Source organism: Bubalus bubalis, chromosome 12 (genome assembly GCF_019923935.1).
Source record: "Bubalus bubalis isolate 160015118507 breed Murrah chromosome 12, NDDB_SH_1, whole genome shotgun sequence".
Classification (NCBI taxonomy): Eukaryota; Metazoa; Chordata; class Mammalia; order Artiodactyla; family Bovidae; genus Bubalus; species Bubalus bubalis.
The window spans coordinates 98,153,176-98,270,553 of NC_059168.1; the positions used below are offsets into that span (position 1 = coordinate 98,153,176).

The window sequence follows — 117,378 nt, forward strand, 5'->3', positions numbered from 1 at the left end:
GAATACCCAAAGAACTTGTTTATAATGCATATTCTTAGAGCTCTCCCTCCAGGAGTCTCATCTAGGTTTGACGTGGGGCCAGGGATTGGTTATATTTAACAAACACTCCCAAGTAATTCTCATCCATAGTCTGAGACATTGCTGTAAACCAGGGATAGGCAGGCAGGCTTTTCTGGAAAGAGCCAGAGAGTAAATATTTTTGGCTTGTGGGCCAGATATCTGTCACAACCACTCAACTCTGCTGTTGTGGCAGCAAAACAGCCAGACATTGAGGAAATGGAGGGATGTGGCTGTGTTCCAGTAAAACCTGATTTACAAAGGCACGTGGGGGGCCAGATTTGACCCGTGAGGCCCTGCTCTCTGCCAGCCCCTATCTCCTCTACATATAACCAATGAAGACACAGATATGTCTTTTTTTTTTTTAAGTGATATTTCTTTAATTTAAAATTATGACCTGGAAAGACCCAGTCACTCAAAGCGATCCAAACTTCCTCTTTATACCCAATTGGAACAGACACAATATTGGCTCAGATTGCCAACCCCAGAGAAAAACCAAACCAAGCTGCAAACCCCTCAGGAATTTCCCGAACTTCCTAAGTTCAGGGGCCATCAGGCTCCACGAATGGAGGACGCCCAAGTGGCCAGAAGCTGCTGCTTTCCAGTCACTGAGAAGAGTTTTCCTTCACTCTGTAGCTGGCAACTCCCTCGTCCCCCATTGTGAGGATGATGCTAAAAGAGTCACCTCCCAACCGTCCTCGGAGGCATCTTCCCGTAACTGCCACAGTGGAGCTGGGCGATTCTAGACGTACACCAGAAGGGCAGCACCTTCTTTGTTTAGCTGAGCTCTGGAGCCTTGAGTTGTAACCAGCGGTCAACGTGTGGCCAAGGCCTCCTCGGCAGCATAATGGCAAACGTGGGAGAGGACCGGGGAAGGTGCAAGGGTCTCAGTAACTGATGGCGATTCTGTAAATGAAACAAGACAGATGCCAGCTGGGTAAAGTCCTTACAAATGGGGAGAAAGCGTCAAGACAGAACAGGGAATACCACCTCCTCCAGCACTCCGAGGTCGGTTGGCTCTCCTTCGAGGACAGACGTCCGAGGTCCCACTTCTTGGGTCAGTTTCAGTTCTCCCACCGCAGACGTTCAGGGCCAATTAGGCCTTCGGATTCACCCAACCAGTCAGTGAGGCTCTCGTGAGAACACGTGGCACAGAGAACTGTGAGAAGGCAGCCCAGGGCGTGATGTGATGGAGGCTGTTTTCTGCACCGAGTTTTGGAACTGCGCGATCAGTAGAGGGGAAAGGAGGAAGGGCGTGGCCAGAGCTGCCCTCGGAGGCCCCGGAGGCCTTCCCAGAGGGGTTCGTGTACCATAAATACCACTGGCTCGCAGCAAAGCCTTCTGGAAGAAGCCGTGGCCTCAGTGGCCACTGCAAGTGGGGGCAACGAGTAACATTTACAGCACCCAAAGCCTGATGCTTGACCTGAGTCAAAGGCGTCGGGACAAACCACCGAAGGGCTGCCCGGGGAACGCAGTGGAAGACCAGATGGAAGTCAGGCTGGTCCCCACCACACACAGCATTCCTGAGCCAGGCCGGCTGCAGCCTGGGTATACTGAAGGGGCAGTCCAGAGCACTACCACGGTGTGCCCGGGTGCGGTGGGGGTGGGGGCGAGTGCACGGCCCTAACCAGTGTCCCCTGAGAACTGAGACACAGTGAGCAGGAGAAAAGGGGGGGGCTTCCTCCTCAAGCCCACCGGTCACTCTGCCTCCCAAGGGAGGAAGATATTGTGCTCCTGCCAGCACCACTGACGTTATTTTACTCCAAAGGATGGCACCTCGGTGGGGGGCGCGTATTTCAGCGCCGGCCCCCAGCTGTGAAATGTACCACCCACCCCCACCCCCCATGCAGTGAGAGCCCTCCTTATGGTGGTCCTAGTCTGAGTCTGGGTCATGTCACAAGCCCTGGCTCATGACAACATGGGTCCCCTCACCAGCATCTGACCCCCACCCATCCAGTCTTCAGGTTCTTAGCAGGACAGCTCAAGGGGTGGGGTGGGTAACAAGAGTTTTGGGTCCCAGGAACCCAACAAATTCTTCTTCCCAGTCTCCTTCACCTCCCAGAAACAGTGGACCCCTAAATGTCTGTCAAACTGGGAGCCGTTCAGGTGGCCGGGCCTAGCCTAAGGCCAACCACACAAGCCACTTACAAGACCTCCGCGGTGTCATCCGTTCACAGCAGAAGGCTGGCCTGACCCCTGCTCTCATTGGATGATGCTGTCTGGCTGCCCGTTCTGGGCCACCTGTCCAGGCTCCGAGGCGGTGGCGGGGTTGGGCATGTTGCTCTGGAGGTAGCGGCGGAAATCTTTGATCATGGGCCGGAGGACCTGGATGAGGACACTCAGGGCCGCCTGGGTGCCCTCCATGGCCTGAGCCTGGCGCTCCTGGGCACAGGCCTGCACCTCCTGGGAGCGACGGATCATCTGTAGCAGGTCGTTCTGCTGCTCCAGGTGCTGGGCGATCTCCTTCACGTGCAGGTTGGTGACCCGCTGCTCCTGGATCAGCTTGGCTGAGTTGAGGGCTATGCGGCTCTTGAGCGCCTGCGGCTTGACCGAGGTGTCAGCGTGCTGGGCCATCATCTCCACGGGGGCCTCGGCCGGCAGGGGTTGGGGGGCCTCAGCTGTGCAGTACTCTACCACTCCCTCCTCCAGCGTGTGATAGGTGGTCTCTGTGGGGACTGTGGGGAAGAAAGAGCAAATCAGTGGCAGGTCACTTTCTAAAAAGAGCGAGGCTGGCCATATGGGGTAGGGGGGAGGTCAATAAGCCTTGTTCTGGAGAATTCAGCCTCCCCTGGCTTTATAGCCTTTTATTTATAAATCTGGGGCTTCCTGGGTGGCGCTAGTGGTAAAGAACCTGCCCACCAATGCAGAAGGTGTAAGAGACGCGGGCTCGATCCCTGGGTCAGGAAGATCCCCTGGAGAAGGGCATAGCAACCCACTGCAGTATTCTTGCCTGGAGAATCCCATGGACAGAGAAGCCTGGTGGGCTACAGTCTATGGGTTGCAGAGAGTCAACCATGACTGAAGCGACTTAGCACACATGTATAAATCTAGACTCTAAAGGATTTAGAATCTTAATCTACTTAATAACCAAAGGGTCAGCCCCTGATCAGGCAAAAGCAAAGATGCTAACAGTTAAGACCAGCACCTACTATGTGCTAGGCACGGATGGTGCTAACCCTTTGCCCTCCTTAGCTCCATGAACCCTCATAATGACACCAAGAGGCAGATACTGTCACCTGCATTTTCAGAGATGATAAGACAGACACAGACACCATGGTATGACTTGCCTAAGGTCATACAGCTTATTCAGCAGGTATAGGAAGCCAGGTCTCCCCCAATACTAGTGCCCAAGGTGTTCACATTCACCCCACTGGGCTGCTTCTGCCTAATAAAAGCAGGGCTACATGCTCCCGGAAGTACCAGCACACAGCAGGCATCCTGGGTGAGGGTTTGCAACTCCACTGGTCCTGTCTCCTTCAGTGCTTTCTTGGTTTCCGTGTCTTTTATGGCCAAGCAGAAAAGGAGGCAGGAGTGGGAAGGCAGCAGTTAAAGTGCCCAATAAATGCCTCCCTGTCTCCTTGATCACCTTAATCAATGGAATACCTAAAGGTCCTTCCTCTTACAGAACAGCAGCTGATTTAGACCAGTGTTTCCCACCTCCATATCCTTGAGAAATATGACACTGCTGGGGTATGGCACTCACACACACACACACACACACACACACACACACACACACACACCCAATTCTCCGAAGCCCGGTTGAGAAACCACTGATCGATTCTGTTCCCAGCCCATCACAAAGATCACTTAACAGTCATTGGTGCAAACCTTATCTGAACTAAAAAGTCCAACCAACTAGTTTCATTGTCATTCCTAGCTTGAGAACCTTTGAAGGTGCTCTGGCTGGGCTGTTTGGGCCTCCAAGCATGTCGGAAAGATCAGTTCTTCCCCACCCTTTAATGCCCAAATCAACTGTGTGTCCCACCCCCGCCAGGAAGTCCCCTTTCTCTTCTGAGTCCTTAGGTGATCCCGACTGACAGTGGAGTTATTCATATATGTGTCCCTCTATCTGTCCTTGGAGAATATAACCGGCCTATCTCTTAAGACACCTTGGGAGTCCCAGCACCGAGCCCAGGGTTTGGCCCAGAATTGCACTAATTGTTGATGAGTGAATGGAGGGGTAGATTAACACCAGGAACTGGAAGGTTCCTCAGCAGTGCCAGATGAATGTTCACACTGAAAACCACAATGTCTTTGTCCAGAGTCAATGTCCACCTGCCTACTCATTCAGTAAATACCTCCTGACTGCCTACTAGGCGCCAGGCTCTGGGATAAGTCCTGTGGGGATATAAACATGGTCTCTGTCTTCAAGGACCAAACAGTTCAGTCACGGACGCAAATGGTGGCAAAACAGTGGAGGGCAAGCCAGCCCCTCGAAAGTCCAGACTGCGTGCTGAGGAAGTCTCAGAGAGAAAACAACATCACTTCTGTCTGGGGAGCCCTTGGAAGGCCTCCTGGTTGTCCAAGACTCCCATCTGACCTTTGACCCTTGGCAGCCAACCTTCCCTGGGCTGACCTAGCTCTTGCTGGCCCTTCCCATTTAGGAACGCCGGACTGGGTGGGAGAGGTCACTCACTCTGTGTCAGGGTGACTGTGGCGGCGGCTGCAGTGGCTGTGGGTCCAAGGGCCACGGGGTGAATCTCTGCGGTACTGGGCAAGCTGATAATGGTGGCCTCACCCAGCAGGTTGCAGATGCGCTGTTGCATGGGGGTGAGCAGTACAGGGGCTACAGCGGGGCCACCAGCGCCACTGCCACCGCCTGTCCCGGGCCCACCTGCTCCATCTTCCTCAGTGGGCCCTGGGGCCTCGCCACCCTCTACGGCCGCCCGGACCTGGGCAACCTTGCGACGGACCTCGGTCTTGAGGTCGGACCATTTCTTCTTGACCTCGGGCAGCTCCCGGCGGCAGGTGGCCACGGCATTGACCCTTCTCAGAATGCCGTGCCACGCCGCACTCTTGGCAGCCAGAGGGACGCCGGCGTTGAAGTGGTTCACCAGCAGGTGCTTCTTCAGTTCCAGCTCCTCCACGATGATCTCCACCTCACGCTCAGAGAAGTTCATCTTCCTTTTCTTGGCGGGAACGGCCATGGCCTCTCCCCACCTGGCTTTTTAAAGAAACTATAATCCCCTAAACTGCCCCAATTCGCCTTCTGTCTTCCTTAGCCTCGCTACTCACCCACTCCCCCTACAGGGTATAGGCTGGGCTGGTCCAAGGCCAAGTACCAGGCCTTTGGTAACCCCCCTCGCTACGCAAAGTGCGTAGGGCCCAGCCCCGACCTGCCCAGCCGCTGCCAGCCAGCTGCGTAATGGCTTCCTGAATCTGCCTCTTCCGCCGGGGTGTGCGGAGATCCGCCCACTTCCCCTCTTCCCGCCTCCCAGAGCTTCTCTAGGGAGACCTGCCCTCCCGGTTGGTCGCGGTTCAGACATCACATCGATCACTGGTTCTTTCGACCTGTCGCTCAGCCAAAGGGCACGCCTACTTACTGGAATTCGCCTGATCATTGGTCTAAAGGTGTGTCTGTCGCTACAGAGCGTCCCACCCAATCTAGTCTTTACTCACCCCTATTGGAAAGTCGTCCTGTCGTTCAATCACATGATTACGACTTTTACGCCGTTAAATTCAGCTATTTTATTGGTGATTTAGGGAGTTAGATTACCAAAACCCGGTTTCCTTGAGGATCCCTAGTGCTTTCGGCCTTGAGCCGTTGACCAGTTAACTTTTTTTTAATTCTACCCAGGGTGCAAACTTTGTCTTGGCAACCGCAGATCACAATCGCTCCTCAAGCAAATCCTATTTCCCATTGGAGATGATGATCTCTCTGTACACGACGGCTCCTCGCGTCTTTAGGATTCTGCGGATAAACGGCGTTGCTCAATGGAAGTAGGACACGGGGCTTTCCGCCTGCCAATCACGGGACTCCTGCCTATCGCAGCGTGATTTCTTCTCGCCGGCCCGACTCAGCCAATCCCCGCCTCCCTCCGTTTGAATCGGCCCCAGGTTGAGCCAGGATTGCCCCTCCCTCTCCATTGATCCGGGTAGCCTAGGGCTGCGTGGGCAGTCCTCGGGGTGGCTCCGCCCCCCCGGTGCCCGTTCTGGCCTGTGATTGGCCGGCGTCGTGCCCGGGGCGTGGCCATCCAGGCGGCGCGCAGCGGGGCGTAGCTCCCGGAAGCTCCCCATCCCGCCTGCTTGCCGGCATCGCAGAGCCCGCGCTAGTCGACCGAGAACCCCGGCGTGTCGTCCGCGCTGTCCCCGCCGGCCCGTCTCCCCAGCCTCGCGCCCGATGGTGAGCAGTGTGTTGTGCCGCTGCGTGGCCTCCCCGCCGCCAGACTCCGCCGCCTCCGCCTCGTCGTCCGCCTCATCGCCGGCGTCCGTGGACCCGTGCGGCGGCGCCGTCTGCGGGGGCCCGGACCACCGGCTGCGCCTCTGGAGCCTCTTCCAGACTCTTGACGTCAACCGCGACGGCGGGCTGTGCGTCAACGACCTGGCCGTGGGACTTCGGCGCCTGGGACTACACCGCACCGAGGGCGAGCTCCGGGTAGGCAACGCGCAGCCCTCCGCGCGGGCGGGGTAGGGACCCCTCTTCGCGCCCCAGCACCTCCGGGAGGTCCAGGTGACAGGTCTGGTCTGTGCGACCGGCTTCTCTGGCAGCCCTTTGGAGCTTGACAGGCTTGGTGGAGGCCTCTCGGGCTGGCTGAGACCCCCTGGATGACAGACTTGGACACCCCCATTTATGCCCTAGTGGGAGTAGACCTCCTTCTTGGCCTCTGTGGGCGCTTGGGCTGGGGACGGGGCTGCGGGTATAGGCTCTCCCTGGGTACAGGTGGGTACCCTTTGGATATTCTGATGGCCGAAAATCCCCTTTCTGCCGGGGCTTTCCCCAAAGTAGATGGCCAGGTCTCCAGAGTCTGCTGTATGTCACCTTCTGACCTCAAGACTTAAGCTTTGATGCTCCCTTCTACCCATCATTAATGGTTTCATCCATCCTCTTCCAGTGGCCCCACGTTTCCATGCCAGCGGTGGGCCCTGATCGGGTTCCTCTCAGAAACATGTGGGAGTTGGAAAAAATGGGAACTGGGGTTTCAGGCAGATCGTGCCATGTGGGTGGTAAGAAATGACAGTTCTTCTGGGTGAGGCTCAATCCCCGTTGACATGCTTATCCAGAAAATGGGACCAAGATCTCTTACAAGCTTGCAGATTAGAGTGAAAGAATCCAGGGGAAATTTTTTTCCTAAAAGTGAAAGCCTGGCCCACCTAGGAGGAGACTTTGTTACTCTTGTTCTGGAGTGGCCGCCTGGCCAAGGGGGAAGGAGGGACAGAGATGTGCTGTCCTTTCTGTATGAAACCCTCAAGCAGAGGCTGTTTCTTCTTCTTCTGTCTCTCATGGTATGTTTTCCTATCTGACTTTGTAGCTGTAGCTGCCCTTTTCCAAGTATTTTGTTTATTGTGGCTTAGCCTGATTTATAACCTGGAGGAAGACTACTTTACCTAGCAACCTGTTTCTCTTGTAAGTTAGTTCCTTTGGTCCATTTGTACATACCGCAATTAGAGAATCTCATAGCTAAGTGTGAAAAAAGTTTTTGGTAAAACGCCAGTGAATTTAAGCAATTTGTTTTTCAGGTAGGTGTACATAAAGTTTTAAACTCATGTCCAGAGTATCTTGGCTCAACATCCAAGCTATTTCACCTACTTAGGATCAGCCTAGGGAGACCAAGGGTAACACTATGCAAGATAGAATCATTGGGTTAAGTCCAACAGGCTTAGAAGCAAGATTTTTTTTAAAGTCTTTTCAAGTGGAGTGTTACACAGAACTGAGCTGAATATTTTCTAATCCATAACTGATGAATAAATCACTTGGAAAGATGAAATGGCTGAACTCAGAGGGTCTGTGACTTATGGGCTCAGGGAGGTGTGGGCCTAGGTGAGCCTTTCTGCTTCTGTGAACCTAGCCACCAGGTTACATGGAGGGCCTTGGGCTGCAGGAGTGTATTCAATGTTTACACCTCAACTGGAGTCAGTGTTTTTATGATTCATGGCACATCTGACATGGATCCAAATCTTTTTTTTTTTTTTTTTTTGGTAGTAATTGTAAATTTTAAGGGCAAACAAGGAGAAAGTGATCATTTTCTTTCCAGTGTTGAAACTTTTTTGATTAACCAAAAGGAGCCTAGCCCATTGGAGTCACACTGGCTCTACAATCTCTAACTTAGGGAGTAAGTTTCCTTTCAGTGTATGGCTTTTCGTATGGACTCTGACTACTTCTACCAACTCTTTCAGCTGATGAATGTGAAATTATACAGCTTTGCAAGGTTGGAAATGATTCATTTTACTCATTTATTACCTGTGGAGGAGCACGGGCTAGTCCTGCAAGCGAATGGTTTTAAGTATGAGAGAGAGAACCTCCCTTCTTGTGAATAGCCGGGCCACAGGAAGACACCCTGCCTCACGGATGCCCTTACCACTTCCTGCTGCAGTAGTTACCAGTATTAGCTACAGACAGAAAAAGTAGCGCTGCAGTTTTGCAGTAGTAGCAAAGGCAAGAGAGAATTGAGGGGGGGGGGATGCCCTTCAGTTCAAAATGGGTTACCTGCCGCGGGACTAGGCACTGACAAACACAACATCCCACTCTGGCAGCTGCCCCATATAACCCACAGGACCAGTCTGAGGTGCGCGGGTTTGCACAGGAATCAGCCGTGAGGGTTTATCAGTGGGCGGCCGGTGAACCCAGGCCTTGTGACTACACAGAGCCTCCCACTAGCTTACCACCACTGGATTGAGCTTTCTTTAGAAATGAGCCAGCAGTTTTTGGCATCTCCCTTGGTTTCAGAAGAAATTGGAACAGTCGAGGAAAATTTACTTAACATGGCAGTGGGCCAGAGACACCAGTGACAGCCAGCCAGAGAAATTTTCTTTGTAAAGGGCATGTGAGCAGGAAGCCTGTCCCGGGACAAAAGAAGGGGAGAGTTTATTAAAGACAGAAAGAAGATGACGACCACAGTAGCAGCTTTGGGAGATGAGACTCCGGGGAGAGCTAATTATAGCATTGCCTATTTAAGGCATTTTCATGTGACCAAACAAAGTCTCTGTCTGAAAACAAATTTAAAACATAGGCTGGAACTCAGGCAGCCAATTAGGGAAAGAACCCAAGCTGGGTGACGTGTCCGCTGTTGTTCCTCTAGCTGAGGCTTGAGAGACTCTCCTCAGCAGCTGGTGTTTGATACAAGTGAGGATTCTGGATGATGGTATGGTCAAGTTTGCTGACTCAAGAGACTTGCGTGTGGTCCATCTAGTTTGAACCTCACAAGCTGGGCTTGGGGGAGAACTTGAAGAATGATCCTTTTATTTGGCTTACAGGATCTTTATTTGGCACGTGGGATCTTAGTTCCCTGACCAGGAATCGAACCCTCATCCCCTGCATTGCAAGGCAGATTCTGAACCACTGGATCACCAGGGAAGTCCCCATCTTTTTAGAACCACATCTTTTATTCCCAAAATAGGTTTCAGGATTATTCAGAGATTATCCTATCAAACATGAGAGCCTGCCCTCTGCTAATTCTCTCCTTGACCTGAGCAGTGTATAGGAAGCAATCTCTGTTGACCTGGAATAATGTCAAGTTGGCATTGCTTGATCATATGCTACTGTTGGACTCTATGCCTTTTCAGTGTCTGGCCATTTGTGGGACAGGTATTTGCCTAAAGAGTCACACTTAGGTAAGAAACTCTACAGAACAAAGACCCTTTTCCCTGGAAAGGGCGGCGACATAACTTGGTATAATAGAATGACACATTAGAAAAATGCCATTCGCAGACTAGATTGACTGTACATATTTAACTGATTATGTTAACTGATTATGTTATATTGTAAAATTGGTTCCTGGGTTGGAGGAATTATCATCAACGTGGTTAGAAGATTTTTGTTTTTAATTAGTTGATATCTGGAAAGGTGGAGCCCGGTACCCTGATCCTTAGACCAAGTATTAAATAAGAACATACCAGAGTGGGCCTGACCTGGAGCTTCAGTGGGTGAATTCCTTTGATGTTCAAAGAGCCATCAGTTGTTGAAGCCTCACAGAAACCACAGGGGAATGAGGGAAACAATATTTTGCTAGTATTCATTTCTAGTCCAGCTGAGTACATAGCCGCAGGATGAATTCAGTGAATAAAACTGCACTCCCAGGGGACTAGTCTCATTAAATCTGAGCTGACTTTTCATTTTTAACTGTTTCTTCTTTCACTAATGTGAATTTGGCAGAGCCAAAGAATTTAGTCTTCAACGGTCACTGGCCATCGGAAACCAGCCTCCCACCCAGCATTCCTCCTGTGACATCCTCCTTTGCAGAGGACCATCCAGCCCTTTCCTTTGCGGACTGAGTTGGGGACCATCTGAGTTCATTCTCAGATCAGACTGAAGCCTGTCTCCTTAAGTCTATTACCCATTTGCCCCAGGTGTACCTTCAGGAACAACCTAGAAACAGGATCTAAGGGTCCTTGGAAACAGCTGTCTTACCGGAAGGCAGCTGTCTAACTGGAAGGCAGCTGTCTTCCTGTAATCTCTGCTGCTGCTCGGTAGTTTTGCCCTTCTCAGGTGTCCACACTTCCCTGCACCCTTCTCTGAGGCAGTCTGCCCTGGAGTTAAGACTACATATTTTCCTTGGGAGTCCAAAACAGGGAAAGCTGTGGAGACGGAAAATAGACTAGTGGTTGCCTGGGCTGGGGAGTGGAGGGCAATGGAGAGCTAGGACGGTGATAACTAATAATAAGTCTGGCATTTCTTTTGAGGGGTGGGGTGGCGAGGGTTCTTTGTGAGGTGATGAAAGTGGCCTAAAACTGATGATGATTGCAAATATCCCTGAATATACTAAAAGCCACTGAACTATACACTCAAATGGGTGATTTCCTTGGTATGCAAATAATATCTCAATCAAACTTTTGAATAACCCAGCACAGGTTTTACAGTGTAAACCTGGGTTCGGGTATTGTCCTAGCTGCTTGCGAGCTCTGTGACCTTGAGCAAGTTACTCGACCTCTCCAGGCTGAGTAGGAGGTTCAGTCTCCTTATCCTGGTGGGAGGAATACCTAGTTCAGTGGGCTTGTTGTGGGATTGAATTAAAAGAAGTTCATAAAGAACCTGCGACAGTGTTCAACCCAAAATGACCTTTTCCCAGGGAGTCTTTGAAAATACGATGCCCAGAGTTGGGGGTAATCATCTACATTTTTTTCTTAGGTAACTGAGGTGAAAAGCGGACTCGAAAGAAGGAGAAAGCCTAGGGGATGTGGTTGTAAAGAGTGTCGGTAATAAAGGGTGTGCAGCACAGTCTCCTGCCAGCTGATGGGGCTGCAGAAAACCTGGGCCCTACAGCCTTTGCTAAATCCCTTCAGTCGTGTCTGACTCTGTGCGACCCCATAGAGTCCACCAGGCTCCCCCGTCCCTGGGATTCTCCAGGCAAGAACACTGGAGTGAGTTGCCATTTCCTTCTCCAATGCATGAAAGTGAAAAGTGAAAGTGAAGTCGCTCAGTCGTGTCCGACTCTTAGCGACCCCATGGACTGCAGCCTACCAGGCTCCTCCATCCATGGGACTTTCCAGGCAAGAGTACTGGAGTGGGGTGCCATTGCCTTCTCCAAAGATTGAAACAGAAAAAAGAGAAAGAAACCCTGTTAGCAAGAGATTTCCAAAAAGCAGTCGTGTTACTCTACAGACAATGATGTCTTCGGCCCAGATGTTTCCCTGGGTGGACGTGGGCCCCCGTGAGCACCATTCTTGTCAGCCTGTTGTGCTTTCACGAGTAGAGCTTAACTACCTTTGGAGATGGTCTCACTCACCTCATTAGTTTGTAGAAGTGGGACTGAGGTTCCGAGGTCGGGCTGGTTGAAGGCAGTCAGTGGCAAAACCCAGGGTATTTGTTCTCGGCCCAGCTTATACGGCCTCTGTCCTTCCATGGCTGGCAGTACTTAAGTAGCCCTTAACACTTTGCAGCCTTTATTTTCGCAGTTTGTGACAGGCGCATATCTGTTCCCTGACACCAGCTGAGTGTCTTAAGACCTACCCCTATGGTGTTCAGGAAGCAATAGGTCCGTTCTGGACTCTAAAAGACTCAACAGAGCATCTAAAAAAAGAAGCCGTTCACTTAAGATGCACCTTTCTTTAAAGTAAATGAATAACAAAGGTAGGACGGAAGGCGCTTATCTGCTTTAAACTCCAGGCCGGGAAGCTTGAAAAGAAGGTGACTAACGGCTTACGAGCTTACGTTCTCAGAGTCCGAGTTGAGGGTGGAGTGGGGTGGGAGGGTTGCCCGGTGGCTCTCCCTGTTCCTGCTGCTGGTCTGTGAAGGTTCCCACATTCCAGCCACCCCTGGCTTCCTGCCTCCTTTCTTGCAGCCCTCCCTCCTCCTGAGCTGGAGTCTTCTTACCAAATACAAGGAAAAACCACCTCCATTGTGTGAGAAAACTTGCAAAAAAAAAAAAAAAGAAAAGAAAAGAATTTTGAAATGCCAGTGGTAAAATAAAGAGCAGGGGATGGTTTGGATCACCCAGAATGAGCACAGAGTGTTGCCCCCTTGTCTTTGGTTTGATGCAGTTGAAGAGTCCTGCTGGTTAAACCCAGCCCACTACCGTGCCAGCCTTCACCATCCTCACCTGGCCTTTTTACCATCCCTCCTGTTGCTTCTAGTTGATGGCCTTGGATTGAGTTTGGACCCCTGATATGTTAGAAACGGAAAGGCTTTGAGGTTTGTCTAGGTCAGAGACATTAAATAACTTGTCCAGGGTCTTACTGAAACACCTTATGCGGTCATGTAGGGCCTCTTCTATGGGAGAGATTACATCCCCATAGAAGCCTTTAGTGATACATTTATGGACATGGTTAACTTTTTTCCTTTCTTCCTTTACAGCTTGGGTGGTTTTTTTTTTTTTTTTTTTTTTTTGGCTAGAGGCTTTTCTTTAAGCCTATATAAGCAATATAAAATAGGATCTGGTAAATGGTTCTGTAGCTAAAAACTTCCTTTTCTGAATTGTTTCTAAAGTGCTGACTTGAGATAAACCAGTCATTCTTACATGAAGGTCTCCCATCTGCCCTTCACACCCTGAGCAGCCCTGATGTGTATTTGCTGAAGAAAGCAGCCGTCCATCTAGTGGGTTTCACACGCCTTGTGTGAGCTCCTCTGTGTGAGGTCCTCCCCCGGGACAGAGGAAGAGACTGGCGACAGCTACATTCACACTCCACATTACCTGGACTCCCAGGTAGCGCTGGTGGTGAAGAACCCACCTACCAATGCAGGAGACGTAAGAGATGCAGGCTCAGTGTGTCGGGAAGATCCCCTGGAGGAGGGCATGGCAACCTACTCCAGTATTCTTGCCTGGAGAGTCCCATGGACGGAGGAGCCTGGTGGGCTCCAAAGAGTCCAAAGGGTCGCAAAGAGTTGGACACAACTGAAGCGATTTAGCACAAACGCATGTGCATTCACACTCATTCAGATGATATCGGTTTTAGAGGGCAGTTCTGGAATCAGCTTTAAGAAACTGCAAACATCTACTGTTGCTTTATCTGCTGGCTTGCCATTTCACGTGGGAGCGAAGAAGGACTAGTAAAGTGTGGCTTCCACGAGTAAGCTGAACCTGTGCCCGTGGTTTGGCTCCCACTGGTCAATTTGGGTTGGTTGAGAAATTTCTGATGACTTTAGGTGACTTAGGGTGTTTATATGGCCAGCCTTAATACCATATTCTCCCCACCACCCCCATCCCCCCCTTTATACTTGACATCTATGGAATCTGAAAGGAGAATCAGGCTCCTATCAGAGCAGAAAAAGACGAAAAATTATGCTGCATTTCTATTCTGTCTCTTGTTTCTCCAGCTCTTTAATTTACATTCTATATCGCAAAACCCTACACGTAAAATCTGGTTAGTTTTGCACACCCCTGACTTTCTTTTAGAGAAAAGAAAAAGACATCTTTGTTCCCAGGCATTGACCTTGAACTTGGGACCTCAGTGGAGACTGGCTTTTCACCAGGAGTAAATAAGCGTCCAAAAAACTATTTCTTCTGTGGGCCACTTCTCTTTCCCACAGTCACAGGAGTCCCCTTCAGGGAGTTTTGGCCAAAGCTAGGTTTTCTGGTTTTCCTTCCTAAAATGGAAATGGATGAGGGCTTTCACCTTCTTCATTATTGTAGTTTTGTCACCTTCAGTGCCGAAGGAGGCCAGTGCCCGGCTCCTCTTCGTCATCTAATTGGGGGCTGAGTCGAGGGCAGGAAGCTGTTTAACAGTCCTGCCTGACATCCTAAGACCCCTTCTGCCATGGGACGGCATGGGACAACACCCGAGATCTAAGCATTTAAATTCTCCAGTTAACTGATTTCAGAGAAGGATAAGTCACCTGCCACAGTGGTGCCTTTGAAACAGCAAATCGTTACTACTGGTGTATAAAGAGAGCCTTCACAGTCTTTTGCTCCTGCACCATTCAAAAGGATATATAAAAAAAGATGTACCCCATTGCATATTAAGTTGGCATCTAAAATTTTTGTCCTAAGTTTGGTAGCTGCAGAGGATGTAATTTCTGTATATCTGGTTTAAGTGTTTTAGTTTGTGGGTTTCAGTTTTGGTCAAAACCTTAGAGTGTTTTACAGATTTGACCCATTCATGTGTTCAGTTCAGTTCAGTTCAGTCGCTCAGTTGTGTCTGACTCTTTGCGACCCCATGAATCACAGCACGCCAGGCCTACCTGTCCATCTCCAACTCCCGGAGTTCACTCAAACTCATGTCCATCGAGTTGGTGATGCCATCCAGCCATCCCATCCTCTGTCGTCCCCTTCTCCTCTTGCCCCCAATCCCTCCCAGCATCAGAGTCTTTTCCAATGAGTCAACTCTTCGCATGAGGTGGCCAAAGTACTGGAGTTTCAGCTTTAGCATCATTCCTTCCAAAGAACACCCAGGACTGATCTCCTTTAGGATGGACTGGTGGGATCTCCTTGCAGTCCAAGGGACTCTCAAGAGTCTTCTCCAACACCACAGTTCAAAAGCATCAATTCTTCGGCGCTCAGCTTTCTTCACAGTCCAACTCTCACATCTATACATGACCACTGGAAAAACCATAGCCTTGACTAGATGGACCTTTGTTGGCAAAGTAATGTCTCTGCTTTTGAATATGCTATCTAGGTCGGTCATAACTTTTCTTCCAAGGAGTAAGCGTCTTTTAATTTCATGGCTGCAGTCACCATCTGCAGTGATTTTGGAGCCCCCAAAAATAAAGTCTGACACTGTTTCCCCTGTTTCCCATCTATTTGCCATGAAGTGATGGGACCAGATGCCATGATCTTCGTTTTCTGAATGTTGAGCTTTAAGCCAACTTTTTCATTCTCTTCTTTCACTTTCATCAAGAGGCTTTTTAGTTCCTCTTCACTTTCTGCCATAAGGGTGGTGTCATCTGCATATCTGAGATTATTGCTATTTTTCCCAGCAATCTTGATTCCAGTTTGTGCTTCTTCCAGCCCAGGGTTTCTCATGATGTACTCTGCATAGAAGTTAAATAAGCAGGGTGACAATATACAGCCTTGACCTACTCCTTTTCCTATTTGGAACCAGTCTGTTGTTCCATGTCCAGTTCTAACTGTTGCTTCCTGACCTGCATACAGGTTTCTCGAGAGGTAGGTCAGGTGGTCTGGTATTCCCATCTCTTTCAGAATTTCCCACAGTTTCTTGTGATCCACACAGTCAAAGGCTTTGGCATAGTCAATAAAGCAGAAATAGATGTTTTTCTGGAACTCTCTTGCTTTTTCGATGATCCAGCAGATGTTGGCAATTTGACCTCTGGTTCCTCTGCCTTTTCTAAAACCACCTTGAACATCTGGAAGTTCATGGTTCACATATTGCTGAAGCCTGGTTTGGAGAATTTTGAGCATTACTTTACTAGCGTGTGACATGAGTGCAATTGTGCAGTAGTTTGAGCGTTCATGTGTTACCCTCCATATAACCCATTGGCCAAGGCAGTCCTCATTTTCAAATCAAATCATTTTGGCTTTGATTCAAATAAAATCTGGCTTCTTTTTTTTTTTTTTTTGGTTAAAAGTGTTAGTAGTCGTCCCTTTGACTACATCTCTTCCTAATGCTAATTATAATTCTAAGATAGATGGTTTGTAGGTAGTGAAACTGGTAACCAGCAGACGAGGGACATTACCCTGGAGTCAGTCATGGGAGAGCTCTCCGCCCTGTTATAAGACTCCCTCAGGAGCCTCCAATTGTCCTTCTGTGTGATGTCCCAGGGGCTTCTATACCCAGGGCAATTCATCAGGATACTTTAGAATGGGTTCCCATTGGGAATCCATTCCATTAGAATTTGTTGTTTTCTCTGAAAAGTATAGGAGATCCTGAGACACACTTTTATCCCTAAGTCTGTTTTCTAGATTCTTGAAGAATGGGTTCCTTCTGCAGGTGATTACCCTCAGTTTAACCAGGCTCTGTTGATGTTTATAAATCTACAGTTGCAGGAGGGTTATACTCTCCATTCCTTTCTCTGGATATCAGGGGTCCCCCAAGAAAGTTAAGCGAGGTGGAGTTGTGTTATAGTGACTCTGAAAGAAACTAGTGATCGACCAGATTCTGGTGACGCTGTCATATAAGAGAGGCGCTGCATTAACCCACAAGGAAATCAAAGGCACTAGAAAGGTTGCTTTACAGTCAAAATATTGGCAAAGTATGCAAATTGAATATGTTTTCATTGATTGCTGTCTCAGGTGCTGGTCAAAGGAGATTTTAGGATAAATAGGCCTGGTCTCCTCCTTGCCTAGTTATTATTTCTTTTCTTCTGCTGACTTTGGGTGTAATTTGTTCTTTTCTGGTAAGTAGAAACAGCTCATGGATTTAAGACCATAGGATGTAGGCTTTCCCTTCTGAGTCCTGCTCTGGCTACATCCCACAAGTTTTGCTGTGTTGTGGTTTCATACCATTCAAAATACTTTTTCATTTCTCCTTTGGTTTCTTCTTTGACACATAGATTATTTACAGTTGCATTTCATTTCTGTTTCCCTGGTGGCTCTGTGGTAAAGAATCCACCTGCCAATGCAGGAAACACAGGCTCAATCCCTGAGTCAGGAATATCCCCTGAAGAAGGAAAGGGCAACCCACTCCAGTATTCTTGCCTGGGAAATCCCATGGACAGAGGAGCCTGGTGGACTACAGTCCATGGGGTCACAAAAGAGTCAGACATGGCGACTAAACAACAACAAATTTCATTTCTAAACATGTAAATATTTCCCAGGTACCCCTCTATCATTGATTTCTCACTTAATTCCACTGTGGTCAAAAAAACATTTTGTACAGGTTGAATCCACTTATATTTAATTTAATGAGTCTTGTTTTATGAGCCAGAATATGTTCTGTGTGTACTTGAGAAGAATGTGCATGCTAGTCTTGTCCAGCGGAGTGTTTTATAAAGGCGTTAGGTCACGTCAGTAGGTAAGCTGTAGTGTTGCTCAAGTCTTCTATGTGCTTGCTGATTTTCTGTCTACTTGCTCCACCGTTTACTGAGACGAGGGTGTTAAGACCTGACTATAATAGTGGATTTGACTCTCTTTTCCTTGCAGTTCTGTTGGGTTTTTACTTTCTGTCTTTTGAAGCTCTGTAATGTGGTCCTCAGAGAAGGCAATGGCACCCCACTCCAGTACTCTTGCCTGGAAAATCCCATGGATGGAGGAGCCTGGTAGGCTGCAGTCCATGGGGTCGCTAAGAGTCGAACACGACTGAGCAACTTCACTTTCACTTTTCACTTTCATGCATTAGAGAAGGAAGTGGCAACCCACTCCAGTGTTCTTGCCTGGAGAATCCCAGGGACAGGGGAGCCTGGTGGGCTGACGTCTATGGAGTCACACAGAGTCGGACACGCCTGAAGAGACTTAGCAGCAGCAGTAGCAATGTGGTCCTAAAACATTTAGGATTGTTATGTCTATTCTTTTACTTTTAACCTACGTGTATCTTTATATTTAAAGTGTGTTTCTTATAGGCAACATCTAGCTAGATCTTGCTTTTTAGACCAGCCTGACGATCTCTACCTTTGCACTGAGATGTTTAAACCATTTATATCTACTATTGTTACTGATAACGGTTGAGTATAAATCTGCCATCTCACTGTTTGTTTTCTATTTGTACCACCCATTCTATGTTCCTTTCTCTTTCTGCCTTCTTTTGGGTTGAAGAGTATTTATAATTTCACTTTATCTCTTTTGTTAGCTTATTAGTTATAACTTTCTGTCTCTCTTTCCCTGCCCCACCTCTCTCTCTTCAATGGTAGCTTTTGGAATTATAGTATACATCTTTAACTTATCACAACCTACCTCAACTGATATTATACCCCTTCATAGGCAGTTTAAGATTCTGCTTTACATTTTGTTTGTTTGTTTGGCTGTCTTGGATCTTTGTTAGGGTGCGGGCTTTCTCTGGTTGAGGTCAGCTGGGGGCTGCCCTGTGGATGTGGCGCACGGGCCTCTCGCCGCCGCGGCTCCTCTCGTTGCGGAGCACGGGCTCTAGGAGCTCGGGCTTCAGTAGTTGCGGTGTGTGGGCGCAGTCGTTGCGGCTCTCAGGCTCTAGAGCACAGGCTTCGTAGTTGCAGCAGCACCCGGGCTTAGTTGCTCCTCTGCATGTGGGGCTTCCCACCTAGCTTGGTCGGTAAAGAATCTGCCTGCAATGCTGGAGACCTGGGTTCAGTTCCTGGGTCAGGAAGATCCCCTGGAGAAGGAAATGGCAACCCACTCCAGTATTCTTGCTTGGAAATTCCCATGGACAGAGGAGCCTGCGGGCTATAGGTCCATAGGTCCATAGGTCGCAAGAGTCAGACACAACTTAGCGCTATCTTTGTTTCTTTCAGCATGTGGAATCTTCCCAAACTGGGGATCAAACCTGTGTTCCCTGCATTGGCAGGAGGATTCTTATCCACTGTACCACCACCAGGGAAGTCCTAGTTTAAGACTATTAAACATTATGCTTTCATTTCTTTCTTCCCAGCCTTTGTGCAATGGTTCTCACACATTTTTACTTCTACATATGTTATAAACCACGCAGGCTGCCTCTATGGCTTGTCTTTTTATGGGCTTCCCAGGTGACGCTGGTGGTAAAGAACCTGCCTACCAATGCAGGAGACACAGGGACGTGGATTTGATCCCTGGGTCTGAAAGGTCCCCTGAAGGAGGGCATGGCAACCCGCTCCAGTATTCATGCCTGGAGAATCCCATGGACAGAGGAGCCTGGGAGGCTACAGTCTAAAGAGTCGCAAATAGTTGGACACGACTAAAGAGAAGGATGCATGTTATAAACCCACAATATGTTGTTTTATTTTTGCTTTAAATTTTCACTTATATTTGAAAGAGATTTAAACAATAAGAAGAATTTCTTTCTACCCACACAATTACCATTTCTAGTGCTTTTCATTCTTTTCATTCCATTCTTCATCTGGTATCATTTTCCTTCTGTCTGAAGGACTTCTTTAACATTTCTTGTAATACACTACTGCTGTCAGTAAATTCTTTAAGTTTTCATGCATCTGGAAAGTGTTTTGCCCTCCTTCTGGATGGTATTTTTCTAGGTATAAAATTCTGGGTTAGCAGTTTCTGATGGAAATCCCCTGTCATTCTTGTTTTTGTTCTGTAAGTAATGGGTGTTTTTCTCAAGGTGCTTTTTAGATTTTCCTCTTTATCACTGGTTTTCAGAAATAATTGTGATGTGCCTGAGTGTGACTTTGTTTTGTTTTGTTTTGACGTTCCTTATGCTTCAGGTTTGTTGAGGTCTTCGGTCTGTAGGTTTTAATAAATTTGGATAAAACCTGGCTGTTATTTATTTAAATATCTTTTCTGTTCCCACCTCCATGAGTTTCAGATGGGTGGATATTAGTATATTAGCAGTTCTCCCACGGGTCACTAATGCATTTCTCTCTCTCTCTCTTTTTTTTTTAATGGCTTTATTTTTTCTACGAGTGTTTCCTTTTGGAAAGTTTCTATTGCTGTGTCTTCAAGTTCCTTAATCTTTTCTTCTGCATTGCCTCATGTGCTGTTAAAACCATCCAGGTGTGATTTTCATCTCAGACATTGTAATTTTCATCTAGAGTATCTGTAGTGTCTCTCACGTGCTGTTTCTTTCTTGAGCACGTGGAATACAGTTATGACTTGTAATATCCTTCTGTCCTTATTCCATCATACATGTCCTTTCCGGGTCAGTTTCAATGGATTGATTTCTCATTGTGGGTCATCTTCTCTTGCTTCTTTGCATGGCTGTTAATTTTTTTATGGGATTTTTATCTTGGATATTTTTGTATTCCTATTAATATTCTTGAGCTTTATTCCAGGGTGCAGTTATTTAGAAACAGTTCGACTCCCTTGGGCCAGCTTTTTATAGCTTTGTTAGATCAACAAGAACAGCCTTTAGTCTAGGGCCATTTTGCCCCCGCTATGGAGGGAAACCCTTCTGAGTACCCTTCCTGAACTTACCTATGTTATGAGGTTTTCCACTCCAGCTGGTGGGAACAGGAACTGCTCTTAGCCCTGTGATGCCCTTGGCCAGTTCTTTCCCCATCCACAGGCAGTTTCCTCATACTCACATGCTCTGACTCCCAGGGGCCCTCAGCAGAGCTCCAGACCTCACTCTCTCTGCAGCTCTGTCTTCTCTGGTTCTCTGCCCTGCAAACTCCAGCTGTCCTGGCCTCCCAGATCCTGCTCTTCAGTGTGGGGAGACTGCTGGGCTCTGCTGGGTGTCCACTCTCTGCACAATAGCCTGGAAACTCTAGGCAGGAAACCTGGGCGATTGCAGGTCTCATTTGTTTGGAAATCTAAGGCCTCCTGTCCTTTGTTGCCCAATGTCTTGGAAACCATCGTCTCACATTTTGTCTGTACATTAGTTGTTATAGTCGGGAGTGTGAATTGGTTCCTCTTACTCTGTCTTGGCTGGAGCCTGCCCTGAGTTCATAGCTCAGTTCTGTGGTACAGAGGAGTTTATTAAAGGAAAAACCAGTTACTTACTCAATACGGGATTTATCTTTTATTTGTAGATGAGGGCCCAAAAGATCACCAGCTGCCCCAATTCACCAGATTGTCAGTGCCTTAAAAAAAAAAGGATTAATTTTTAGTGGATCTTTATTTAGGGATTTTTACCCTAGACTGGCCCTTCTTTTGTAGTAAAACTATTTAGTTCTATGAACTCACAGTCATTTTCTAGATTAAAATAGCTAATTATGTACCGTTCTAAGAGCTTTCATTTATTATTTAATTTAGCCTTCAACCAACTCCATGAAGTATAGTCCTGTTACTGTCCCCATTTTGCTCATGAGGCTGTTAAAACAGAGAGGTAAAGTAACTTGACCCAGATCACATAGCCAGTAAGTGATAGCCAGGATTGAACCTGGGGTCTGGCTCCAAAGACTAGACATGTAATCAACACACAAAACTCCTTCTAGGTAAAGTTGTTCTGTGTATCCAGAGAGAGGGCAACTGACATGGGCTCCTGAGCTCTCAAACAAGCATGGCAGTCTTGCTTTCGCTTCTTGTGTTTTCTTTTTAAATAATGGCTGTATGTATGCACACATGCGTGCCGGGTCATACATGCTCATGATCTGGTTTCGCAAGATATAAGAGCATACTCGGTGAAAATAAATCTCCCATCTGCCTTTCTCACCTGAAACTCCCAAGTCCCCTCCATCCCCACCCCAGACCATCTCTTCAGTTTTAGTATGTCCTTCCAGGGAGATTCTTCATGTATACAAACATAGAAATAAGCAGCGGCATACTATCCCCTTCCTTCTGCACATTGCTCTTTTCATCTAACAAGACATTTTCAAGTCGTTCCATAATCGTAGGTGTAGTGCTGCCTTACTCTTTTTTTTTTGGGGGGGGGGGGTTTGATGTAGACCATTTTTAAAGTCTTTATTGAATCTGTTACAATATTGCTTCTGTTTTATGTTTTGGTTTTTTGGCCATGAGGCATGTGGGATCCTAGCCCACGGCTTGAACCCACACCCCCTGCACGGGAAGGTGAAGTCTTAGCCACTGGACCACCAGGGAAGTCCCTGCCTTCCTCTTTTTGAAGCTGCCTAGGGCTCCATTGTGTGGGTGTGCATTAATTTAGACCTGCTCCCTTTTTAAAGAACTTTAAAATGTTTCCATTTGTGCTCAGTCATTCAGTTGTGTCGGACTCTTTGTGACCCCATGGACCATAGGCTGCCAGGCTCCTCTGTCCATGGTGTTCTCCAGGCAAGAATACTGGAGTGGGTTGCCATTTCCTTCTGCAGGGGATCTTCCCGACCCAGGGATTGAACCTGCATTCTCCTGTGTCTAACCTGTGCTATTGTAAATCAGGCTGCAAAAAATATCCTTATATTTTATCACATGTATGCATCCCATATATGTTAACATATGTATATGTGATTTCCTACATGTGCAAACATATCTGCAGGTTAATTCACTGAAAGTGGAGTTGCTGTCAGAGGGTTTGTGCTTTTGATATGCTGGTGAAGTGAAGTGAAGTGAAGTCGCTCAGTCGTGTCCGACTCTTTGTGACCCCATGGACTGTAGCCTACCAGGCTCCTCTGTCCATGGGATTTTCCAGGCAGTAGTACTGGAGTGGATTGCCATTTCCTTCTCCAGGGGATCTTCCCAAGCCAGGGATCGAACCCAGGTCTCCCACAGTGTAGATAGATGCTTAACCGTCTGAACCACCAGGGAAGTTTGATATGCTGGTTCAGTTCAGTTCAGTTCAGTTGCTCAGTCGTGTCCGACTCTTTTCGACCCCATGAACCGCAGCACGCCAAGCCTCCCTGGCGTGCTCCATCACCAACTCCCGGAGTTCACCCAGACTCATGTCCATCGAGTCAGTGATACCATCCAGCCATCTCATCCTCTGTGGTCCCCTTCTCCTCCTGCCCCCAATCCCTCCCAGCATCAGAGTCTTTTCCAGTGAGTCAACTCTTTGCATGAGGTGGCCAAAGTACTGGAGTTTCAGCTTTAGCATCATTCCTTCCAATGAACACCCAGGGCTATCTCCTTCAGAATGGACTGGTTGGATCTCCTTGCAGTGCAAGGGACTCTCAAGAGTCTTCTCCAACACCACAGTTCAAAAGCATCAATTCTTCGGCGCTCAGCTTTCTTCACAGTCCAACTCTCGCATCCATACATGACCACTGGAAAAACCATAGCCTTGACTAGACGGACCTTTGTTGGCAAAGTAATATCTCTGCTTTTGAATATGCTATCTAGGTTGGTCATAACTTTCCTTCCAAGGAGTAAGCGTCTTTTAATTTCATGGCTGCAGTCACCATCTGCAGTGATTTTGGAGCCCAAAAAAAAAAGTCTGACACTGTTTCCACTGTTTTCCCATCTATTTCCCATGAAATGATGGGACCAGATGCCATGATCTTCCTTTTCTGAATGTTGAGCTTTAAGCCAACTTTTTCACTCTCCTCTTTCACTTTCATCAAGAGGCTTTTTAGTTCCTCTTCACTTTCTGCCATAAGGGTGGTGTCATCTGCATATCTGAGGTTATTGCTATTTCTCCTGGCAGTCTTGATTCCAGCTTGTGCTTCTTCCAGCCCAGGGTTTCTCATGATGTACTCTGCATAGAAGTTAAATAAGCAGGGTGACAACATACAGCCTTGACGTACTCCTTTTCCTATTTGGAACCAGTCTGTTGTTCCATGTCCAGTTCTAACTGTTGCTTCCTGACCTGCATATAGGTTTCTCAAGAGGCAGGTCAGATGGTCTGGTATTCCCATCTCTTTCAGAATTTCCCACAGTTTCTTGTGATCCACACAGTCAAAGGCTTTGGCATAGTCAATAAAGCAGAAATCGATATTTTTCTGGAACTCTCTTGCTTTTTCCATGATCCAGCGGATGTTGGCAATTTGATCTCTGGTTCCTCTGCCTTTTCTAAAACCAGCTTGAACGTCAGGAAGTTCACGGTTCACGTATTGCTGAAGTCTGGCTTGGAGAATTTTGAGCATTACTTTACTAGCGTGTGAGATGAGTGCAATTGTGCAGTAGTTTGAGCATTCTTTGGCATTGCCTTTCTTTGGGATTGGAATGAAAACTGACCTTTTCCAGTCCTGTGGCCACTGCTGAGTTTTCCAAATTTGCTGGCATATTGAGTGCAGCACTTTCACAGCATCATCTTTCAGGATTTGGAATAGCTCAACTGGAATTCCATCACCTCCACTAGCTTTGTTCGTAGTGATGATGCTTTCTAAGGCCCACTTGACTTCACATTCCAGGATGTCTGGCTCTAGGTGAGTGATTACACCATCGTGATTATCTTGGTCGTGAAGATCTTTTTTGTACAGTTCTGTGTATTCTTGCCACCTCTTAATATCTTCTACCTCTGTTAGGATATGCTGGTAGCAGTGACTAAATTGTCCTCCAGCAAGACTGCAGTGGTTCACACTCTTGTAACAGCACATCAGAATATATGTTTCTCCAACAGTCTATTAAACTTTTTCCATGCTATGTTTATTTTTAAAATAATGGTTATGAACACCCTATCAGAGAGTTGCCTTTTCAAGAGATAGGGTGACACTGCAGTTTGTCTTAGTAAATGAAACAAATGACCAAAGATTAATTCCCTTTTATTCATGATCGTTTACTCAGTTGAGTCCACAGCCTTCACCTATGCCTAGTCCTGGGTATGAGGGCTAGAAAGATCTGTGACTTGATCCCTGTCCCCAGGCAGCTCACCGTGTAGAGGGAGCCGCAGAGGAGAAACGACCGTGATAGTGGGGGGCGCCGTTTGTGTTCCGCACAATTGCAGAGAATGGGATAACTGAACAGGGGAAGGGTTGCTGGATGTCTTAGGAAGCGTTGCCAGGATCTCTTGATCGTGTTAAACTTGAGGGGGAGTGTCATCCCGGAAGCAGCCAGTTGGAGAGGAGGAAGCCAGGCTCCTCCATGTGGATTCCGGGCCACTGGAAGCCTTTCTGGAGGTTGCCGCGGGCACCTCCCTGCAGAACTGCCGGCTGCATGCGGGAAATCGGCGGGCTGTGATTGGAGGGACGTTGCTGGTGGGGATAATGAACCCGGTAGTGTCGGCAGAGGCGATTGGCCGCACCCTGCTGCAGTGAGAATGCAGGCTTGGATGCTCGGGTGCTCACCGGTGTGATGCTGCTCCTTAGTTCAGAGAGGACAAGCTGACTGATCGGAAGCTAGAAGAAGTTGGCTTCTGCCTCAGGAGAGGTCTCTCGGGCCGTCAGCCTTTTCTGTCTGTCTGTCTTTTTTTTTTTTTTTTTTTTTTTTTGCCAAAAAGCCAAACCTTTGATCACAGTCCACCTGCAAAAGTGAATTTTGATTGGAAGAAGCTCCAGCGGCTCTCTCGTGGCCAGCAACCCCCCCGACGGGGCTGTCAGTGAGCTGCTTCGCAGGCCAGGCACGACAGCAGTGAGAAGGCAGGACGCAGCCACGACAGGCAGAGCTGCCAGCCCTCCCAACTTCTCAGGCTAGTCATCCAAGCAGCTGTGTAGCCAGAGACCTTCGGTGTTGTGGTCACAGCCCTCAAAAGTGAGCGGTCACTGGCGGCAACGTGGGGAGTAAGCCGGAATGTTTCAGATGCTGTGGCATTTTCTGTCTAGCTTTTTCCCCAGGGCCGGGTGCCAAGGCTCCAGAGAGGGCAGCGGGAATGAAGTCAGAGGCACCCCGGCCCCGGCTCAGAGAGACCAGATGCCAAGCTTTTTGGGGAAGCAGGACGGAAGGGCTGAGGCCACGGAAAAGAGACCCACCATCTTGCTGGTGGTCGGACCTGCAGAGCAATTTCCTAAGGTAATGGCAATGTCGAGAGGACCTCCTAGGTGAGGGGCTGACCTGGAGAAAGCTGGAGAGTGGGGAAGGAAGAGAAAACTTATGAATGAATTCATGTGGTACCAGGGGCCTGGGGAGAAGTGTTAGACAGTAAAGAAGCCCAACTTTAGTCCGGTTTTCCTGTGGCTGCTGCACCAGCTTGATTACCTTATGTGACCACTTCAGTGGCCATTTGAGGAAGGAAGGTGGAATGCAATGGGAGATAAACCCTAGGATGTATCACTGTGGCCCCAGAAAGCCATTTGAAAGGAAGGGGCAGTTACAGTGTGTCTTAGGTATTAGCATTTTAAACAGCTCAGGGAGGACAGACCTCAAGTGGGCCACAGAGCAAACCTTCAAAGGTGAACCCAGGTGCTGGGAACTAGGGAGGACCAGCCTGTCCTGCATCCCAAAGGTCAGACCCTCTGCCTTGGTGGGCAGAGGACCCGTCTTACCATTCCATTGGAGAGGAGGGGAGCAGGGGGGCAGAATTGAGGCTGAAGGCTCAGGGCGCAGAGGCCGGTAGTCCTCTGGAGTCCTAAGGTCTGCTGAGTGCGGGGGTCTTCCATCCATCTCACGCCATGAGTATGGGTTATGTCATCTGATCCCCTCAAGAGCCAGGGTAAGTGGTAGCATCCCCATTTCACAGATGAGGAAACTGAGGTGGAGAAAGGTTAAGTAATTTTCCCAGGATTAAACAATAAAGGAAGGGAAGGGGTGAGATTTCACTCTAGTCTACCTGGAACTTTGCCCTGTACTGCCTCACCTTCCCTTAAGAAAGCCACAGGGACTACTCCGGTTCTGTTCAGGATTAGAACCGAAAGGCTGCTTGGCTGGATTTCTCCCGCCCAAGGTAGCAATGCCGGGTTTACCTCCCGAGCCTTGGTTACTCTGAATTTTTTCTCCTTTCTCAAGGTAAAAATCAACTGGAAAAAGGAAGGAGAGTCTGCCCTATGTGCGGCACACTGCAGAGTCCAGAAAAGGCTCTGCTGGGTTGAACTGCTGCGTTTATGAAACAGATGTTCATGTTTACTTTGCTCAGTGGGAGGGACCTTTTTAAAAAAAAAAATTATTTCTTTGCCTGCCCTGGGGCTTAGTTGCGGCATGCAGTATCTTCAGTTGAGGTATGTGGGATCTAGTTCCCTGACCAGGGATCAAACCCAGGCCTCCTACGTTGGGAATATGAAGTCCTAGCCCCTGGACCACCAGGGAAGTCCCAGGAGGGACTTTTGATGACACAACTTTTGCCGTGGTTGCAGGTTAAGCAATGAGAAAAATCTTTAGTCTGTGTTCAACCACTGGCAGCGGGGGTCTGAGCGTCTGTACTGTGCCTGAGGCATGGCAGGTGTCGCTGTCGACCTTTCAATCATTTTAGAGGCGCCTGGAAATGGCTGCAGGGTTATCTGTTGGAAGGAACTTTTATCTCCAGACCTGCTTGCTTACAGTCAAGGGATTATGGGACTGGCTGGCTCCCTTTTAAATTCACTACTTTTTACTTTAATAATTAACTGCTCCATTTCCCAGACTCATACTAACTGGCACCCCTTGCCAGTCCTCCCCCCTCTGCCTGGGCTGGCTGGCATTAGAACTCTCTGTTCTGAACAGCTTCTTTCCTGACCTACAGAATTGGGAGCAAGGCGGGCTGGAACGTAAGACCCACACCTCTCACTGGCACTTCTCCCCAAAAGGGACATGAATCAGCTGGCTGGGGCTCGGGAGAGCCCCAAGAGGGAGGTGGATCAGCCGGTTTGATTTGAAGCAAGCAGGAAAGCACAGCTGGGCAGTGTGGACCCTTTAAAGGCAGATAACGAAGAACTGGAATAGTGGTTCAGCAGTGTGTCCTCTTCCAGCGCAGCTGCTCTTGAAAGTAGAGGGTTAGGGGTTGTGATCATTGGCTGGTGGGGCCTGGCTCGCTGTTTCTCTGCCATTTCTCTCAGGCAGAGGCTGCCGCAACTGCATGGGAACCTGGTGGAAACATTCACTTTGGTTCTCAGGCTTCTCAGTTTCCCAGCATTGCTTCTCTGTTTAATTCTCACTTCCCTCTTTTAAATATGTCTGCTAGTGAGTCAGGTTCCTGCAAGTTTTTATTCTAGGAACTGTTCCAGTTTCCACCCTTTATCTTTGTCTTCCAGTTGATCTGCAGTTGGAGAAGAAATCCTTTAGTCTGGAGTGGGAGGTACCCCAAGCTGCATTCAAGCTTTCAAATCCTGAGGGGCCGTCTCCTCAGAAGCTCAGAGAATTTTTGCTCATTGTGTGTCTAATTGCCAAGTGCAGCTCCAGTGGAAACCGGCTCCACTGGGCTGTCATGGCAACCCGATCATCAAATGACACTGCAACCGCGGTAGCACATGAGGCTCTGAGAGCCTTATGGGTGGGCGGGGCTAGAGTAGCCGGATGCTGGCAAGGCTCCTTCGCATATTAATATTTTGGGCTTGGTCTGAGTCATCGGAGGGGGGCGGCGGAAATGCTTTATGAACTAATGCCACACTCCCATAGGTACTCTACTTGCCCTGTTCTTACTCATGGTATTCCAGCTCTTGAGGGAAGCACCTGTTTCTCTGGAATGAAACAGTAGTAGAACAAGGAAAGCCTGTGGGGTCGGCACGTTGGCAGGTCTGAAGGTAAGAAAATGCTCGTGAGAGGAACTGCAGATTAAGGGAAGTGGAATACCACTGAATTCTCAGGGATCGGGAGTGACTGTCGTCATTTCCCAGGACTAGTTGTTAGAGGAATGGACTTTGGAAGAAAAGAGACAAAAGTGGATCTAGGTCACAAAATTAGAACAGGTAAAGAGAGCAGAGGAGGGGGAAGAGTGCATTATACTCAAGGATCCAGAAACACCTGGGGCTGATGTCAAACATCAGGAACTGAACTGGTGTCAAACATCCTACTTTATGAACCTTTTTTTTTTTGGCCATGCCACGTGACATGGGTTTCCATGGAGGCTCAGATGGTAAAGAATCTGCCTGAAATGCAGGAGACCCGTCTTCAATCCCTGGGCTGGGAAGATCCCCTGGAGAACTGAATGGCAACCCCCTCCAGGGTTCTTGCCTGGAGAATCCCATGGACAAAGGACAAAACCGCAGGCTGCAGTCCATGGGGTTACAAAGAATCAGACACAACCGAGCAACTACGCTTTCACTCTCGTGTGACATGTGGGATCTTAGTGCCCCAACCAGGGATTGAACCCGTGCCCCCCCGCAGTGGAAGCAGAGCCCTAACCACCAAACCGCCAGGCACGTCCCGAGCCCTGCTTTATTCTTCCTTATTTGTATTTCCCACCTATGTGTTCAGCACTGTAACAGGTAGAGTTTCTTGTGGCTTTTTTTTTTTTTTTTTTTAAAGCTAAGTCTAAAATTGCTCCCCCACACCTGCCACCTCCCATGTGAGGTCCAGCTCATTGTAATGCTCAGGGTCAGTCTGAGGAAGTGTTCTTTTGAAACTGAATTCTAAAATCTCTTTATGGCAGTGTCAGGCTTGGGTGCTGATTTACGTGGCTGTTGTAACAAGAGCCAGGCCCCGGGTGAGCCTCAGCCCCGCCGCCAGCTGGCTCTCGGGCCTGAGCAAACCAGGTGGCCTCTCCTGGTCTGATTCTTCTTCTCAGAGATTAAGAGGTCACCCCAGGGCCCCTCTGGGGCCCAGTGTCTGTCATTCCAGGAAAAGAACATTTGCCTTGGAACTCCAGGTGCCTGGAGGTCTCAACTAGGAAGCTGCCATTTCTGTGTGACAGAAGAACTCTGCATGACCTGTGCAACTCAGAGCGGGGGGTGGTGGATGGTTTAAATAAACAACCAAATGCCAGTGTGCGTTTGTCCAGTGAAGACATTCTGTTGGACGTGAACACGGTTGCAAAACAGAAATACGTTGGAGCTCTTTTTTAAGAATAACATTGGAATAGAATTAATATAAGCATTGTTAAGATTACATCTTGACAAGCACATGTAGAACTTTTCAGAGAACATTTCTGACCCTGGTGGTACCATTGGTCTGTAGGATGATGAGCTCTGTTATGATCAGGAAGATTCCATTCTGTTTATTGTAGAAGATAGTTGCCCTTGTTTGATGAAAATATGATTAACACATTTACAGGAGATTTGGAAAATATACAACAAGGTTACATATAGATCATTCCTTATATGTTAAATATTGATTTCACTTTCATATGACTTTGTTTTCAAATCTCTTCTCAGGTTTGTAAATATGTCATAAAACTCAGTGGTACCAAAACAAAACAAAAAAAGCCCTCAGTGGTACAGTTATGTTTACCACCATTATTTGAAAAACATAGTTTAGTAGAAAATGAACATCTCTAATTTAACAACTTATTCGTTCAGTCAAAATATTTGCCATTTTGTATTGGAAGGATTACAGTCATCATTGAAATGAGACACTTCAACAGATCTGTGTAATTTGTTTTCATTTCAGAAGCACACATGAATAATTTTGAAAAGGAAGATCAGCAGTTAAAGTTCAGCTTTTTTACTTATAAATGTGAACTTCCTTTAAAATAAAAGTAATAATACAGTATCTTGTTGAGGTAGGCAAAATGCCCTGCGGACTCTTTATTTGCAGACACTTGGGAAACCAAACCTAAGGTCTTCATTGAGAATGGTCATGTTTGTTACTTGGGGTCTTAGAGCCCTGCCAAGGATGATTCATTCATTCAGAAACTGCTTCTATCAGGCACCTTCCGTGATCAAGGCAAGGGCTCATTCCAGACAAGGAGGTACAATGGCCCTGCCTTCGGGGACCCCAACAGTAGAGATAAGATGTATGTTAAAATAGCCCTAAAGTAGAACATTCTGGATTGGGTGGCTTAACAGACATCTGAGTGACTTGGATTTAGGTGGAGGCTGAGGAGGCATTTGCCCAAATAATCCTGAGCTGCCTCTGAGTACACCATTGGATCCACCCAAGTGAATGGATAAAACAGCCCAAGACCTGTTTTTACAGACTTACCCTGAGATCTCTTTGGAAGGGCTGAAACATGGGGTTAGCCAAGAAGTTCTTTCAGGTTTTTCTGTAACCTCTCACAAGAAAGCCAAACGAACTTTTTGGCCAACCCCATAATATAAGTTCCTAAAATCTGTTTTATACTGATGTACATAAGCATCAGCATCTTGTTTTCAGAACCTTTTTCAAGTTCTTAACAAAAAGCTTTTTAGTGAATTTAAGAAGTTCCTTTCACTTTTGTGGATCAACAAATGATAAAAATCCGTTTTTAACCCATCCTAGTAGTGAGGTTTTGTCTATATTAGGAAGTGGCGCACTGTAGATGGAACAAGGCGAGACGGATTCCTTTTTCATCTCTGTGATGAAATTCATCTCTGCAGCATGAATCTGACAACTTCAGTGCGAAGGGATGAGGTGGAGGTGGCGGGGTGGCCCTTAAATAAAGATCAGATCTTGACTCTCCAGGACCTGAGATTTTTTTTTTTTCTCATCCTCACCTAAAAGGGGTGTTCTAGGGCAGTGTTGTTCAGTAGAACTTTCTGTGGTGATGGAAATGCTCGGTGAATACTTGTGACTGTCAAGCTATGCAACCCATGCAGAAGGAAGTGAATTTTTAATTTCATTTCATTTTGACTTATTTAAAATTGAGGACTTCCTTGGTGGTCCAGTGGTTAAGACCCCCTGCATTGGAGACAAGGGTTCCATCCCTGATTGGGGAACTTAAGATCCCCACATGTTGCGATGCAATAAATTAATGAAAATAAAAATGCAAAACTTCTGTATTGAGCAGCACGGTTCTAAGCTGAAAAGCTCCAATCCTCTGAACTTTGGAGTGTTCTGAGTGAACGTGGACTCTGAAAACTACTTCCGTGGGTCCTGAGTGAGGCTCAGGCTGACCCTAGATTGGTGCTGCTAAGGCGTCCCCCCAGCACAGTGACCTTAGCCTAGGGTGTCCTCTTCCTGCCGCCCCCCCCACCACCACGTCAGCCTCTCCACACTTGGTGGGGTCTCCAGGCCAAACCTGCAGAAGGGGTGCTCATGTGCAAGGTGGCCTGGGAAAGAAAGGTCCCTGGAGCCAGCCAGCTCAGGAGCAGCTCCGGGACAGATGAATGAGCCCCCCTACAATCCCATGGGACCCCTCCCAGCATCTCCCTACCACCCCTGACTTTCTGCCCTCACAGCTAAACTGGACACATTCAGTAAGCCCTGATTTGATCTCTGCCTCCACTAATTTTTCTGCTGGAAATGATTTACTAAGGGGAGAAACTACGGTATTGTGTGACGCGTTTGGGGACCTTGTAGAAAAAAACAGGCCAGAGCCAGTTTGTTTGTTTGGAGGGGTTGGCAGCTGGTGCGTGAAGGTTTGTTTGGGGGACAGGGCCAAATGCGCTGCCTGTCTCGGAAGGGTTAACCGGGGAGCTGGTGACGTCAGTCTTGATCTTCATCCCCTGGCACTGGGGCAGTGCCCGCCTCCTCGCGGGGCTGTGTGCTCATTGGCTGTTGGCTGGAAGTACAGTGAGCAGACTTTTTTTTTTCAATTAAGCCAAAGGGCAGGGCTGAGGCAGCCAATGACAGCTGCGCCCCAGCATATCTTGTGCGAGTGCGCCGGGGCCAGGCAGCGTTCCCGGCGTCCACGCCGCCTGAAGCAGCTCCCGCCAGCATGCTCTGCCTGTGCCTCTATGTGCCCCTCATCGGGGAGGCCCAGACCGAATTCCAGTACTTCGAATCCAAGGGGCTTCCTGCCGAGCTGAAGTCCATCTTCAAACTCAGCGTCTTTATCCCCTCCCAGGAGTTCTCCACCTACCGCCAGTGGAAGCAGGTCTGTACTGGGATGCAGAAGGCAGGCAGGCAGGCATTTCATCAGCGTTGACTCAGTGAAGGCCCGAGCTGGTAGAGGGTCCCATGCCTCCGGCTCACTTGATTTCCAGCCATGCCAGTTTTTCCCCAGCAGGCGCGTGGCTGTAGCCGGCTACAGGGCTGCGTCACGGGAGAGACTAGCTCTCATGTGACTTCCAAGGGAGGCTGGAATTATAGAGGAGGCACTTGTGGAAGAGGGAAAGGACTTTTCTTGCGGAGAGTGGGTGCAGGGCAGTGCAGGGCCAGAAAGTGGGGGCACGGTCTGGCTGCTGCGGGGGTATTTCTCTGAGCGGGGGGGCAGAGAGGGGGAGGGCAGAGGCCCCTCGTTGGAGGCACAGGAGTTGGAACTGTGACTGCAGAGGCTGGAGGTGACAGGACTGTGCTCTGGGTGAAACAGAACAACAGGCAGGGGTGAGGGGACCTTCCTAGGGGGTCTCTTTGGAGCCAGAGGCAGCAGAGATCATTACCATTTTAAATATGGGGAAACAGCTACAGCATCTGAGAGGGTCACCTCCTCCTACTGGGACACCCCAGCTTCGCCGGTCATCAGACCCCTGTGGAGGTCAGAGAGTGTGCAGGGGGTGATGACGTGCTTATCCTAGGAAAGAGACCAGACTAGGGTAGAAGCAAGGGTTTAGACTGTTTGAAACCAGCCGCATGAACATGTGCTTGGGTTGTCTGTACCCCGGCACCCACCCAACAAGGCACATGGATCACATTGGTGCCAGAGCAACGCAGATTCCAGCAAGCTTCGTTCCTCGCATTCACCTCCTCCCTAAATGACATGCAGGTTCTACTTCCACTCCTCTCATAAAGCTAGGATGATTACCTGTACGTAATCTGTGTCATTCTTGGTGGAGAGCAGAAATGCCTGCAGGAAGTTAACCCGAGTCCAGAGAGTTGATGGAACATGTACCAGCGTCTGTCTCACATTCCAGCCACACCCCCGAGCTGGTCTTTGGATCATGTTAAGTGACACAGTATCTGGAGAGGACCAGCTAGCCAATGATCCATCAATTTCCAAATCCACCAGCTCAGAAGACTTGGAAACCCACAGTGGTTTGTGGATAGAGGATGTTATTTCTCGCTGAGAGAATTGGGCAACATGAGGAGACTATAGCCATTTTCCTTAGAAGATTTTTCGGTCCTAGTTTTGGGGTGTTGCTGGGTTGGAGTGACTCATGTATGTTCCCCACCTTCTTGAGATTAACCTTTACAATGGCAGCAGGCTCTCTCAATGGGGAGGTGACTGGAATCCAGCAGGCCTGGCTTGAATGCCGCCTCCCACTTCCCTAGCTGCATGACCTTGGATAAATTACTTAGCCCTCAGAACTTCTGTTTCCAACTCTGAAAGTGAGGGGAGTGCTAGACCCCCACCTCTTAGAGCTATTTGCAAGGATTCACCGGGTTACTCAAGGTAAAGCATTTAGCAGGACCTGGGGCACAAGCCACGTGCTTGTGCTTTTGTGGAGAACTTCCAGTTGCTGAGCATCCAGAACGGGCTGCAGTGCTTGAACCAAGCTCATCTCTAAGCGCAGGTGCAGACTTCTGGACCCTCACTGCCAAGGAAAGGGTCTCTTAAAGGCCCCTTGGGTTACCGAACTATTCCTGAGTCAAGCTGCCCTGCTTTCCAGGGCCTGGTTAATAAGGAAGCTGAGGTTGGTTATAGCATCTGGCTCCCCCGAGATCTGAGACAGTCAGCGCCTTCGAGCTCAGGCCCAAAAATAGTTCCTGTGGGTGGTAGCACTTCCCCAGCCTCCACAGTTCTCTCTGACGGCGTCTCCACCAAGCAGGCATTGGCAGGGGCCAGCTCTGCCCTGTACCTTTACCCGGGTCGCCCCCAACTGTTCTTGGGCCAGTGCCACTTTTAAGGATAAAAGCGCCAGCTGCAGAGTTTCTGCTGAAATCTGGAGCTCCGGGGCCACCCTGCATGTGGGCAGAGGGCATGTGGGGCTGAGGCCAGACTCCAGGGACAGTGCTGCAGGGAGCTGGGCAGCTAACCTGGTGAACCCAGAAAGGCTCAAGCCCACCACTGTTGGCCTCTGTCTGAAGGGCTTCTCTCGGGGACTGATTTTTTCCCTTGTCGATCGCGAGGGAAGCATGGCCGGCCCTCGGACATCCAGGCGGTGACCCTGGGAGTGGAGGAGGGGAAGTGTCTCTGGTCACCGGGCCACCTCATGGATGAGCAGTTGTTTTCCCAAGGACGGGGCGCCATAGGCGGGAGAAGCTGGTGTTTGAGCCCAGGGATGAAACCTTTCTTTTTCTTTTCTTTTCTTTTCTAGAAAATCGTACAAGCTGGCGACAAAGACCTGGATGGGCAGCTAGACTTCGAAGAGTTCGTCCACTATCTCCAAGATCACGAGAAGAAACTGAGGCTGGTGTTCAAGAGTTTGGACAAAAAGAATGATGGTGAGCATTGGCCCGGGGCCAGCAGCTGCCCGGCAGTCCTGGGCCTCTGCACCAGGCTGGCCCCAGGTTCATGGCCTTTGTTGTTCCAGGGCGGATCGACGCCCAGGAGATCATGCAGTCCCTGCGGGACCTGGGGGTCAAGATATCTGAGCAGCAGGCAGAAAAAATCCTCAAGAGGTGAGTGCATGCGTAACCAGTCCCTTGGTTTGCTTTAACAAAAGTGTGACGAAAGAAAGATTCTTGGACTTGCTCCACAGTGCCATTCATTGTATTAACCCTGTTTCCATGAACTTTGGCTCCTGGTGGTTGGAAGGGATGAATAAGTAACCCCTCCCAGAGACTAGCCGCTCCCCAGGGTCCAGGTCAGCTCCCAGTGGAAGAATCACAAATCCCCGGGCAGGGTGCCCAACACCAGCCACTCTCGAAGAGAAAAGACTAGTGGGGAGATTTCAGTAGGTGAAAGGCGAGCAAGGAACACTCTTCTCTGCCTGGACATGCAGGGAGGGGCAGGGCTCACAGGGCTGCCCTCCAGTGAGGGGAACTTCCTCTTAACTTCACGCTCAGATGCACTGCCCCGAGTCAGCCCCAGGCAAATGGTGATCCTCGGGGCTGGGAACTCCCACCAGAGCAGCCCCTCAGTCGCTTCCTGTCCTCCCCACCCTCCTTAAGTCCCGGAGGGCCCAAAGCCAGCTGGCAGGCAGGTAGGGATGGCGGCCCCTGGCCCTCGCTCCCCTCACATGCAGAGCACCTCCTCACGCCATGCTGTGCCGTGTGCTTGCCTCACTAACCTCCGCTCAGAGCACTTATTGGTGTTGTTTTTCCTCTCTCCTCTGCATTCTCCTTTTGTCTGTCTGTCAGAATACGAACGGGCCACTTCTGGGGCCCTGTCACCTAGTAAGTATCCGTGTCACCCTGGGGACCTCTTCCTGCCTCCTTAACTTCTGTGCCTGATCAGATCGGGGTGCTCGTGGGCCATTACATCCCCATGTCTGTGCCAAGTGGGATGTGGAGCCACCTGGCCCCTTCTCCGGGGCAGGGGCACCTTCCGTGGTCTCCTGGTGGCCACACGCCTGCCCTCGGCTCCCCTGGAGGTCGGTGGGGGTGGGTTGTGGCTGACAGATGGGGCCTGTGTCCACGTGGGTGACTGGGCACGTGTCTTACAGCATGGACAAAAACGGCACGATGACCATCGACTGGAACGAGTGGCGAGACTATCACCTCCTGCACCCTGTGGAGAACATCCCTGAGATCATCCTCTACTGGAAGCACTCCACGGTGAGTCCCGCCTCCCCTGGCCGGAAGGTGGTCTCTTCTCCCCGCCCCCCCCTCCCCCCTCCCCCGTCCAGTGGGTCCCATCTGCCCAGCATCAGCCCCCATCCTGCTGGGGGTTCCCGGCCTGCCGCCTCTTCCGCAGCAGGGCTGTTCACTCCTCTGCCAGCCCTCCAGGTGCTCCCTCCGTCTCCCACGTGCCAGCCAACCTAAACGGCCCCGCCCATTCCCCACAGATTCCCTCTGCCAGAAAGGGTACCCTCCTGTCACCCCCATTGCTGCCCAGTCTTCAGGGTCCACCCCTCTCGCTGAGCCCTCTGGTTTTCGCAAAGCCTCCTGGGAGGCAGTGGGAGCTGCCCGGTAAAGATCAAATAGCCGAGCTGTTAAGTGTCTCCCCCCTCCCCCACCCCAGTTTTTATGTCATTTCCCTCTGTGGCAAAAGAATACCTCCCCACTGCCACACACATACAGCCTCTTTCACCTCTGATCAGAAGCACACAGCACCCTTCGTGGTGGTGGCCCCGTTGACCCCCCTGCCCGCGTGCCCCCTCCATGCACAAGCATCCCTTTCTGCTGCTCCTTGCTGAGTACCCCCTGGTTGCAGTCCTAGCACCATCCCAGGCCACCAGCTCTAAGAGGGGAGGCCACAGGCGCCCCTCCTCCTCCGTCTCCCTCAGTGCCCCCAGGGGACGCCTGGCATCTTTGTGGGGTGAAATTAAGCGGACACCCCATGGGTAGGAGCCGGCTGCCCCCCAGGCTGGGCCTGTGCCCCCCGGGCTTGGGGCAGAGCTGGCTCTGCCAGCCGCCCCAGGGGAGAGGGCGCCTCTCAGGCAGCACAGCCCTCTCGTGTTTGCAGAAGCCTTGCATAACTCTCTGCCGGCGCGATCCGGTTACTCTTCGGGTTTCAGAAGAATTTTTACCCCAGTTACACATCGTGTTTCAGAAGAATTTTTACCCCTGACTTGATCCTTTGAGCACAGCCAGCCTGGCAATCCTCAGCTGAAATGCCTTTGTAAGCTGTTCTTGCAGGAGCCCCTAGTGGCATCTAGACGGGCTGTCCTCCTGGTTTTGTACCCGCATTTTTCCAGCTCTGCGTTCAGACCCTAACCTCGGCCTCTCTCTTCAAGGCCGCAGACGGTTCAGAGCTTTGCCACCTCCACAGAGTGGGGGTGGGGGGTGGGGGTGTGCAGATGGTGGTGGTTGCATTTTAGACAGTGGAAGGCAGTAGACGTAGCTGGCGGCTGGTAGTTCAGCCAGAAGCTTGGGAGCCTGCTTGATTTATCGGTGTTGGCGTTCCTCACAGATCTTTGATGTGGGTGAGAATCTGACAGTCCCCGATGAGTTCACGGTGGAGGAGAGGCAGACGGGGATGTGGTGGAGGCACCTGGTGGCCGGCGGTGGGGCGGGGGCCGTATCGAGAACCTGCACGGCCCCCCTGGACAGACTCAAGGTGCTCATGCAGGTATGTACGCAGGAAGACAGGCCCTGAGCCGCCTGTTTTCTCCTTGGGTTCTTTGGTCGGTGGCTTCCCTGCCCTTGTCTGGGGCCCTACTCTGGGCCCATACCTTTCTTAAGTCAGATTGGAGTTACTGCTCAGACCAGGGTGACATTAGATCCTGGCCCAGGTGACCTTTTGCGCATTGCTGATCTAATTTTATCTGAGGCTCTTAAGCCAGGAGTCACATTACAGGGCTGTAATGTGGGCAGCTGACCCCGGTGAGAACTGGGGTGTGGCAGGAACCTGTCGCCTTATGTACATCTTATGTAGACCACTGCTTGGGGGGCTGTGCAAGCTGATCCTCACCTGGCCCAGACGCTAGTCCCCTGGCCGAGTGCCCGATTCCAAGTCCACAGGGCAGAGATAAGCTGAACGCACGTCAGGGGCAGGGTTGTGAAATCGACCTGCCTGAGGACACACCATTGGATTTCAGTGTCATCTGAACAGTGGCCAGTCACCCTCTTGTTCCCTGACTGGTGTTCTGGCATTTTTTAATGCCAGGAACCCTGCTCAGAAAAGGTGTCAGCCTTTCCCTGCCCTCCTTTCCCTGCCTTGGTTCAAGGCCTATGGACAGAAGAAGGTGCCAAATCAGGGAGATGGAGTGGTTTGGGCAGAGGAGCTCTGGGCCTGGGACCCAATCCGGGGTCCCACCCTCCCATCTGAGTGACCATGAGCACTTCCCTTCACTCCCAGGACTTCTATTCCTCTGGAAACTAAGAGGCTCAAACCAATTGCCATATGAGTTTGTTTTTCTTCCCCAAATCCCCAGGAATGCTGTAGAGATGAAAGGCTGTCCTTGGATGAAATGACTAAGGCTGGGAATGCGTTCAGTTAATGGAAGTAGGAGAGGGGTCATGGGTAGGGAGCACATAGATTGGCTGGTCTGATGATGGTTGAACCTTATTATGGGTTCATGGAAGCTCCTCTGTACTTGTATGTATGCTTGAAAGTTTTTCCGTAATAAAAAGTCCAATTTTTTTTTTAAGTAGTCCTCATGGAGGTGTAAGAGGTGTTTAGCACGGTGTTGGCATATAAACGTTGGGTGCACGGCAAAAAGTCTGGTTGGACTCACAGCCACGTTTGACTCTCAGGGTGCTGAGTCGGTCTCAGGCACAAGAGGGCAGGGCCGTGCCTGCCAACCTCCCACCTTGGTTCTTGGTCAGACGATGGTGGCTCGCTGTGGCTCCTCCCGACCTCTTGTCCTTCCCCCCAGGTCCACGCCTCCCGCAGCAACAACATGTGCATCGTGGGTGGGTTCACCCAGATGATTCGAGAAGGAGGGGCCCGATCACTCTGGCGGGGCAACGGCATCAACGTCCTCAAAATCGCCCCCGAGTCGGCCATCAAATTCATGGCCTACGAGCAGGTGAGGACCCGGCTCTCCAGGGACAGTTGCCCCTCGGCAGCTGCATCCTGAGTGCCCCCTGGGACAAGGTCCCTGCCCTGCTGATCCCCTGGAACCCGGAGCCAGGCCTTGAACCTGAGGGACAGCCAGTCCAGGCGGGGGATGGAGAGGCCTGGGTCTGACCCCTGCACTGCCCCCACTAGCCTGTTCCACTGGGGGCCAGCGCCTGCCTTCTCTGGGCAGCATCGAAAGTCCCAGGGACACCAGGTCTCGGTTAAACCTGATCGGCTCCGGGAGGACGGGCGGGGCGGCAACAGGTGTGCTGGTCTCCAGCAGAGGGGTTTGAGTTTGTTGGCTCCTTATTCCAGATCAAACGTCTCATTGGGAGTGACCAGGAGACTCTGAGGATTCACGAGAGGCTTGTGGCAGGGTCCTTGGCAGGGGCCATCGCCCAGAGTAGTATCTACCCGATGGAGGTGAGGGCCATGTCAGTGCCGGGGCGGGCAGCCCGTGTTGGGGTGGGCGGGCGGACTGGGCCGTGCTCACGCTTCCATCACCCGCCCTGGGCTCTGCAGGTCCTGAAGACCCGGATGGCCCTGCGCAAGACAGGCCAGTACTCGGGCATGCTGGACTGTGCCAGGAAGATCCTGGCCCGAGAGGGCATGGCCGCCTTCTACAAAGGCTATGTCCCCAACATGCTGGGCATCATCCCCTACGCTGGCATAGACCTGGCCGTCTACGAGGTGAGGCCCCCTGGAGGACTCAGGCCCCTTGAGCGGCAGGAGAGATTCAGAAACGCCCTCCTGGCCATGTGTCGTCCCCCCCAGCCACCTCCCCCCACTCTCTCCTTCCAAATTCCTTTGTCCCTTGCAAGGGGTCTCCTGTCACACTGCCTGCCCATGGCAGCCCCCAGGTTCTGTACCCTAGGGGCTTGGCCGACAGATCTGGAGAGCGCGGTGCCCTGGGGGCTCCCTGGGCCCCTGCAGGCTCCAGAGCACAGGGGTCCAGCCCTCTGAGGAGAAGAAGGGGTTGCTGTCCCTGCTTCCTGCCCCCCCCAGCCCCCCACCGCCGCCCCATCCTATCTGGGAATCCCCAGTGACAGCAGAAACAAAGGGCAGGCCGTTCAGGAGCGCAGCCAGCCCCCAGGGCCAGCCCAGGCCAAGCGAGTTGGGTTACTGTGGCCTTGCGGATCCCATCCGTGTGACCGGGCAGCGCCTCCTATGTGGATCCGATATCTGCCCCCAACCCCCTCGTCTCTCACTGCCTCTCAGGCTTTTCCCTCCTGGGGCCTGCAGGCGCTTCGGCTCATCCCGCCCCTCTGTACCCTTGCAGACACTCAAGAATGCCTGGCTGCAGCGCTATGCAGTAAACAGTGCAGACCCTGGTGTGTTTGTGCTCCTGGCCTGTGGCACCATGTCCAGCACCTGTGGCCAGCTGGCCAGCTACCCACTGGCGCTGGTCAGGACCCGGATGCAGGCCCAAGGTAAGGCTAGTCGGTCCCCAGGGCCCCATCTCCCCTGGGGGCAGGTTGGGATATAGGGAGGAGCCGGCGAAAGGCCCCTGACGGGTGGCGTCTCTCACTGCAGCCTCCATGGAGGGCGCCCCCGAGGTGACCATGAGCAGCCTCTTCAAACAGATTCTGCGGACCGAGGGGGCCTTCGGCCTGTACCGGGGGCTGGCCCCCAACTTCATGAAGGTGATCCCGGCCGTGAGCATCAGCTACGTGGTGTATGAGAACCTGAAGATCACCCTGGGCGTGCAGTCGCGGTGACAGGCGGGGGCCAGCCGCCCGCGCAGACTCGCTGATCCCGGGCTCCCAGCCCTGGGATGTGTAGCCATCTCATTCTGTGAATGTACCAACACTACGCTGACTGAAGCCAAGCTGTGAAAACCCTGGGGTGCGCCCACAAATGGGGGGGACAGAGCTGGCAGGCCACCAGGTGCGCCCTGCTGACCCCGGCCAACCCACGTGTCCATTCCAGGGAGGACCTGTGAGTGTTCCTCAGGGCCCAGGGCTCAGCAGGACATGGGCCCAAGCGCTTGGGGGCTGAACGCTGCCCAGGGGCACCTGCGGAAGAGCAGGGCTGGGAGGCCGGTTTCATCCTCCCGTCGCATCCTCGCAGCTGGACCATTGGCCTGGGCTGTCTTCTGGCCTGCTGAGCGTCTTCCCCCGGGGGGGCCCACCTCGCTTCCTTCCTCGCTGCTGTTTTCAATGGTAGGAGGAGGGCCCCCGGCCCTCTCCCCACGCTGCCCCTCTCTCCTCAGTCAGTGGGGAAGGGTAGTTGTACCTGAAACCTGAGCCCAGATTCCCAACTGGCCGCCCTGCCGCTGGCTGGCTGGTGCAGGGAAGAGGGCTTCCAAGCTGCCCAGCAGGCAGGCACCTGGATGCATGTGTGCATGACGGGGGCCAGGCTGCCTGGCGCATGGCTTCACAGGTCCTGGAACCCAGAGGGCCTCTGCTCCCCGCCGCTGAGGGGGGCTCATGAGGCTCTGAGCTGGGCCCGGACTCTGTCAGCACTGGCACCAGCTCAGAACCAAGTCCCTCTGCCCCACTGGCATGAGGGCAGTGGGGATCGTGTCAAAGCAGGAAGGGCCATGTCTGCCCTGCATCTGCAGGCCCTGGCAAGAGAAGGAAAAGGTGTTCAAGGCCTTAATACTTACGTATCATTGGAAGAAGGGTTTTGTTCAGAAAGAGAAGCTGAACAAACGTGCAGGTTCTGGTCTTCCAGAAGGAAGACAGAGAGCCGACGGCTTGGCTGACCGCATTTAAGTCTGTTTCTGACGCCCCTGGGGACTCGCGTCTGCTCCCCACGGGGGCCAAGTGGGACCACTTCACATTCCGCTGACGCAATGTGTCACACTGCTTGGAGCCTATTTATTTTGTATTTATTTGAACAGAGTTACGTCCTAACTATTTTTATAGATTTGTTTAATTAATAGCCTGTCATTTTCAAGTTCATTTTTTATTCATATTTATGTTCCTGGTGGATTGTACCTTCCCGGCCCCCGTGAAGTGGGGTGGGGGGCGGAACCAGGGGGCTGTGGGCGTGACCCTCGTGCCTGTCCAAAGAAATTCCTCTCTGAACTGGTGACAGAAGAAAGGCAAAGAAGGCAGAAAGGCCCTGACCACAGAGAGACGGGCCCTTGGCAGGTTGGGGGGCGAGGGGGCCAGCACCCAGGAAGCCTTAGGAGCTGAGGGTTTGATCAGGGGGTGGGAAGAGGGAGGGAAACTCCCACTCCGTTGAAGATGGAAGTCCAAATCATTTCTTGGACTGGGGAGGGATTTCTTTATTTCCCCCCCTTTTTGAAGGATAGGGCAGTGAGGTACGTATCACTGAGTTTGGGGGTGAGGGCCGGAGGAGGCCACCAGCTCCCCCCGCCATCCCCTGTGAAGCGGGCTCCCTCTGTCCTGGCCACCACCCCCTCAACCCGCTCCCCCTGCTCAATAATGCTGGTCTCCGTGCAGGTGCACGGCCACACTTCCATTCACCAGAATGGCCCGATGAGGACAATTCAAATAGGATGCAAAGATCAATGCAAAAATTACTGTTACATATAAATAGAGTTGTAACTGGAATTGGTGACAAAGCAAATTAAGAAAGAATTGGGAGTTGTCATTTAAAACAGCCTTCTAATAAAGTTGTTTAAGAGCTGATGACAGAGTCATGGTTTTGCTGACCTGGGCTTGGGTGGCACGGGGCTGTCGCCACGTTAGAATGTTGTGTCACTCAAGTCCCTTCGGTCGTGTCCGACTCTGACCCCATGGGCTGTAGCCCTCCAGGCTCCTTTGTCCATGGGATTCTCCAGGCAGGAATACTGGAATGGGTTGGCATTTCCTTCAGGGGATCTTCCTGGACCAGGGATCAAACCCCCATCTCCTGCCCTGGCAGGCGGATTCTTTACCACTGAGCCACCAGGGAAGCCTACGTGTTAGAGTGCAAATCCATTTGTCTCATCAGAGGACATGAGAAAACTTCCCCCTCCCCCTTACTCAGAGCAGCTCCCCGTTCCAGGCTTCTCAAGGCACCCCCTCTTTAGAATGGATGTTTGTTGGCTTTGGGGTGCTCCAACAGGTCGCCAGTGCCCCGGGAGTTGCTGCATCCGGAGGTCCTTCCTCGGCCCTCACCTGATTCAGCCTATCCAGGGCAGAGCTGATCTCTCAGTGCTGCCGGAAGCCCCTCCTGACTCCCTCTCTCAAACTTGCTGGCTGCCCCTCTCCAGCCGCAGAGTTGGTTCCTCCCCATCCCTCTGGGGGGCCCCCCAACACTCTTTTGCTTTGTGGAAACGGAATGTTTGCAGCCGTACCTCCAGCACCTAAGACCGTGCCCAGTGCAAAGTAGTGTTCATTAAATAAGTCCACACCCCAGTCCCCCAACAAGCCCTGGGTGCCACTGTAGGGGTGGGGTGGAGCGGTGCACTATGAAGCAGCTTAGGGAACGTGCCAGGGGGCTCTGGCTTTCAGAGGCCGTAAGGGGGCACAAGAGTGTGCCTCGTGTGTGAAATGCATATGCCACTTGTGCTGGGCCCAACAGGGGCCACTCCACACCCCCCAAATTTATGTCCTTTGGGAACTTCAGATGTCGCTTAATTTGGAGACAGGGTTTTTGCAGAAGTGTTCAAGTCAAGATGGGGTCGTCCTGGGTGAGGGTGGGCCCTAAGTCCAAAGACAAGAAGAGGGAAATCTGGACACGGAGGAGCACCGTGTGAATGAAGAGCGTGATGAATCCACACGTCAAGACACCAAGGGTGTCTGAGGCAAGGGGAGAGGCAGCCACGCTTTCTGCCTCAGACCCTCCAGAAGGAGCCAAACCGCCGGCACCGGGGTTTCTGGCTTCTGGCCTCCTGCACTGAGAGAATTCCATTCCATTGTTTTCCGCCATCCAAGTTCAGGGTGGTTTGTTACAGCTAGGAAAGTAACACGCCATGTGCGTCACCTTGTTACCAGGGCAACGGGCATAAACCGTTTCCCAAGCATTGGGTCCCCCCAGCCGCCCCATCCAGGCTTCTTGGGACGGTGGCCGGGTCCCACGTTCCCAGGTGCTCGGTCCCACTCACTGGGAGAGCGGCTCCTCCAGCACAGAAGTTCGATTTGGGAGGTGGGTGACAATATAGGTCACCAAGCCAACCTTTCTGTGGTTACCGCCTTTGTTCCTTGCCCCCTCCTTCCAATCTTATTAATTATTTAGTTGGCTGCCCCGGGTCTTAGTTGCAGCATGCAGGATCTTTTAGTTGCAGCATGCGAGAGCTAGTTCCCTGACCTGGAATCGAACCTAGTGCCCTTGCTTTGAGAGCACAGCCTCAGCCCCTGGACCAGGGGAGTCTCCTCCATCCAGTCTTTAATCACATGTCACCTTCTTACGGAGGCTTTCCCTGGCCATCTTACAGGAGCAGCCCTGTTCCCTCCACAGCCCAGTTCATTCACCACCCCGTTTGTTTCTCTCCCTCATACTTCTCACCACCAACTAGAGGATCGACTTTCTCATATGCTGTTCCCAGTACGTGCCCGGCACCCACTACAGGCTTAACGAGTAGTTCGTCATTGGATAAAATCCATGCACACGTCCTGTCATGTGGGAGGCAGAATTACATCCCCTCCCAAAGACATGCGCGTCCTAATCCCCAGAACCAGTGCATTAGGTGGCAAGGCAAGCAAAGGCTAATTAAGGTAACAGATGGAATTAAGTTTGCCAATCAGCTGACCTTCAAACAGGGAGAGAGAGTAGCCTGGATTATCCAGGTGGACCCAAGATAACAAGATGCTTCCTTGTGGGAGAGGAAGGCAGGGAGAGAGCCAGGGAGACTGGACAAAGGACTCAGCCCGGGCCGCTTGCTTTGAAGATGGAGGAAGGAGCCCCGAGTTAAAGATTCCTGTGGCCTCTAGAAACTGGAAAAGGCAAGGTCGAGTCTCCCAGAAAACCTCCAGAAGGATCGCTGCCTTGAGGACGACCTTGACTTTAGCCCAGTGAGACACACTCCAGACCTCCGACCTCCAGACGCGCCTTGGGAGGGCTGTTGGGAAGTTGAAACGAGACAGGAAATGGAAATGGCTGGTCCTTAAACACTTGCAGTGCCCTGGCCCCATCCTGGATTCCAAACACAGAGTGATTTCCCCTAAATGCTCTTTCATTCCACTCCTCCCCTGCCTCCCCCGCCCCCACCCCCCGCCCCCACTGAGGAGGCCTGGGATCTCTGGCTTTGTGGGGTGGTGTGGGAGGGTGGGGAGACCTGGCCCATATTCTGTGCGCTTCCTTCCTGGAGCGAGACACTTTCATCTCAGTCCCGGGAGTGCCATCGCTGAGCTGCAGCTCTGTGCACACGGGACAAGGGCTGCTGCCATGTCCCCATTTTACAGACGTGGAAACTAAGACCCCAGAAGGGGCAGGGGCTTGCCCAGGGCCTCCCTGGGAACAGGTGACAAGACCTTGAAGCAGATGAGAGTGACCCACTCTGGCTGTGTGCTTGGGGGTGAAGATATGGCTGGTCCCTGCCCCGACACCAGGCCTGGCAGCCTTGGACCCACACCACGACTCACCTGCAGGGAACTTTCACTGAGGGGCAGGGGCTCCTTGCCTGACCTCAGGTAGGTGACACCTGGTCCCTGGCCACTCTCCCGGCCAGGAGGCCCCAGAGAGCTGGGGGAAAGTGAGGCAGGGCTGTGCTTGAATCCTGGCACCTGGCAGTGTGATCTTAGGCAAGTCTCATGCCTCTCTGAGCCTCAGTTTCCTCATGAGGAAGATGGGCACGGTATTTGCCTTACAGCTCAGGGCCAGGAGGAACACCAGATTCATCCAAAGGGCAAATGTTAGGAATTCCCTGGTGGTCCAGGGGTTAGGGCTCTGCATTCTCATATGTGGAGGGTCCAGGGTTCAATCCCTGGTCGGGAAACAAAGATCCTGCAAACCACAACTCAGCTAAAACATACATATATTCTTTTTCTTTTTAAAGGGCATAGGTTGAACCAAGATTCAAAACAGCTTTGCTGACTCGGAAGCCCCAAGCCCGGTTCTCACCTTGGTTCGCAGCCAGGCTGCCCCCAGGCCCCCTCTCAGCAGTCCCAGCGGACTGGAATGTAGGGGAAGGGTGAGAGGAGCAGCAGCCTGCACTCCGGGCCCCACTGCCCAAGCATGGACCTTGGTCTCTGCCGCCCAGGGCCAGCAAGGAAGCAGGAGCGGACCAGCGAGGCCCCATCAGAGGGACTGGAGAGGCTGCCAGTGCTGGGTGGGAAGAAGGCCAGTGGGAGGGCAGGGAGGAACCAGGAGTGAGGAGACTGAGGCCAGAGGTGGGCCAGAGGGCTGCCCCAGGCCCCCAGGCCTCTCCAAATCTCAGTTTCCATAACACCGAGGTTGGCGCCGGAGAGGGGGCATGGGGAGTACAAAGGAATGGGCTCTCTGGGCCTTTTCCCATCACCACTCCGCATGGTCCCTGTGGCCCAGGAGGAACGACTATCTCTCCACAGCAGCTGTGAAGGCCCTGAGCTGGCTCCACCCACACCCGCCAGTTTGCTGGGGGCCCCTGACTGCATCAAAGAGCCCAACCCCTGCCCTGCATTTTTTTTTTTTACGTGTGTCCATTTATTGATTGCTGGGAATACAACTTATTGAGAATACACTGACACAGAGCCAGGACTTGCCTCTGGCACTTGGCTCCCTGTAACTGGTTCTCTTCCCTGACTATACTGTAGTAAGATTTAGTCTTGCCTGACTGTACTGTTTGTATTAGTCTCCTAATGACAGATTTTATTTTCCTAAGTTCCAAAATCACTGCAAACAGTGAGTGCAGCCAGGAAATTAATAAGACACTTCCTCCTTGGAAGAAAAGCTATGACAAATCTAGACAGCATATTCAGAAGCAGAGATATCATTTTGCTGACAAAGGTCCATATAGTCGATACTATGGTTTTTCCAGTAGTCATGTACAGATGTGAGAGTTAGACCTTAAAGAAGGCTGAGTGTCAAAAAATTAATGCTTTCCAATTGTGGTGCTGGAGAAGACTCTTGAGAGTCCCCTGGACTGCAAGGAGATCAAACCACTCAATGCTAGAGGGAATCAACTCTGAATATTCACTGGAAGGACTGATGCTGACGTTCCAGTATTTGGGCCACCTGATGCAAAGAGCCGACTCACTGGAAAAGACCCTGATGCTGGGAAAGATTGAAGGCAAAAGGAGAAGGGGGAGGCAGAGGATGAGATGGTTAGATGGCATCACCAACTCAATGGACATGAGTTTAAGCAAACTCTGGAAGATTCTAAAGGACAGAGGAGCTTGGTGTGCTGCAGGCTGTGGGGTGCAGAGTGTTGGACACAGCGACTGAGCAACAACAAAGACTGCTGTTACAAATCGCCATCAACGCGGCATCTTAAAACGGCACGTATTTATTCCCAATAGACCTAGAGGCCGGAAGTCCAAAGTCTATCTCAATGGACTGAAATCTAGGTGTCCCACAGGGTGCTTCCTTCCGGAGGCTCTCAGGGAGAATTCATCTCTTGCCTCTTCCGGCCTCTGGAGACCGGCTGCTCTCCTTGACTTGTGACCTCCTCCTGGCATCATTCCAGCCTCTCACTTCTGTTCTCAGATCTCTTCAGTCAAAGCTCCCTCCGCCTCCATCTGATAAGCAGACTGTGATTACATTTAGGGCCCAGCTGGATAATCCAGGAAAATCTCTCCATCTCAAAATCATTAATTTAATCACATCAACAGAGTCTTTTTGCCACATAAGGTAATGTTCCCAGCTTCCAGGGATTAGGTCCTGGATATATTTGGGGGTCATTATTTAGCCCACTACCCCATCCCCCCACCACTATCAGCCCTGTTCTCTGTTAGACACTTCTGCCCGTCCAAATCCTTCCCATCCAACTGGTTAAATAAATTCGGCAGCCGTGGCATACAGCGGAGCAATCATTAGAAACAGTGAGGGAGAATGCTTGCTGATCTGGAATACATTGTGATCTGAATTTTTATTTAAAAAAATATTTCTAGAGAGAGGAATATCATAATATTCTGATTAAGGTCACTGTTTCTGGGTCCTGGAAATCTAGGTGCAAATCCTTCCTGTGCTCTTTACTGTGTGACACCAAGCAATTCACTTAATCGGATGCCTCAGTTTCTTCATCTGTAAAATGGGAATACTTGTACTTACCTCAGAGGGATATTAAAAGGCTGTGTAAAGTGCTTAAAACAGTGCTTGCCACAAAATAGGCCCTATTTAACTCTTGGAGGGTTTTCCCTTGTAGCTCAGTCAGTAAAGAAACCCTGCAAGGCAGGAGACCCAGGTTTGATTCCTGGGTTGGGAAGATCCCCTGGAGAAGGACATGGCAGCCCACTCCAGTATTCTTGCCTGGAGAATCCCATGGACAGAGGAGCCTGGCGGGCTATAGTCTATGGGGTCACAAGAGTCAGACAAGACTGAGCAACTAAACCTCCACCAACTGTGGGATACATTTGTTGTTGTTGCTCAGTTGCTCAGTCATGTCCAACTCTGAGACCCTATTGACTGCAACACGCCAGGCTTTCCTGTCCTTCACCATCTCCCGGAGCTTATGCAAACTCAGGTCCATTGAGTCAATGATGCCATCCAACCACCTCATCCTCTGTCATCCCCTTCTCTTCCTGACTTCAATCTTTCCCAGAATCGGGGTTTTTTCTAATGAGTTGACCCTTCACATCATGTGGTCGAAGTATTGGAGTTTCAGCGTCAGCATCAGTCCTTCCAATGAATATTCAGGCTTGATTTCCTTTAGGATTGACTGGTTTGATCTCCTTGCAGTCAAAGGGATTCTCAAGAATCTTCTCCAACATTTATATGTTGGATACATATAAATACTTATATGTAAAATATAAATATATGTAAAAATGTAAGATATTTTATGTCTATATATATATATATACACACACACACTAAATGCAGCCTACAAAAAGATACTAGAAGGCTATTCTCCAAAAAACATGGTTTTAAGTTCTTCTTATTGTATTTGTTTTTTAAATATGTATTTATTTGGCTTTGCTGTGTCTTAGTTACAGCACACAGGATCCTCACTGTGGCATGCAGGATCTTTGAATTCTTAGTTGCAGCATGTGGGCTCTAGCTCCCTGACCAGGGACTGACCTTGGGCCTCCTTAATTGGGAGTGAGGAGTCTTAGCCACTGGACCACCAAGGAAGCACCCTGAATTTTTAAATTGTTTTTAAAAATTTTAAATCTCAGTGATGGGTCTATAAATAATTGGTATCATCTTTTTGCTTCTCTGCAAGATCTGTTTATGCACAATACACAATTATTTGTATAATAAAAATGAAATTTTAAAATTTAACCATCTAACAAAAAAAGCAACCCAGAATCCTAATCCTTAAAGCCTCTGCTGTGGCTCGCTCTCCCCTGGGAGCCCTCCTGATCTGCAGAGTCTCAGGACTCTCCCCTTCTTACTTCCTGGAGCTCTTGTCTGGAAACAGTAGCTCTCAGCTGTGAACTGCAGGAGCCCAGATGGAAACAGAGCTGGAGTGTGTTCTGAGAAGAAACAGTACCTCACTGGCTGCAGAAAAACACCCCTCACCCATCAACAGTGCACATCAACTTTGTGCAACCTTCCCATCCCCGATTACAACCTCATGAAGGGTAATTGACCTCCAAGGGCTTGCCCAAGGTCACAGAGTACAGAGTTCCCACCTCAAACCCGCTGCTGCCACCACCGCCACAGGGCACTCACCATTACCTGAGCTTGAGCAAAATGGGGCAAGGGTTCCTGGCTTGCAGTTCTTTCCCCTGAGACGCGTGACTCTCCCTACCCACTCATCTTCAGACCCTTGCATGTTAACCCCACTTTTGTTGCGTTAGTCGTTCAGTCCTGTCCGACCCTTTGTGACCCCATGGACTGCAGCCCATCAGGCTCCTCTGTCCATGGAATTCTCCCAGCAAGAATACTGGAGTGTGTTGCCACGCCCTTCTTCAGGGAATCTTCCTGACCCAGGGGTCAAACCCAGGTCTCCTGCATTGCAGGCAGATTCTTTACCATTTGAGCTCCCCAGGAAGCCCATTTTCCAGATGGGCAAGTAAGAGTCCTTGGAGAAGGAAGATAGCCCAAAGATGCGATCCCAGGATTGGCCACAAGGTGGCAGCACCAGGCCTTACGACCTGCTCCTCTGGGCTTTGCGTCCTCTTACCGCCCTCTGGCGATTATGGGAAAAGGCAACTGAGGCAAGGTTGTCGCCTCTGGGGAGAATACTCTGACAGAAGCAGGACTCGGGGCCCCTTGCATTGGTGGCCTTGCGTTGACTGGCCATTATCCAGGCCCTGTCACAGGGAAGTCCCTGTCACAGGGAACTTCTAATTAGTGGTTCTAAAAGTCCAAGGAACTTGGACTTTTCATCAAGGTGACCATTTAGAGGAGGTGGGTGAGGTTAGGAGGTATGGACAGGCTCCTCTCCGCCTGCAGCAACCTCAGGGATGAAGCCGCAGTGAGGAGTCAGGCCCCTATCCCCAGGATGGCTGCTCTGTCGTTAACCAGATCTTCCTCTGAGAAACGCAAAGTCAGAAGAAAACATCTCTGCCAACACGAGGAGAGGTGTGGCGATGAGCAGCTGGGGTCTGGCCTGCACCACGGGGTCTCCTTAACTAGGCCAGGCCTCCCGAGGAAGCCAAGGCTGGGAGACCCAATCACCGGATTCAGCAGGAGCAGAAAAGGTAAGGAGCACAGGGTGGGGTTGTGAGACGTGAGACCCTCCCCGGGCCACAGTATCATGGACTGAAGGTGGCCGCCTTATCCCGAGCGGGTCACATCCAATGCTCCCTTTGGGGATTCTGGGATTGAGACAGAGAAAGGCCAGCCAGCCTCCTAGAACAGCTGGAAAAATACCAAGTAATTCTGGGCGGGTGACATGGAAAAGGCCGTCTGTGAAGAGAAGGAAAGCAGGGAGGGGAAGGGATATAGGAAGGCCTCCCCCAGCGCATCATGGAGCTACTGGCCTAGTTCCTGCCCTGCTGCGGGAGGCTCTACAGCCATCACCGGCCCCTTGGGGACTTAAAAGCCTATCGGTGAAGGGGGAGCAGCATCCCGGCCAGCAGTGACTGGAGACCCGAACACCTGTTGGCCCCTCAGAGGTGGCTTCCACGGCTCCTCATCCCTCAGACGTGCGGTGTGACGTCAGGCCTCAGCTTCCCTCCTTCCTCCCACAGGAGCAGACGCGAAGACCCAGCCCATGTGACAGGGTGACGAGGGCAGATGCTCACAACGGGAACCAAACCAAGCAGGTGGCGGACAGCCCTGCAGAAGCTGAGGCCGCTGCCTCCCCACATGGCACTGTCTGCCTCCGGAGGGCTTAAGGTCCGTGCTGCCTTATCTGTTCAGTTCAGTCACTCAGTCTTGTCTGACTCTTTGCGACCCCATGGACTGCAGCATGCCAGGCCTCCCTGTCCATCACCAACCTTATTTGAACATGTGCTAATACAAAGACCATGAATTATTTCTATGTTTTAAAAAAAATTAAAGAAAAAGGTTCAACTCTCCTGGGGGGATCTGAGGGAGTTGGCCCATCACTCCCCGACAGGGAGGGCACAGCACATAGTGATCAGCTCACTGGCTGTCTGTCCAGCCTCTGGAGGGCAACCTCGGCGGACCAGCATGCCCATCATCTGCTGAAACCAGGAGAGCAGGGGCCCCACAGCCCCTCCTTATTCCCAGAGCTGCTTCTCTCTATAGACTCCTGTCCTACCGTCCATCCCGTGAAGTCCCAGGCCTGGGACTGAAGCCCTGGGTGGCCAGGAGGGCCCCGTGTCCTCTGATCCCTGGTCTCCTGGTCTGTAGAGCAGGACTGGAACAACTCCAGCCCCCGCTAAGCCGGGCATCCTTCCACACACTGACCTGCATCTTGCGGTTGAGCCGTTACAACTGTCCCTGGAGGTGGGGGCCATCCTTGAGCCCCCTTGACAGAGGGGGAGGCTCGGGCTCAGAGAGGGGTGCTGCTGCCCTGCCCAGAGTCCCACAGTCAGTGGGGAGCAAAACCGGACCCATGCCCCAGGCCATCTCTGCACCTCCCTGCTGAGCATTCCGTGGCCACGAACCCAGGGATTCCAGGACACAAAGCCCACTGAGCCTTTCACCCAGGCCTGACCCTTGCTAAGCCCTGGACAAACAGTATTAACGGCCAGGGCGGCCTTCCCTAACCTGCACTGACCTCCACTACAGTGCCACCATGTGGGGAGCCGCAAACCTTTTCTTTATTGCAAATATGATATACAGTCCCAGTGTGGGGGTGGGGTACCTGGGAACTGCAGGACCCAGAGGGAGCCAAGGACGGGGGTCTCCCAAAACCAAAGGGTCCCCGCTTCCCTTGCTCAGGGCAGGAGCCCAACCTGACTCCCGCCACGCAGCACAGACAGGGCAGCCTCGAGAGCCCCAGAGAAGGCTGAGAGTAGGGAGGCCCAGGAGGGAGTCGGGGAGGGTCAGCCCCTGGGGTTGGTGTGGAGGGAGGTAGCCTTCCATGCCCCATGGATGGAAACCAAGTCTGGGCTTTGTCCCCCAGGGCCGCAGCAGACGTCCAGTGTTAGAAGCAAGGGGGCTGGCAGGGCGGGGTGCGCAAGAGGCCAAATGATCCTGTCCCCCACTGCACAGTGCCTCAGCGTCGCCAAGTGCTGCCCCAGCGGCCCTGGTCCTTCACAGCCGGCATCTTCTGCTGTTTCTGCCCCCGCCCCCCGGCAGGGATCACGAGGCTCAGCTCACTGGGGGGCCTCGGCGATGGCCTTCTCCACCCGCAGGTACCAGGGCTGGATGTGAGTGTGACGCATGAGGTCGTCGAAGGCCTCCAGACCCTCCATCACACGCAGCACGCCGTAGACTGCCTGGGGGTGGGTACAGAGGGGTGTCAACACCGGCCCATCACCTCCCCTCTCTGAGAGCCCCATGACTTACTCTAGGGAAACAGCAAATTAGCCAAGATGGGTGGTCAGGCTCTCTTGCCCCGCACTCTCTCGCCTTTGCCCCATGTTTTGTGAATAATCAATATGTAATGGCCGAGATCACTTACAGCACTGCGCGTGAGCCTCACGAGGTACTCGCTGGGCCACGGGCTACTTTTGTTCTGTAAGCATATATAAGCTCCACCTGGAACGCCCCAGAGGTTGTGTTGTGTTATGTGAGCTTATGTTATGTCTGCGGCTACGGCTGCTGTGCCAGCCAGGAGCGAATAAACGCGTCTGTAGTTCCTACGGCTCTCTGAGCTTTCTTCCAGCCTCTCAGCTCGTGCCTTGTCTCCCCTGGGCTCAGCAAACAGTGCAGTGTGAACAGCAAGACAATTGGCATCACGAACAGGATCAGCGATACAATTGGCGTAGTCAGCAGGATTAGCGAGACACCCGCTAATGGGCCAGCTTTGCATGTGGGGCTTTGAATGAAGTGTGTGGGCTGGTTGCAGGTTTTGCCTGTCCTGCACCTACATCCCCTTTTCTGGGCAACAAACCAACCCCCCTCCCCCGATTCAGAGTTTCCTTTGAGAAAATGCCCTTCCCCCACCCTCAGTTCCTGAGATTTTAGAAGAGGGGACCCCATCACCTACTCCAAGACCTGAACCTTGCAAGCCACATATTCTACCCTGGCAGAACTACTTCAAGGATTGGCACTGAGGTCAGGCTAACAAGACCCTGTCACAGTACTTTTTGCTAGGTAGAAGCCTGGAGCACTCGTTTTCCTTAGGCCGTTGACAATCAGTAGAGCCAGGTGCCCCTGGGATGGAGGAGCTGTGAGATGCAGGTATTGCCCATACCTGGGTTTTCCCAGCCTGGGCCCCCAAGGAGAGACCCTCTAATATGTGCACCCCCTGCCACCACCACACTCACCAGATCTGCCAGGTTCGGCTTCTGGCCCCCCATGAAGGGCCGGTCTTTGCCCACAGCTGCCACCCACTTGTTGGCAGCCTCGTAGAGATCCTCCCGCACGTCATCCCGGAGGTGGTGCCTGGGCAGGGATGGAGAAGAAGTCCATCAGGGGGATTCCAAACCCTGGCATGGGTGGGGAGCGCGGGAAGGCCTGGGGACCAGCGCAGCTCTCGGGGCCGGTGAGGGGGACTGAGGAAGGTACAAGACAGGGACCCAGAACTGGACTCCAAGGCCAGCCCTGCTTCTCCTGGGGTGGGGGAGGCAATCAGGAGTTTTGGGGTTTGAGTCTCAGATGGGCTAATGCTGGGGGATGGGAAGCCCCCAGGTGCATGCACGCGTACCCACCCACACACTCACGCATGCACCATCACCTGCGCTTGAGCCGCTTGCTGATGAAGTACATGGCAGCTGCGCCCATGTACTTGGCCATGGCGCCCTCCACGGTCCCAAAATTGCCCTCCTTGACAATGTAGTCAAAGGAGGCCAAGGCCTCGGCCGGCGTGCGGTACACGTTGGGGGAGATGAGGTGTACCAACCAGTCATCCGCCCACTGCCGCCACTTCATCTCCTCCCTGCAGGCGAGGGGGACAGAGGGCAGGCCAGGTGGGCTTCCTGAGCCAGCATCTCCTCTCCTCCCTGCAGGCAAGGGGGGCAGAGGGCAGGCTTGGTGGGCTTCCTGTACGAGCGCCCAGGATGGGGGGAGGCACAAGGGGACTTAGTCCTACCTGTGGCCCAGCCCCAGCCCTCACGGCTTACAGCATCTTGCTCAGCCTGGTCCCCTCGGAGGGGAGACCACCCCCTCCCCACATCCCCAGGGCCAGCCCCGGCCCCACTCACGTCCTGGCCTCCTTCCCCCCATACATCCACTGGGCTTCCTTCTCATCCAGCATGAGCCAGTACTTGTTGCAGAATTCAGTCACCTCCTTGCCCTGGTCGTTCACCGCCTTCATGGGTGGATAGTAGGTGATGATGTCCGCCAGGGGTTGCCTTTGGGAGACATCTAGAGTTTTACCCCGACTCCCTTTTCCTCATGGAGCCTAAGCCCTCACCTCCTCTGGATGAATAATACCTCCCTGACCTGAGTCAACCTGCAGAAGCTTCCCACTCTCTTGTGGGTGACACAGGAGATCCTGCAGCAAGAGGGATTTGGGGCAGACTCCGGAAGCACCTCCCGGACAGAGGGAGATGTGCGTAGGAGAGGAAGGGGGGATCTCAGAGTGACACCCACAACCCATTCTGGAAATCTAAGCTGCAGCCCCACCCCCACTCCCATGGAGGAGCCCAGGGGAGGCCTCCCTGAGACAGGAGAGGCCATGAGACATGGTGCCAGCCTTGGCTGCAGGGGCTCCTTACCCTGACACCAGATAGGTCTTGAGAGCACTGATGATGACAGAAGAGTCGTTCAGTTGTTGCTGGAGAAGAAAATGGTTTAGATCAGGGCTGGGAGGGGCGGTGGGGACTGGCTGACTGGCCACTGGCCGGATCACCAGGGGCTCTTCTACAATCCTGACACCCAGACATTCTGCAGGAACTGGTCAGGGGATCCTGGGTGTTGTGTCCCTGTCCCTGGGGGTTTGCCCTGAAAACTGATGCTCACTGAGTTCTACCTCCCCCCAGGTCACAGTCCCCACTATCAGGGAAGCCTGTCCTGTGTAAGGGAGACCCAAGTGTGGCTAATGGACAGGAGGAGGTGGGAAGGACCCAGCATCTGAGCCCTGCCCTCACCCACATGACCTCCTGGGCTCTGAGGGGCTGGGTAGACTCAGAAGCTACAGACTAGGAGCCAAGTCCTACACCCCGGAGGGTACGGTTCTCTGTTGATCAATGAAGCCAAGTCAGAGAGGCTAAGTGACTGATCCTAAGTCACACAGCCAGGGAGTGGCAGAGCCCCTCCTTGAATCCAGTCCACCCAGACTTCAGAACCCACTGAAGCTCTGTGGCACTCTGCCTCCCTTAGACTCACTGGTTTATAATCCTCAGCGGAAATTCAAAGAGCCCACGTTCCTCCCAGGGCTGCAGAGCAGGGCCCGACTCAGGGGTGTCCCAGGACAACCCAGGACACTGGGGCAGGGGGCAGCTCTCCAAGGCTCACCAAACTCTCTCCTTCCTGGGCCATAACGATGGGCACCTTCCTGTAGGAGGAGAACTTGATCTCGGCCCGGCGCACAGGGTTCACCTCCACCACCTGGTAGGGCAGGGCGTGGAAGTCGAGGAAGGCGCGGACCTTGCTGCAGAACGGACACGTTTTGTACTGGTACAGCGTCAGCTGCAGGCGGCTGGACAGGGAGAGCTGGACAAGGAGCAGAGAAGGAACTTCTGAAGCCGGGTGCCCAGGCCCCGCCCCCAAGCAAACCTTTCCCAGGGGAGTTTTCCAGGGTCTCTGAGAACTTCGGGAGGAATGGGGGATGGGTGGCAGGGAGGTGGGGAAGGGCTCTTGCAGCAGACAGTTCAGGCTCAAGCCCGTCCAGGGGGGTCCCCCGGCAGAAAGTCTGTTCTGTGTAGGAGGGATCTTCTCATCTTTGTCCAATGCTAGACAGACATCGCTCTGCTCCTTCCGGTCCCAGGGGAATGTCAGACACGGCAGGTGTGTGTCCCCAGATGCAACTGTTTCAACTCGGAAGTGCCCACCCCTACTCCCTCGACCCAAGGCATATCTGGATGAGGGGGCAGAGCCCAGCGTTTCCGAGTGGTGGTGGTGGTCGTTCAGTCGCTCAGTCGTGTCAGACTCTTCGTGACCCCATGGATTGCAGCATGCTGGGCTTCCCAGTCCTTCACTATCTCCCAGAGTTTGCACAAACTCATATACAAAGGCCCAACAGGAGAGGGTGGTATCTGGGCCCCTGGCCTTCATAGAGCAGGAGAGCCCCAGGTGAGCTTGCCGCATACTCATGTTTGAAAGTCACAGCTGCGGTCCCCCTCCCCCATTGTTCAGAGATGGGAGACTGAGGCTGGGCCATGGAGGTGGGTGGGCAGGGAGACACAGAGAACTCCACTCCCCATCTACCTGATCCTGTTCCCAGGGGTTCAGGAAAGAGGCACCTGTGGATGTGTGGTGGGGGTGGGGGCTGGCACTGTGCACAAAGCATAGCAAAGGGCAGCTGGATCATCCCCTTGCCTGGGGGGACATACCCTTGTTCCTTGTCTCAGGGCCTGGAATCTATCATCATCAGTTTCGTAAAAATAGAACACTAATAATACTAATAAATACACAACCTCAGGATTTGGAGACAGGGGTAGGGAGGCGAAAAATGTTTGGAAAGTGATAAACCGTGCAAGAGACTTGCCCTTTTCAGTGATTTACAAATCTTCCCATTAAAAAGTCTTAAAACACGTTTGTAAAACGACTTTAAAACAGAGGCAGTTCCAGTTAGCGGCATCATTAAGGCTCCATTTCACAGATGAGGACATTGAGGGCTGGAGGGCTTAAAACCAGGTCACTAGCTCAAGGTCAAGAGGCGACAGAGGAGGTGATTTCTGACGCCGCCGGTTCCCAGAAGTCCCGAGGTTCCGCGCTCACCCCAGGGCCCCTACCCAAGGCTCGGTCCTTACCTGTGCGGCTTGCTACCCAAGCCCTTACCTCGGGCTTACCTGTGTGGCCGAGCGCTCTGCGCGGAGGTTCTGGGCGCGCAGGTGCCACCGCGCCGTGTGGTATAGTCCCAGGGCGCCACCCAGGGCCAGCGCCGCCGCCCCCAGAAGCCGTGGACCCCCCTTGCGGGCCGTAGCGGCGGGGCCCGAGCCTCCCGCTGCCCCGGTGAAGCCGGCCCGGCTCTGCGCGTGGAGTCCCAGCGCCGGCCGATCGCCCAGCCTCCAGGCCAGAGCGCGCCCGTGGGGCCACAGAGCCCGTACAGCGTGGGCCATGTTTGCTCCTCCGGCGCCGCGGAAGGGCGCGAGAAACAAAGACTGCCTTGGCTCTGGCTCCCCTTGAAGGGGCGGGGCCAGCCGGTTGCCAGGGGTGACGGTGACGCCGAGCGGGGCGTGGGCAGCCCTCGTGGGACTGAGCTTGAGTCCCCGGCGCCCAACTTTTAAAACACCCATCAGAGCCGAAGAAACACCTGAGGATATCTGCTAACTGCCCCCGGCTTCTAGAGTGTAGACGTAACTGGTCTCGGTGGTGACCCGGAGCCGAATGCAGGAACTAAGGCATGCAGCTCGCCATGTAGCCCTCAGTTCAGTTCAGTCGCGTCCGACTCTGCAACCCCATGGACTGCAGCACGCCAGGCCTCCCTGTCCATCGCCAACTCCCTGAGTTTACTCAAACTCATCTCCATTGAGTCGGTGATGCCATCCAACCGTCTCATCCTCTGTCGTCCCCTTCTCCTCCCACCTTCAATCTTTCCCAGCATCAGGGTCTTTTCAAATGAGTCAGCTCTTCGCATCAGGGGACCAAAGTATTGGAGCTTCAGCTTCAGCATCAGTCCTTCCAATGAATATTCAGGACAATAAATATTCCTTTAGGATGGACTGGCTGGATCTCCTTGCAGTTCAAGGGACTCTCAAGAGTCTTCTCCAATACCACAGTTCAAAAGCATCAATTCTTCGGCGGTTAGCTTCCTTTATAGTCCAACTGTTACATCCATACGTGACTACTGGGAAAACCATAGCTTTGACTAGACGGACTTTTGTTGGCAAAGTAATGTCTCTGCTTTTTAATATGTGGCCCTTAGTGTCACCCATAACAGGCACCCAATCGAAAGAGACTGAACCCTTCACAGTATCAGGGAAAGCGTCATGGCATCCGGTCCCTGAGAGCGGCAGAAACTGCCCAGCCCGACAAGTAGTAGGTGAACTCCCTTGACTCGGGATTTCCGCACCACCTCCTCCCCCGCCTCTAGGATTTTTTTTTTTCTGCCCTCCCGCGCCGATGCACTGTTTCTTCTGTGATCCGAACCATAAAAATTTCCATACACAAGTGGGGCCTTAGAAACCCAGTGTCTCGGATTTCGCCCGGCCGGAGGTGCTGAGTCGCCGATTTGCCCAGGTCCCCAGGGGCAAGATGGGGCGGAATGGGGGGTTCCAAGCTGTCCCGCCCCTCTGTCGGGCTCTTTCACCCAAGCTGAGGGCTGGAGCCTCCACCAGGTAGAATTCTCAGCAGGCAGCCCAGGGCTGGCCCCTCCCGGGGACCGGGAAAGGGGCGGGACTCGATGAGTGGGCGGGGCTTGAACTGCTTGTGGGCGGGGCAAGGCGGAGTTGAAGACCCGGCCTGCGCAGAGAGCTCGGCTAACTGGGTAAAGCGCTGGAGGGACAGGGACGCGGCTCTGAGTGGGGTGGCGACCCGGGGCAGAGTCTGCCAGCGTGTGGGGGTGAGGCCGGGGGCCCCTCTACGGCGTCCCGCCCCTCCGGTCCAGCGTTCGGTCCACAGCCCCCACCTTCTGCCCCGTGCCGGCCTTTCTGTGCGACAGTCGCCGTGTCCCATCTTCGCGGGGCCCTTGTGGCGCCCGTGTCTACAGTGTCGGGACCTGGGCACGCCGGTGGAGGCGGGCGCGCAAGGCGAGGACGACGGCTTCAGGGAAGCCGGTGACTCGATGCGGGGGGTTGGGTGCTGCTGAAGCGACTTTTGCTTTTTCGGGGATGCCGTCCTGGGAAGGGGAATCGAGGCTGGGAAAGAACCCCAGAGCCCTCCCATCCCCCGCCCCAGGGTGGGTCTGGGGCTGCCTCCGCCCTTTTGGAGTTTCCGGGGCGAGCACCTGCGAGTAGGTCCCTGGAAACCGCAGCATGGGAGAACCGGCCCCGTTTTACCGCTGGGGATACTGAGGCCGCTACAGGGTCACTCGCCCTTTGGGATTGGGATTTGCTTCAGCCACTTTTTTCAGCCCCGGTGGAGACGGAGGCTCCTGAGGGGACGGGGCTGGGCGTGGACCCTCTTTGCTCGGCCAGAGCGTCTATCTGGGTGGGCGTCAGCATTCCTAGCCACCTTTGCTGGTAGTGGTCTGGAGCCCTGGCAAATGTGACTTGCTTACAAAACATCCTGTTGCCTGCACAGCACTGCAGGGGAAAGGAAGGAGGGAGGGTCAGGAGAGAGAACTATCAGCTCCCTTCTCACCTTCTGGAGTCTCCGTTCCCCCATCTGTAAAATAAGGATAATGGTTAGTGTCTCCTGCATTGAGATGGGGAAATGAATAGGAAGAGTCTGGAAGCTTGAGAGGCCAGTGTTTTAGAGACCCCTGGCAATGGCAACCCACTCCAGTACTCTTGCCTGGAAAATCCCATGGACAGAGGAGCCTGGTAGGCTGCAGTCCATGGGGTCGCGAAGAGTCAGACACCACTGAGCGACTTCCCTTTCACTTTTCACTTTCATGCATTGGAGAAGGAAATGGCACCCCACTCCAGTGTTCTTGCCTGGAGAATCCCAGGAACAGGGGAGCCTGGTGGGCTGCCATCTATGCGGTCGCACAGAGTCGGACACGACTGAAGTGACTTAGCAGTAGCAGCATTTTTTGCCCACCTGGCAGTTTGTTCCACCTTTGCCAAATATAAGAAGGAAACCCAGTAACCCAGTCCTCCACCAAAATACTTGGCAAATTCGCCTTTTGTTCTCCTGGCCAAGATTGGGCAGGACGTAAGGGCAGACCCACATCTCATGGCCCATCTTCCAGTGCTGTCTGCCCTGGGTCCCTACACTGCCTCTTCCTTACCTCATTCCAGCCAAAAGCTTCCTCTCTGTCACTTATTTGGATGGATCCTTAAGCCCAAGTCTGAGCAAGTCCCGGGGATGGCCATACTCTTCCTTGTTGCTGTGGAACATCTGGGGACAGATAGCCAAGACCCAGGCCTCTCATGCAGAGAAGACAGAGCCTCTGTTCAGGCAGAGCCCAGATCCTGCCAGTCCAGGAGCCCCATTCCAGGATCCAGCCTTCATGACCTCCCATTGGTGCCAGGGTCCTGCCCCAGCAGGAATCAGGGGTACCCTCAGGATGATGGCTTAGGCGATAAGGATAGCAAAGCGGAGAGATCAGAGGCTTGATCTTCCTTGATTAACACAGAAAGCCAATAAAGCTACTGTGTTCCAAGGAGTCATCCTGAAAGAAGAACAGAGAGAGAAAAAGAGAGAAAAGGAAAAAAAGAACGACACGGGGAGACCAAGCTTCAGTGAGCGAGGCCCATAATTTTATTTTCAAAAGAAACTTTTATACCTTGACTTGTACATAGAGGGAAATGAAAGATGCAAAGTCATACAGAGTCAGCCCAAACATTACATCTGTTTTGTCTTTATCGAAACCAGGATTTTTTCTGCGTACCTTTCCCATAAACAATGTTGTGTACATTATCTTCTGGCCTTGGAGGCCTGTGAACATTTTATGACCCTTTTTTGATAAGGGCTGCTCAGCCAGAAAACTTATTTTCCTTTGAAGTGTTTTTTCTTTATTTCTCCCAGCCTCAGAAAGTACTAAACAGAGTTACATTCTCACGGAGCAAAGGTGCAGTGGGTCACAACAAAGAAAGAACCAATTAGCTCAAAGGTCTGATGTGGTTAATTCCAAGGCTACTGCTTGTTTTTCTTATATTCCAACTATGTTAACTAATGCACTCCCAGGTGCACAATGGAAAAGGGATATGGGAACTTGGCAGCAAGCATTGGCCCAATAATGAAGCCCTTTACCAGTACTATCTATTCTAATAATTTTTCATCCCTTAAAGGACTCTATGCTCATTAGGACTTTTAGAATGTTTTGGCTTCCCATGCCTTTCAAGTTTGGGGAGTTGTGAACAATCTTGTGTGTTAATTGCAAGAGTATGGATAAACCTGTCAGGCAAGCTAGAATGCCAACAGAGGGGTTAAAATAGAAATATTCCTTTCATGTCCAGGAGACTTATTAACTAAACCCCTAAGTTGACTTTTTCCAGAGAAAGGTGGTCGGGGATTGCCCCCTGTTAATGTCAGAAGAGTTGGTGAAAGGCACAAAATAGTAAGACAGACAGATTTTGGTTTTGGGGTAGATACTCAAGCAGATTCAGGGGGTCCCTTGAGTTCTGATCAGCCTTGCTCATCAGATCTCTTCCACATGACCTTGTCATGGGTGGGATCTCCCGTGGTGGCTCCCGGCACATTGGTATCTGGCCCTAGTGACCAGTCTTCTGGACGGACACATGCCCCTCTGTAGGTCTGAGACCCCACCCCTTTTTGTTTTTCTTCACCCTCTCTTCTGCAGCACCCTCCCCCAAGAGTTTGGTTCTTCAGGGTTCTGTGCTGGCTTCTCTAGGTCCCAGGCATATGGACTCGGCCACTTCTTTGCTCCCCTGGTTTCTGTTACCATCTGTGTTGTGAATGCCCAGCCTGGGGTTTCAGGGCAGTCCTATCCTGTCCCTGCTTCTGGGACAGCCAGGATGTCCCCCAGGAACCCCACCTTCATCCTGGCACAAGCACCCAACTGGCTATCTCTCCCACCTAACCATTTTTTCCTCTTCTGTTCCTGCCTCTATCATCAAGGGAAAATGCAAGAGTCCTGCCAACCTCTTCACCCTCCATGACTGCCAAGCCTCTGCTCTGCCACCTCCTCTGACCCTGCCAGTTACCCTTCTCTGCCACCCCAGTGGGTTCTACCCATGTGTCCCACTGCCCCTTCATCTCACCCAAAACCTAGGAAAGAGATGAATTTCAAAATAATTATGCTGAATGAAAGAGGCCAGGCAATAGGGTATATATGCTGTTTGATTCCACTTTTATATACAACTAGAAAATGCCAGCTAATCTCTGGTGACAGAAAACATATTGAGGGCTGCCTGGGGGTGGGGTATGGAGTGTGTGATGAAGGGCGGGAGGGAAAGAGCATGAGGAATCTTTGGGGGGTGACGAATACGTTCACTGTTGATTCTGGTGGTGGTTCCATGCACGCTCAGTTGCTTCAGTCGTGTCCAACTCTTTGTGACCCCATGGACTGTAGCCCACCAGGCTCCTCTGTCTATGGGATTCTCTAGGCAAGAATACTGGAGAGGGTTGCCATGCCCTCCGCAGTGGTTCCATGGGGTATATATATATATATATATATATATATATATATATATATCATAACTTAACAAACTGCTCAAAAACCACAATGAATGGGGTATGGCAGGAGGCCTCAGAGCTCCCAATGGCCAAAGTTTGAACAATTTGATAAACAAAATTAAGTAGTATTGGATTATAACCCAAAATACAAAATAAATATCCATGAATCCATTCTGATATAAATAAATGATTGAATTAATAAATAGAGGAGAAGAGAAAAATCCCTTGTGCAGAATTCCAAATAATTTGTGTAGACATCCTGCCCTCAAGAAGGTGGAGAAAAACTCCGCCCTCCTTAGGTGCGGGCTGTGCGGGTTGACTCCTTCCCATGAGGACGGCGTGGGAAGGAGCATGAAGGGCAGCTGCAGAAAAGAAGCCCGACACTCACCCCCAGCCAGGTGACCAAGGTCAGCATCAAGGTGATCATGTTGATAGTATGTACCCTTGATAGAATGTGATGCAAAAATGGCACTTGACCTCTCTGCTCTTCCTCCCTAAACTCGATCTAACCATGAGGATAACACATGAGAAATCCCAGTGGAGGGACATTCAACACTACCCGAGCAGTTCTCCTCCAACCTGTCAAGGTCATCAAGACCAAGGGAAATCTGATAGAGTGTCAGAGCAGAAAGAAACCTAAGGCGTCATAACAACTAAATGTACTATGGGATCATGAAATAGGAAAAAAGGCATTATGGACAAACCAAGGGAAGTCTGAATAAAGCATGGACTTCAGTTAATAATGTATAATTGGTGGTTTGTTAACTGTAACAAGTGTATCATATCAATATAAGAGGTTAATAATATGGAAAACTAGGTGCAGGATATATGAGAACTCTTTACAATTTTTCTGTAAATCAAACTATTTTAAAATTTTATTTTTAAAAACTTGTCAAATTGTGCACTTTGAACATGCATAGTTTATATTGCTTGTCTGATATTTGTGGGAAGATCTGTTAATGATTGATTTGATTTCTGTGATGGCTATAGGGCAACTCAGATTTTCTTCTTCTTGAATCCATTTTGGTAAGTTACAATTTAGTGGGAAATTTCCCATTTCATTATCTGTAGCATTTGCCTGTTCTTTTATAATCTGTATAGAATCTATAGTTATATCCTTCTTTTATTTCTGTTTATCTGTGCCTTATATCTTTCTGTCTTGAGAAATTTTTCTGAATTTCTGTTATTAGTCTTTTTCCTGTTTTTTGGCCATGCCGTGAGGCATGTGGAATCTTACCCCCCCAGCCAGGGATCAAACCCACACCTCCTGCAGTAGAAGAGCAGTCTCAACCAGGAAGTCCGTTATTAGTCTTTTCCAAGAATCAACTTTTTAGCTTTGATATTCCTATTGTATCTTTATATTTTATTAACTTCTTCTCTTAACTTTACTTTCTCCTTCCTTCTGTTTTCTTTGGATTTATTATGTGGTTTCTTTCATACATTTTTATTCTGGACAATTTGCTCATGATGTTGGGGCCTTTCTAATTATTCTAAAACACATCCTTAAGGCCATGAATGTTCCTTGATTTTTGTGAGCCCAGCAGGGCATTAAGAGTCTATTTCACACTAGATCTGGTTGTCTGTCAGTGAGGGCCCTTCACTGTGTACAGATTGCCGTTCACCAGGTTTGCTTTTCAAATGGACCCTCCCCCAAGGTGCACACCCCAACGTCCACTCGGGCCACAGGAGAACCAGGCACCCCTCCCTGCCTGCCCTTAATAGCCTCCCCTTCTCTGCTCTCCAGCAGTGTCTGATCCTGTCCATCCTTGCCTTTTGACTTTTCATGGCAGTAGCCCAACTCCAGTCCACAAGCTCCAAGATCAGAAATCGGCCCTGCACCTTCTCCAGTGATTCTCCAAAATAGCCCTCACTGGGCAGGAGCTGGTGGAAACAGCCCCTTCCCCTCCCTGCCCCTGGGAGGGATAATTCATAGATAAAAATGGGAGGGGTCTGTTCGGGAAAGGGGGGACTTTAAGGTCGTCTGCAGAGGAGCCTATCCTACCTCTCCTAATACAGCACACACGGGGAGGAAACACTTGGTGTGCCCCAGGGGCCTGTGAGAACTATCAGCCATGCAGGAAAGGGAACATCGGGAGGCAGAAGGAGGCGCAGACAGTGGCAGAAGGGCAGGGCTTCCAAGCTCCAGCCACAGGTCCACAGCACCTGCCGGGGCATCCAGGAACCCTGCCTGGACAGAGCTGAGTCCTGGAGCTCCTCAGCAGTCCAGCTGCAGCTACACATACTAGGCTGCCAGGGCCTGAGATGAACCCAAGTCTCTTTGTGAGCAAGTCTGGGGTGTGGATGGCTCAGGACAGATGAGGACTGGGTTGTGGGGAAAAGAGATCTATATGGATCATGGGACTCTGATAGGCTGAAAACTACCACCCCCCCTCGCCCCCGCTGCCGCCCGCAAAGGTATTTATGTCTAAATTCCTGCAAATGTAAATGTAACTTTATTTGGAAAAAAGGCTTTGCAGATGTGACTAAGTTAAATATTTTTTTCTTTATTACTACTTAAAAATTTTTATCTAGTAGGAGAAGGCAATGGCAACCCACTCCAGTATTCTTGCCTGGAAAATCCCATGGACGGAGGAGCCTGGTAGGCTGCAGTCCATGGGGTCGCTAACAGTTGGACATGACTGAGCGACTTCACTTTCACTTTTCACTTTCATGCATTGGAGAAGGAAATGGCACCCCACTCCAGTGTTCTTGCCTGGAGAATCCCAGGGACGGGGGAGCCTGGTGGGCTGCCTCTATGGGGTTGCACAGAGTTGGACACAACTGAAGTGACTTAGCAGTAGCAGCAATGTCTGATTGTTACAGTTTATAAATAAAATGTGTTACTCTCTTCAAAAACAAACAAAACAAGCTGTTTTTTTGCTTGGTATGGCCCAGTTTTATTTGTTTGTTTGTTTTTTTGCTTTCATGCAGATTGACAATATCCTAATTCCTGATTCATAATATGATCAATTGCATTCTATTTTCAGATTTCTAAAAGAATAAAATTATTTTCACAATTCACCAATATTTGAATAGTAGAAGACAGGTGTCCTAACCTGGTGATCAGCCTCTTCCTTCTTTCCATCTTTCCTTACTTCTTTGCTTTTTAAATAAATTGGGGTCTTCCCAGACCACCTCAATAAAGTGAATATTGCAATTCAAAATTTTTAATTAAATGGGATTTGATATGAAAGTTTTTCAAATTATCCAGGTGGCCCTAAATGTCATCATGGTGGTGGTGGTGGTGGTTTAGTTGGTAAGTCGTGTCCAACTCTTGTGACCCCATGGACTGTAGCCTGCCAGGCTGCTCTGTCCATGGGATTTCCCAGGCAAGAACACTGGAGTGGGTTGCCATTTCCTTCTCCAGGGGATCTTCCTGACCCAGGAATCAAACCCAGGTCTCCTGCACTGCAGGGAGATTCTTTACCAACTGAGCTATGAGGGAAGCCCAAATGTCATCATGAGTGTTCTCATAAGATGAGCAGAGGCCATGAGAATGAGTCGCATTCTCGCTAATTTCTTTTGGCCATCTCCTCCTCCTCTTTCCCTGCCTCCATTTCTGCTGCTGCTAAGTCACTTCAGTCGTGTCCGACTCTGTCCGACCCCATAGACGGCAGCCCACCAGGCTCCTCCGTCCGTGGGATTTTCCAGGCAAGAACACTGGAGTGGGTTGCCATTTCCTTCTCCAACGCATGAAAGTGAAAAGTGAAAGTGAAGGCGCTCAGTTGTGCCCGACTCTTTGCAACCCCATGGACTGCAGCCCACCAGGCTCCTCCGTCCGTGGGATTTTCCAGGCAGAAGCACTGGAGTGGGCTGCCATCACCTTCCCCGAGGATAATAACTTGTAGAAAGGCCATGAGAAGCCAATCTAGAACTTTTCGGACAAGACGGTCGCCAGTATAGCATTGCCATGTTTAGCAAATAAAAACACAAGACACCCACTTAATAACTGCATGGGTTGTACTTATACTAAGAAATTACTTGTTGTTTATCCGGAATCAAAATTTAATTAGGCATTCAGTGCATCTCATATTTTATTTGGCAACTGTGTGAGCAGTCCCGGCTTCCACTCAAGAGATACATTCTGATTTGATCCCTTTAGTGAATGAGAACAGTGTTTTATTTTGTTTTTTTTTGGCTGCGCCACGTGGCATGTGGATCTTAGTTCCCAGACTGTGAATTGACCCTGTGCCCCTGCAGTGGAAACACAGAGTCCTGACCAGTGGACCACCAGGGAAGTCCCGTAACTGTTTTTAAGGTAAGTAAAGGATGGTTATATTACAGGATGTCATGCCCAGGTAGCACAGGACTAACATCTCCCAAAGGTCCTCCTATAGACAGGACACGAGCTTGGGCAAACTCCAGGAGGTGGTGAGGGACATGGAAGCCTGGACTGCTTCGGTCCATGGGGTCTTGAAGAGTCGGACACGACTTGGTGACTGAACAAACAAACAATAGACGGTGACTGCAATATCTGTTGCAGGTTCAAGGGTTTTAAAATACAGAATATGACTCGGAGGCAGTGCCATGTTAAGGGCTGCAGCATCCAGAGGGTCCTAGGTATACACATCTCCATTCATTCAACGGCCATTTAAAAAATGTATTTATTGGACTTCCTGGGTGGTTAAGAATTCACCTGTCAATGCAGGGGACACCGGTTCCATCCCTGGTCTGGGAAGATTCCACATGCCTCAGGGCAGCTACGCATGGGCACCACAACCAGAGATTGGCCCCTTCATGCAGCAGTGAAGACCCAGTGCAACCTAAAAATAAATAAAATTATTTATTTGGCTGCACCAGGCCTTTAGTTATGGTACGTGAGATCTTCGACCTTCATTACAGCATGAGGGATCTCTTATTAACAGTTCTGGCATTTGAACTCTTAGTTGCGGCATGCGGGATCTAGTTCCATGACCAGGGATAGAACCGGGCCCCGCTACACTGGGAACACAGAGTCTTAGCCACTGGACCACCGGGGACAACAGCCATTTTTGAGTGCCAACATTACATTTAGGCACTGTTAACAGGGCTCTGGATAGAGCAGTGAAAAACCAAATAGCCAAAAATCCCCACCCTCCTGGAGTTTACCTTCTTCTGGACAGAGACAGATGATAAACAATAAAAGGGCGACAAAGAAAAAGGGGATAGAGTGCTTGCTGGGTGGGGAACAAGTGTGGTTGCAATTTAAATAGGTTGCCGGAGGGAAGGCCTCGCTTAAAAAGTAATAACAGGCATAGTGCATTTATCTTTATTTTTTTACAGAGGCTTCTGGCAACCCTACATCAAGCGAGCCTGTAGGCGTTTTTCCAACAGCATTTGCTTACGTCATGTCTCCGTCAGGTTTTGGTAATTTTTGAAATATTTCAAATCCTTCAACAGCAAAAACATTATGACTCACTGAAGACTTAGATAATTTATTCCTTTTTTTTTTAGCAATAAAATGTTTTGTTAAAAAAAAAACAGAGGGAGATTATGCACAAAGGAGAAGGCGATGAGAAGACAAGCAGATACTGGAGTAGTGAGGCCACCCATGCATGAGTGCTGGAGAGGCAAGGACCAGTCCCCTGGAGACTCCCGAGGGCGTGTGGCTGCCCACACCTTAGAGTCAGCACAGTGAACCTCTGATTTGGGGCTTCTGGCCTTCGGAATGTGTTGTTTTAAGCCAATAAATGATTGTTTGTTGTAGTAACTCAATGATTTGAGAAATTCTCAGCCTATCTAGGGGCTTCTCTGGTGGCTGAGACTGTAAATCCTCGTGCCAATGCAGGAGACCTGGGTTTGATCCCTGGGTCAGGAAGATCCCCTGGAGAAGGAAATGGCAACCACTCCAGTACTCTTGACCTGCCTCTTGAGAAATCTGTATGCAGGTCAGGAAGCAACAGTTAGAACTGGACATGGAACAACAGACTGGTTCCAAATCAGGAAAGGAGTACGTCAAGGCTATATATTGTCACCCTGCTTATTTAACTTATATGCAGAATACATCATCAGAAATGCTGGGTTGGATGAAGCACAAGCTGGAATCAAGATTGCCAGGAGAAATATCAATAACCTTATATACGCAGATGAAGACACCCTTATGGCAGAAAGTGAAGAAGAACTAAAGAGCCTCTTGAAGAAAGTGAAAGAGGAGAGTTAAAAAGTTGGCTTAAAGCTCAACATTCAGAAAATGAAGATCATGGATCTGGTCCCATCATTTCATGGCAAATAGATGGAGAAACAGTGGAAACAGTGGCAGACTTTATTTTCGGGGGCTCCAAAATCACTGCAGATGGTAACTGCAGCCATGAAATGAAAAGATGCTTGCTTCTTGGAAGAAAAGCTATGACCAACCTAGATAGCATATTCAAAAGCAGAGACATTACTTTGCCAACAAAGGTCCATCTAGTCAAGGCTATGGTTTTTCTAGTACTCATGTATGGATGTGAGAGTTGGACTATAAAGAAAGCTGAGCGACAAAGAATTGATGCTTTTGAACTGTGGTATTGGAGAAGACTCTTGAGAGTCCCTTGAACTGCAAGGAGATCCAACCAGTCCATCCTAAAGGAGGTGAGTCCTGAGTGTTCATTGGAAGGACTGATGTTGAAGCTGAAATTCCAATACTTTGGCCACCTGATGTGAAGAGCTGACTCATTGGAAAAGACCCCGATGCTGGGAAAGATTGAAGGCAGGAGGAAAAGGGGATGACAGAGGATGAGATGGTTGGGTGGCATCACCAACTCAATGGAGATGAGTTTGGGTAAACTCCAGGAGTTGTTGATAGACTGGGAGACCTGGTGTGCTGCAGTCCATGGGGTCACAAAGAGCCGGACATGACTGAGTGACTGAATTGAACCAGTACTCTTCCCTGGGAGATCCCATGGACAGAGGAACCTGGCAGGCTACCGTCCATTGGGTCGCACAGAGAGTCAGACATGACTGAGTGACTAATCACACATGTATGCAGCCTATCCAGATTGCAGAAGATGCTGAAAGTATGAAATTCACTATCAGGAAGCCTTGCTCTGGAGAGAAGGCCCAAGGTGTGTCTGGGCAGGAGACCCCTGATGTAGGGGAAAGGGGGCCCAGGACAGGGAGACCCAGCGGTGTGGACAGGAGGATGAATCAGCCTATAACAGAATACCATAGACTACGTGGCTTCAAAATAATAGAAATTTAATTCTTATGGTTTTGGAGTCTGGGAAGTCCAAGATCATGGGAGTAGCAGATTTGGTATCTGATGAGGGCCCATTTGGTATCTGATGAGGGCCCGTTTCCACCCATTTCCTGGTTTGCAGATGGCCATCTTCTCCCTGGGTCTGCACATGGTGGAAGGGGCAATGGAGTTCTCTGGGGTCTCTTATAAGGGCAGTAATCCCTTTCATGAAGGCTCCACCCTCATGATCTAATCACTTCCCAATGGTGTCCCCTCCTAATACCATCGTACTGGGCATTAGGATTTCAACATGAATTTCAGGGGGGACATGAACATTCAGTTCATAACAGTGTCTCAGGACAGGGGTTCCCAGGGGTGTGGATAGAGATCAAGGAGTCATAGTTCACTCAATCCTGACAGACCCAGGCTGGCTCCTAGGAGGGCAGTTAGGCTGCACTGACCCTGGGGAGGCTAGTATCCATCTGAGGCTTGAGGGACTCTGTGCCCAGAGGGAGCACCCACACCTGTGCCCTGCATCCTCTGCCTGCCCAGCATGCCTCTATGGAGGGTTCCCACTCCTGAGATGATTCTGAGAGTCATGAGAAGGGGGAAGGGTAGGGTCCTCCCTCCAGCTGAGGTCCCCAGAAATTCACACCTCTCCCAGATCCCTACCTGGTCTCCCTGAGAATCAGACTACAGAGGGGCAGTGGCCAGGCCAAGGCCTTAGTGGGTGTTCTCAGGGTTTTATTCTCCTCCGCTCCCTGTACCATCCTCCCTGGCCCCTCACCCCACTGTCCACTGGCCCCTTGTCCTTATAAGAGTGGACACGCCACCCCTTTGGAGCCTGACCTTGTCCTTACTCAGTCTTGCTCATGGCTGGAGGGGTCCTGAGCTGGGGACAGCAGATCTTGTCCACTGTCAGGATCAAGCCAGGCCTATGAATAGAGGTGCCCCTGCCCAGCTCCATGGGAGCCCAGAATCCACCCACCACCTGTGGGATGCTTGCTGCTTCCTGCAGATCCTGCTCGGAGCAGTGGCTCAATCCACCAGTCCCCTGCGAGTGTCTGTGTGTGCTCTGTCACTCAGTCGTGTCTGACTCTTTGCTACCCCATGGACTGCAGCCCACCAGGCTCCTCTGTCCATGGAGATTCCCCAGGCAAGAATACTGGAGTGGGTTGCCATGCCCTCCTCAAGGGTATCTTCCCGACCCAGGGATCGAACCCACATCTCCTGCATTGCAGGCGGATTCTTTACCACTGAGCCACCAGGGAAGCTCAGAGCGGTGGCCTCTAGTCCACTGGCCCCCTAGTGGTCATTGTAGTCCCTCTCGCCCGCATGAGAGTCCAGGCCCTGCACTGAAGAGCAAGACCACCCATCTAAGGCGCATGCGTGGGCCAGGCACCTGAGGACCAGAAGCAGAAGGGCCTGGGCCCAGACCTCACTGCTGCTCAGTAGACCCCACGGACTTCCCCAGAGGGAGGAATCTGGGGGCGTATGGTGGGGGGTGTCAGTATGGGCTGCCTTTCTGAGCTTTGCCACAGGTAGGATCTCTGGTAGGTGGAGAGGGCAGGAACCAGGAGATCCTCCAGTGAACCCTGGCTGAGAGATGAGCGACGGGGGTTGGAAAGCTGCTTCTGGAATCTCGAGACTCCAGTCAAGTCCTGGGAGGAGCAGGCCCCTCACGTTGAACAGCCCTTCCTCCGTCTTGGACCCGCAGTGGCAAAGGAGGGTCCATTGATGGACCCCAAGAGTTCCTGCCCCCCACGACTGGCCTCCTGGGGGCACCGTGCCTGCAAGCTGCTCCCAAGTGTGGCCCCGCTCTCGGGAGCCTCGTGGCCCCTGCCCGGGGTCCTACCGCTCAGCCCTTCAAGTCGGGGAGACAGGGCTGTTTTTGCCCCAAACATCCCAGATTGGATTGAACATGGGCTCCCTAGCTTCCAGAAACGAGTCCAAGGGGTTAGACTGGATTCCTGAGATGCAAAACCTGTCAGAGAGCATTTGACTGACTTCCTGATTGGATTAGACTGGGTTGCTCCTTGGAAGGTCAGGCCACCAGCAGCCCCCGGGAGCTTCTCCCTGGGGCATGTAGAGGGGAGAGCCGCCTGCCAGAACAAATTCAGAGCAGCCACGGTTCTCCTGGCCTCTTGCCACAGAGAGCCAGGTGTGGGTGGTTTTTAAGTTCCTGCCTTTGCTGAAGAGACCCAGCCCTGGTCCAGGTCCAGAGAGCAGGTCCAGCCCTGGCTTCTCCCAAGAGGGGCTTGGCCCCGAGACTCCTGTGTGCTGGTCATGGCCTCACTCAGGACATCTGCAGCTCCTAGAGAGACGGTGGGGAAAGCCAGCAAGGGTGGCCCTGTAGGACCAGCCTGGGAGCCATGGGGGAAACCAAGACAGGGGCCAAGGGAAGTCAAGCAAGCACCTGGGGTGCCCACATGGGGCCAGGCATGCAGTGCAGAACTTTCTGAAGCCCTGGAGTTCAAGAACTGCTCCCGGCTCTGGGCAATGTGGACATGCGAGTGCCCTCCTTGGCCAGCCCCAGGTTCAGAGGGAGGGGGCTGCGTGAGGAACGAGGCCTCCAGGGTCCAAGTCTAAACAGCAGGTTTACACCACGATCCTCACCCAACCCTCCTAGCACCTGGGTCTGCAGCTCATGTGAGGCGGTATGCATGTTGAGCTGACCCGTCCCCAAAGCCCAGCTGGACTCCGAATAGGGTGGGCAGGGCCTTTATCCCCAGCCCAGCCTGCAGGACCCTTCCCTTCCCCAGTCAAACTGCAGCAAGCATCCTGGCTGATCCCCTGCGCCCCCTCAGCTCCACACAGCCCCAAACCCACCTCCTGTTGGCTCGGATTGGCCTGACCTCTGCTCTGGCCAAGGCCACGACCATCCTTAGGCCCCCCACGAGGTATGGCTGGCACTGTGGCACACTGCTGAGACTCTGGACAAGCCTCACCCACTTCACCTTTCCCCTGGCTCCTGGACCAGGCCAACCTCCAGGGCTGGGCCAGGGGAGAAGGCAGTGACAGCCAGGTGATGAGGGGTAATGAGATGGCCATCACCAGGTGTCAGCAAAGGCCGAGACCACACAGAAATAAGGACAGGGAGACAGAGAAGGCCAGCGGGTCTGGAAAAGGCCTATAGCCAGCACAGAGAGATGGGCCCCGCGAGGGTTTGGTCAGAAACTCAGAGGTGACCCCGTATATGTGCACTGGCCATGTGACCTCGCAGGATCTGCTGGGAAGCTCTCTTTCCAGAGAGGGAAACTGATGGTGTCAGGGTAAGTGGACAGAGATTTGCAAGTGCCTGGAGGAGTCAGGATTCAAACAGGGGCCCCTGAGCTGGGCAACTGGCCCGTCCCCACTCCTGCAGCTGGTTCTGGTTTTCACATGTGGCAGACCCGGCCCAAACCCCCTCCCCAATTTATACCCAGGGAGCACTGGCCACCTTCACTTTTATTTATTTTTCATTTTTCGCCATGCTGCCAGGCTTGCAGGATCTTAGTTCCCAGACCAGGGATTGAACCCAGACCTGCAGCACCCAGAAAGCACCCAGTCTTAACCACTGGACCAGCAGGGAATTCCCTCACCCTGACTTTTTTTTTTTTTTGGAGATTACTCAATCAGATCAGGTCTTCTCATTTACTGGTTATCAACATCAATGGTAAATCTTAAAACAATGAAGAGAACAGGTCACCCCTCCTTCTGTCTCATTCGGTTAGTTTTTTCTTAGGACCCACTCCTTTTTTTTTAAGAGTAACCTGAGTTTTTAGAATCTAGAATATTCCTTGCAGTGGCTCCTTGGTAATCCAAGGCACCGCCCCTCTCCTACTCAAATTCTTTGGCGCTCCATCCATCAGCCTCCCCAGCATCTAGCAGTCACCACGACTCAATGGACATGAATTTAAGGACACTCCACGAGACAGGGAGGCCAGAGGAACCTGACATGCCGCAGTCCCTGGGATTGCAAAGAGTTGGACAAGACTTAGCAACTGACCAACCACAGAGTTGAGGATTCCTTTTAAGGTCAAAGAGAGCAGCAGCGGCAGAGGCCCTGGGGGCGAGCAGGGATGAAAAGGGTGGGATGGCCTCTGGTGCCTCCGGAGGGTGCGGGCGGGCTTCGGTGGTAACATCCTGAAGAAGCTTTGCTCATCTCTCCTTCCTGTGCTTTCACCACCGGACAGGGCAGGGCCTGAGGGGCAGGGGTCCTGTGGGGGCCTCTCTGCCTCAGGAAGATACAAGCCACCCACCAGCTCAGGACCCCTCCAAAGCCTCTTCCCTCGGGGCCTGGCACCCCAGAGCCGAGGTCGGGGGAGCTGGTGCCCAAGCAGCAGGTGGGAAGAGTCAATGAGGCCCCTGTCAGTCTCATTTGGGGCCAGCGGACCCTCAGTTTCAGCCACAGATCAGGCCTCTAGACAGCCTTGGCCCTCACGGTGAGCAATATGGGTGACTCTGCCCAGGGGCTGGAACTTGCCACTGCCTCCCAAGGATGGCCAGGCCCCCAGGAAGGAAACTGCCTCCCTCTAAGGACAAAGCTGGGATCAGCCATGGCAGGGATATTTCTGGGGTCCCAGGCCAGAGACTGCACATGGCTTCAATGACGTCTCAAAGACAAGGCTGAGGGGACTTCCCTGGCGGTCCAATGGTTAAGACTTCACCTTCCAGGATTCCTCGGTGGTCCCATGGTTAAGAATCTGCCTGCCAAGGCAGGGGACGACACAGGTCCCATCCCTGGTCCGGGAAGATCCCACATGCCACAGGGCAACCAAACCAAGCTGAAGCGCCACAACTTCTGAGCCTGCTCTCTGAAGCCTGTGAGCCCGCACTCTGCAACAAGGAAAGGCACTGTGACAGAAAGAGCTAAAGAGAAGCCCCCGCTAACTACAACTAGAGAAAGTCCCTGAGCAGCAAGAAGACCCAGTGTGGCCAAAATGAAAAAAAAAAATCTTCACCTTCTAAGGCAGAGGGTGGGGGTTCGATCCCTGGTTGGAGAGCTAGAATCCCACGTGCCGCATGCCTCTCTCAGCCAAAAAGTCAAAACATAAACCAGAAGCAGTATTGTAACAAGTGACTGTTTGTTACACTACAGAATTTAAAGACTAAAAATGGTCCACCTTAAAAAAAAAAATCTTAAAAAAAATAAAAAGACAAGACCAAGTCCTTGCACTCCCTGTGACTCAAAGCACTTGGTGTCCGGAGCAGCCCAGTGGCTAGCCTGCCCTCAGGCCCCAGCCCCCCGCCCCCATACTCAGTGCAGAAACTCACCCTGTGCTGTCCCCACCCCCAGCAGCATGGTGCCTGGACTGCTGTACCATCCACGCTCTGCTTTGCTGAGCATCCACATGTGGGGCTCTGGTGTCCAGCTTGGGGGTCTCATCTACTGGACCCACAGCAGGGGCTGGAGGAGAAGAAGGGCCGACTCGAGGAAGACGCGTGTCCTTCAGCCTCTGGCCTGGTGTGGGGCTCCCTGGGTGGGGGGTCAGCGGGCAGGATCTGGGCTCCAAGAGCTCAGGGCTCACACCGCACACTCTGTCCTTCCTGGTCAGAATTCTCTCAGCTGCCCCACTCTTCCTTGTCCCTTCTGAGAACCAGGCCTAATTGACTACATGGGCTACGAGGGTGAGTAATTCTCTATTTTCACTGGGGGGGTTGGAAGCAGGAGTCTCATCACACATACCCCAACTTGGGCTAGGGCTGAGCTGGGCCTCCTGGAAGCCAGAGATGACAGCTCGTCTGGATCGGGGACCACCAACCATGGACAGAGCCAAGCAGAGTGAAGGGAAGGGGCACAGAGCGGGTGTGCAGGGAGCCCTTGTCCCTGCCAGAAGTTGCGGAGCTCCGGGGAAGGTCCCCTCCCCACCCCTTGGCCTTCTGCCCCTGGTCTTGCCCAATCCTGACCAGCGGGGAAAGAGGCAGAAATCTTGCCAGGTGTTTCAGCAGGAGTGCTGGCAGTTGCCTCACCCTTCCGGGATTTGGCAAAATTTGAATCACTCCACCCTGGGGTGGGCCACGGGTCAGATGGGCCATAAATAGGGTCCCCCCAGGGAGCCTGCTCACTCGCTTCCTCCTTTAGCTGCTGCCTGGACCGCCGGCCTCCTCTGCCCCGAAACCATGTCCGTAGGTCTCCTGTGGCTGGGCTTCACCCTGCTGGGGGCCCTGCATACCCAGGCCCGGAGTTCCTCCCCCAGACTGCTGCGGGCCCCACCTCTGTCCAGGATCCCGCTGCAGCCCAACTTCCAGGCTGACCAGGTAAGGGCCCCGGAGGGACAGCAGCAGGGGGCGGGCAGGGAAGCATGTGAGCAGAGGGGATGGGAGGTGAAGGGTCTTAGCGAACCTGCAAGGGCAGGATGCCCAGGCTTCATTCAGCTCAGCCTGCCCTCTGGCCCTCTGATGGAAGCCAGGCTCCATGGCCCCACATTGACCCTGACCTTGCTGGCAAGATCGCCTGGACAGACCTTCTCTAGGTCCACACTCTCTCCCATCATCTCTGTAGTGAGTGGATGACGGGAACACCTTCAGTCCTCTGCATGAGGAGGAAACTGAGGCCCAGGGAGGACACCCCATCCCTACCATCCTCAGGGCTCCCTCCTGGCCTGGCCTCCCCCAGCTCCCACTGGCTTCACCAATCCAGGAACTGAATGCCCAGTCCCAGGCCTGCTGCTCAGTGAGAGGGGCTCCTGGCTCGGGGGCAAGCTGCCAGGGGTTCCTGCAGGGACAGTGCTGTAGAGGGGCCCTAGGGTGGTTTGTAGGTTCCGCCTATTACAGCCCCCCTATTACAGTTCCAAGGGAAGTGGTACACCGTAGGCGTGGCGGGGAATGCAATTAAGAAGGACGAGCAAGACCCGCTTAAGATGTACACCTCCAACTACGAGCTGAAGGAAGATGGCAGCTACAACGTCACCTCCATCCTGTTAAGGTGAGAGCTGTCACGTCCTTGGGGAAAGTGGGGGAGACTCGAGGGGCTGCTTGAGTGTCTAGAGGCAGATTCATGTCACAGTCAAGGGCTGACCAGAGGAGAGGCAGTCACTCATCCTTCTGCTCAGCAGTGGATTCAGATATTAATATTTGTTCATTTCTTCCTGCATTATTGTTATTTAGTCGCTACGTAGTGCCTGGCTCTTTGCGACCCCTTGAACTGTAGCCCTCCAGGCTCCTCTGTCCATGAGATTATCCAGACAAGAATACTGGAGTGGGTTGCCACGTCCTTCTTCAGGGGATCTTCCCAGTCCAAGGATCAAATCCGCATCTCCTGCATTGGCAGGTGGATTCTTTACCGCTGAGCCACCAGGGAAGCCCTCTTCCTTCATCAGATCAACATTTATTGGTCATTTCAGTGCAGACATGGACACAGGCATCAGGAAACAAGACACAGAGAGCAGGGGTCTCCTGGATGGAGAAGAGGGTCCCTGAATCCAGCCTGGAGACCTACCCAAGTCTTCATCGAGTGTTTACAGGGAGGTAGGCTCCAGAACTGGGCCTTGAAGGAGCCACTCTGCCTTGGAAGGAGGCACAGAGCATCCATAGCATGAGCTGGTGGACTCTGAGTCAGAGGGAAGCACTCTTTCAGGAAGCAGCAAGTCATCATCCAGCTACCCAGCAGGAGCTGATGAGTGGCTTGGCAGCGGGGGCAGCCCGCACGCTGCCAGGGTCCTCAGACACCAGCGCAGAAGTGATCTGGGGAGGAGTGGGTCTGAGCAGGGTCCCTCTGGGTGTGGTGGAGAGAGAAAAGGTGGCTGCCAAGGAACACCCAGCCCCTCTGGCACCCAGGGAGACTGAGGCTGGAGCATGTGTGCAGCAAGAAGCAGAGGGAGAATGGGTTTGGGGAGATACGCTCTGAAATACCAGGGGAGAGGGTGGAACTCAGGTCAGGGTTGATCCAGGAGCTAGAGGAGTCCTTGGCATGGAACAGACTGCAATCTTGGAGGGTGAGTCCCCCAGGAGAAGCAGCAGAGGGAAGATAGGAGTAGGGGATAAATGCCTGAGGAATGGGGTGGGGGTAGGGAAGACCACCAAGGGGACACAGCCCTGAAGAGGAAAGGACAGTGGGTGCTAAAGGGAGGACCTGAGCAGGGTCAGGTGGCCCAGGGCAGACCAGGCAGGGACACACATGGGTAGGCTCAGAGGCCCATCTGAGCTGGTGGGGAGGGGACCTCCTGCTGTGGTGGGGGATGGGCTGTCTTGGGCTGGGCCAGACCAGGGGCGTCAGAATCCCAGCTCCTCCAGCTGCAGCCCTGGCCCCCACCATGTCTAGCGCCAGGAGCGCAAGCCCCTGTCCCCTCTGCCCTCACTTACCCATCTCTCGCCCACAGGGATGACCTCTGTGACTACCGGATCAGAACTTTTGTCCCAAGCTCCCAGCCTGGCCAGTTCACCCTGGGCAATATTAGGAGTGAGTCCTGAGGGAGGTGGGCCCTGGGGTTGGGCTTCCAGGAGGTGGGGGGGCAGGGTCCTCCTAGAAGGGGCACAGACCTGCCCGCCCCTCCACACAGATGCTGTTCGGCGTGGAGAGCCCCTGTAGACAGGTGGGGAACAAAGCAGCTCCCTCCTCCCAGGGAGGGCTGACCCCTCCCTGTCCTTCCCATCTTCCCCGCAGGCTACCGGGGGATAAGGAGCTACACCGTGCGGGTGGTGAACACCGACTACAACCAGTTTGCCATAGTGTACTTCAAGAAGGTTCAAAGGAAAAAGACGTACTTCAAGACCACCCTTTATGGTGGGTCCTTCCCTTGTGACCCTGGGGACCCACCCCCACCTAGCCCCCCAGGTCCTCTCTGGTTCAGGAGAGGTCCTCTCCAGTTCAGCTCCAAGCCCCTGCGGGAGTCCAGGGAGGGAGGCCCTTCTGCAGACCCTCCATGAGGAAGGGATCAGAGGCCTTGTTCATATGTTCAGCAATGTTTATAGAGTGTTTGCTGGCCACTCGCCGGCCACCTTGACCACAGGGAGGACCAAGGAGCTGACCCCTGAAGTGAGGGAAAACTTCATCAACTTCGCCAAGTCCCTGGGCCTCACCGATGACCACATCGTCTTCACTGTCCGGATTGGTAATGGCCAGTGCGGACTGTCCAGGCCTGCTGCTGTCCCCCCACCTCCCGGGGAAAGGGGGGCGGAGGAGGGGCCTGGCCCTCTGCTCAGTCACTGAAGCCCCTCCCTGGGAGCCACTCTGGGTCAGGAAGACCCTACCCCAACCCAGGGATCTGTGGGGGACCCAGGGATCTGGGCCCCAAGTGTTCCTCCTTGACAGATGAGGATTTCAGGCCCAGGTCCACATTTTCCCAGTCTCTCAGCCCCAGGGCCCCTTCCCCCTACAACCCAGGCCCTCACCATCTGGCCACTTCCTCCTCCCTCCCTCTTGTCTGGGGTCCCTTTCCTCCTCCCTTGAGGCCTGCTCACCACTGACTTAAAAGGCAGCCTTGTCTTCAGGCGGCCTTGCCTGGGCAGGGGGCTCCAGCCAGCCGCCCAGGGAGCCAGCAGCCCCCCAGAGCTGGGAGACTGCCGGGGCTCAGCAGGTAAACAGGCGGCGGCCTGGTGCCCGAGCAGATGTGTGGCAGGGCCTCACTGGCCTGCTCTGGAGAACGGGGTCCCCCCGAGCTGCTCATCCTCAGGCCTTCCTCCCAAACCCCTGCTCCCATCCCCCAGATCTGCAGTTGCTGGGCCAGGCTAGGGCCTGGGGTGCCCAGGGGCAGGGCAGGCGTCCCAGTGGGCAGAAGTCACACACACACACCTGCACATTCTGACAGACTCTCTCTCCCACAGACCGGTGCATCGATGACCAGTGAGCCTGCAGTGAGTATGGCTGGGGACTGGGGGAGGATGGGAGCCAGGGGGGTGCAGTGGGCCCGGGGTCTCAAACTACCTCTGCGCCCCCCACCCAGGACAGTTGCTGTCTCTACTTTCCCGTCTCCCTCTCAGGTGCCTCCTGTCTCTCTTTGCTCCCACCCCCTTCACGCCAGCCTTTGCCCGGCACAGCACCCAGTTAACCCCCGCACCAGCCTGGACACCAGTGACAGGAGAGAGCCCAGAGACCCTTCTCTGGGTCCTGCAGCCCCGAAGATGCAGCCCTGCCTTGCCTGCTAAATAAACACGTGCCCTGTCCCCAGTCTGTGCTGCTTGACTCTGTGTTCCTGGATTCCTGGGCCAATGGGAGGACGACAGGCAAAGGGTGGGCTCACATTGGCATGGCTCCCGGAGCCCCTGGGGTCCTCACAAGAGACGGTGGCCCCAGGACCCATGGCCAGCTTTGGCTGGACCATTCCTAGCCCCCCACCCCAGGCCAGCAGCAGGCCTCACATGACCCTGACTTCAAGGAGTGACTGGCCCAGCAGAAACACTGAAGGGGCCACAGCTCATTTCCACATTTGGCCACCTGCAATAGGCATCACCGCAGAGGCTCAGCCAGGGCTGGGGAGCTGGAGGGGGGCTGCAAGGGCTGAGGTGCTGTCACCCCCAACTTCCTCAGGACCCCTGTGGATGCTGGAAGATGGCAGCTAGGCCAGGAGGGGTGCACAGTCGGTGGGGCAGAGGCACGTCCAGCCTGAGGCTGTGCCAGGGGAAGGAAGGTCTCCAGGCATGGTCCCCTGCCCCTCTGATAGCCAAACCTCCCTGCCCCTGGTTGGCCCAGGGATCACTCTCTGGCTCCCACTGGTGGGTGGCTGTGACCATGCTGAGCCCATTCAGCATCCTGTCCTCACCCACACCTCCCCTCCATAATGACCTCCAGACCACCAGGGGCAGAGCTGGGGGCGACAGGGAGGCGAATACGCCACCAGGAATCCAGATTCTAAAGACTCAAGGGCTCCAGGCCTGCACCCACCACTTGGCTGGGCCTGACAAGCCCTTGTTCACCCATAAGCTGGAGCTGGAACCCCTCCTTATTGGCATCAGGAATCCCCTCCCTGCCTCTTCTTCCAGTTGCAAGATCAGAGGCTGGAGAGGCAGGCTTCTGAAGAAACCCAGGCTTCTCCACCCTCAGACTTGCACACCTACCCAGTCACCTTTTGAAACTGTGATAATCCTGGATAAGCTCTTTCTCAAATTCTTAAGGTCGTCACCTCTGCAAAGGCCCCTTCATCAGGGTGTTTTCTAATGAGTTGGCACTTTGTATCAGGTGGCCAAAGCATTGGAGCTTTAGTTTCAGCATCAGTCCTTCCAATGAATATTCAGGGTTGATTTCCTTTATTTATTTATTATTTTTTTTTAATTTTATTTTATTTTTAAACTTTACATAACTGTATTAGATTTGCCAAATATCAAAATGAATCCGCCACAGGTATACATGTGTTCCCCATCCTGAACCCTCCTCCCTCCTCCCTCCCCATTCCATCCCTCTGGGTCGTCCCAGTGCACCAGCCCCAAGCCTCCAGTATCGTGCATCAAACCTGGACTGGCAACTCATTTCATACATGATATTTTACAAGTTTCAATGCCATTCTCCCAAATCTTCCCACCCTCTCCCTCTCCCACAGAGTCCATAAGACTGTTCTATACATCAGTGTCTCTTTTGCTGTCTCGTACACAGGGTTATAGGATTGACTGATTTGATCTCCGTGCTGTTTAAGGGACTCTAGAGGTCCAAGGACTAGGACCCAGTTGTCTTTGGGGACTATTATTCAGCCTGCCACACTGGGCTTGGGACAGAATGATGACAGACTTTGTGAGATGGGGAGTGAGAGATGAACGGGGACCCTAGAGACAGGTCCCCACCTCTGATCGAGGCTGGCTGGGGTAGCGGCTGCATTGTCCTGTGGTCTGGTTTGTGGACCTTGACCACAGGAGTGGCGTGGGCAGGGTCCAGGTTCGCTTTGGCTTCTGGGAGTAGAGAAGGGGCCTGCCAGGTACTGGGCTTCATCACCTGCACTACCCAGCTCCCCATCCTCCCACCCTCACTCAGCTGCCTGGGGGTGAGGCTTTGGCTGGGCTCTCCTCTCCTTTCCTCCCACCTGCCTCCCTCTTCCCAGATCTCTAGCCCCAGGCCCCAGGCATACACTCAGGTCCAGAAGAAAGGCCACTCCTTGAATACTATGGTGGGGGCCATGCCCAGTTCTCCATGGAGTCCAGCTTCTAAGAGGACAGGCCAAGGGCCTCCCCTGCCTGGTTCCCCTGACGGGATGGGAGTCCTGGGGTTGGGGAGAGTATTCTCTGGGGCTGGGTTGTCTCCCTGGAAAGAGGGGGTTGAATGCCTGGCAGAGGCGTGAGCAAGGCTGAGAAAGGAGGGCTGGGCACCTGCCTTTGGTTGACTGGTGAGACACCCTCCCAGCGACCATGGTATTTCACTAAGACAGAAGAGCCCTGTGTCCTCTGATGGGTACAGAAACACCTGCATCTGTGTGTGGCACACAAGTGGGCAGAGACACGGCAGAAACAGAGATCACATATGTGGACATGCTGATGCAATCCAAACACATGTATCCTTACAATCACAGGACACCCAAAGGAAAACACAGGCACATGTTTCCTCCCAGATGTGAAATCATACCTGGGATCACAGGGGCCCACTCTGTGTGTGAGTCCACAGACAAGGGGTGAAACACAAGGATACCCAGGCACAAGGAGCAGCAGACCTTCAGAGAGACATACAGGTTCCCAGAAACATGCCAACGCATGTAGGGATACACACCACACAGACATGGCAGGTGGATGGGAACGCTCATGCATGGGGCTTGTGCGGGGACACCTGATGGCACATGTCCACCCATCTGAGTGCCCAGTTCCCCAGGCACACTCCCAGCACCCTTCCGAAGCCAAGACTCTTCCCTCTCCAGTGGAAGAGGTGCCCAGGTGCTACCTGCCACCTGCTCCATCCATGGGCACAGTACCTTAAGAGAGGGCTGGGGAGTGTGGCCAGCCACAGGTGGTGGGGAGTAAGTGGAGGCCTGGCAGGCAGGGGAATGAGAGGAGGGATACCCAGCCCTTATAGTCAAGGAGGGTGAGCTGACCTGGGTGAGGGATTGTTCACTACAATTCTTCCCACCTGGTTCAGCATGGGCCTCGCCTCCACTCCACCTGGTTCAGGGAGAAGGTGGGGCTGCCATCGTGCAAGTCAGTGGTGGTGCTGACTTCAGGACATGACTGCATCTTCCACGTTCCTCAGGAGAAACAGCAAGGCAGCTTCCGGGACAGAGAGGATCCCTCCTTGTTATCATCAGGGAACACACCTGGGCCTGACCCCCACCTGAAGGATGGCCTTCTGGCAGGAACTACCAGTGTGAGACCAGAACCAGGCCTCGGAGCAGCTACAGTGACAGGAGTCCCAGTAAGTAAGCCCCTCTCCCCTGGATATGAGCCTGACTCAGCTGTGTCCTTGGCCAGGATCACACCGGTGGGGCCAGCTCAGGAGAGAGAATTTCTGGCTGGATGATTTGGGGCAGGGCTCCCTTTCCAAGCTGGTAAAAAGGGTAAGGTATCATGGCAGCTGGGCAGAGCTTATCTCGATGGCTTCCTTGACTGACAGCCACAAGCTGTACTCTGCTGACCATGACTCTCAAGGAGGCTGTGAATGGATATCGTCCCTATACATTGTTGTTGTTGTTGTTCAGGTGCTCAGTCGTGTCCAACTCTTTGCAACCCCATGGACTGCAGTGTGCCAGGCTTCCCTGTCCTTCACCATTTCCTGGAGCTTGCTCAAACTCATATTGATCAAGTCGGTGACACCGTCCAACCATCTCGTCTTCTGTCTTCCCCTTCTCCTCCTGCTTTCAATCTGTCCCAGCATTAGGGTATTTTCCAATGAACCGGCTCTTTGCATCAGGTGGCCCAAGTATTGGAATTTCGGCTTCAGCATCAGTCCTTCCAATGAATATTCAAGGTTGATTTCCTTTAGGAGTGACTGGTTTGATCTCCTTGCTGTCCAAGGGACTCGCAAGTCTTCTCCAACACCACAGTTCGAAAGCATCAATTCTTCGGCGCTCAGCCTTCTTTATGGTTGAACTCTCATATCCATACATGACTACTGCAAAAATTATAGGCTCTATACATTGGGGCCTTAGAAACGCGTCTCAGGTTTCGCCCACGGGGAGGCGGCGGCTAGCTAGGGAAGAGTAGGGGTCCCAGCTGCCCTGCCTTCGTGCCAGGTCGCTCGCCCGAGGTGAAGGCCGAGCTTCCACCGCCTGTTTCTCTGGGGGTCACCCAGGATGGTCCAACTTGGCCGCCAGGACACGGGCGGGCCTGGGGAAACCGGCCAAAGTGGGCGGAGCTCGACTGTGAGGCAGAGTGTGGGCGGGGCTCTGTGGGGGCAGAGCCTTGCGCGCGGCCGGGGGCGGGGTTTTAGGGGCAGGGCACCGTGGAGGCGGAGCTCCAGCCTCCGGGCTCCGCCTTGGGGGCGGGTCCAGGCCGCCCCGGCGCGTTGTGCCGCGGCGTTCCACCCTTCCGGCTCGGAGTTCCATTCACCGCCTCCGCCTTCCGCCCCGCGCCGGCTGTCCGCGAGACCGTCGCCGCGTTCCATCTTCGCGCGGCCCTTGCGGCGCCCGAGCCCGCAATGTCGGGCCCCAACGGGGACCTGGGCACGCCGGTGGAGGCGGGCGCGGAAGGCGAGGAAGACGGCTTCGGGGAAGCAGGTGACTCGGAGTAGGGTAGGGTGGCGTGGGGGGAGCTGCTGAAGCTACGTTTGCTTTCTCGAGGGTGTCATTCTGGGAGGGGGAATCGGGGCCGGGAAGAAACTGCAGAGCCCTCCCATCCCCCGCCCCAGGGAGGGTCCGGAGCTGCAGGCGCTTTCCTGAAATTCGGGGCGAGCACCTGCGACCTGGCCCCTGGAAACCGCAGCCCTGGAGATCTGTGGTTAGCCGAGCCTGTTTTACAGATGAGGAAACTGAGGCCGCTTCAGGGATCACTCGCTTTGGGGGAGGGGGTGGATTAGGACCTGCTTCAGCCACCTCTTTCAGCCCCTGTGGAGATGGGGACTCCTAAGGGCGCTGAGCTGGGCGTGGACCCTCCTGGGTTAGCACGAGGGCTATCTGGGTGGGCGTGCCGCCCTGCTGAGTCAGCATCCCCAGCCACCTTTGCTGGTAGTGGTCTGGAGCCCTGGCGAATGTGACTTGCTTACCCAGCATCCTGTTGCCTGCACAGCACTGCGCGGGGGAAGGGGTGGGGGTGGAGGTAGGAGGCTGGGGAGAGAGAAAGATCGGCTCCCTTCTCACCTTCTAGAGACTCAGTTTCCCCATCTGTAAAATAAGAATGGTTTAGTGTCCCCCCACATTGAGATGTATCAGGATTAAATGAGAAAACGAATGAAGAGTAGGCTCCAAGCATGCAAGTGTTCTGTAAATGGTTAGTCCCTTTAGTGTAATAAAGATTAGCGTATTAACTTAGAGGTCAGGACTTAGTAAATGCGGGGTAAGTATAGACTCTGCTTTTGGCTTTGTTTTGGGTACCAGCTTTATTGAGCGGTAATTCACACAGTATACAATTAACTCATTTAAATTGTACAATTCAATGGGTTTTAGGATATTCACAGAGTTGTGCACCCATCCATTGCCGGGGTCCAGCCCCGGCTGATCCAGGGTATTCGAAGCGGGGACGGCGTCGGCGACCTATTTAATTATTTATTCATCAAAGATATAAAGAGTAATAGAATGAGGATAGCTCAGTAGGAAAATTCAGTGGAGAAAAGAGGCTGAGTAGCTTGGTTTACGCGGGAGACCAATAAAACTTCAAGGCAAGAAGTTTGCACCACTTACGTAGGCCGCAGGCGTCCTTCCGTTCTCCCGAAGGAGAGGAGACACTGAGGCCTCCCCGGTCGGATCTTAGAAGCCCAGGCATAATTAGCAAGCATGGTGGGTTCCGCGCTCCAGATGGAGACTCAGCCAGAATTTGAAAGAGAGTGACATGGGGAGACCAAGTTTCAGTGAACAAGGCCCGCACTTTATTTTCCAAAGTAGTTTTTATACCTTAAGTTATGCATAGAGGATAATGGGGGAAGGGGTAGAGTCATGCAGCAAGCCAGGCTTTCTTCCTGCAAACTTATCATATGCAAAAGTTCAGGTGATTGACATCATCTTGTGGCCCGGAGGCCTGTTAACATTTTAAGAAACTTATTTTTCTCTAAAGGTGATTATTCCAAAGTCAGGCACCAGCCTCCAAAAAAGCATTGGACAAAGCTGCATTTTACATTTCTATACACCCATTATATCAATCAATACACTGCCAAGGACACAGTAGGTAAGGAGTATGGAGACTTAGCAGCAAACATTGGCCCAACAAGTGAAAAACCCTTCACCAATACAATTTCTAATCAATCTTTTAACTACTCAGAGGAATCTGTGTTTAGGCAGTTTAGAACATCTCCTGCCTCTCACAGTTGGGAGGCTCTGAACAATCACATGTGGCCGGAAAAACCCATTCAGGCAGGCTAGAGGATTTCCAAAGGAGTTTGTGGGTTGAAACACTGTCACACCCAGGAATTATTAACTGGAGCTGTAAGCTAACTCTTTTTTTTTTCAAAGAGAGGTAGTGGGGGACAGCCCCCTGTAAAGTCAGAGGTGTAGGTGAAAGCACAAAGCAGAAAGTAGGTAGACTCTGGTTTGGGGGGTAGATGCTCGAGAATTTCCAGGGGGACTCCTGAGGCTCGATCCCGCCTTTGCGTATGCCGAGCCTCCTTCCTCATGACCTTTGTCATGGGCGGAGTTCCTCACGCTGGCTCCGGGCAGTGATAGAATTCCAGTTGAGCTATTCCAGATCCTGAAAGATGATGTTGTGGAAAGTGCTGCACTCAATATTCAATATGCACTCAATATGCAATATGCCGGCTCCCGGCATCCATCAAGACCACAATAGTTTTAGAACACTTCCTCACTCAAGATCTACATTTTTATTAATAAAGAGGTAGAGTGAATGGGGTAAGCTGTGGGCTGCCAGGTTCCCCCCGGCCACTGCTGGTGAAGAGCAGCCAGGTGAGGTGCTGGGAGCTGTGATGGGGCATCGGGAAGGACCTCCCGGGAGTCATGTTGAGTGGAAGTTGGCAGATTGACAGGATTTAGGACATAGAGGAGGAGGGTGTCCTCAACGGAAGGCAAAGACTTGGAACTGAGAGGTACCCTTGACACTTGACTCAGACAAAGCCCAGCCCCAGGAGTGGAGACACCCACCTCCCCAGCCTCCTCTCCACTTGGGTCTCTTAACCAGAATATGAAATGTTGCTAATAGTGACCATCTACTAAGTGCTTGCTGTGGCCAGACCCTGAGTTCTTGATATATGTATTTGATGTCTCACAATAACCCACTTTGTCCCCTTTTCCCAGAAAAGTGCAGTAACTTGCTGGGATGGAGAGGAACTGGGACTGAAACCCAAGGGCCCCTGCTCCGCTAGCACCACCAACCAGCTGCAGGACCCTAGGCAGGTCTCTTCCTTCTTGGACCTCAGTTTCCCCATTTGTACCACAAGGGAGTTGGACTCTAAGATCCAACAGAGGCTTTCCAGGACTCTGTCCTCTGTGAGTTAGGACAACTCTGAGCAATGGGTACCCTTCCCCCAGAAGGCAGACACCTTTGCACCCTTATCCCAGACGCTCTTTTCTGACGCTGGCCATTCCCACACACCGCCAGCCACTTCCCCTTTGTCCCAAGCTGGCATCTGGGTGTATCTGAGTCATGGGCTGGCTCAGAACTGGGTCCCGCAGTGGGCACAGGCCCAGACCTTGGCTCCTAAGAGACACTGTGTTGCTGAGAGAGGCAGATCAGATGTGTCAGTGGAGGAGAGAGTGATGGTTTCTGATGGAGCCCAGGGAAGGCTTCTTGGAAGAAGAGGCTTTTGGAACTGGTCCTTGAATGGCTGTTGTGGTTGAAGCATTCAGAGTGGCAGGGTCAGTTGAGAAAAGGCAGAAGGCTGGAAAGTCAGGCTCCACTCATTCATCCATTCATTCAACAAACGCTCACCGTGTGACAGTGAGGGCACTGGGGGACGGCGGTGGAAACAAGCCCCCCTCTCGCGGAGCTCTCACTACAGGCTGGGGGAGACAGACCGGCACCTGATCACAGCAGTCGAGCTGGAGGTGAAGGCCATGGAGCTGTGAGAGCAAGGGGTCAGGAATAGAGGCCTGACCCAGGCTGGGGTCACATCCACGCTGACACTTGAAGGATGGGTGGGGCTCCTCCAGGAGAAGAGGAGGGAAGGAAGACAGAGGAGGACACAGCACACTCCAGGCAGAGGCCACAGCAGGTTCAAGGGGCCTGAGGTGGGCAAAGGCAGGTGTGAGAGAAGGGAGCAGGGCCTGGGAGTCTGCCAGGAGCCCTCTTCTGAGGGCAGGGGAGCCAAGCAGGGCTAGAGAGCAGGGTCTGCCTGAGGACAGAAACCTGGATTGCCCGACTCAGGCGCATGGGCTCTGGCCTCTAGGCAGTTGATGCAGGAAGTAGAGAGACTCGGCATCTGGCAGGACTTCCCAGGCTGGACACTGTCTGCCTGACCTCCCTATGACCACTCTAACCCTAGAAAAAGATGGCACACTAAGCTATTTCTCCAATGCCTTTCTTCTTTTGATATACACCCATTTTCCAGATGGTGACAGTGAGGCTCAAGGAGTAGGGACTTGCCCGAAGCCCTTTTAGAGACAGGCTGGCACACAGTGGTGGTGGGGAGGGTGCCTGGGAGCCCTGAGGAAATATGGGACCTTGACTGTCTTTCCCCTTTCTTCCAGAATACGCTGCCATCAACTCCATGTTGGACCAGATCAACTCCTGTCTGGACCACCTGGAGGAGAAAAATGACCACCTCCATGCCCGCCTCCAAGAACTGCTTGAATCCAACCGGCAGACACGCCTTGAGTTCCAGCAGCAGCTTGGGGAGACCCCCAGCGATGCCAGCCCCTAGGCTCTGGGAGCCCCCCGCCAGGCCCCAGCCCTGCCTTGCTGGGCTGGGCTCTGGCCTGAACACTCACCACCTGGCTTAGATACTTTCTCAAGGGCTGGCCGACAGATCTCCTGGGGGTTCTGCCTGCCTAGGCCACCTTTCTGGTACTTCCTTTGGTGTGCCTAGGCCAGCCCCCACCTCCCAGCATCCCCTCCTGGAGCCAGGTGTGGGCCAGTGGCTCACCCACCATGCCTGCCTGTCCAACTCCTGGACACTCCCCACTCTGCCCAGGCCATGAGTGTCCACATTAAACGGGTCTCCAACACAACTGCGCCTCCTCTCTCTTCTGTATCCTGGGATGAGCACCCCAGTGGCTGCCAGAGATGACAGGGCAGTGGAGGCATTGATCACATGGGGCTGGGGTTCTTGGCCTTCTTGTATTTCTGGGCACAGAGGTGCAGGTGAGGTCAGGGCTTCCTCCCAACTGGATATGCTCCTGGCCAGAGGTTGCTCCCCCAGGCCAGCTGAGATAGCACTGGCCATGCTGTGTGACCCTGGGTGATGTGCTCAGCTTCTCTGGGCTCTAGGGCCTTTCACCAAGACAACCAACACCAAGACATGCTGTGCAGCCTTGGGTTCTGCCCTCTGGCTGTTGATTCTCAGTCTTGGCCCTTAGTCTCCCCATCTGGCCAGTCACAGGGCTGGTCTGGTTGTCTGTCTCTAAGGGTCCTTCCAGATGGGGAAGTAGAACTAAAGAGCTTGCTCAGCCAGGGCCCCACTCACTGATGATTCATCATAAGGTCTCCTGACAAGAAGGGTGGGGCCTCCACTAATGAACATGAACTTGGAGCCAGAGGGCCTGAGCAGTGAGGACCCCCCCCACTCCCACACCAACTTTGGTAAGGTCCAGCTGGAGAGAGGCCAGGATGGGGGTCCAGAGCTCAGGCTTGGGATCAAATCCTGGCCTGTCACCAGATGTATGACCTTTTCTGCAGGCACTGGACCTTGCTAGGCCTCAGTTTCTTCATCTGTAAATTGGGGATAACAACAAGACTTCCCTCCTGGGGACACTGTGAAGATTAAATGAGATCTTACTTAAAGGTAGTACTTTCCAAGGTTGGGTACATGCTTAAGAGGGAAACTGAGGCTCAGGAGGTGAAATACCTCATACTCCCAGAGTCCCTGGTGAGGGACCCTGTCTTCAGATTTCCAGTTGTGCCTCCTCACTACCTGCAGAGGCTGGGCGCCAGCTGGGAGCCGGCTGGGGGCCCCCCTTCCCGTATCCATGCAGACAGAAATGCTGGTGGAGACTATACAGGCCAAACTACCTTCCTTTATTGGATTTTCAGTAAAAATACCGACCATATCAAAGTTTCCACACAGACTCCTAAAAAGCATAGCCGATTGGGACTGAGATGGGGCGGGCATGGGGTGCTTCCTCCATCAGGTTCTGAGGCGTCTGGAGCGCCGAGGCAGTGGGGGCCGAGGGGGTGTGGGCGTCACCTTGCTGGGGGTTTTGGCTGTGTCCTGGGTGCTGGGCTGGCTGGGTGCACGGCCGCCAGCGGTGAACAGAGCGGTCAGGGCGTTCCGGGCGTTGATGGCACACCGGCGGCTCAAGGGCCTGGCGGTGGGGCTGGGTTTCTTGGCCTTCTTGTATTTCTAGACACAGAGAGTGCAGGTGAGGTCCGGGCTTCCTCCCCACCTGGTGTGCTCCTGGCCACAGGCTGCTTCCCTGGCCCCACTGAGACAATGTTGGACAAGCTGTGTGATCCTGTGTGACGTGCTCAGCCTCTCTGGGCAGACCTCTAGTGCTAATCCCTCAGCACCACCCGCTCCAGAACAATTGCAAAAAGACCTTGGCCCCAACCTGGTTCGGATTCCCTTTGTGGGTAGAGCCTCTTGTTGGGGGCTGTGCCCAGGGGCTGAGGCCAAGCCTAGAAGGGAGGTGGCCACTGGCTCTTCCCATCAGCTCGGACAGAGTCTGACCCCCCGGGCAGGGCGGAGCGGGGCGGGAGGCCGGACTCACCTGCAAGTTCTCGAAGTGGGCCAAGGACTTGCAGTGGGAGAGCTGCGCCCCCGAGTTGCTGTGGTAGAACTTGTGGCAGATGCGGCAGACATAGCCCATCACGGGCACCAGAAAGTCCACCCCTGAAGGACAGCAGGGTCTAAGCGCTCACATCCGCATGCCAGCCCGATGCCTCCCCCCCACCTAGGGGCCTAGCCTCCCCTAATACCCTCCAGGTGCAGAAAGAGACCAGGACGAGGGGCCAGGCTACCTGGCCAGGATGCTGTGACTGGGACCCGAGGCCCGCCGCTCCTGCAGGTGGCGTCAGGGCTGGGGTCTTACCATATGCAGTGTTGGGGCTGTAGGTCTCCGAGCCTTTCCACTCCTCTATGGATATGTCTCTGGATCTCATCTGGAAACACACCAGTGTGGGCCCCAGTTGGTTCTGGCTTCCCTTAGTTTCCTCCTAAACACAGGCGGGGCCTGAACCCACCCATGCTCTGCAGTGCCAGCCCCTTGATTTCCAGGAGGAGGCTGTGGGTGGCATCCTCTAGGCCTTTGCCCATGCTGGTCCTGTCCCACAGAGTGCCCTTCCCAATCCATATTTTCCAGGTGCAGCTCAATCTGTCCCCTCCTCCGGGAAGCCCTCCTGTTCCCACAGTGGCCATAATCCACACCCAACACATCACACGTGGCACTTCATTGAATCCTCGTAACAACTGTCTATGGTTCACCCATTTCACATATGAGGAAACTAAAGCCCAGGCTCATTAACTCACTTGCCCAGGGTCACCCAGCTGGTTGATGGAGGAGTAGGGTAGTGAACCCCAAGCCCTGGTTAGCCTTTACCATGACCCCCCGCCAGCTCCTAGAGGCTGCAGAGACCACAGTCTTGGGCGGGGTGGGTTTCAAGTGATCACCTGCTTGACATGAGCCCCTTCCAGACAAGGCCATGCCAAGCAGTGCCCTCCACCACTTACCAGGCAAACAAATACAGCCTCTAAAAATGATGACCACCCCCAAGGCTGTGGCCCTTCCTTACAGTCTGAGTTGGGACTATTACTTCTAAGCAGAGAAAACGGAGGCTTAGAGAAACCAACGGGCTCACCCAGGGTCATGCCACTACTGATTTCTGAGCAGCAAAGCCGGCATCACCCCCAATTTGTTTAGGCCTGGAGGCCACGCCTGCAACCCTCCATCCACAGCCCCTCTGTGCATGCCCTCCTTGGCTGCCCCCTCACCACCCTGGACTGTGACTGGAAAGCTCTATGAGGACAGGGGCCAGGCCTTGGTCCTGGGTATTCCTGGTATCCAGGACCAGGGCCTGGCCCAGAACAGGTGCTCCAGAAACACCTGTCAAACTGAAAAGCTCCTCCAGCTCCTCACTCATGGGAGACAGCAGAGCTGATGTATTCCAAGCACAGGCTGTGGAGTCTCGCTTCCTCGCATCCAAATGGGTGAGAATCTGCCAGGAAAGTGCCTGGTTACACGCCTAGCATATAGTAAGCGCTCAACAAATGTTGACTGCGGGAGTTCCCTGGTACCCTAGCAGTTGGAATTCCAGACATTCACTCCCTAGCAGTTGGAATTCCAGGCATTCATTCCCATGGCTCAGGTTCAATCCCTGGTCAGGGAAATGAGATCCCACAAGCCATGTGGCATGCCAAAAAAAAAAAAAGTGTTGAGAGCTTCCCTAGTAGCTCAGTGATAAAAAATCCGCCTGCCAATGCAGGAGACATGGGTTTGATCCCCAGTCCAGGAAGATCCCACATGCCGAGGAGCAACTAAGCCCGCGTGCCACAACTACTGAAGCCCTAGCGCTCTAGAGCCTGTGCTCTGCAACTAGAGAAGCCACTCCAGTGAGATGCCTGTGCACCCAACTAGAGAGGAACCCCCACTCGTCACAGCTAGAGAAAGCCCGTGCGGCAATGCAGACCCAGAATAGGCAAACATTAACAAATAAATAAAATTATTTTAAAAATTGGGCAATCTGGCAAGCTTTGTCTGTAAAGAACTTGATAATAGGTACTTAAAAAAAAATAAAGTTGACTGCTCTCGCCACCATCATCACCATCATCACCTTTCACGGACTTTCCCGTATGTACCACGTAGCTCCCCTCTCCATGTCTCTGCGATGCTATTCTCTTGGCCTAGGACGCCTTTCTCTTCCACAACACAAGAAAAAATTTCAAGCAGGCTTTCAAGACCTTGCGTATTTCACCTGCCACCCTACCGTCGTCATGATGCATATTTACACATTGTCATGTTGAAGATAGTTCCTAATAATACTAGATTGAGGCATGTCTTTGTGCTTGCAAATGCCAGCACAGTGTCTCCTAGCCCCTGGGAGGTGGAGGGAGGTCTCTCCTGGTCTGGGAGTCCAGCCTCCAGCCTCCTTTCCACGCCCCCTCTCCCCAAGCACCTGCTTGCAGAATTCCTCCTCAGCCTCAATCTCTTCTTCCTCCTCGTCATCCTCCTCCTCTTCTTCATCGCCCTCAAAGCAGCCCACAGCGTCCACCGTGATGAAGTGGTCCTCGTCTTGGCCGGCTATATCCTTCTCCAGTGTCTTCAGCTTCCCGGGGTGGGTAAGGGCTCAGGTCAGCTCTGGGCAGCCACAATGCGACACCCCAAGCACCTCACACCCCAGAGAGCTCCAATCCCTCCGGCCCTGCTATGAATTTGGACTGGAATACACCTCAACTTGCTGTGTAGCCTTGCCCAAGGCTCTATACTGCTCTGGGCCCCTGTCCTCTGAGGGAGCTGGGGTTACCTCATTGGCTTTGTCCTTGTGGCCCTGGGACTTCACGTGCTCCACAAATTTGCGGGGGGTCTTGAAGTAGCGGTTGCAAATGGTGCAGAAAGGTCGCAGGGATTGTTTGGCGAACTGAGGAATGGAAGGCAGGCCCAGTGGGCAGTGGGGGCGGGCAGTGTTCCCAGGTGCAGCTGGGCAGGGCCCAGCAAGACACCACCTCCCACCTGCAGGCCTCAGGTGTGCTACATCCAGTCTCAGGGTTAGGGTTAGGGTTAGGCCACTCTGCAATCAGCAGACTGTGCTCCACAGAACACAGGCAAACACAAGATGGGATGGCGGATGGCAACAGAGAGACCGGACAGTCAGAAGACAGACAGAGCAGGCGCCAGAGGACCCATGAGCCCCGAGGCTGAATGCGAGGTGAGATGGTGCCTCGCCCACACTGGACAGATGGGGAAACTGAAGCCCAGAGAGGAAACATGACTGACTCATCACAAGCTACAGCCATGCAGGGACAAAGACTGACGTTTACTTTCTGCTTCCAACCTGGGCTACCTCCTCCCCAGCCCTGGGCCTGGAGACCACACACGGGGTGCCTTTACAGCCAGCAGCGGGGGCGCCCTGGTACCTTGTGGTCCTGTGTCCTGCGGTGCTGGATCAGGTCCCCCATGTAGTAGAGCTGGCAGGTGTTGCACCAGCGCCTGGGTGGAGGCTCTCTGATGACAAGCAAAACAAGTATGTGTGACACCGCATTCTTGTTGGAAAGACAGCCGCTCTTCCGGATGCTCCATAAATGGAATGCAAGTCCAACAGAATCTGGTTTTTTTGGAACCTTAACAAATGGATTCTAGGGTTCATCTAGAAGAATGCTTAAGAGTAAGAGAGAAAACTTGGTGGGAGGGATGAGATTTAGAAGCACTGGGGACACCAGGAGGCCACCAGGACAGGTGACAGAGCTGAAAATATCTGGCCTTGAGAACTCTTTATCCTTCAGTTTGGACGCCCTGTCTTTCCCAGAGCTTGTCTGAGCCCTTCCCCAATTCCAGGACCTGTCTCCATGCCTGTTAAGTCAGACCCTGCTCTGGGACCCCCAAAGTCCCACTGCCATAGCATTGCCCACAATGGATTGGGAGGACCTGATTCCCTCTCTGCCCTCACAGCACCCCGGCATCCCAGGGGTCTGGCAGGGGATCAGTTCAGAGCTTCTGACTGTGAGGGAAGGACAGACAGCCCAAAGGAAGGACGCCGCATTCTGGGCGGGCCGAGTCAGGATCCAGCAGTGTCAGGGCGCAGTGTAGCGCATCTTCTCCACCTGAAGCTTGTTTACAGCTTGGGCTACAGCTCTGCATTCTGTCGCAAGATCTATTTTTATATAGTCAAACTCATTCTGCATATGCAATTTTGGATCCTGTTTGGTCCTGACATTACATCATGCATATGTTTCCACATTGTCAGCAATTCCCTGCCGTTGTCCTATATATTATTAGTTCTCCCACCAAGTGGAAGAACTGATCTAAGTCCCTAGTTTGGGATATTTTAGATCATTTCCAAGTAAATTTTTTCACCACTGCATGAACTCTGCAAGGAACATCTCTGTGCCACCTTTCTCCTGGCTTTATGCTAATTTGGCTCAAGTATAACTCCTAGGTCAGCAAGCCAGGGGAGGCTTAAGGGTGGAGAACATCCTACAAAGCCATGGGGAAGTTCCTCTCGAACTGAGACCAGCTAACAGAGACGCAGCCTTTGGAGAGAGCTCCCCGTCACTCAGGGAATGCAAGCAGAGGCCACCCAAGGGCCCTTCCTGTCCCCTCACCCCACCCAGGGAGCTGCAAGCTGTGACTCTCTGTAAATCCTCACGGCGGAGCCCCTGACCACTGACTCAGGGCCTATCCGACCAGGGAAAGGATCTGATTTGGCCTCCACAGGACTCGTTTCTTATTTTTTTAAGATTTTTTTTTTGGGGGGGTGTGAATCAGTTCTCTAAAGTCTTTGTTAAATTTGTTACAATACTTCTTCTGTTTTATGTTTTGGTTTTTTGGCCACAAGGCACATGGGATCTTAGTTCCCCAACCGGGGATTGAACCCACACACTCTGCATTGGGAGGTGAAATCTTATCCACTGGGCCACCAGGGAAGTCTGCTGTTCTGGTTTTAATTCTGAACTAGCTGTTAACATCATGAAATTGGGAGATTCACATACAAATCAGTTTCTAGATGCTTCTGAGAAACGAGGAAATCTGGAGCTGAGTGGCAGCTGTTTGGTGAGACAGAGCCCATGTCCCTAGGATGGACTGAGCCAATGCCATCCTGTTTCTCTCACTGCTGAGGCCTCCCAGCTTCTGCAGGCCTCAGTGGTTGCCCACTGAGCATCCCAAGAGCCAGTCCCAGCCTCTGGAGGGCTGGCATTTCTAATGGAGCAAGCCCCCATGACTAAGAAAGGAGAAAACCCAGGGACGTTCTAGTCTCAGCCCATGAGATGAGCAGGTCCCGCCTGACCATCAGGCCCTGTGGTTGGAGGCAGCACATATGCCAGGGGAGTGGGGGGTCTGTGCCACAGCCCAATTCCCTCCCACATAGGGGGTCAAACTGTTCCTGCCTGGATGGAGCCTTAAGAGACTGTCTAGGGGCTGCCCTGCTGGCCCAGGGATTAAGAATCCACCTACCAATGCAGGGGACACAGGTTCAATCTCTGATCCAGGAACGAAGATCCCACGGGCCATGGGACAACCAAGCCCACGAGCCACAACTACTGAAGCTGGCATGCTCTAGGGAATCTGCGCCCTGCAGTTTGAGAAGCCACTGCAACGAGAAGCCCGTACTCCACAGAGAGTAGCCCCTCTTGCTGCAATTAGAGAAAGCCTGCACGCAGCAACAAAGACCTAGCACAGCCAGAAATAAATAAATACAAATTTTCTTTAAAAACATAGAGGCTGTCTAGTTCATGAGTTCCTGCCTTACACCCCTCGCCAGGCCATTTTACAGATAAGGAAAACTGAGGGCCCAGGCCACACAGTTAGTGAAGAAGTATTTGGGAGAGGGCGATCTTAATGCCTTAAGACCTTGTGGATGGTAGATCAGGGGTCCCCTCTGCCTGGGCTGGCTTGTGAGACCACCTCCCCTGCACCGTCCAGAGCCTCTGAGACCCCCCGCTCACTCGTCCTCTCTCTCCAGGACGTCCCGGGGCACAGGCAGCAGGGACAGCAGGTAGGCTTGGCTCATGTGCTGGATCTCGCCGAGCCGCTGCTCGTGCTGGGCTCCCGACATGTGTTCCTGGAACTCCTGCAGCAGGCGGGAGCGAGGAAGGGGCGTGAGGAGTGAGCCCCTGAACACTGGGGCTAGAGGAGGCCTCCAACCTGGGCTTCCTGGCCACCCCACTGCTGCTGGGAGGACCTTTCTCTTACGACCCTGTATGGGCCAGAGAAGGACAGTAAACTGGGGCCCAGAGTGAGCACACGCCAGCCAGAGCCTCTGCTCCCGCTGGAGACCATGAGCACCTCCGAGGTGAGGAGCAGTGTGATCAAATTCCAGGTCCCCGTGGCTCTGCTCAGGCCAGGCACAGAGGGGCAGCACTAACAATAGTGACAGTAATCACACCAGTGTGATGCTGCTACTGAGGCTGCACGCGCTCTGGGCCAGCCCAGCGACTCAGGACTTCAATGTCAAGTTGCTGAATCCCCAGAACCCCTCTGGGAGGCAGTTTTTCTTTTTCTAGAGGTGGTTTCTAAAGGTTTCTTCTGATGCATGCAGAAACTGAGGCACCAATGCCTCAAAATCCTTGAATTCCACCTTCCAAAACCCACATAGTCAGTCAGGGCTGATTTGCACCAGGTCCACCCAACTCGGAAAGCCTGCCCCCTGGGCTGGTCCAGGGATGTTTTGTGATCTAAGGTACAGCTGCTGGAGGTGGGGCTTGGGGGCCCAAGTGGACACAGAGGCAGCCCTGGGAAAGGCAGGCTGGGCATCACATACAGGCCCCAAACCCTGCACCCGCCCCCGAGATCTCCCACCCCCACACCAGAGGGTACCTGCTGGCTACTGCAGCCGGCCTTGCAGATGTAGCAGAAGAACTGAAGGGCCTGCTTAGAGGGTGTGCTGGCCGCCGCAGGGGTGGCAGAGGTAGAGTCACTGGCCCGGGGACCGGGTGTGAGGGGTACGGTGCTAAAGGCCCGGCTGTCGCTGCTCTGCAGGATGGTGACCTTCAGGGATCCCCCGGCCCCCCACACCTGCACGGGGAGCAGGAGCAGAGCTACCACCAGCTGGGTGCTTATGGTGAGTCAGCCCTGTGCTAAACTTCTAGGAGCCCTCCTGACAGCCCATTTTACAGGCAGGAAAACTGAGGCTCTGAGCCATCAGGTGATCACCCAGGCTCGCTCAGCCAGGCAGCACCGCAGTCAGTATTCAAAAACCCAGGTCCCCCTCCGTTCTCCCTGCCTCCTGTGACAGATGGAGAAACGAAGATGCAAGGAAAGGAAGGGGGCTTTGCCACAGTTATACGGTAAGGTGCCCCAGGTGGCACCAGTGGTAAAGAACCCGCTTGCCAATGCAGGAGACATAAGAGATGCAGCTTCAGTCCCTGCGTCAAGATCCCCTGGAGGAGGGCATGGCTACCCACTCCAGCATTCTTGTCTGGGGAATCCTATGGACAGAGGAGCCTGGTGGGCTATAGTCCATACAGTCGCCAAGAGTTGGACAGGACTGAAGCGACTTAGCACACAGAACAAGTGGAAGGCAGAACTGGGCCCCAGGCCCCAGACACAGGCTTCCACACCACGCTCTCTCCGCTGGAGCAATGTAACTCATGTGGGGGCTCTAGTTTTGGGGTGAGCAAGCTGGAAGGGACCCTTATCACCAAAAGTGCCTCCAGACTGTCAGAGCAAAGGCACGTAAAGGCCCACATGAGAGCTGATGAACACTGTCAAACCCAATCTGGTCTGCCCGCAAACCCAGGAGGAGGGCTGCCGTCACATTTCACAGGAGGGGAAACACCAGGGGTCCCGGGAAGCGGGGGCATGCTGGGGCAGAAGGAGGCCATCCCACCACTGGGCGCACCATGTAGTCCTCATCAGCATCTCTACCCACCCCCAGCATCTCCCTCGCTCTTTTTTCACATTCTGCCACATCCAGGCCACCGGTCAGCTCCTCCTGGCTCTCCTCCAGGGCACCCCCTGGCTCTGGTGGGGCCTCCTCTGGGCCTGAAATGACAGAGGCGTGCTCCATTTCCCATGGTCCATCTCCCACCAGGGCCCTGAGGGATGTGGGCCTGAGAGCCACTTTCCCTGCCCACGGCCAGGACCTCAAAGCCTCCACTGCACATGGACCAGAACCCTGGATCCAAGCCCAACCCTCAGTAGCAGGCGGCACCCAGTCAGGGCTGGACAGTGCTGGGGGAGGAGCGGGGTCCCAGCAGAGCAAGTCCCATTACCGGGCCGGCTGGGAGTCACTGCTCACTTACCTGCTCTAGCTTCTACTGTATCAGGCAATGTTTCCAGTGCTGCAGAGCGAACCAGAACTGGGGCTTTCTCCGACGCTGGCACCGACGCCTGTGGCTGAGTCTGAGGCCGTCCCTGGGCCGGTTCCAGTGGCTGCACCGGTGATTGAACCAGAGGTTGCTTGGGTGGCTGCTCCGGCGGCTGGAGCCTCAGCTGTGCTTCCGCCTGGACCTGTGGGCACGTCTGCGTCTGTGCCTGCTTCTGCAGCAGTAGCTGCACGTGCCTGGGGGGCTGCGGCTGCGCCTGTCTCCGTGGCGCTGCCTCCTCCTGCGGCTGCCGCTGCACCTGCTGCGGTGCTAAGTGCTCTGGAGAGGTCTGCGTCTGTGCCTGCTTCTGTAGCTTTGGCTGCACCTGGGCATTTACGGGCAGCGTCTGTGGCTGGCTCTGTGGCTGCACCTGGGCTGTGATCTGCAGGACCCGGGGCTGAAATCGTGGCTGCACGTGGGCTTCCAGGGGCTCAGGCAGCAGCTCGGGTGTCTGTGTCTGCTTGGGTGCCATCATCCGGGTCTGCAGCTGGACCTCTGCCTGCAGTTGCCCTGGGGGCCCCTTCTCTGTGGGCTCCTCTGAGCTGGGAAGGGTCAGAAGATCATATTCATGTCTGCCAACTGGCCCCAGGGGCTCCCAAGAAAGGCCCTGACCTAGGCTCCAGTCCTGGCTCTGCTATGTACAAGCAAGCCCCTTAGACTCTCCAGGTCCCAGCTTCCTCTAAGCAAACTGATCACTTGCTCCCACCTCCCACAACTTGCTAGTATGTATTCAAGGCCCTGGAAGCCTGCCTACCCTCTGGCCATGCTCTGAGGTTCCAGGTACACATTTTCACCCCTCCACAATGGCCCCCTCACCTCACTGTGGCCCAGTCACAGTGAAGAAGCCAGAGTCCATTTGGCCAAGGGCCTTCCCGGGTAAGACGCAAAATTAGGTTTGACCTCCCCCCACGCCAGAAACCAAGGTCCTTGCCTTGTTCCCTTGAAGGATCTCACCCCACCTACCCCTACCCTTTGCCTTTGCAGGAATGAGGGTAGAGAACACCTGGGTACCAGACAGGTTTTCAGCCTCAGTTACCTCTTTGACTTTTTAGCTGGCGGCTCAGAGGCTTCACAAGACTCAGGCTCAAGTGCTGGAGTGCATTTCTCCTTAGCGATGTCATCTGGGCACTGGGGAGGTTCTTGGTCTGGGATGGAGGGCAGGTGAGAGAATGCCATGCCAGGTGGAGCACGTATGAGCTCCCAGTTCCAGGACGTGGGGCCTGGGCTCACAATTCCCCCCACCCCCTGTAAGAGTCCTGCCTCCCAGATCTGCCTCCATGGCTGCTCCCCGCACCCACCTCCCCTCAACCCACATCCCTCTGAAGGACCAGCAGCTTCCCTCTCTCCCTCACCTTCGGGTGTTTCTGTTCGGGGCTCTGCGGCTTCTTCAGACCCCTCTGGGGGGTCTGACTTGTCCTCCACAGGCGTTGTCTGAGAAGAAGAATCCTACTTCCTTTCAGAAACCATTTCTGATATCTGCCACCCACCCCAGTAAATACCCCCTTGCCCAAGAGCAGCTCCAACATGTAGGCTCCAGGGGATGAAGGAGCCTGGCCCCAGAGCTGCCAAGGGAAGACCCTAAACACCCCGGGAATCACGTCCAGGAGTTCCATCTAGCTGCCAGCCTGTTAAGTAAATGCAGGTTTGGGCGACGCAATACTTCCTCCAGGTCCATGATGCTGCCCCCTGATTTCTTACCTTCTTCACGAAGCAGCCAGAAGGACCCTTCTCAAATGCAGACCTGATCATGCCTCTTGTCTCTTTCAGGCTGAGACCCTGCCATGACTTCCCATAGCCCTGGACTATTCCTTCCTTGCCCCAAGCCTGAAACTAACTCCCCTCCCCAGGCCCCTGCACAGTCTGGCCCCTACCTCAGGCCTGTTCCTCCAGCCTCAGCTCTCATGCCCCCTCTCCTCTCTGTGTCCATGGTGGCGTCTCTGGCTCCCCAAAGCCCTGGATCTTCTCCCACGGCCTCAAAGGCGCTTCTTGCAGGAAGCCCTCCTAACCCATAGTACAGGTTCCCGGGGGCCTTGGACTTCCATTTTGCGGCATTTCCCACAGCCATCATTCATCGGCTGGAGAATTATGTATATTAAGGTCTTGTCATCACTACCACCCTCCTCCCAGCCCAGAATCTCCAGGAGAGCTGGGCCAGATGCCTTCTCTGCCCCAGAGAGTCCTCTGCCGGGCCTTAACAGACATCTGCTAAGTGAACACAGTTCCAGATGGCTCCAGGGTACCCCAGGGAGCCCCAGGGGTCCACCTGCCGCTTCCCTCCCTCCTACTAAGCCCAAGGGACTAGCGGTGAGAGGAAACATGCAGCACTGCAGGGCTCCACGCCCTTCAGAAACTACCCAGCTCACCCTGCATGACACAGGCACTGGTCTGAGAGTCAGGAGGCCCGGACTCTGGGTCTGCCTGGACAGCTCTGCAGCCCAGGACAATCTCCACCCTCCTTTCTGAGCCTCTGGCTTCCCATATGTAAAATGGGGCAAGAAGGTAAACACTAGACAGGACCATGTTAGGACAGGCTCAACTGGAAGGTCAGAGGCTGTGACCCCTCTCTGGAGGGAAATGCCTCACCTCTGGATGTGGGTGGTGTCAGAGCCAGAAAAGGTGGGTGCTGCCCCCTCTCCCAATTGGGGTACTCTCAGGAATGTAGTGTGTGTGAGGAGCTGTCTGGACATCCGGGGACAGGACAGACAAGGGAGCATATTATTTCCTCTGAAAACATCCTTGGTTCTTCCTGCTCAAGTCAGGGAGAGCTCACTAAAGGCTCAGAAACTTCAGCTGGCAACAGGGTAGAGTTTAGGATTTTATAACATTGTTTTACCCCAATCACTTTTGTTTTACTTCTATGCTTGGGGATTTATTCAGAGTTACTGTTACTGTGTTGCTTTTTTAAAAAAAATTTTTCAGATAGTGATTGTTCCTTTTTTAAATAAATGTAACAGAAAAGCAGTGTTCATTTAAAGCTATAATACCCCAGACAGTAGCCAGCAGGCACGTGCCTGACTTTCAAGCACTGGAATTGCAGCAAGCTGAGTCGAGATGTAAGAATAAAATATATACCAATTTTAAAGAATTAGTATTAAAAAAATAATCTCAAAAGAATATAAAATACCTTGTTCATTTTTTATATTGATTACATGTTGAAATGATCATTTTTAATATATTAGGTTAAATACAATATGTGAGTAAAATTAATTTTGCCTGTTTCTTTTTACTTTGTTACTGTGATTACCTGAAATTTTTATTTTTTTTTAATTTTTTTTAAAATTTAAATTTATTTATTTTAACTGGAGCTAATTACTTTTGAAACATGTATTCTATCATATAAGAAACGAATTGCCAGTCCAGGTTCGATGCAGGATACAGAAATTTTTTAATTACATGTGTGGCTCACATTTAATTTCCATGGGGCAGTGCTGATTTAAAGAAAGTTGGTAAAATATATCTACAATGAATACAGTATTATATGTCAATTACACCTCAGTCTTTTCAAAAAGAGAGAATTGTTAGCAAATAGTATTAGTAAATAATAGAAATGGTAAATAAAAAGGGAATGAATAGTTCGAGTGGTGTTCGGATATAGCAAAAATCACTTTGGGGTTCAGAAATATTTAAAGTTTTAGAAACACTAGACAAGTCTAACTCTCTCCCCTATCATTTTACTGATAAGGAAACTGAGGCACAGAGAGGGCTATGATCAGCCCCAAGGCCAGTGTGAGCTGGAGGGGGTACTGCTGGTGGGTCCCCAGATGTGTCCTCTCCCATCCACACCTGCTCCACACCCAGACACCACTCACCTTGCGATTGGGGGTCGTAGAGGAGGAGGTCCGGGCCTGTTTCTGGGGGGTTCGCCCTGAAAGGTTGAGCTGGGAGGGGTTGATGGGGACCCCGACGGGAGGAGGACCCAGCAGGGACTGCCGAGTGGCCTGAGGAAAGAATTGCTGGAGATTTGGGGTGGCCAGCTGTGGGGGTGTGAGGCTGGGGGGTGCCAGGTTGGGGGTGGCCAGGTTGTAGCCACGGAGGTTACCTGTGGGTGAAAAGAGGGCAGAAGCGGGGTTACAACTGTGGTCGGGTGGTAAAGGTTAGGGTCAGGGGTCAGTGCCCCCAAGCATCATGGGGGCATCACGGATAACTTCAAAGGGGACCCTTCCCACCCAAGGGCAGCCAGAGGGGAAGAGATGAGAACCGAAGGCCCAGTCCCACCTGAAGCACTGGTGGGAGGGGGCTTTCAGGCTGGTTTTCTGCCCCAGCTTGTGAGGGAAGGGGCCCTTTTCCCTCCTCAAATGCCTCCCTAGTCAGTGGCTTGGGCACCCCCAGAAACTCTGCTCACCCCCAGGCATGCTTTAGGGTACACTTTCAGGTATATAAAAGATTCAGCACAAGATCCAAAGGGAGAACCAGCAAGATGACTGGTCTCTGGAATAACAAGATAACTCTCCTACCAACACCAGCTACCCATCATCAAAAGTCTCCTGGGGACCTCCCTGGAAGTCCAGGGGCTAAGACTCCACGTTCCCAATGCAGGGGGCCTGGGTTCCATCCCTGGTCAGGGAACTAGATCCCACAGGCCACAACTAAGACCTGGTGCTGCCAAATACATAAATAAATATTTTTTAAAAAAGGAAATGTCTTTTGGTGACTGGGCACTTGCTAAAAACAGCCTTAGTCACACCACCCAGCCACCATCAGGGTAACTATTATCCTCTCTACTGATGATAAACAGAGACACAAAGTGAAGGAGCGGCTTGTCCAGGATCTCCGGGAGTGGCACTGCTGTCCACTCACTGGCTCCCAGGTGGGACTCTTGGGGTCCTCCCGACTCCCCTCTCTCTTTACCCTCCCCCATATGAGCCAACACCATTTCTCTTAACCCTGACTCTTGCCCTCCTTCTCAGTCTAGCCTGACTCCCCTTCGGATCTCCACTCCTATCGCCCCTCTTCCTTCCAAAGCCGCTTCATCCCATGCGTGAATTTCAGCTACAGTCTTTGTACTGTGATACTTCTAAAAATCACATTCTGACTTTGCCCCTCCCTCTGCTGAACCCATCCATAGCTTCCTGATGCTCAGGAAGGAAGCCCACTCCTCACTCTGCAAGGTCCAGCCCTGCTCCCCTCGACCCCCTCTCTTGCAGTTCTCTCACACACACCCACTGTGCTCCAGCCACACGCTCCCATGCATGGGTCTGCCTCAAACAAGCCTGGGTCTGCCTGCCTCTGGGCCTTTGCACATGCTCTTCCTTCTGCTTGGAGTGTTCTGCCTCTGCATAACCAGTCATCCTTCATTCCCCCCTTTAGGTGATTCTCCTTTGAGAGGGCTTCTCAGACCCTCTCTCTGTCCCTAGAAACCCAGCTTCCCTGTTCCCAGGCCAGCTGCACAATTTCCTTGTCTGCTTCCCACTGTCCACCACTTAACCACCCTGGGAACTCCTTAAGGGCAGGCACTTCATCTGATTCAGAGCACTGGGGAAGTATCTGATCCAATAAAGGACAGTTTAAATCCTTGCCCCAGTGCTGGTATGGGAAACCCAGTGGTTACAGGCATGTATGGGTCAGATGTGCTGGGAGAAATGGTTCAAATGCAGGTTCCACAGTACAAGTTCTGTGACCCTGAGCAAATAAGTTTCCCTGTCTTAGCCTCAGTTCCCTCATCTGTAAAATGGGTATAGTAATAGTGCTTGACTCAATGTTTTATGAGGATTCAGTGAAATACACAAGTGTGCCTGGTATTTACTAAGCATTTTGTGAACATTAACTTAAACACATATACACGTATGTGCAAAGAGAACGCCAGCCAGCTCTTAAACAGTGAGATAAAAGATGGCACACTCTAAAAGAGAAATGGACAAAGAACATGGACAAGTCACAACATGAATTACAAACGTTCAGCAGACACAGAGAAATGTTCAAGCGCACTAAGAAATGTGACTAAAAGCACTACAAGAAATGTAAACTAAAGCGTTAGTGATATAGCTTTTTCGCCAAGCAAATTAGACTAGATGTATATACACATATATATTAGAAAAGAGTATAATACCCAGTGTTGCCGTGGGCATGGTGAAACTGGCACTGTCATACGTGGCTGGTGGCATTGCAAACTGGTCCAGTCCTTTGAGAAAGCAATTTGGCAATACTTATCAAGAACCATAAAACACGCATCCTCCCTGACCCAGTCATTCTACTTTTGAGAATCCATAATAAGAAAATATTCTCAAACATGATATTCACCCCATTATTTAAAGCAGCAAAAAAGAGAAAGAAAATAAGTAGAAGAAGGAAACAGCTGAGAAAGTTTAGGGACATAAGGGCACACACCTCCAGAGGAATATTAAACAGCTGTTAAAAATAATCTTTATAGAGACTGTCAAATCATATGGTAAATGAACATGCCATTCTGCTCAGTGAAAAACAAACAAAATACAGCTTTTCATGTATATCAGTAATCACAGTCATACATAAAGCCCCAATTCTGTGCCAGAAAAAAAATGGGAGGAGATATACCAACACTTTAATGGGTATTCTTTTTCTTTAGAAGTGAGTCTACATATGATTTGGATTTTCTTGTCCTCTTTTTAAAATATTTCTTTTGCTCTTTGAAGAGTGTGATTTTTAAAATGAGAAAGAAAAGAGTGAAAAAAAAATGTAAATGTTGTGGGTTTCCGTATGTGGTCTCATCTCTCTATCCATCCCTCTATAATTTATAAGCCGGCTCCTAGGATCATCCAGAGTGACAAGATCACATCTTCTGACCTGGCTGCATACCCTGCTGGGAGGCAGGATAGCCTGGTGTCTCAGAACAAAGCTCTGTAGTAAGACCTCTAATCAACACCTGGGCCTCAGTTTCTTCATCTGTAAAATGGGGCCATGAGTGTATCTCCCCTTAGGGTTGTCAGCAGAGTCAAGAAACTGGATTTGTAAGGGGCTCAGCATAGTGCTCAGCCCTGAAGGACCAGTCAGCATGTCACAGCTACCCTGTGGGAGGGGCTAGGTCTGAAGAAGAGCTGGCTCCATGTCTCTGGACCCCTGCCTCCTCCCACAGTGGCTGAAGTATTGGGAGCAGCATCATGGAAAGAAAAGCTGAAAGACTGCTCGCCACGTGGAGAAACCCGGGTGAGGGCACAGGCTTAATGCAGAGGGCTAGAGACACCTACTCAGAGATCCAGGGGTCAGGAGGCCCAGGCCTCCATCTAGCTCAGCCATTGCTGATGCTGTGTGACCCAGGGCGAATGACTTCCCTTCTCTGGACCTCAGTGTCCTCATCTGTCAAACAGGATGCAAAGGAGGGTGGTCAAAATAGATCTTTCTATCCATCGTATCATCTAATCTCTCAATGTCAGCAAAATATGTGCTGAGTAGCGCCCACAGAGCTAGCACTATGGCCAAGGGCACTCCTCTGTGATCAGACAGACCTGCATTCAGCTGAGCAACCTAGGGACTTCCACCTCCCAGAGCCTCAGTGTCCTCATCTGTAAACTGGGATATTGACAGTAGCTCCCTCTCAGAGTTGCTGTGTGGCTTGGATGAGATTCAATGAGCCCGCAGCCATACCTTGTAACTGCTGCAGAAGCAAAGCTCTCTGCAGCACAGAACCGTTGAGGAGGGAGGTGGGGCTGGTCCCCTGGAGAGTCAGGAGCTGCTGCTGTGGCTGCTGCTGGGGGAGCCCCCTGTGTGTTGAGAGCGGGGGTCAGAGGGTCATGGGGAGAGGCAGACCCTCCCTCTCCCTCTTCTCTGACCCCCCTCCCCTCCATTCTCTGCCCCTCTCTACTGCAGAGAATCCCCTTGGGGTGGGAACTGATGACCTCCAGGGCTCAGACAGGGCTGCCCCTGGGCCAAAGGGCTGGAAAGGGGGCGACTCCAAGCAGAGTCACCCAGCCCTCCAGTGGGGAGCTCACCTGCTGACGGTCATGGGCAGTGGGGCCTGCGGTGGGGACTGCTGGAGCAGCTGCTGAAGCTGCAGCAACTGCTGCTGTTGAAGCTGCTGCTGCTGGAGCTGCTGGAACTGCTGCTGCTGGTTGAACATGGTGGCTGCGAGAAGGGAGGGAGTCAGGTCGATGGATCCCGGTCGCCCAGGCCCAGCCCGCGGCCCTCGCGCGCTGCAGACTGAGCTACACGGATACCCTCCCGGTTAGGCCCAGAGCGCGCCACGCGTGCGCTCCGTCCCTTCAATACTCCTCCAATCCCACCAGCCGCGAGGTTTAACCACCCTCCCGCCTACTGCCTCCAAATCATCCCAACAGTTCCTCCTCCAAAAGCCCAATCCCGCCCTCCGTCTCTCCACTCTCCACTCCGGTCCCTCCAGGAGCGGTGCCTGACACTGATACACCTCCCACCCCACCCTTTGGCCTTTCTTTAGGCCAATCACGTGCCGAACAAGCCAAGCCCCGGGCCATTCACACCCCTCTAATGCTCCCACCCCGTCCCGGGTGCGCGCGTTCCGTCAATAACATCACCCCACCCCCACCCTGCTGCCACCTTTGACTGTCTTACGCGAACAAAGTAGGAGGAAGGCTTCCCTCCACTCTAACCCAACCGCCGCCCCCGCCCCCATTCTACCAGCCTCTTCCTCTACCGACAGATCCAGCATCACATCCAAATGCGGCGTCCCCACCTGCCCACGAAGCCCTCAGTCTCCATCCGAGTGGCCCCTGGGTCCTCGGCCGTCCCCCCGAACAGTGCCCGGACCCGCGCACTTCGTCCCCGCCCCGGGAACCTCACTGCCACCTCCCCTCACCTGCTCTGCCGTCTCGTAGCCCTCACCGGCTCTGCCGTCTCGTAGCCCTCACCGGCAGGGCGGGGTGGGCCGGGCCGGGCAGCTCCGGCTCGAGGCTCCGCGGGTCCCCGTGTCTTCCCGCGGCTCCGCCCCGGCCTATCCACTCGGAGGGTCGGTCTGCGGGCCGGGCCAGGGCAGCGCCCCCTGGAGGACGGGAGGTCCAGGTCACGCTGCGGGGACGGCGGTGCGCGGTGGGGGTTGGGGGTGGGGGGAGACGGCTCACCCGGCAACGCGGCCGGCGGCGGGAGTGGTTCCAGGCTGCGAGCCGGCGCCGGGCACCGAGCAGACCTTCCGCATCAGGAAGGGAGGGCTCTGAGCCCCAGGTCCGTCTGTCGCCCAGAAGGGGGTCTGTCGTCTGGCGGGGACTTGGAGGGGGGCTTTGAGGAGGACTGTCCCCAACCGATCTCCCCGAAGACCCCACTGTCCCGCGATCCCGGGGGCCCCGCGTGGGGCTGGGGGTGGGAGGGGGTGAGGAGCCATCCGCTGTACATTTGGGGACCGAGACCCAGCGAGGGGACGCCCGGCACAAGAATTTGCCCTAGAAGGGGTGGTGGGGCCGGGGAGGGGTGCGGGTGGGGGCTCGGTTTGAAAGTGTTTTGTTTTTTTCTCGGGTTTGGCCGCGGAGCCGCGGAGGAGGGCAGAGTTCAAAGATTGAAAAAACGGCGCTCATCGTCCTGCTCTCAAAGACCCTTTAATTTCGCCTCTGTCCGGTGTCCCGGTGCCTCACTCCTCGGTCCCTACACTGGGTCACAGTGTGCGGTTACTCGGGAGGGATCCTTTTTCTCTTTTCCGTAATACAAAGCCGACCACCGCTGTACCAGCCCTAGGCAACTCGCTCTTTGTATCCGGCGCAGACAGTGTGCCCCGCGGCGCACGCGGTGGGGCAAGGGACTGCAGGCCCGAGGTTGGCCCAGCGGAGACCGGAGGGGCAACCAGGCATCGCAATCACGTGGCCAGCGCTGCCCTAAAGCTAGGGACCCGCGCTACTACGGCCCCTGGGGCGGCAGCACAGGTGCCTAAACTCGGCCTGGATTTAGGCGCCAACAGGGCTGGACGTGGGTGGGACTAAAGGGGATGTCCCGCCTACGGGTGGAAGGGCGGCCCGGGCGCTTCGGACTTTGAAGCAGAGCCCGGTTTTATACCTGAAGGGCAGGAAGCGACAGCGTATTGTGTGACAGCATCACATCCGCCCAGATTCGGACACGGCTCGAGATTCCCCCGGGCTTCCAACCAAGCAGATCTCGGCGCTAGCCGGGATTGAATTGGGGGTCCTCTGCCTCCTGGCTAGGCGACCCTGGCAGACGCGGGAGTCCTCTCTAAGCCTGTTTCTTCGTCTGTAAAATGAGTGGCCCCTCCCGGGGAGTGTGTGTGTCTATATGATATTACATAATGTTTCGCACTGGCGTCTCGCACAGGGCGAGCTTAGCAAATGCCAAAGTAAAAATATATATACGGTTTAGTTCAGTTGCTCAGTCCTGTCTGACTCTTTGCGACCCCATAGACTGCAGCATGGCCAGGCCTCCCTGTCCATCACCAACTCCCAGAGCTTACTCAGAATCATGTCCATTGAGTCGGTGATGCCATCCAACCATCTCATCCTCTGTTGTCCTCTTCTCCTCCTGCCTTCAATCTTTCCCAGCATTAGGGTCTTTTCAAAGGAGTCAGTTCTTTGCATCAGGTGGCCAAAGTATTGGAGTTTCAGCTTCAGCATTAGTCCTTCCAATGAATATTTAGGACTGATTTCCTTTAGGATGGACTGTTTGGATCTCCTTGCTGTCCAACGGACTCTTAAGAGTCTTCTCCAACACCACAGTTCAAAAAATATATATATAAACCTGAAACTCATGCTGATGTTGGTGAAAATAGGGGCGCCAGCACTGGCTTCTTGTGTTGCTTCATCTTTCTGGGAAGTAATCTGCAAATTCTCTATCAAGACTCTTGAACATGTTCTGCCCCTTGACCTGGTAACTCCACTTGTAGGAATCTAGCCCAAGAAAATAATCAAAAACAAGTCTTTTTAAAAGCCAGCAGGTGCACAGAAACATCTATAATAGTGGCCAGGGAAATAACCAACTTTGGAGAATAGCTAAATAAATCACGGTGTCTGCCTCTTAAGGAATAGCACACAGCCTTCAGAAATTGCTATTTCAAATCCTGAAAGATGATGCTGTGAAAGTGCTGCACTCAATATGCCAGCAAATTTGGAAAACTCAGCAGTGGCCACAGGACTGGAAAAGGTCAGTTTTCATTCCAATCCCAAAGAAAGGCAATGCCAAAGAATGCTCAAACTACCACACAATTGCACTCATCTCACATGCTAGTAAAGTAATGCTCAAAATTCTCCAAGCCAGGCTTCAGCAATATGTGAGCTGTGAACTTCCTGATGTTCAAGCTGGTTTTAGAAAAGGCAGAGGAACCAGAGATCAAATTGCCAACATCCGCTGGATCATGGAAAAAGCAAGAGAGTTCCAGAAAAACATCTATTTCTGCTTTATTGACTATGCCAAAGCCTTTGACTGTGTGGATCACAAGAAACTGTGGGAAATTCTGAAAGAGATGGGAATACCAGACCACCTGATCTGCCTCTTGAGAAACCTGTATGCAGGTCAGGAAGCAACAGTTAGAACTGGACATGGAACAACAGACTGGTTCCAAATGGGAAAAGGAGTTCATCAAGGCTGTATATTGTCACCCTGCTTATTTAACTTATATGCAGAGTACGTCATGAGAAACACTGGACTGGAAGAAACACAAGCTGGAATCAAGATTGCTGGGAGAAGTATCAATCACCTCAGATATGCAGATGACACCACCCTTATGGCAGAAAGTGAAGAGGAACTAAAAAGCCTCTTGATGAAAGTGCAAGTGGAGAGTGAAAAAGTTGGCTTAAAGCTCAACATTCAGAAAACGAAGATCATGGCATCCGGTCCCATCACTTCATGGGAAATAGATGGGGAAACAGTGGAAACAGTGTCAGACTTTATTTTGGGGGGCTCCAAAATCACTGCAGATGGTGACTGCAGCCATGACATTAAAAGACGCTTACTCCTTGGAAGGAAAGTTATGACCAACCTAGATAGCATACTCAAAAGCAGAAACATTACTTTGCCAACAAAGGTCCGTCTAGTCAAGGCTATGGTTTTTCCTGTGGTCATGTATGGATGTGAGAGTTGGACTGTGAAGAAGGCTGAGCGCCAAAGCATTGATGCTTTTGAACTGTGGTGTTGGAGAAGACTCTTGAGAGTCCCTTGGACTGCAAGGAGATCCAACCAGTCCATTCTGAAGGAGATCAGCCCTGAGATTTCTTTGGAAGGAATGATGTTAAAGCTGAAACTCCAGTACTTTGGCCACCTCATGCAAAGAGTTGACTCATTGGAAAAGACTCTGATGCTGGGAGGGATTGGGGGCAGGAGGAGAAGGGGACGACAGAGGATGAGATGGCTGGATGGCATCACTGACTCAATGGACGTGAGTCTGGGTGAACTCCGGGAGTTGGTGATGGACAGGGAGGCCTGGCGTGCTGCGATTCATGGGGTCACAAAGAGTCGGACACGACTGAGCGACTGAACTGAACTGAGCTTTAGAAATTATGTCTTCAAAGGATATTTAAACACGATATGGTATGAAGTGAACTCAGCAGGTTACAAATCTGCATACACATTATGATCCCAGTTTTTGGAAAGAATAAATGTGTGTAGTGGGTTCATGGGGGCGGAGATTCACTTTCCTTTTTAAAAATAATTTGCTATGATCCGTTTGGATGACTCTTTCATGAGGAGGATGTGAACATTTTTTGGAATGTATGTGACCTTGCGCTGCCTCCCTGGAGATCAGAGAATGCTCTGAGGACACTGTTTGGGGCTAGACTCATGTTAATTGCTTTTTTTTTTTTTTTTGCTGAACCTCGGGGCATGTGGGATCTAAGTTCCTAGACCCGCTCCAGTGGAAGCACCGATTCTTAACCACTGTACTGCCAGGGAAGTCCCTCGTGTTAATTCCTTTAAATCAACCCCTTGCAAGCAAAACCCCCCAATGAGGTATGTTCAGAGGGAGAAGAGAGGCCTCATCTCTGCATCCTAAATGAGGTCTGAGGATGTGGCATCACCTGGAGGCCTCATTCTTGCCTCCACGTTGAGATGTACCTTCACCATGAAATAGACTTGTACCCACGTGGCTCCATGTCCAGACCTATTTGCTCCAGGAATCTGTCTCTTCTCACGATGATATCATATAGTGTGATTATTATGGTGGTGGTGTAGTCGCTAAGTTGTGTCTGACTCTTGTCGCCCCATGGACTCTAGCCTGCCAGGCTCCTCTGTCCATGGGACTCTTCAGGCAAGAAGATTTCATCCATTTGTGCCTTTACCTACTACTAAGTGAGCTAAGGGGAGCAGAGAACAGAGGTAGGGAGCGGCAGGGTGGGCAGCCCCTTGTTGCTGCCCCTACCCTTCAGAGTGACCTGGGGCAGGGCCCCTCCCTACTTGGGATCTGAGTGTGGCCATCTCTGCTGGACAGGACTGACTTGTGTGTAACAGGCTCACCCAGCCCCCAGCCCCCAGCCCCCACTTACCAGATTCAGCCACAGTGGCAACCTTCTGTCCCCAGAGGAACCAAATCTCCCTCACAATCTCCCCTCTCCTCTCACTCATCACCAGGCTGATTCCTGTCCAGTCTTCACTGCTCCATTCAAACGTCACCTTCTCAGGAGGCCTTTCTTTTCTTTTAACTCCTTTTAAAATTTTTTATTTGTTTACTTTTGGCTATTCTGAGTCTTTGTTTCTGTGCAGGCTTTTCTGCAGTTGCAGGACGCGGGGGCTCCTCTCTCGTTGTGCTGCTCGGGCTTCTCCTTGCAGTGACTTCTCTTTTTGTAGAGCACACATTCTAGGGGGCGTGGGCTTCAGTAGCTGTGGCTCCCCGGCTCTAGAGCACAGGCTCAACAGTTGAGTGCACTGGCTTAGTTGCTCTGCAGCATGTGGGATCTTCCCAGATCAGGGATCGAACCCATGTCTCCTGCCCTAGCAGGTGGATTCTTTACCACTGAGCCACCAGGGAAGCCCAAGAGGCCTTTCTTGATTGTCAGATATACCCTCAAAGCTCTCTGTCCACATGGGGAATAACTGGACAATCTAGGGCTCACTGGGGCCTGAGATTCTCACAAGCTGAGCCATCCAGGGATAGAGTTGGCCCCCAATCCATGCCTCCAGACCTAGCTCTGTCTCTCCTGGACAAATCCTGGCGTGTCTACAATCCTTTAACCTTCCCACCAAGAGGTGACAGCCCAGGAATTCCCTGTTGGCCAAGTGGTTAAGACTCCACATTCCCAATGCAGGGAGCCCAGGTTCGATCCCTGCTCAGGGAACTAGATCCCACATGCTGCAATTCAGAGTTCATATGCTGCAACTAAAGATCTCTCATACCACAACTAAGGCCCGGCACTGCTAAATGAATAAAATAAATTTTAAAAAAGAGAGGTGACATCCTTTGCTACCTTCATGAGGTTGAAGTTTCTTTAGACAGTACTGTGGTAATGATGATTATAATCACAGTAATCATGGCTCTAATTATTCACTGTTTCAGGCACTGTTCTCATATTTTCTCTGAATTATTACATCATTGAATCCTCCTCATATAACCCTATGAGATAGTTAATAGTCTTATCCCCTTTTTGCAGATGCAGAAACTGAGGGCCAGGTAGGTGAAATGACTTGTCCAAGGTCACTGGGTTAGATAGTGGTTGGGGTGGGATTTGAACACCGGGCGGTCTAGCAACGGAACTGTACCCTTGATCCTCAGTACACAAGAGTATGTGCCTTGTTCCAGACTTATGGGGAGTTCCTCATTGTAAGATGAGGCAGTGCAAGCACAGATGCCTGGACCACTGGTGCCCCAAAGCCCCTGGGAAATCTTGGTGCCCAGCCCCCAGCCACACGGAGAAAGGCACTATGTGGAGCCCCAGCCTGGCCCAGCTGGCTTCAGCAGTGACCTTGCCTGACACAGCCAGGTGTCTTGGCTTCATCCACCTGGACTACTTTCTTGTCTTTCTCTCCCCTGTGATCCACATTCTAGGAGGGTTCAACTTCTGCATCTTACTAACCTCTTCATCCCCTTATGTCTTGTTTGAGGCCTGGCATGAAGCACCTAATCAATACCTGTTGAAGAGGGACTTCCCTGGCGGTCCAGCGGCTAAGACTCCAAGCTCCCAATGCAGGGGGCCCAGCCTTGGTCCCTGGCCACGGAACTAGATCCCACATGCCACAACTAAAGATCCTGAATGCAGCAACTGAATAAAAAGATCACACCTGCAACGAAGATTGAAGACCCCACGTGCCACAGCTGAGACCTGGCACAGCCAAATATATAAGTAAACATTTTTTTTAAAAGCCTGTTGAAGAATGAATGAATCCAAAGGGCCGGACTCTGAGCAGACGTCATGACTAAATATAATGGCTGGGCTCAAGTGCTGCATAATAAAGCCACTGAGAAATTCAATACAGTCAGCATTTATTGAGCACCTGCTGTATGCCCAACAAAAACCCCATCAGAAGGGACTAGCATTTCATTTCATGTGCATTAAAAGCATGCAGATTACAACAGCTGGTGCAGTATAGGCTATAAACATGGAAGCCCAGAGTCTCACCAAGCTCCATTCACATCTTCACTCCATCATTTTCTGGCTTTGTGCCCTCAGCCACATTCTTCTCTGCGCCTCAGTTGCTTCATCTGTCAAGGAGAACTAATAGGAACTCCTCCCCCGTCCTGAGGGTTGACTCTCTCAGCCCGGTAATCTGGCCCAGGGAGAAATGCCCAATGAGTGTTCCTCTTGCTGATCTGCCAGTACAGTGGTGGTTACAGCTTCAAGGGCTCCAGAGAGAATTCTCCCTCGTTAGTGCTCAAAATAGAGGGTCAAAGCCATTTCTAAGACTCTCATTTAACTCATTGGCCTTCGGGACTCCCAGCTTCTCAGCACCTGGGAGAACCATCTGCAGTGTCCCTCCTTTGGTCCTCACCAAGCCCTGTGGGAATGAGTGTGTGTGTGTGTGTGTGTGTGTGTGTGTGTGTGTGCGCGCGCTCAGTCGCTCAGTCATGTCCGACTCTTTCTGACCTCATGGACTGTAGCTCTGCCAGGTTCCTCTGTCCATGGGATTTCCCAGGCAAGAATCCTGGAGTGGGTTGCCATTTCCTCCTCCAGGGCATCGTCTGACCCAGGGATTGAACCTTTGTCTCCTGCATCTTCTGCATTGGCAGGAGGTTTCCTTACCACTGAGCCACCTGGGAAGCCCCATGGGAATGAGGCCAGTGTAGATATCAGGTTCATTTCCTTTCTGATTACATACCTTTGCTTATGCTGATTCCTCTGCCCAGCAACCCTTCTCCGCACACACACCCCCAAGTGGCATTTTATCCCTCCATTCTTCAAGCCTGGCACAATCATTTTCACTGAACCCGAGAACAAAACCAAACCACTACTAAACATCGGGAAATTATGCAGCTGCGAACAAGGAACTTGACCAATCTGTTCTTACACTGAGAGACCTCAAAGACTTACTGTTGCTAAAAAAAACAAGTTGCATATAATAATATATATTAGAGCTTCTCCAGCTCTGACGGGATTCCTGTGCACAGGAATCTCCGGGGCTCTTGATTCTTGTTAAATGCAGGTTGTGATCCAGCAGGTCATGAGTGAAGCATGAGATTGTGTATTTCTGACCAACTCAGGGTGATACCCAGGCTGCTCGTCTGGCATGGGTGATTCAGCAAGACAGGATTTATAGTATGATCCCATTTCTGTAAAAAACAAAATGAATATACATGGGATAAACCAGAGAATAAACTCTAAATAGTGGTTATCTCTGGGTGGAAGGATGATTAGAAGTTTTCAAATACTGTGTAAATTCTGATTAATACAATACGTTTCTCTACTGTAATTAGGAAAAACAAACCAGCCACAATGACGCCCCTCTAGGCAGAGTGTAACTGGCACCCTCTAAATAAATGAATGGCACCAATCCAGGCTTCATCTCTGCCCTCTCTGGTTCTCGGAGCATAACAACGGGCTCGCTGGGAGCAGCCACACAGGATGTGCAGTTCCACATCCACATCTAGTTCTCTGGAAGGTTGTGATCATCAGCATTCTCAAAGCAGTGGTTTAATAAGGGTCACCTGAGCCTCAGGCCAGGGCCATGCCCTTCACGGGCATTCCAGTCTATCATTATCCCCATTACCCAGATTAGATCACTGAGGCTCAAAGATATGGAGGAACCTGGATCACACAGCTCATCTAAGACCCAGGTCAGGCTCTTGGAATGGGATCCGCTTTTTCCTCTCTGCCCAGATGTTCCCCAGATGTCCACATGGGTTACTCCCGTACTTCCTTCAGGTCTGCTCAAATTTTTACCTTCCCAGAATCCTCCTCCAACCACTATATGCAAAACAGCAACACAGCCCCACCTCCAGCTTCTCCAGCTTTCTTGTCTTCCAAAGTACTCATGACTATCTGACAGTCATATTCATTGGATCATTTGTACTTTGTCCTTCTTTTTCTACTAGACTATAAGCCACATGAAGGTAAAGGCTTCATCCATTTTGCTCCCTGCTTTATCTCTGAGGTCTAGCAAAGTTCCTGGCTTAATAAACATGTCTTAAATGAGTGAATGAACCACAGTCTCCAATTTACAGACTACTGATCTCGCAGCAGTGGCCCCCACTCGTTCACAGATGGTGACCTACTGACCCCCAGTAGAAGAGGGCTGCTGTTGTTGCTCAGTCTCGAAGTCATGTCCAACTCTTTGCAACCTCATGGACTGTAGCTCTCCAGGCTCCTCTGTTCTCCAGGGTTCTCTCTCTGTTCTCTCTTCCCTAGTCTCCTTGTGGGAAGTCCCAGTTAGGTTCCTTAAATGCAGAGGTGGACAGCTTGGCTTGGGGCCCCATGGTCTTTCTATGTGAAAAAAATAAATAGGGTAGGGTTTCAAGAGTCCTGGATTCGAGCCCTACTGTTTTACCACCATCCTGATGGTTTAGGGAGAAGACTTCACCTACCAGGACAAGACGTTCCAACTGTCCCAAGAAGGCCCTTCCAAGTGTCAGGGCCTTTGTACCTGCTGTTCATTTGGCCTGGCTAGCTGCTTCTCGGAGAAGGCAATGGCAACCCACTCCAGTACTCTTGCCTGGAAAATCCCATGGATGGAGGCGCCTGGTAGGCTGCAGTCCATGGGGTTGCTAAGAGTCGGACACTACTGAGCAACTTCACTTTCAATTTTCACTTTCATGCATTGGAGAAGGAAATGGCAACCCACTCCAGTGTTCTTGCCCGGAGAATCCCAGAGACAGTGGAGCCTGGTGGGCTGCCATCTATGGGGTCGC

General features: G+C 52.4%; 7 protein-coding genes and 2 long non-coding RNA genes across 33 annotated transcripts; 5 read left to right on the plus strand and 4 right to left on the minus strand.

The window, feature by feature from the left end:
- Positions 1–407: 407 nt before the first annotated feature.
- On the minus strand, positions 408–5,986 carry NAIF1 (nuclear apoptosis inducing factor 1). 5 transcript variants are annotated; one of them, XR_328154.3, is made up of 3 exons: positions 4,697–5,986; positions 2,206–2,732; positions 408–963 (listed from the first exon to the last, which is right to left on the minus strand). XR_328154.3 is itself a non-coding variant. In XM_006065412.4 (2 exons), the coding sequence occupies exons 1-2, from the start codon at positions 5,205–5,207 to the stop codon at positions 2,260–2,262; spliced, it is 984 nt and encodes a 327-aa protein (XP_006065474.1). In that variant the 5' UTR covers positions 5,208–5,498; the 3' UTR covers positions 408–2,259. The 5 variants fall into 5 exon arrangements, 1 of the variants encoding a protein (XP_006065474.1); XR_328153.3 differs by having other exon boundaries at positions 408–1,216; XR_328151.3 differs by having other exon boundaries at positions 408–1,278; positions 4,697–5,500.
- Positions 5,987–6,244: 258 nt separating this feature from the next.
- On the plus strand, positions 6,245–42,881 carry SLC25A25 (solute carrier family 25 member 25). Of its 6 annotated transcripts, none has more exons than XM_006065406.4 (11): positions 6,245–6,655; positions 34,988–35,114; positions 35,204–35,291; positions 35,973–36,008; positions 36,278–36,389; positions 37,687–37,845; positions 39,095–39,247; positions 39,595–39,702; positions 39,802–39,969; positions 40,559–40,709; positions 40,813–42,881. In XM_006065406.4, the coding sequence occupies exons 1-11, from the start codon at positions 6,401–6,403 to the stop codon at positions 40,995–40,997; spliced, it is 1,542 nt and encodes a 513-aa protein (XP_006065468.1). In that variant the 5' UTR covers positions 6,245–6,400; the 3' UTR covers positions 40,998–42,881. The 6 variants fall into 6 exon arrangements, with proteins under 6 accessions (XP_006065468.1, XP_006065469.1, XP_006065470.1 ...); XM_006065408.4 differs by lacking the exon at positions 6,245–6,655 and adding an exon at positions 25,403–25,877; XM_006065410.4 differs by lacking the exon at positions 6,245–6,655 and adding an exon at positions 32,374–32,667.
- Positions 42,882–52,411: 9,530 nt separating this feature from the next.
- Positions 52,412–58,341, minus strand: PTGES2 (prostaglandin E synthase 2). The gene is made up of 7 exons (XM_006065405.4): positions 57,675–58,341; positions 56,179–56,376; positions 55,440–55,498; positions 54,924–55,073; positions 54,458–54,658; positions 54,048–54,165; positions 52,412–53,054 (listed from the first exon to the last, which is right to left on the minus strand). The coding sequence occupies exons 1-7, from the start codon at positions 58,119–58,121 to the stop codon at positions 52,932–52,934; spliced, it is 1,296 nt and encodes a 431-aa protein (XP_006065467.2). The 5' UTR covers positions 58,122–58,341; the 3' UTR covers positions 52,412–52,931.
- A 275-nt stretch (positions 58,342–58,616) lies between these two features.
- Positions 58,617–68,758, plus strand: LOC102392771. 3 transcript variants are annotated; one of them, XR_006543633.2, is made up of 5 exons: positions 58,617–60,169; positions 63,369–63,476; positions 67,235–67,327; positions 68,332–68,415; positions 68,503–68,758. It is a non-coding gene; the product is annotated as an uncharacterized LOC102392771 (long non-coding RNA). The 3 variants fall into 3 exon arrangements; XR_006543634.2 differs by having other exon boundaries at positions 58,617–59,600; XR_006543635.2 differs by lacking the exon at positions 63,369–63,476 and having other exon boundaries at positions 58,617–59,600.
- Positions 59,525–60,837, minus strand: LOC123328656. The gene is made up of 3 exons (XR_006543636.1): positions 60,719–60,837; positions 60,127–60,150; positions 59,525–59,662 (listed from the first exon to the last, which is right to left on the minus strand). It is a non-coding gene; the product is annotated as an uncharacterized LOC123328656 (long non-coding RNA).
- Positions 68,759–76,169: 7,411 nt separating the features above from the next.
- LCN2 (lipocalin 2) lies at positions 76,170–80,291 on the plus strand. 2 transcript variants are annotated; one of them, XM_006065403.4, is made up of 7 exons: positions 76,170–76,444; positions 76,975–77,111; positions 78,505–78,584; positions 78,789–78,908; positions 79,135–79,236; positions 79,949–79,978; positions 80,105–80,291. In XM_006065403.4, exons 1-6 carry the CDS (start codon positions 76,307–76,309, stop codon positions 79,969–79,971), a joined length of 600 nt encoding a protein of 199 aa, XP_006065465.2. In that variant the 5' UTR covers positions 76,170–76,306; the 3' UTR covers positions 79,972–79,978; positions 80,105–80,291. The 2 variants fall into 2 exon arrangements, with proteins under 2 accessions (XP_006065465.2, XP_006065466.2); XM_006065404.4 differs by having other exon boundaries at positions 80,146–80,291.
- Positions 80,292–84,525: 4,234 nt separating this feature from the next.
- On the plus strand, positions 84,526–89,295 carry BBLN (bublin coiled coil protein). The gene is made up of 2 exons (XM_006065402.3): positions 84,526–84,744; positions 88,816–89,295. The coding sequence occupies exons 1-2, from the start codon at positions 84,666–84,668 to the stop codon at positions 88,986–88,988; spliced, it is 252 nt and encodes an 83-aa protein (XP_006065464.1). The 5' UTR covers positions 84,526–84,665; the 3' UTR covers positions 88,989–89,295.
- Positions 89,296–89,359: 64 nt separating this feature from the next.
- On the minus strand, positions 89,360–108,141 carry CIZ1 (CDKN1A interacting zinc finger protein 1). 13 transcript variants are annotated; one of them, XM_044926395.2, is made up of 18 exons: positions 108,006–108,141; positions 107,141–107,273; positions 106,797–106,912; positions 105,286–105,357; positions 103,049–103,278; positions 100,592–100,685; positions 100,276–100,384; positions 99,177–99,781; positions 98,804–98,916; positions 97,750–97,947; positions 96,879–97,003; positions 94,353–94,509; positions 93,743–93,856; positions 93,395–93,544; positions 92,326–92,437; positions 91,315–91,384; positions 90,994–91,115; positions 90,281–90,626 (listed from the first exon to the last, which is right to left on the minus strand). In XM_044926395.2, exons 2-18 carry the CDS (start codon positions 107,266–107,268, stop codon positions 90,355–90,357), a joined length of 2,787 nt encoding a protein of 928 aa, XP_044782330.2. In that variant the 5' UTR covers positions 107,269–107,273; positions 108,006–108,141; the 3' UTR covers positions 90,281–90,354. The 13 variants fall into 13 exon arrangements, with proteins under 13 accessions (XP_044782337.2, XP_044782330.2, XP_044782332.2 ...); XM_044926397.2 differs by having other exon boundaries at positions 100,592–100,670; positions 107,980–108,120; XM_044926394.2 differs by having other exon boundaries at positions 107,980–108,119.
- LOC123464807 (WAS/WASL-interacting protein family member 3-like) lies at positions 107,300–114,507 on the plus strand. The gene is made up of 4 exons (XM_045162426.1): positions 107,300–107,372; positions 107,824–108,341; positions 113,690–113,709; positions 114,141–114,507. The coding sequence occupies exons 1-4, from the start codon at positions 107,300–107,302 to the stop codon at positions 114,172–114,174; spliced, it is 645 nt and encodes a 214-aa protein (XP_045018361.1). The 3' UTR covers positions 114,175–114,507.
- The last annotated feature ends 2,871 nt before the right edge of the window (positions 114,508–117,378 follow it).

Excerpts from the sequence above, each read along its gene's own strand:
- NAIF1 (XM_006065412.4), bottom strand. The coding sequence starts at position 5,207 with ATGGCCGTTCCCGCCAAGAAAAGGAAGATGAACTTCTCTGAGCGTGAG. Across the intron at positions 2,733-4,696 it reads CACAGTCACCCTGACACAGA|TCCCCACAGAGACCACCTAT; the intron begins GTGAGTGACCTC and ends TCTTCCCCACAG.
- SLC25A25 (XM_006065406.4), top strand. The coding sequence starts at position 6,401 with ATGGTGAGCAGTGTGTTGTGCCGCTGCGTGGCCTCCCCGCCGCCAGAC. Across the intron at positions 35,292-35,972 it reads GCAGAAAAAATCCTCAAGAG|AATACGAACGGGCCACTTCT; the intron begins GTGAGTGCATGC and ends TCTGTCTGTCAG. Across the intron at positions 39,248-39,594 it reads AATTCATGGCCTACGAGCAG|ATCAAACGTCTCATTGGGAG; the intron begins GTGAGGACCCGG and ends TCCTTATTCCAG.
- PTGES2 (XM_006065405.4), bottom strand. The coding sequence starts at position 58,121 with ATGGGTGTTTTAAAAGTTGGGCGCCGGGGACTCAAGCTCAGTCCCACG. Across the intron at positions 55,499-56,178 it reads CCCAGGAAGGAGAGAGTTTG|CAACAACTGAACGACTCTTC; the intron begins GTGAGCCTTGGA and ends TTTCTTCTCCAG. Across the intron at positions 53,055-54,047 it reads AGCCGAACCTGGCAGATCTG|GCAGTCTACGGCGTGCTGCG; the intron begins GTGAGTGTGGTG and ends ACCCACCCCCAG.
- LCN2 (XM_006065403.4), top strand. The coding sequence starts at position 76,307 with ATGTCCGTAGGTCTCCTGTGGCTGGGCTTCACCCTGCTGGGGGCCCTG. Across the intron at positions 78,585-78,788 it reads CACCCTGGGCAATATTAGGA|GCTACCGGGGGATAAGGAGC; the intron begins GTGAGTCCTGAG and ends TCTTCCCCGCAG. Across the intron at positions 78,909-79,134 it reads CTTCAAGACCACCCTTTATG|GGAGGACCAAGGAGCTGACC; the intron begins GTGGGTCCTTCC and ends CCTTGACCACAG.
- BBLN (XM_006065402.3), top strand. The coding sequence starts at position 84,666 with ATGTCGGGCCCCAACGGGGACCTGGGCACGCCGGTGGAGGCGGGCGCG. Across the intron at positions 84,745-88,815 it reads AGACGGCTTCGGGGAAGCAG|AATACGCTGCCATCAACTCC; the intron begins GTGACTCGGAGT and ends CCTTTCTTCCAG.
- CIZ1 (XM_044926395.2), bottom strand. The coding sequence starts at position 107,268 with ATGTTCAACCAGCAGCAGCAGTTCCAGCAGCTCCAGCAGCAGCAGCTT. Across the intron at positions 92,438-93,394 it reads AGGAGGAATTCTGCAAGCAG|ATTCTCACCCATTTGGATGC; the intron begins GTGCTTGGGGAG and ends CTTTCCTGGCAG. Across the intron at positions 91,116-91,314 it reads CAGCCCCAACACTGCATATG|GGGTGGACTTTCTGGTGCCC; the intron begins GTAAGACCCCAG and ends GCTGTCCTTCAG.
- LOC123464807 (XM_045162426.1), top strand. The coding sequence starts at position 107,300 with ATGGATCCCGGTCGCCCAGGCCCAGCCCGCGGCCCTCGCGCGCTGCAG. Across the intron at positions 107,373-107,823 it reads GCTACACGGATACCCTCCCG|ATCCAGCATCACATCCAAAT; the intron begins GTTAGGCCCAGA and ends CTCTACCGACAG. Across the intron at positions 113,710-114,140 it reads ATGCAGAAACTGAGGGCCAG|GCCTGGCATGAAGCACCTAA; the intron begins GTAGGTGAAATG and ends GTCTTGTTTGAG.